This window comes from Tachysurus fulvidraco, chromosome 17, assembly GCF_022655615.1.
Source record: "Tachysurus fulvidraco isolate hzauxx_2018 chromosome 17, HZAU_PFXX_2.0, whole genome shotgun sequence".
NCBI classification, from domain to species: domain Eukaryota; kingdom Metazoa; phylum Chordata; class Actinopteri; order Siluriformes; family Bagridae; genus Tachysurus; species Tachysurus fulvidraco.
In genome coordinates, this window is record NC_062534.1 from 4,774,072 (window position 1) to 4,914,763 (window position 140,692).

Sequence of the window (140,692 nt, forward strand, 5' to 3'; positions counted from 1 at the left end):
CTTCTCAAATGTTTGACATCATGTACAAACTTTTTATGTTTGAGGAAAAACTATTAATCGATTAACTATCTAATCTATTAATCTATATTAAGTTGCAATTAGAGGGGGGCACGGTGGCTTAGTGGGTAGCACGTTCGCCTCACACCTCCAGGGTCGGGGTTCGATTCCCGCCTCCGCCTTGTGTGTGCGGAGTTTGCATGTTCTCCCCGTGCCTCGGGGGTTTCCTCCGGGTACTCCGGTTTCCTCCCCCAGTCCAAAGACATGCATGGTAGGTTAATTGGCATCTCTGTAAAATTGTCCGTAGTGTGTGAATGCGTGAGTGAATGAGAGTGTGTGTGTGTGTGTGTGCGTGCCCTGCGATGGGTTGGCACTCCGTCCAGGGATGCCCGATGACGCCTGAGATAGGCACAGGCTCCCCGTGACCCGAGAAGTTCGGATAAAGCGGTAGAAAATGAATGAATGAATGAAAGTTGCAATTATCTATTGCAACGTATTTTGCCATGTAGTGGTTTTTAAAATAACTCAGCACTAATGACATTAAGCTGTTCCTCCTGATGATCAAAATTCAAGCAGGGCTTCTCCATGGTCAGTTCAGCTGATCAGGGCTTCTGGGGTGCAAGCTGAGCTCAGAGTTCACTCTCCTTCAGATCTGGCACAGCAGCAGCTCCGGGGCCATCAGCAGTTGGCCAAACTCTAGCCGCAGGTGTACCGACCCGAGCAGGCTCATCTGCGTCCAACCCTGGGGTCGCTTTGCCTCTCAGGACAGGCCCGAACAAGATGCCCTGTTTTGCCGCATTTAAAACCTTTCATGTCTGCATCAGAAGAAACAAAGATACTGTAATTAAAAGCATCAAGACTGGGCTAAAAAACAGCATTTAGCTCTTCAACACCTTTTTTAAAAACCATAAAAACCCTACTCCTAAAAGATACCAGGTGTTTGACCAGTGGAGACTTAGAACCAAGGGTTTTTTTTAAGGCAGAGATGATATTCTCATGCCCCACCTCATCACCGACTGCCCTCACACTCTCACACAACATTGTATCTATGCTTCCAGCCGTCCTGCTCTCAGGAAGAGAGAGAGACAGAGACACGGATGGAAAGGGACAGAGAGATTGAGAGACAAGTAGCAACAGACAGTAAGAGAGATTGGAAGCAGCAGAGAGAGAGAGAGAGTCAGTGAGAAAGAGAGAATGGGAGAAAGAGACAGTGAGAGAGAGAGAATGGGAGAAAGAGACAGTGAGAGCGGGAGAAAGAGACAGTGTGTGTGTGAGAGAGAGAGAGAGAGAGAGAGAGAGACCAAGAGAAAGAGACAGCGGGAGAGAGGAAGAGAGAGACAGTGAGTGAGAGACGGAGAGAGAGAGAGACAGTGAGTGTGAGACAGAGACAGCAAGAAACAGGGAGCATGTGAAAGGGTTTGGGAGCAATAGACAGATAGAGATGGAGGAAGACAGGAAGAGAGACAAAGATGGAATGACACAGTTATTGAAAGAGAGAGAAACAGAGTGACATGGAGGCAAGAAATATGGAGAGAAAGAGCAAGAAATGCAGAAAGTGATAGCAAGACAAAGAGAGATGGCTGACAGATAGACAGATAAACAGAAAGAAGGTGAGACCAGCAGAGGGAACCAAGTAGACGAGTAAAGACAGACAGAAAGAAAGAAAGAGATGTGAGAGATTTTAGTTTGCGAGTTCCTCCTTCATTTTAGACCGTTTGGTAGAAACACCTCTTACTCATCAATCCAAATACACACAACAGGCGGCACGTGCCATCATTTGAAACTACCTCCTCTGTAGATCCTGTAAATGAATCAGCTAACAACATTCTCACGTTTTATGTTGAAGTCATGGCTTTAGTGTAAATCATCACATCTTCAAATATAACAAGCTGTTCCCTAAAGAGCATCAATCATGTAAGAGCCTCGTCCTCTTTAAACACCTTTTCTGTGCTCAAACTGCAACTCTGAATCTTAGTCTTCCATTTTTTTTCTTCTTGCTGTAGAAGCTCTGGTTGTGCAAAAATAATCATATCTGAAAACTAGTTTCTGTTGCCTGCTTCATTAACCTTGAATGTAGCCCAAAAATTACAGCACATGCTTGATTTGAATTCGGGATGTATGTAGGGCATTGTTCGTAGCGCTGCATCAGTGTCTGAATTATATATAACTTAATATAACTAGTCGAAGTGCTACAAACTGACCGATGCTTCTTCAGGATCATTTTGTCTGCAGCAAAAATAAAAAGAACATTTGGCAATCTTGTGTCCGAAATGTCCGAAATTAAATTAATTTCTTGTTTATAGAACTCAATTACAATAATGCGCTCTGCCGGGTGAAGTTGTATTTGCTGGTGTGATGCATAAAAAAGAAACCACAGTAAACCTTATATTCAAATGTGTATGTGGATCTCAGTATCCGGCATTTACATTCTCATTGTAAATAATTTTCACACACTGTGATTGACATAAAAGCAGAGAACCAAATTACTGGCAAAACAATGCAGTAACTTCTACAAAGGGAAAAGAAGGACCAGGCGATGCTAATTAGCTGTGTGAACAAGGATAGGAAGTTTGACCATATAAGGAACTGGCAAGCCAAAATGGACAATGAAGTATGACATGTAAAGCGACAGAATTAGGACAGATCCCTAAATCTGATCGGATGCAGTCTGGTTGATCATGATCACTTTCCTTTCGCAATGAGAGCTGTATGGTTTTTTTTTTTTTATAATCAATTGCACTATGATCATGGAGGGATTTGTTACTGTATGCCCATGCGCTAAGGGTGCTGTAAAATCATTCATACCGTATTGTCTTCTGTGATATTTCCTGCACTGAGCCGCATTCCTGCCTGAGTGTGTTTTTATTATGCTTTGTGCTTCCTGTCCAATCACCCACCCACATCCCTGCACTGATATTTATTAAAAATAATGCAGAAACAGAAAATTATGCAGATGATGTCCCCAGGGAGACCTGTAGAGGTGATGTGCACAGCAGAATCAATGGATTGAACCATGTAACACTTTCTCCTCACTGATTAATGCAGACTTTGTTAGCTCGTCTGTTAGAATAATTACTGTCCTCCCGCAAGAGATGATGATGATGATGATGCTCTTTGGTCGAAAATGCCTGTGAAGTCCACATTAGTTGTTGAGTCACATTCCTTCTTTTCATTTGCATTCCAAACATGCCAACGGTGAAGCGGATCCTTCAGCCTGCTCTGCCGCAGGAACATCGCTTGTTCGTTGAAATGATGCTTTTATACAGAGGCAGAATCCAGCATGAACACCGAGCGCACAGTGAGGCAAGTGCCGCATCGAGTGACGATAAACAAGAGCCAGATAGTCAGCATTTATTAAAAGAAAGGTTCATTTGTAATTTAAGTCCCCATGAAATTAAATTTGATGTTTTGTGGCTTTTACATTTTACTGAATTTGACAGACGCCCTTACATTTGTATATAATTTTATACAACTGAGAAGGTGAGGGTTAAGGGCCTTGCTCAGGGGCCCAGAGGTGGCACCTCTGTGGACATGGGATTTAAACTCACAGCTACTCAAACCATTCAAACATCTTAACCACTAGGCATACAACATCCAACAGAAATGTGTCTCTGGCTGTTGGTTAAGAAGGAAATAAAATGAATGCATCATGCTTAGGCTGGGCTGAGAGGTATGCTAAACACTATTGACTATTTAAAATGGGGAGGAGTGACTGTATATATACCACCCTGACTTCCTGGAAATTATTTCAGCATAATAATAACACTGCGTGTTTGCCAAAGGACTTCATAAGGACTTTAAGGGCTCTTCAGTTTTGTGCTCAGGGTAAAGGTTCCATGTAGAGCTCATTAATAATGTGAAGCACCCTTATTCATCTAAAGAAGCCTTGAGGAAAATTTTTAGCAGTGTATGAAGATACTGTACTAGTAAACATTATACACATTTTACATCCAAGGCTGCAGACACAGCTACATTAGCAGGATATTTGATCCATGGATCTGATACACCATCACTTGCTTGAACAGTGTTTTCACACTACTGTAGGGCCAAATTGATGCTTTTGGTTTATTTGGTTTGTTTTGGATCAAAATGGTCATAATTAAACAAACCTAACAGCAAAAATAACACCAGTTCAGAAATATGGTAATTGGAAAAATCATTGATTTTGAGTTAAATGAAATATTGGCTAATTTAAAAAAAAAATAAAAATGAAGTGTTGTGTGCAACATGTCCAGAGTTTAATGGTGTATTCTGCTAAAACACACACACGGGTTAGTGTTCTTCCTGAACAAGTGCGGACCTGAATACAAGTCGCATTCACAGGATTTGCGACACCGTTCCACTGCAACCGAACTCAGATCGCTTCCTACAGGAAGTCTCGGGGTTGGTACCATGGCACGATTTTTGCTCCACATCACAGCTCACACATTATGAATTTTTCATGTGAACTCTACCGCCAATGTGACATCGTCAAACGCACCAGAGCCAGGCGTTTTGCTCCAAAACAGTGATTGATTCAAACAGATTCTAATCAGGAATTATGTGAAAGAGATACGCTAAGAGATCATGAATGTTTCGCTAGCAGTCCTGGGATTTAAACCCATGACCTATTCGTACAGTAAAATTAAAAAACTAAAGTTATAATGCGACACATTATATCCTCACACATAAGCAACTCTTGCACTAAAAAAACTTAGTCCATGTAGTAACTTTGTCATCTTTCATTTTGTCTGCTGCTTTTCTGAACAGACCAACTCCAACACTGGGTTAAACTCATTCAACACTTAACGCCTTTTTTATTAGCGGTTCTCACATAAAAGTGAAGATTGTTCTTTCCTTTCCTTCTTTCTTTGTCCGTATCTCTGTTTGTGAGAGAGAAGTGAGAGCACGCTCCTCACCTTGGTAACTGCTTCCATGGTTACAGAGGAGCCCGGATTGCCTTGTGTGTGCTTGAGCAGGTTGTTATTGTTCATGTTCTCATGTAGTTTGCTTGTCTCTTGCCACCAAAGCAAAGACTCAAGTCCCTGAGCTACCGAGTCACAAACACTAATAAGCACGCACAACAGGAATTTTGCTCATACGGGACACGAGAACATTCTAGAGAAAAAAAAAAACATGTGGCATTATAAGTATAAAGAGAATTGGTCCAAAAACTTTTTTTGATTTCAGTGACTCTTTAAAGACAAAGTAAGACATATATTCAAATGTTTTTCTTCTTTAATTCTAAACAACTTAATAAGGAAGAACCGTGTAAAGTGTGAGTTTGGTTTTTTACCCCCTAATGAAATTTCACTGATTTGTGAAAGATTTTTCTGAAGATTACTGACGAACCCATTGCCTTTTAGCTGATAAGTACTGCAGTTTAAACCGTGACATAAGATAAAAAAAAAATAATAATAAACATAATTTTTTTTTGTCTTTTTGTGTGCACGGATGAGATTCTGCCTCAGTAAGTTAGTCATCTTGGTGTAATTATAGGATCTGAAATCTGGCAGCATTATCCCTGCTCTAGAACTATGTTTATTCCAGAGGCTTGGCCTTGTCAATGGGAATTTATGTATACAAGAGCACATGCCGAACTAGACTGAAGAATCTGATCTCTCCGATACACACAGCTGTGGAAGAGTAACCCTGTAATTTCTTCATGTCTCTTGTTAGTAGCCTTTTTTTTTAACCAATGGAACAAATCCCCTACAATATTTCCTGTTTGCTTTACACAGTCTCTTCTACTTTCTGCCTCCTGTGTCAAAACCCTCCTACAGTTTAACAGCATAGCTTAAGGGAACCCAAATCCCTGGTTCTATACAGCTGAGGTGCATTTGTATTAATCCCAGTCGTGATGTTTCGCCGAATATAATCTTTTCCATGCAAAATTGTCATAGATTTCATGTCATAAGGAGCTCTGACTGCTTTTGTATCCCTTTCAAGTCTTTGTATCTTTGTTCCTGTGATTGTTGGATTTCCTGATTCTTATATTTCCACCCTCTGCTGTTTTTAGTCTTTTATCTAGTTAGCTGTCTCGTTTTTTCCCCTCATACGTCTGCATCTTTATCATTTTGTACTTTTGCCTGTCATCCATTATCCAGTTTTTTATATCTAGTATTGTTTGTCCTTTGCACACAGACAGGATTATTGGATTTGTCCTAATAAACAAAATGCAGAGTATACACAATTCCACATCCTCTAACTGTTACATATTTATTGTGACTTGATTCATATAAAATCCAGTTAAAAAAATTCATAAAGTCCATGCACTCCAAGTTCCTCAAGGCTTTTAGAAGGATTCAAAGTTTCTAAAAAGTCTCCATTCTGGGTTTCTGTATAAAATATTTAAAGGTTCCCTCACAGTACTAACGCTTGTCCGGTTCTACATGGAGCTTTTTTCTTTAAAATTTTTTATCTTTAAAATTAGCAATCGTAACATTGTAGTTTATTAAAAAAAAAAAAAGAATAAACAAGAGACAAATACTGAACAGGGTGATATTAAAAATTTTGCTTATAAAACCTTATTTATTAGGTTTATTGTTACATTCCTTGTTCAGTCAAACAACTTTTATGTATTACTTGTGATATAGCTGCTGTAAACCGTGCTTTCTGTACATTCTGTTGAAGTTATTAAGACAAAAAAAAAATGTTACAGATGCTGTACTGGCATTTTACTGAAATCCTCCAAAGCCCTCTGTCCTGAAAACTTAATTTTTCCTCTGACTTACGAAAAACTGACACTGGAGACTCCTTCCAAAAAAATCTCTAAACAAAAGAGTTCATCAGTGAATAACCTTTTTTTTTCTTGGTTGAATCACACTACATATTGCATATTTTTAGTCCTTTTATTATTAGACTTGGATTAGGCAGAGTGTCTGCTGTAAAAGTGAGCTGTTACTATAGAAACAGGAATATATTCGAACAGCCACATTGACACAGTAGAGATTCAGATGGGGCTGAAATCTCAGGTCTGTCAGAGCCGCTGCAATAGATCTTGTTTGGAACTGATTCTTGACATATAATGAAAAGGTTTGCAAACAATTTAATATTTTTACTTAGTAAATTTTAGTGGATGCGCTTAAAGGTTGCTGACTCACTGCCTTTGAGAGTGTAACGATGGAAAGATCGTTCACCTCCTTCCCTCGCTGATGAACTTCAGGATATTCTTAGTACATTCTTCAAATAAGCTCTGAATAACAAATAAATAAGTAAGTCACAAGATATGGTACAGGGACTGTACAAATAATTACATATACTTATACATAACAGAATAAATCGAGAGAACATTAAGGTACCTGAAATTAAAATAAACAGTCTAAAATAAATAGTGAAGTAGCATTAAGAGCATGGCTAGAAACAGGCCCGCTGAGACATACAGTATGATTAATTCCTAGATTTAATTCTACATTTAATTCTACAATTCTACATACATAGGACTGTGTAAATGCAGGGGGTGATGTTCACATCTGTTAAAAATCTGTTGCTGAAGCATGGGTATTGTTGTCAAATTTGTCATATAAAGATTTGTTTGTGCCTGGGGATTCTGTAAAGTTTTAATAGTGATGTATGGGTAGGGGGTTGCTTTTTCCATTAGACCTCAGACACAGGTCACGTCTCCTTCTTTTTCAAGACTGACAAATATAGAGGCCACACATTTACTTTCTGGGATTGACAGAGGCCTCTACTCCATCTTTATTAGTACATACAGTTACGGAGTCCACACCTCCTACTTTACAGTGATACTGATAGACAGAAAGGCCAAACCTCCATCTTACTGATTATGACACAGATGCCACACCTCCTTCACTGGTACTGATAGATATTGAGGCCACACCTCTTTCTTTTTTGAGACATCTGGACACACTGACCACACCTCTTTCTTTATTAAAACCGACACATTTGCCACGCTTTCTTTTTTCCAGGACTGACATATAAATATTTTTTTTCTATCTGGGATCGACAAAGGTCACACCTCTTTCTTTACTGGAACTGACAGATACAGAGGCCACACCTCCTATTTTAACACTGCTAGACAGAAAGTCTACACCTCCTTCTTAGTGAGAATGAAACAGACATCAAACCTCCTTCTTTACTTGTACTGACTGATACAGAGACTTCTTCTGTACTGTGATTGATAAACAGAAGCCAATCTGCTTTATTGAGACGTTCAGACAGCGTGACCACACGTCTGTATTCACTGTGACTGACAGATACATGAAAGGTTTATGTTTATACTCCTACTAATCATCAGTCTGTTCCATCAGTTAAGTGCAACATCAATGACAAGCTCATGATATTATGATAATATAATGAAATGCATTCAAGCCTCTACAGCTACACTGGGGAGATCGTGTAATTCACAATCCTCCTTATATCTCCCCACTCGTTTTTTCTTTCTCTCTTTGCATCCTGATAGCAGCAGTGTTAGTGAGAGATGACAGGCCTGCTGGGAAGATGTAGGGGGATGTAAGTAAGACAGGATGGATGAGTGCAATTATGAAGGAATGTGACTGAAATAAGGACAAGTTTGGAGTAATGAAACAGTGAAGAAGTTGAAACATGGTGCAGCTGCTCTGGATTAATTGAAAAGTTGTCTTGCTGTTCTAAAATGCTTCAAATAAAAATGGGTGGAAGAGGCGCAGACAGCGTCATGGTGCTGCATTAAGCCTAACGCTGATCCGTAGGGCTTACTGGCACAACAGTACTGGCATTGCTGTCGCATATTCTCATGCAGTTCTCTAGCGCACATGCACATACCTGTCAAGTCACCTGCAAATCACTGTCATGGAGGTGTGCAGAATATCACAACATTCTTCATAAAGCACACACATACAGAGAGAGAGAAATATAGAGAGCATATTTTTGACTTAATATATTTAATAAAAGTAATCCACCACATTATTCAATTCATTATTAACAAGACGATATTTAATCCATTATTAGGTTTAGATTATGTGCCATGTCCATGATACAAGCCCCAGTGAAAATACCGGTTACTATAGCAACAACGTGTGAGAACGAGCAAACTCCTAAACCTATGATTTGTTTATCCTCCAGAACTTCTGCCAGAGCTGCACTAATAGAAAATGAATCATTGCCTTTTGACCAATCAGAGCTAAGAAATCAGTAGTTCTGTGGTAAAAGGTTAAAATTTCATTACTGTATACTTGAAACCGGCTAGCCAGCAACTTTAGCTCATAGACCTCACTGGTCAAAACATGGAAATGTTCCAAGGTGAAGTTGGAGAGAAGATATCTGTGAAGTATTTTAAACTCATGACTAATACGCAGGCAAGAAGAGTGAACTGATTCTGTATTTGTTTTGGAACATCACTGATAAAGAACTTTCCATTTTGGAATTGGTTTTCTGGTGAAATTCACTGATTCTCCTATCACAGGAAAAAGACTTCATCGGTACTACGTTCAGTGTGGGAGTGTCCATCCTTCCTCTAACAACCTTCCTGCAGGATTGAAGTTATTGCCTTGCATTTAGTTCATGTCACCTTGTAAAGACCGATGAAATGTGGCAACAGATCAACATCTTAGATTTAATGTGAGTAGTAATTATTGTGTTTTAATTATGAAATGATTAACAGCTTTTGTATGGAGAACATCTGTCTTTAAGCAGAAAGAGATTCTTCTCCCTGAAATGTGTAGGCGTGTGTAGTTATGAAGAATAAAATGCCTACTGGGTTGAAAGCAAAGCCTTGCTGGGACACCCCCACCCTCACCCCCTCCTCAATTTTCCATCAGTTCTGAAGATGAGTAATGAACTGAGAAAGAAAATAGAAGAGTAGGAGTACAGAACATGTGGCTGTCAGTATCACACTTGTTAGCAGCATTGAGCATTAGCATTTTTCCTCCCGCAGCACTTCAGTGTTTCAGCTGAAAAGTCCTGCATTGCACCAAATCGAGAGGACACTGCTGTTGTTTATCTCTATATTTTCCACACAGGTCCTTCTGGATATCTGTTGTTTTTTGTCGACAAATACTCAGAATTCGTTCTCTGCATTTAACCCATCCAAAGTGCACCATGATGTCATAAACTATGGCCAATTATATCTGTTCCCGCAGAAATTTTGACAAATCGGATCTGCTCCCAAGAATATTTCGACCAATTGTACCTGCTCCAGCAAAATGTTTAAATAATCACATTCACTACAGCTCCTGCAGTTTGACCAGTCTTCCCAACTCCCACAAAAGGTTTAATCTGTCCTGTTTGCTCCCACAAAAAGTTACACCAATCCACTTTCTTCAACCTGTGGCCACATGATCCCATCCTCTCTCACTATTCACATCTATTTGGCCAAGTCTGTTTGATTCCACAGACAACTTGCCCAGTCCTAGTTGCTTTCAGAAAAAGTTGGATGATCTCTATCTTCTTTCGCAAAATGTTTCCACCCATTTCTGCAGAAAGTTTGATCAATCATATCTACACTCAGAGAATGTTTGACCAGTTACTTTTCCTCTCAGAAGTTTTGACTTTCTGCTGCAGAAAGATCGACCTGTCCACAAATTTGTTGGTTCAATTTCCTTACATACAAACATAAACATGATTTATATGACTAAACTATGACCAAAATAAATTATTTACTGAAATTGAATGAATGTTGTATACATCTCACAAATGCAGAACCACACAAGCAACTTGCATTGTTCAATAACCTCTTCCATGGTAATGAATATAACTTTACTTTGTCCCACAAGATCTGATATAGCCAGCTTCCACTTGTATGAAAGTAAAAACCTTTTACTCATATCTTCTGCTTTGTGTCATGAATTTACAAGATGCTACTGCCAATACGTATAGTTACTGAGTTCTCCTTATATCTGGCACCAGGCAATAACCTACTTTCTGCTCTCAGACGAAACACTTCCAAAACATTTTGACTTCACTGTAAGCCCCCATTTTCCAAATAAAAGTGTATCCTGCAGCTTCACATGGATTCTGCAGCTGTTAAAGCTGTTGAAACAGTCACAAAGCATCTGGCCAGCTCTCATTCTCTGTGAATCCTCTATGCATCAAAACAAACACTGTTCTCCCCTGTCATTGCAGATCTCGTCATCCAAGTGGCAAAAGACAAATTCGGAGCCATCAAGTCTGAGTACCAGAAGGTAAGTGCGTGTTGAATAGGTAGTTGAGCTAAGAGACTTTGTCCTGCCCATGTCAGCTCTTCAGCAGTCCATTAAATAATAGTGATATCCGAAGAGAGAGTTTTTCATCCCTGTTTTACCAACTGTGCTGCAAGAGGTAATTGTTTTTTGGCAGGAAGCACAAGAAGGATCTATTAGTTCTTTCATCAGTAAGCATTCGCCCCCTTGTAGCAGAGATCCCTTGATTTAGAAAGAAACAGTGTGATTTGTCTGTACCTCTCCATTTTGTCTTGTCTTTACAAGCTGTAAGAGGTGCCACACGATTTCTCTGCAACCATGTTCACTCATTTTCTTTGGTTATATACCCATTGCCTCGGAACACTTAAGAATGGGGAGTTCTATACAGTATATTACAAATTCTCTTGAACCTAGTGTGCAGATTTAATTAGATTTTATTTAGATACAAATAAATTGCTGGCACAGTATTACATCTTGATCCTGGTTCTTAAGTGCTTTGTTTGCCTGTTATCTACCTGTGCTTTTTTCTGACCATCTTTTGTGCTCTTTTTCTCCTGTTTTCTTTTTGCTTTTTCTGCATGCTTCTCATCATCTGGCTATCCCCAGCCAGAGAACATTGTTCTGACACTGCAGGTAAAGTGTGCACTGAAGCCAGCACTCTTATCATCCATCAGTTGTCCTTTATCACCCTGCACCCTGATATTAGAATACCACTTTTCTTCCTTAAACTACACCATTTGCTTGTAGCTAACTGATTTTCCCTCTTATATGCTGTTGTGTCACAAATGTGGTCTAGATTGTACAGCTGTGTACAGCTTTTTAATCCTTTTCTCAACTTATCCCAGAGATACATTGTCCTTGTCTGCACAATCTTGCCGATACTTTAACTACTCTTGTCCTGTAGAAGTTCTGAACGTGTCTGCCCTCTCCCAGTCATACTCTGACCATGCTTGACCACACTTACTTATATGGCCACAATACGGTTAACAGTTACCAGACCTAAAAGTTACCCGACACCAGTGTTTATGCTTTAAGCATGCCATTCCATATTTAGCCCCCCTATGCTGTTATAATAACCTCCTTTTTTCAGATAAGGCTTTTCACTAGATTTTGTACTATTGCTGAGAGGATTTGCCAATTCAGCCACAAGACTGCTGTCTGACTAGGAGACCTGGGACTCCAGCCCATCTCTATGCTGTTCACTGTTCACTTGGTTGAGGTCTTCCTTTCTAACCTTTGCTAACCATGGAGCTCGCTTTGTGCACAAGGGTATTTTCATGCTGGAATGTTTAGGATACTTCCAGTGCCAGTTCCAGTAGGGGATTACTGCACCACCATTGGTGTGATGGTCAGGTAACCACAAGTCTTTTAGCCATATAGTGAGTGCTGATTGTACCTGGTGGTCTGTGAAACTACAATTTGGTCTGCTAAAAGTGCTACCATCAGCTTGTCCCAAAGAAATTTTGCCTGCACCAGCCAGTACTCTCAGGTACTATAGTTTTAATGTTTAAGTTCAAAGCACTTATTATCATATGCACTGTGAGGAAAACAAGTTTTACTGTACAATGAAAATCTTTTTTGGCTATCCAGAGTGAATGCCAAGACACATGCAACATACACATACTGTACATACACACAAACATAATAAATGTAAATGGGTGCTTAAGCAGAGACTTCTACCAAGCACTCCCATTTCCACAGAAACATATCTTCCCTTCCCTGAGGATACTCAAACTGTGCCCTCCCACTCCTTTATATTGCTATGTATGCTCCCTCCATCCACAGAAATACTGAACGTTTTTCAGCTCCCACGGAAAGTGTGACTAATCTCACCCACTCCTGTGGTTATTATTTCTGTTTGTACCCACCTTCAATATTTTCTAATGAATTTAGTCAGATATGTTTTTTCTACATATAACTGAACTAATTATTTAAACCACAATGACCCTGATCAGAAAAAAAGTAGTAAATGAAGAGGATTGAATGAACAAAGTAAGCACACTGCACAGTGCCGCTTGACCAAGGCCAGTCATCATAAAAGTAAAACCAGCCTGTGCTTTTAAAATCGTGTTGAGTCCTGTGGCATCCCAGTCCTAATACATTATATCCCAAACATGTCCATAGACTCTATACATTAATTTCTGTTAAAATCGTAGCACAATGTTTTATGACCAGTCCATTTGAATCCTTTAAATGGAACAATTATCCATTTAAAAATTTCTTTACCAAAAGTCACTTGAACCAAATGTTTAGGTAATCATCGAGATCACAGGATTTCCATGTCTGTAAACCCTTTGTGAGAAAGCATATGCTATTTTTAGCACAGCCATTCTAATACCCCGACCTAAAAAAAGTCCACGTCTTATTAAGTTACAGGGAATTTCAGAGGTAATGGTACAATCCTTCACTGAGTTTGTTCAGTACTTCTCTTGGTAATTCTTACCAGTTAACCTCATAACTGAACTCAAGCCTGGGAATGCTAATGAGAACTGAAGACAGTCTTCCAAACATTGATGGATAGTCTATCTTGTTCATGCTACATTACAGTGATGTATGTCTGTGAGTCAGGGCTTAAAACATCCATTTGCTATGAATTAATTTACTACACCTTGGCCTATAAGAACTGGATGTCTGTCGAACATTAATCTAGTTTTACATTCCCATAAAACAGTCAGACCAAGAAACTTGTCTGGAGCCTGGCGAGCTTCCATCAGCTCATTCACGCTCTATGGCTAAGCAGCTAGCTCTCGTCATTTAAATGTAATTAATTATCATACTGCTATTACATTTCACCTGTTGAAAGAACTCTTTTCTAAACTAGGATCAGAGAGTACTTTTCAAAGAGTGTAGTTTTCATACTCGGAGTTAAGATGGCTGGAGATGAGCTGGATCTTTTCTAATTCAATAAGACGGAAGAACTTAAACACAGAGACCCATAAGGAGATTATTCTAAAATAATATCAGATGTCTCTTTTTAGTGTGTATCATGTTTCCTGTTATACGAATAACCTTTCCTGTTCCTTTCATTAGTTCTTATCACTAGCTTTAACAATAGGGACATTTAGCTTTTGACAGCTGTAGTGAAAGGCTACTGTGACTGACAATAAAGGTACATGGACATGATCATGGAACTGAAACTACAAAAAATGTATCGATTGATAAATTCATCTTAGAAGAGGAGTAACTATACTCAATCAACAAAACTAATCAACAACGTTCTCATCAAATAAATGTCTGTCAAATCAACCTCAAATTGGGATTTTTGCAATAGTAAACCAATGGTTATTCAGAAGCAGGGTCATTTTTAGCCATAGCCGTCTTTACATCTGTCAACTTTTAAAAGTCTTGAATGTCTTTTGTGTCTCAGACATCTCCTGACAACTTAAAGATAATGTTTTCTGTTTATATCCTGGTCATAACTTAGTCAACATGGAGAATAATGTTACATTGTGCAGGTGAGTTACTATGAGCTGGGCTTTGTGGTGTGTGCGGTCATGGGGATTCTCTTCATCGTGCTCGTGCCACTGATTGGATTGCTCTTCTGCATGTGCCGCTGCTGCGATAACTGTGGAGGAGAGATGCACCAGAGACAAAGGAAAAATGCAGACTGTCAGAGAGGATTGCTTACCACGCTCTTGCTCACCACCACCTTCATCATCACGTAAGTGTTAAGAGTGTGTAAGCATACGAATATCTGTTAAATCACAGTGGCAGTTACTTATTCAAGATCAGTTCAATGTGCAATATCTTCTATCTTCTATATAACAAAGGACAATATACTGTATGGTAGATGGACACCTAATCATCACAATTGTATGTGTCTATTCCAGAACTATTGCCGTTAATCTAGATTTTGTTTTTCTTTGCTCTTAATAATTTCCACTCTTCTGGGAAGTCTGTTCACTAGATTTTGGAGCCTGGCTGTAAGGGAAATGTGATCATTCATTCACAAGAGTATTAGTGAGCTCAGCCACTCATTTAGAGTTCCTGTTCATCGCAGATGTGTTCAGTAGTTGAGGACAGGGCTCTGTGCAGTCCACTGGAGTTTTTTACTCACCACCCTTGGCAGATCATGTCTTCATTGTATACTCGATGAAGGGGATATCATTGTTATACTCAAAAATGTAATAGCACATCCCACAGAGACATCCTGTTGTTATTCACTTTGGCTGTAGGTAAAAGGTGTGGTTTTGTAAAAAAAACAATTTTATACTCATGTCAAAGACCTGCCTCTGTTCCAAACACTTACTCACTTACCTACCTTCTACCTTCTCAGCTTTTTATATCTGTACACCCACGTAAGCCTAACTTTCCATTAAAAAAGTTACCCAACTTAACACTTACCCTCCCATTCACTGAGTTACCTATCTAACCACTCGCCCAGCTCTCTGTATACCTGCCTACCTACGAACCTACCCACATAGCTTCCTTAAATAGTTTACATGTCAAGCACACATTCTATTTTTATGACCTCAATGTATGATCTCATACAAGTGTCGTGCTCCTAAACCTAACAGCAAGTAAACACAGCATTGAAATGCTATATGTTATATTAAATTAAATCACAATACCGAATGTGGTCAGAGAACGAATGGTGTTGCATTACTATTATAACATTCATTTCTTAAACAGTTTGAACTACAATTTTCAAAACCAGTACAGTGTTGATGTTTCATAATGGTGGCAGTGTTTCACTTGCCATAGCGACAAGCACACGTCCATGCTCTGACATGAGTTATCCGTTCCTGATGAACAGCTTTATGGTGCTACAACTGAGCTTCAGATTGAAAGAACCATTTCTACTGATCCCAATTTTCAGTACATTAATAGTGTAGCCCTTAAGGCTGGACACACAGAGGTCTTGAGGGCGACAGCAGGAAACTGAACGTGATGTTCTTTATGGCTCTATTTGGTTGCTTCTTTATTAGAGATTCCATAGCCAAGTCTTGGCTGCTTGGCGATCAGGGGCTCAGTCACCTCACACATATTAAATCTCCAGGGCCAGGAGGCACCATGGCACAGCGGTTCTAATGAAGCTATTACAGTGAAGGGGACAGAGAGGCAACCCGGAGTGGGCTAAATTACATGGAGTGAAAAAAAGACTTGACAACGGTGAAAGAATGTCAAGTACCTGCTGGTCTTTCAGTAGCTTGACTGAAAATGCTACAGCACGATCACACTGAAGCTCAAAAGGCCATTGTTGACAGTGCAGTCCAGTCATGGATGAGCTCTTAGCTTCAAGAAGCTCCAGGAATACGATCACTTACTGTCATGCAGTGACATGAGAGGTGCTTTAGAGGGCTAGAACATGAGGTTTAAACCATGTGTTGCAGTGTAAAAAAATGTTGCTGGATGTTTAGTTTGCTGAACAATGCTCATCATTCTTAGTGTCTGTCTATTGTGTCCATTACTCCCAAAGGGTGCCCTTTCATCTGGGCTATGCTTCTCGCTTTTATACTCTATTGGCAGAAGTAACAGCAGGAGAACTGCCCTTTTTTTCTCTTTTTTTCTTAATAAAAAAATATCAGGAACCAGTTATACAACTGAATAAATCATAATATGATCCAAATAGAACGCAGACATGACTGTTCAGTGCTTGCAAAACAAAAGTCACATTTCTCACAGATGCTGTCATCCACAAGAGAAGAGATGTGATAGAGTGATGATCAGAGGCTTCAGGCAAGGCTGCTTTTATTTTTAGCATTTTTAACCGATGTGACATCAAATATAAGAAATTAGGTCCATGCGCGACATTCTGTATGGTTCAGTTGTGTTTGTGATCTGATATTTCTCAACATAAACTCTGCATTTTTCAGGGTGAAAAAAAATCAGACATCCATTAGCTAGCATTGTCCAGTGATGTGCAATGGCCTTTGCTAGGAATTATATAAGGATATTCTAGCACTTGTGAATTACAGATGGGAAGGAGAGACATAACCATATGACCAGAATGTTGTGTCCTCATCTTCTGAATGGAAAAGAGAAACGATTGTCTTACACTTCAGTTCCCAGGCTGCCATGGCCTACTTTCTCTCCTCACACAAGGGCAAGGGGTAATTTGGAAACTGGAGTGAAACATTAATGGTTGCAGGATGAGACAGAACACAACAAATAATCATGTGCCTGTTTTTTTTTGTTTTTTTAAACAGTTATGCCACTTAAGTACCTATACAATTTAAATAAGCAGTATTGCAAAGGATTTAACACGATGGCATCTGTTGTTAATAGATGTAAGCTCTTTGTTAAATCTTAGAAAAAAATCATATTTATTTCAGTCCCACCCAGGAGCATACTTAAATATCGAAAACTTTGGCTTTCTGTATATTGTTAAAAACACTACTTTGCTGATTTGCAATAAAATCAAAAGAAATGTCCTTGGCCAATTTGACATCTTTCGCTAAATACTGAAGGTTAGGAGTGGATCAGGCGTGCTTTTCAAAAAAGATTGTGCCTCCTGATAAATTTGCTTCACTCTTCACTTTCCGTGCATCTCCACATCCCATCACAGTGACTGTCTTTGTCTCAATCAGACTCTGGACTGTTTTGCCAGAGAGCGCTGCTCAAATTTCATCTCTGCAGCTCAGGCCAGAGCAAAGCCAGTGAGTGGATGTGGAACAGAGTTGTTGTTGGGTGAAACCAAACCTGGTGGGTCAGCCCATGTTTAGAAAGGCATTTAATGGGGTTCTCACCCCCACTGGAGCTCAAACAACCCCCAGTGAGGCAGCTAGGAACGTAGCGGGAACATGGGGGGAATACAGCAGGGCATTGTGCATCAGAAACATAAGCCTCAGGCCCACCAAGCACACTCCACATTTTCCTGTGCAATGGACCAACACAAATGAAGCAGCTTAATTATGTCAAAACTTTTGTAGCTTTAGTTCAGAAAATGAAGCAGCATGTGTTGCATCCTGGTGAGATGACACAGAGGCATGTGAGTGTAAATGACAAAGAACATTGAAACTTGAAGGGTTTAAGTATTAAATCTTGTGATTCCCCCTACATCTTATGTCAGTACTTATTAGTCGAATGTTTAGTCTTTGTTCCGTGCCTTTTTTTTTAACTTAAAGCTAACCAATGCTATAAAAAATAAGGGGCTGAACCAGCTAGAATCAGTTAATAGAGTTCACTATTCTGATAGATCCTAACATTAGCTAGCTTGCTAGCTAGCTAGCTAGATTAAGCCCAAAGTTTCTCAATCAGACTTTGCTAAGAAAACTACAAAATACTGCTGGAGAGTAGCTAAGCTTTCTACTTGTATATTAAAAATTTTTCGATTAAAAAGAAAACACGTTGTGCCTAAAAACCCTGCCACTTCTTTATTTTTCAATATTTCCTACGCTAGAAGACTAATAACTGAATTGAAAACATGATATAGAACAAACATGACTACTGTTTTTCACAGTATGATAGCTAATGGTAGAAGCTTGCTAGTATAAATTATGTAATACGTGGATATACCTTTAAAAAAAAAATGCCATCATTTAGCTAATTAATGGCTAGCTAGAGTGCTAGCGACCCGGGTGAGTGTAAAATCTGTCATTTAGAAAGAGAAAACTGTTTAATTTAGTAAAATTAACAACAAACAAAGAGTCAAGTTTCCTTGCAAGAGATGACCCTTAAGCGTATGAGCGCAAGGTCTAAAATGATTAGCCTGAAATTTAAATGTTTGAATACACACGCTGCACAATTCCCTGCAGGCTTCACACCAAGTGTGTTCAATTTCAGATTTGATGTTCTTTTGCTATGTAATGCCCACTTCAGACAAAATTAGCTAATGTCTAAAAATGACAGCGAATATTTCTTCTCCTGCCCTGGCAACATTGTCGTAATAAGGTGTCGAATCTTGTTTGCACATTTATTTTGGAACTGTCGCATCTGGGTGGCGGTATTTTTCCAAAATGGCTTCCAGCAGAAAATTAATCTCGAGTTTCTCTGCTTGAATTGTGAGCTCTTTTCCTTGAGCGGGTGCTTTTCTTCACGTGTCCCAGAGACTCCCATCATTTTTAGTTCTGCTTTGTTCCCACTGTATCTCTGATCTCCTGACCCATTTGGCCCAAACAGACAGCATATTTACTGAAAAGGAAAGAGGACAAACATTATGAGGGAGAGAGGGAGAATAACAAAGCCTCTTTGTGGTTAGGAGTTCAGCTGTTGAGGTTCAGAGGGAGGATGGGGAAACAGGAATCACCTTCTCTGGACTTTCAAACTTTTGTCTTGTCCTGTTCCTTTGTGTCATAATTCAAGGCAAAACAAATGCTAATATGCTAACTCATACTACATCAGTCACAATACAATATTTTAAACTGGTTGTATTGGAGCTGTATGTGTGTCAGTGTGGAGGTAAAATCCATTTGGAGTCACCATGGCTATGTTTTTCTGCCAATAATATGTCTCTTCTTTGAGAAAACACAAATATTTTCGACTAATACGACAACGTGGAATTGTTTATATTTTGGCTACTCTCTAACCTTGTTTAACATATCAGTTAATATATCCTTGAAGACGTTTTGCTAGACAGGTGTGATTCTTTCACCCCAATCAATTTCTTTGATTGTTATTGATTTAATGCTCATGAGGTAATTTTATAATCTCATCCTTGTTGTCAAAATATCCTAAAAGCTTTAAGGGTCACTAAGATCATCATCAAAACAGAGATGAGCTCTTGGACACCATACAACAGCAATGCTTTAAGAGACATATTAGGTCAGCAGAACTCACTGAATGACTCTGCGTTGATTTCCTTGCTACTTGCTAGCATTAGTGTAAAAAGAGATAAGAACAGGAGTGATTTTTGACTCGCGCAATAAGAAAGGCATGATGTATTTTTATCTTTCAATATCTTTCTCCAGTTTTCCCTGAAGGCATCTCATTTTGCACCAATGACACCTCAGATATGGACCATTTCATTTCACAGTTTGACCAGAATTCCCCTGGTTTCTAACATCTCTGGTTTAAACCTCCCCAGGTTTTGGAAGCCATTTTTGAGTCAATGCTCTTTCTAAACCATTTCACTTCAAATGAGCCTGTTATAGAGCCAGCATTCTGCTAATGCAGCCCCTGACTCGTGAGAATGACACATTTTTCAACATGTAAAGTTTTTTTTTCCATTCCACCACATGGCAATGAAAACGCAGCTGTCCTTCATACCCGCATTTTCTGCTGCTACCTGCGGTGTTCAGTTGAAGGTGTTCGAATCTGATCAGTGAAGATACTTGATCATGTTCTCTCATCTGAATAATAATGTTTGGGTTTTTTTGTTGTTGTTTTTTAATAGATGAAGATTTATTTTATTTGCCTTTTGAGACAAAGAATGTAGCCATTCAAATTAACAAGAGCCTTTATATACAACAGAAACCATAGGATACCTGTTTTAACAATATGGACATATTAGCAAATTAGTTCAATAATCTTTTTATAAAGTTTTACAGTGATTATTGTTCATTTCACTGAGAATGATGTAATGCATGTGGAAAACGTGTGTGCGTGTGTGTGTGCACTGCCATCTACTGGCTGGTTAGTTGTTTCCAGAATTATCTAGAAATATGTGTGTAGAAAGATTTTAAGATTTAAGATTTTCTCTTTTTTTTTTTATCCCCCAGTGCTGGGGTTCTGTGTGCATATGCAGCCAATCAGAACCTGAGTTCTCAGTTGAAGACCATGAGGAGGCTCGTCAATACTAACTTGAAAGACCTGTACACCTTTGCTAATAACACACCATTGGTAAGAATGCTGATGTTCCCCTGCATGACACAGCTTGGATAGATGAATTGGTTGAGTGATGTGGGAAGATAAACTGATGAAGGGGTAGCCTAGTGGTTAAGCTGTCGGTTTACCGATCTGAAGGTCGTGAGTTGGAATCCCAGGAACACAAAGCTGCCACTGATGGGACCCTGAGTAAGGCTCTTACCCTTCAATTGCTGGTAAATGGATGAATGGGCAGAGGAATAGATTAATGGTTAGGAGGATGAACATTGATTAATGATTAATGGATGGATGGATGGCCTAGCAAATGAATGGGTGGATGGATGGGTGAAGATGAATAAATGGATGGTAGAGGTAAAATGGATGGATGGGGTGGTCAATGCATAGATGGATGGTTAAATAGATTGTCCGCTAGATCGCTGGATTCGATACGTAGTTGAAAAAGTGGACAGATGAATGACTAGTGTTAGAATTGAACGAGTAGATGATCTACTGATTAATCGATGGATATATATTTATTGTATTTGTTCTACTTCTAGATTGTAAATAAGTTTTGAATAATTTCTTTTTCAGCAAATAGATTACTTGGTCTCACAATACGGAACAGCCAAGAACCATGTGCTCTGTGATCTAGACAGTAAGTATATACAGTTTGTTACTGTCTGTTGACCAATACGTAGATTCATTGGGTGTTGACTCTGTGTTTGTGTGTGTGTTTGTGTGTAGATGTAGGTCAGTTGTTGGGTGGAAGGATACATGAAGAGCTGGGAAAGGTGGTGCTACCTGCTCTGGATGAGTCACAGAACATGGCTGGAGGTAGAACATTATCCAGTTATCTTTCTTTCTTTCACTCTCTCTCTTTTTCTTTCTCATGCTTCCAAAATTAATGTTCTCTCAATCATAAGTTCAACCATGTATATCACATATTTTGTCATTAGACTTTTAGTCAAAGAAAGAGCTACTAAAGGTAACTATAACAAATACTTTCCTTGAGACATGGTTCTGTGTGTGTGTGTGTGTGGGCACCAGTGATTAAGGACACGAAGGAGGCTTTGGAGAACGTGACTGTGACATTGGGGGTTCTGCAGGAGGGCACAGCGCGGCTACAGTCTAACCTGAGCAAGGTGCGATTGGAAATCTCGAATGCCCTTGATGACCCGATGTGCACCAGTTCTCACACACAAATCTGCGTCAACATCCTCAGCTCGCTAAGCCAACTGGAGATTGATGCGAACTACTCAGCGGTGAGGTCTAATTTTAGTTTAACTATGTAATCTATAAAATATTATCTTAAAATTGTAATTATTAAAAAATAGAAAATAAAAGTAGATTAGGATTTAGAAATCATATAAAGAGAGAAGCATGTAAAGTTTAACACTAGAAAGACATTTTGAGTGGATTTCCTTGATCTGAATACAAACATAAGAGCTCACTGGTTCATAAAACGCTGAATAATTAATAGTGTGTGGTGTGTTTCAGCTGCCTGGTGTGAGTGAGCAGCTGGACAAAGTGAACGAAGTTTTGAAGACCAACCTCAGCCAAATAGTTCACAAGGTACTTCGGTATAGTCAGGTGTTTCAGTTTTGATCATATGCGTGTTAAAATGAAAGCCAAGAGCACTATATTGGAGCTTCCCGAAATTGTTTTCCGAAAAGCACTCTCCTGTCAGTTTTCTTTTTTCTGGGGTTTAAGTGGTCTGGATTTTCACTTCTTTTTTGTCTTCTGGTGGATAGATTAGTCATGCTGTTGTGTCTTTACAGTGAATCCATTTTACCTGGCTTTGGTTGAACGTATTATGCCGTATACTTTCACTGCCCACATTAATAATAACGCTTGTACATTTTCTCATTTATGTAGCTATCCAGTCATGTTTTTTAGTGTTTATTATTCAATCCTTGTTTATTATTTAAAATGTATTATTCAGAGATTATTATTCGGTTTATGTTTATTTTTTAGAGATTATTATTCGTTTTATTATTTAGAGATCATTTTTTAAAGTTTATAGTATATAGTGTTTATTGTTCACAGTTATAGCATATGGCTTTTAGACTAGAGCTGTGACTCTTTCTCTGAAGTGTGTTTTTTCCATCCTCCAGGGCTATTTAGCCTTCAATGACACCCCAAATATTGTAACAAACCAGACCAAAAATGTAGCTGAAGGTAAGGATTAGCAGTAAACTCTCCATGCTGCTACAGATAATCTGTGTATCACTTTAATCATGTAATGTTAAAGACCTGTCCTTCATTTCTGTCTTCTCATTTCTCTGAATGATTTTAGGGGTCCGAAGTTTGTTGGACGCCGTTGGCAACAACATCACCAGATTCTCCAAGCTGTTCCCGGTGCAAACTACAGTCGACAACGTCACCATTTGGATCAGACACACACACTCGCAGATCGAGGATCTTTACCCACAGATCGACAAAATGGACTTCTATAGGTACTTCGGCCATGGCAGATTCACAGGGAGGGATGTGCTCAGAGGCATAAATGAACAAATTTAACCAGAAAACATCTACATTTACATTTCCAGCATTTGGCAGACGCCCTTATCCAGAGTGACCTACATTTTATCTCATTTTATACAACTGGGAGTTAAGGGCCTTGCTCATGGGCCCAGCAGTGGCTGCCTGGTGGACATGGGAATCAAACTCACAACCGAGTGGTAGTCCAGCACCTTAACCATTAGGATACCACCTCCCAAATCCCAGACATTTCATTCATTCATTCATTTTCTACCGCTTATCCGAACTACTTGGGGTCACGGGGAGCCTGTGCCTATCTCAGGCGTCATTGGGCATCAAGGCAGGATACACCCTGGACGGAGTGCCAACCCATTGCAGGGCACACACACTCAGTCACTCACGCAATCACAAAAAACGGACAATTTTCCAGAGATGCCAATCAACATACCATGCATGTCTTTGGACCGGGGGAGGAAACCGGAGTACCCGGAGGAAACCCCCGAGGCACGGGGAGAACATGCAAACTCCACACACACAAGGCGGAGGCGGGAATCGAACCCCCAACCCTGGAGGTGTGAGGCGAACATGCTAACCACTGAGCCACCATGCCCTCCCCAGACATTTCAATATAGCTTAATATAGTTGTACATCAGCAGAATAAATTTCTGACAAAGAAATTAGTCATTTCAGATAGCAGCTCACTCACAACTAATCCCAAAGTCTAATCAGTCTTGGAGCATGATCTCTTTGGGTAATTAAATGGCTTTTCACTCTTCCTCCGCTTTTCTGCAGATAGAACTGAAAGTTTTTGTGTTAGCAAAATCATTATAAGGGTCCGAATATCTGTTAATTAAATCACTCATTCACTTGTTCACTTGATGAAGCTGGCGCTGATTAAACATCATCAGTCAGGGACAAAGTGGGTGTGCATTTAAAGATTAAGCACCAAAAAAGTCATTAAATAGTTGTGTTGGAGTTTTTTGTGTGTCAGCAACATTTAAAAAAAGAAGATATTTATTTAAATTAAACTTGCTTTATTAAGAATAATCATAATAAACAAATGTAAAAAATTCAGAAGTAATTCAGAATTTAATTTTAGACTTTAATTTGAAACAATGCACGTGAACAAATGTATTTAGGATGCATTATTCCCTACAGAATATTTTTGTTAAAAAGTGTAAATTATCTTGGTTTTGCTTAAAAACAAACATATCCATGGAATTCAAGATAAGATCAAATCTAATTATTTATTCATTTAGGACTGTGTATTTGACTGATCTGTAAAATATTGTGTAATCTTTCGTGTGCAGGTGGATTGGATGCATCACACTGTGCTGCATGGTGGCACTTATCTTAGCCTTCAACTTCCTGGGTCTTCTGTGTGGAATCCTGGGATTTGACAGACATGCCTCTCCTACCACTCGTGGCTGTGTCTCCAACACCGGAGGCAACCTACTGATGGCGTGAGTGTGGCAATTTAATTAATGCAGTTAAGCTACTGGATGTAAGAGTTAAAGTTATTTAAAAAAAAAAAAAAAAAAAAAACTCTTATTTTTTTTAGTTAAAGTTGTTCTAAGTTATTTGTAGAAGAACTTTTCATAATATGGGTTGTTCTGCGTCAGGCATCAAGCACTGAATATCGTCCAGATAAGTCCTGAATTCTGGTTGGCTGTGAATACTGATGTATCTGAGCTGACATGTGGCACAGGCACACAAAATTCCTGATTTTTCTGGATTCTGCATTTCGTGTGTTACGTTATAATTAATAATAGAATATTAATAATTGTATTTCTAAAAAATTATATTTTATATATTGTATTTTTTTATAATTAAATAAAAAAAACACAGAATTATCCTTAATTTTCTTATGCACTGTGTTTCTCTCAGTGGTGTGGGCTTCAGCTTCATGTTTTCCTGGGTGCTCATGGGGGTGGTGACGCTGACATTTGTGGTGGGGGGGAATGTGGAGAAGCTGGTGTGTGAACCTTTCCATTCCAGAGAGCTGTTCAAGGCAAGACTGCACACACACAAACACAACATAACACACCGTAACACTTTATCATGCTGCTTTAGGTAGACTTTAAAGATTCTGTATATCGTGGGTAAATTATTAAGACAGAAATAGCCATAATTCTGTCATTTACAGTTACTAAATATAGTAACTGTTTCTGTCCAGATTTAATACATTGCAAAAAAGCATCTTCATATTAATACAGTTAGATCAGTGTCTAAGAATACTGTGAAGCTAATTTCTGAAATTGTTTAAATTGCCAATTAATTTAAATACATATCTGTAGAATATTTAATATTTATCTCTAACCGGACATTTGGTACATCATCATGTATGATTTTCAACTTTATTTTGGAATAAATGACAGGCTGTGTTTACTGACTATGCTAGCTACATTAGAAAGGAAACGTTGCTACCATCTTTTCTGTCTTTCTGTCTTTTTTTAATATGTTTATGCAGACGTGTGCAGTCTGTTAAAACATGTGAATCTGTGTGAAATTCGATTACCAACCAAGGAAATGCTGTAAAAATTTGTACAAACAACAGATATTTATTCAGTGGTCGTCAGTGATGATGGAGGAAATTGTGGTTATATTCAGGTGTTTTTGCTGTTGTAGGTGTTGGACACACCAAATCTGGTGAATCCTTCATGGAAGCATTTCATCCCTGGTTACCTGTTTAACGACCCAGAAATGGATCTCACTGTGGAAAATCTTTACAGGTAAATATCAGGTTGAACAGAAGGAGGAACAGCAAAATATTTATTATTAGATGCATCGATAGAAGATGAGAGCTTCTAAGTAAAATTATGTAAGGAAAAATTGTAAAACAATGTAAACTTCAATACAGAATCAATTGGCACCGGGTAATTTTTAACACTTTATTACACTGGTCCTTTCATGTTGATCTTAATGTTAAAAAATAGGAACAATATTTCTATATTTTCAGTTTAAAGCTTACTTTTGGCTCCTAATCATCTAAACGTGTCTCAGTACACACTTGGGCCATTGTTATAATACTGACTTTAACAGGTTGAAGTAAAGCTTCGTTTATGTTACGCTCCAGCAGAGGGCAGCAGAGAGCCAGCCTATCCGTATATGTAAACATTCATGTTGTCCAGGAGAGGGCAGCAGAGAGCCAGTCTATTCGTATATGTAATCACTCATGTGGTCCAGTAGAGGGCAGCAGAGAGCCAGTCTATTCGTTTATGTAAACACTCATGTGGTCCAGCAGAGGGCAGCAGAGGGCCAGTCTATTCGTATATGTAAACACTCGTGTTTTTTTTTCTCAGAATTTTTACTCATGACCTTCTACATAACAGCTGAGAATAAACCAGAGCAAACTGTGGTGTTTATAAGAGAATAAACTATGATGGTGATATTCTAGTCCGGTTATCATGATAATGTTGCTTCTCTCTCTCCCCCCCTCTCTCTCTTTCTCTCTCCCTTTCTCTCTCTCTCTGTCTCTCTCTGTCTCTCTCTCTCTCTCTCTCTCTCTCTCTCTCTCTCTCTCTCTCTCTCTCTCTCTCAGTAACTGTAAGGAGAACCATGGGATATATTCTGCCCTCCACCTGGATAAAGTGTTCAACATGTCAGCCTTGCTCAACACCAGCTTGGTGAGCTATTATGATTACAGGTTGATTCAATTTAAATATTACATCCATCTTCTGCTCTTGTTTATGCTAGTCAAGAGTGAAAATGGTACCTTGGAAATGTTAGCTAATATAAAGCCTCGGTATTGTGGTCTATGGAAGCATTAATATCTTCTGATCATGCATGATTTTTTTTATCTTTATGGATTTATTCACAAATACAATATGCCTGAAATCTTATATCATTAATATCTGTCTAACATTCAATGCTTCTATTCAGAGATAAACAATTAACACTGGTAGTGTCCTCTGTGTTAATTACTGTATACAGTGATTATTTTATAGTCTGTTTATCATCCGTAGTAGTAGACTGTGAGCCACCTTTACAGAGATCTGGAAGGTGAGACAAGACACAGTTTTAGATGGATACAAAATGGATAAAATAAAAAGGAAGATGTAATATCACACTTTATGGAGCTCTGGTACAGGAAATTAATCAGCGTGTGATAACATTATCTCTTCCTCACACCTTGTTGATTATTTTCCTTTCACAACACTTACCCTTGTATTTTATTATTCACTTATATAATCCTGATCATGCTGCTTTCAGGTTTCAGGTTTAAACACATGCTGCGTGTTTATTTCAGGTCTGTTTCGCATGTCTGCCTTTGTCTTTTGTTGCATTATGTAAACTTTATTTTTGTTCCCTGTGTTGTGAGATCTCACACCGATCCTGATCGTATTTGCAGTTGTGGAGAATCTGAGCCCAAATCCAGTCTTCATCAATAAGAGGTTGAGAATTAGCTGATGAGCTGAGTCAGTGGTTATAGAGTCTGGAAAACACTAAACTAACTGTGCGCTGTTGGAGTCGCTCGTGGAGCAGACGTGTGAAGACAAAGCGGCAGTGTTCCAGGAGCACCAGCATCTGTTTCCTATCAGTCCTCAAATCTCATAAACACTGCTGTGGTTTCTCCTTTTTCATCCTCTAGTACACTAAGGATGTGTCGAAGAAGTTTGGCGACGTGAAGGTGGATTTGAAGTCGATCGTCCTGCTGAGCGAGGAAGGCAAACAGAACCTCATCAGATTCACAGAGACTGAGATTAACAAAATCGACTTTGCAGCATATATAGAAGAGGTACATTCTCACGTGTATGAGCATCATCTGAATGCTTCATACAGAAATGTAGAGATTTATTACCTTGATGTGGCACCACATGACGCGTTGTTGTTGCTAGGCAACCAGGGAAAACGAACACCGAAGTACAAACTTAAGACAGCTAATGTCTCGGGCAAATTTCCTTAGCTGGTTTATTGATTATTTTCATGACAGAGGAAATGAGACCAAACAGTCAGGAATATCAGCATTTCTCTCTGACCTCTTAGTAAATTACTAAAAAAGGACTCCTTATATTTAGACTTCCAGTCAAATGTCCACAAATTATACATATAACAATAAGGAGGTAAACTTTCCGCTTAATACACAAAAGTGAACTCATAATATCGTATTCTCACAAACATATCATTCTTAAATCTCATCTCAGGGCTGCGTCCTTACATAAAAATTTATTTATACAATTTTTAGTCAGCGCTTGCAGAGGCCTAAAGTACACAATGGACCATCTGTCACATTTTTAAAGAAACGTGCTCAATGCCAACATGCATCTAAACCTTTATTTAATACAAACAGTATTTAGTTTCTAAAGCCTTACATAAGACACTAAACAACACAACGTGTATAACAACTTGATTGATATTACATTATATTTGAGTTTAAATTAATAAAGTTATAACTCGTATCAGGTTTGATGTGTAATTTGTGATGTGCAGCTTGAGTTGTTGAAGATTTAAACTAAAGTTAAAGTTAAAGCTTCAGGAATTACAGTAATTCAGCCGATGTGAAAATCACTTGGCTTGTGTACACTATTAGTATATTATGGTATTATTATGAAGGAAACATGTAATTAATTCTTGATCAATTCTTGATCCAATTTTTTTTAGTATAAACCTATTGTTTAAACTGTTAAAATTGATGAAGATAAATAAAATGTTTAAAAATGAGCTGTAATGGAAATGTAATGAGGTTTTAATTGTGACTAAGATTTACTTCTCTTTCACCTCGTCTCTTTGCAGCTCAGTAAAGAAGTGACTCGTGTCGACTTGCTGTTATTTGCTAATGACCTAGATGCTCAAGCTGATCAGCTGGTGGGTCTCGTTTCCCTCTGCAAATAATGACTCACTAAACCCAAATGTGTGTGTGTGTGTGAGAGTGTGTGTGTATGTGTGTGTTAAATTCTAATGTGCATGGTCTGTTCAGTTGTGTTTATTTGTACCTTCAGCCCGACGGCTGTCTTTCTGTGTAGAGCAGATCTGCTGACAGGTTACATTTCACACCTGACTTCTGTGTTAATGAATACAGGCATTTTTTAAGGTATTACGTTTAGGTTGCAGACATGAGCACAAGCCCCTCATTCATTCTGCAAGACTCTCTCAGTAATGATGTGCAAATCAAGAGGTCTGAGGTGTAATTTACGCTTAGCAGACACTGTGTGTGATCCTCTGCTCCAAATAGCCAGGGTTTGTAACACACAGCATGGGTTTTAGTGTGAGGAAATGTAATGCAGACCATAGATCATAAACATTCATCACGTGAATGTACAAACACACACAGACACACAGAAACACACACAGAGCGATGGTACTGGGGCCAAAAACAGAAGACATACTATTCTTTGTTTTGTTTTTTATTTCATTTCACATGATTTTGTTTTTATCATTATTCCTATTTCTGAATTTTAAAATGAGCTGAGCTACAAAATCTTTTTACACCATGGGAAAAAGATGGTGGGAAAATAATTCATGATGTGATGTGATGCATTACAGCACGAAGCGTTAAAATACACAGTACATTTCTGTACAGTAGCCACACATCCCGATGTGTATTATTCTCCTTTATAACATAGAACTTATGTTGCACTTTTTTCCGAACAAGGACAACTCAAATTGCTCATCATGTTCCCAAGCAAATACAAGAAACAAATACTCTGTTCTTTGTTCTCTTATGAAATGTTTAAAACCTACTAATGTGCTGAAAGAAATTAACATGAATGTTAACTCTTTTTCCAAAGGCCAAAAAAAGTGTTTGCTTCTGTTTTGTTGTCCATGTTTAAATGTCCAGTATTAAATGTCTTCGTCGTGCCTAACGCCACAGTGGTGGTTAATATGAAGCTCATATGAAAAGGGGACACTCCGCGCTTTAAGAATTTGTAGTTTTTCTTGTTTATTTCTGTTTTTCCCAAGAATACGTTCTAAAAAAAAAACCCCTAAAAACAAATTTTTTTCACACAAATGTTTCTTTAAAGTAAACAGTGATATCAAACTTATTTCTGCTCATAAAGATCTAAAATTTGAAGGTGTTTATTTTCAGTGTAAGTAAAATTCTGTGTAAGGTTATCAACAGAGGGAAAAACACACGTATCACGTACAAAGCCCACTGAGTCCTGACTCACTTTAGAACAGATCTGCGGCCAGGAAATCATTCATTTGTTTATACTGATTGAAAATGTCATTTTCATTTTGTGTCACCTCCTCACTAGTGTTTTAGGGCCATCAGAATGCTTTTTTAACACCATACCAGTAAAACTTAATCTACTGTGCTCTTTTTAAACCAGGCAATGTAACAAAATAATGTTCAAATGATGATCTGCATTATATGTTATTTAAAAACACGATTGGAATAACAACAAATTCTCAGTAAATATTCACAAAAACCGAGAACATGTTCTTTCTTCATTAACATTATGGTTTGTGTCTCTGTCTCAGCCTAAAGGATCTGTACAGACTTCAGTCAAGAGCCACGCTAACACACTGCGACAGATCTACACCAAGCAGGTCATCACTCTGAAGCAGTCCATGGTAATCTTGTTCTCTTTCATCCAGAGTCTGCTGAATTATTTATTCAGAACTGAATGCTGTCTGGTTTTATTTAGTATCTGATAAGACTAAGAACGTTGTTCCTGTGGGACTGAGAGAGAGACAGAGACAGAAACAGAGAGAAACAGACAGAGAGAGAGAGAGACAGAGAGCATGATACCTAGAAACAGAGAGCGAGAAAAAGACAGACACACAGAGAGAGAGACATAGCAACGGAGATACAGAGAAACTGAGAGAGAGACCGACAGACATAGAGACAGGCAGAGAGAAACAGACAGACTGAGAGAGAGACAGAGAAACAGACAAAGAGAGAGCATGAGACCTAGAAACATAAAGAGAAAGAAAAAGACACACACAGAGAGAGAGAGAGATAGCAATGGAGATACAGTACAGAGTCAGACAGACAGACATGAATCACAGACAGACAGAGTGAAGGAAAGAGACTAATTATGGTTAAACTACAGCTGTGTCACTGTTCTAACTACACATAAGGTTTGTGGACACCTGTTTTTCATACCCCTCCGTTCTTGTGGAACATCTCAGTCCAGATTTATTCTTGCTTTTCTCTTATAATATGCTCCACTCTTCTGGGAAGGCTTTCCACTAGTTTTCGGAGCATAGCTCTTGGGACTTGTGTTTATTCAGCTACAAAAGCATTAGTGAGCTCAGGTGAGGAGGTCTGGGGTTCAGTCAGTGCTCCACTCCATCCCAGTGCAGCTGAGGAGAAAAAGCAAACATATGATGTTTATACCACAGACAGTGCTATAAAGAAATGTCTTGTAAATGTGTTGTTTACACTTAATTAGAATAATCTAAATACTAAGTGTACAAATGGACCCGTGTTCACACATACACACACACGTTTGTGTATTCCTGGACTCCTGTATAGTATTTGATGTAAGACTATGTGTAGAATTTATCATCTGAGAGTTTATTGACTCATTTCGACCTCTATACAAAGTTTCTTTCTCTCACTTTGTGTCACTGTCTCCTACCTCTTTCTTTGTGCATCTTTTCCTAATCTTTCGACTTCAATTTCAAGAAATATGTTAACGCAAGGGTAAGTTTGTGTGTGTATGTCTCCGTGTGTGTGTGTGTGTGTGTGTGGGTATGTGTGCATGTCTGTCCGTGTGTGTGAGAGACTTGGTGTGTGTGTCTCAAGGTTATGTTTGATCATGTGAACATCCTTTTTTTTCACAAAACATCGATTCAATAATAATAACACAATTAATTTAAAATATTCTTCAACAGTCTTTTATCCTACTGCTTCTTGTAGCTCTTCCATGTTCAGTCTTGCATGTCCTGTTTTTGAGCATGTGTATAATCATCTCAAGCAGAATCTGCAGTAAAGGCGCAAGATTCGTCATGTGATTTTGTTGAATTAAGAAACAAACTCAGGATTATCATCATGCACTGTATATTAGTAAAGATGTTTTATATTGTACTGTATTTCATTATTATTATTAGGAGCATATTTATTTCAGGATGAGATTCTCTCTATGAAGCATCTTGGGCAATAATAAAATTGACTTGTGTTTGGTGTAATTATAAAGAGATTAAAAGTACATGTTTTTCTTTAACACATGAAAAAAGGTACATTGGTTCATTATTTGTCATATACAACTGATAAGACATTTCAGGAAATGTTGTTATAGGTTATAACTATAACGTTGTTATAACGTTGTCATCATCAGAATATCTCAACTGTTGTGGTAATTGTGAATTTCCAGCAATGTTTTATTCCTTACTGATTATAATCATATCACAAATTCGGATTTAAAAATAAATAAATAAATGATCAAAATATGCAAATCTGATACGTACACATTATGTTTACATCATGAGGCTTGTTTGTTGAAACCGATTTTATTTAGTTTATTATTCCAACACTGCTCTTGTACATGCCGACTTGTTATACTATAATCATAATAATACTATGACCAATAATACTAGAATCCTAATATTATCATTAAACATGACTAAATGTGACTTCATGTCACGTGATTACTCATGTTCATATTGTTCCACTTGTGTTTCTTTTAAGAACAAGATGAACCAGAGCATCAGGTTTCTGGAAAGGACCGCAAATTATTCATCAGTAAGTGACAGAAACTCTAATGGAATCTTATTTCTCTTTTTTCAGAATGCGACTAAGATTTTTATGATTCTGTTTCCATTTTTTTTAGGACAAAATAAATAATCTACTTCAACTCGTCGATGCGGCGCAGTATCTCATCTCACAGAACGTGACTTTTACCATCAATCAGGTAACGTGGTGCACTTAAGTGTAGGCAAGAATATGTTAGTGAGTTAATAATTCATTAACGGATTCTGTGTGTTGATTGCAGGAAAGTGAGAAATACAAGCAGACCATCATCGGCTACTTCAAACAGTACATCGAATGGATCAAGACAGCAGTGAGTGTTTTAAAATACTCTTGAATTTAAGTTTTGTTGATGTATTTAGAAGAATGTTAAGGTTTCATTCTTTTTTCCGCTCATTCATTTTATTTTTGTAGCTGATGATGGACGTGGCCTCGTGCAAACCTCTTAGTAACATCGTAGACACTGCAGAGATTCTGGCTTGCAGCTTCTTCTTTGATTCGATGGTGAGAGATTTTATATCTTTAGTAAAATATTTTCAGTAAAACAATTTCACGTCGGTTAAATTAATGAAATAGATTTTAATTTATAAAAACAAATTTTCTTTTAATTTGGTTTTGTGTTTTTTTTTTTTTTACCTTCTTACATCATGAAAATAAATAAATAAACAGAGATATTATATATATATGTTTAGAAATTATCTTGGTTGTCTACAGCATTACATATTGTACTTTAGTTTTATTTTAAAAAATAGAGAGAGAGAGAGAGAGAGAGAGAGAGAGAGAGAGAGAGAGAGAAATAACAGGAATTAGAGACAACTACAGTAGGGCTGTTTGTTGTAGTGGAAAAAAATGTGTATTTTATTTATTTATTCCACATCACTGTGGAATTCTCAAGTCTGATTGGTCAGAAGTTTACATTCTAGTGTAGTTTTAAACAGAATTTAATAGCTGATATAAAGCTTCATATAAATAATGTTTATTTTACATTTATCGAAGGAGTCTAAAATGCAGCACTTTTCTAAATGAAAGTCATTTTTTACGAATTCTCGAAAACATATCTTAAGATATAGAACAGAAGAGTCTGGTGATGGACCCTTTCAAGTGATCATGATCGTTAACTTGTTTTAACGTTAAATGTGTCGTTCTGTAATAGTCATGTTCGTGCTGCTGAGGTATAAGAGAAATAAAGCACTTCAGATGACTTCAAATCCTCAGTCTTGATCTTTGAATCCAAACCCAAGCGCTCAGTCGCGACACACAGCTCTCATAGGTGCACAATGTTCACATCTGTGCATACAGCGAATCGAAGCTGTGTTTTGGCTCAGCATGAATGGAACAGGACCGGCTATGTGCCTGGGCAACCCCCCAGTGACAATCAGCAGGAAGAGGAAATGGAGATGGAGAACAGACTGTTCTGCACTGCTCTGTGTGTGTATAAGTGTATGTTGAGAGGAAGAAAAGATTTTTTTGTGCAGAGGCGTGCCGTTCGGCTCCTTACGAGACATTCTAGACAAATGATTGATTGAGTGTTGAATCCCTTCTAACCGCATACACACTTACACAAGACTGAGGAGTACAGGATGTGATTAGGACAAACCTAAATACTGCAATACTACCATTATAGTCTGAGACTGTATTAATGCAACAAATCTCTCACACTCACTGATTACTGTACCAACGAACAACTTCCAAACATCAGGAAGCACAAAATAACTCCTAACAGTACAGTAATTAACCGTTAGCAGTTAGCTGTTTGCACTCCAGATGTCAGGTAGCAGGTAATCATGCGTAACTGCTGCAGGAAGTTGTTAACGGGTTCATGTCAAATCTCAAAATAGCAATTTATGGCATGCTGAGGTAATTAACAATGGCATGAGCATGTTATTTTACAGTAAAGACTAAATGAGGCTTAAGGCAGGATCCTGAGCTACCCTGCTACAAATTTTGGAGGTTAACTTTCTTCTACCTCTTTCTACAAATAAATGTGCTAACAAAGAACCACTCTTTTCAACAATGGTGAGCAGAAAAGCATCTCAGAATGTACAACTTGCTGAAATTTTGAAGAGGGTGGACAACAGCAGAAGGTCATATCAGGTTTCACTGTAGTTAAACAATAACAGAGATTTAAGGCTAAGGTATTATATCAGAGCCTTGTTAGTTTGTCAGAGTTTGGCATCAGCACTATAAACCTGCTGACGCTGCCTGCTTTGTGTCAACAGTTCAGGCTAGTGGAGATGGTGCAATGTTGTGGGGAATGTTTTCTAAGCACACAGTTTTGTCTCCTTTTAATGCCAGTCAGGCCTGGATACATTTTCACAGACTGGGTGTAAGTATCAAATGCCTAGTCAAATAACATCCCAGCTTAATAAGTTGCGGTCATAGCACAGGGGCAACCATATACAGTGCCCCTGGAGCAGAGAGGGCTAAGGGTTTTGCACAAGATCTCAACATTGGCAGATTGATGATGTTGGCACTTGAGCTCCTGACCAGTGCAAAGCACTCAGGCTGCTTCAGTGAATTGAGAGTACTTCACTGGCCTCCTGAGTCATGTGATTTGAATCTAACAGAGGACATTTTGGAGGTGGATAAGCAGGAGATTTATGCATGAATGTTTAGGAGATGAATCTACAATTAATTACATCAATGTAATCCAGAATCTCTATGAAATGTTTCTAAGACCTTGCGGAACCCATGATAAGAAAAAATAAGGCTGTTCTGAGGGTCTTGTCTACCATAAGCAGTATGAAGTTCCTAAGACAAACTGGCAATTGAGCAATGTTTGAGGAATTAAACTCTTGGAGGTGTGCCGTTATCGGAAAATAAGCAGTGGTTAGATGTGGACTGACGTGAAGTTGTTTGCTTTACAATAAGAACCTTTTTCAGTATCTTTATAGTTATCTTTATTAAGCTTACATTACATGGACATACGTACTGTATATACTTTAAGTACCTGTCAATGAGTTGGTAGAAACAATGACACTTTAGTGTCCTTACTGAATATGAATCAAGACCTGAGAACCAATCAGATTTAAGAATTAGACATTAGAGAGTGTGTGTGTACATATTTTGTCAACCGCGAGTGTCGGTGTTTTGCAGAACACGTTCTGGTTTGGTTTGGGCTGCTCTGCTCTCTTTCTGCTGCCCAGCATCATCCTGTCTGTGAGACTGGCCAAGTTCTACCGCAGAATGGACACCGAGGACGTCTACGATGAGTGAGTACAATACAACTCAAACACAACCCCTGACAACTCCAACCACCATTTATTTAGTTTGAGGTGCTCAGAATTCTGGAAGCTTCTTAAAGTAGTGTGAAAGACATAAAGAAAAATATTTTCTCATCACTCCTTTCTTTCTCTCTCTCTCTCTCTTTCTCTTTTGCTTTTCCCTTCTTCTTTTCCCTCTATTTCCCCCCCCCATTCTTTCCTCGGTCTCAGTTCCTCTGTCTCAGGGACTTGGCACTTCACATTATGATAACCGATTCTTGCAATTTCCATCTTCTTCCATTATTTGTCTCTCTCTTTGTTCGGCACTTTGCACTTTAAGAAAGAAGTCTATATTGTAGATAGTCAATGTTTTCATTGTATTGTTCGATCATGCACACACACTTCCAAGTAATGAAATAGTGCTGAAACATTAAAAAGAATCACCAAGTGTCTTGACCGGAGACATGTCAGTGTATCTAAGCCTTTATGGTGGAAGATTAATGTGTTTTGCTTGTCTTGTATCTTTTTAGCATTGACACAATTCCCATGAAAACGTAAGCTGTTTTTTCCTCCCAATTTCCCTCCTGCTTTCCTCTTTAAGAAACTCATTAATATGAAAACTTTTTGTACAAAAATATCTTCGTTCTTAAGCTTAAGCCTTGGAATGCTTCTCCGGTGAAGGGTCTTGCTCGTCTTTGTGTTGTGTGTGTGTGTGTGTGTGTATGTGTGTGTGTATTGTTTGTGTGTATGTGTGTGTAAAAGAATGTTCTTTTTCCAAAATAACTCCCTTGTTTAACATAAAGGGCTGTTAAAACCATCAAGTATATTACGTATCACATACAATTTCTGTATTTTTTGTCCATTAATTCACTGAAAGTCTTACAATTTGTACTTTGTGCTGTTTTATGCTCACCTGCACATTTATGAGGCCTAACTGTCCAGTCGCATGTCATTTGTCTCATTGCTTATTTTGTTGTTGATTTTTTTTTTGTTTGTTTGTTTGTTTGTATTTAATGTTTTGTTTCAGTATGGAAATTGGTAATAATGGTTATTATAATGAACATATACAAGGTATCCAAAACCCTGTAATGTCAAGGTAAAAAGAACCGAACCCCATTACAATGAATTGATCAAACAATAACGATTTGCATGCGAGGTTTTGGAGACGGTGGGCGATACGGCAAATTTGTGTTGACGTGTGTATTGTAAAGAAAAAACAGACTAGCTACACTGAGTATGACAATAGTGCCACATTTTTTTTTTAAATCACAACAAATAGCACTTATAGTGAAAAAAATGTTTGACGATAATTAGCTTTTGTTAGAAACATTTTTGACAGGAAAACCTAACCCTCAGGGTTTTCTGTGGGTCTTTTATACAAGCTTTCATCCAGAGAAATGCACTGAATAAACCTTAGGATGGAACCTTTTTTCTCTAAGAGAGAAAAAAGTATGTTTAATTATTTCCTTATTAGAATACATTTTTTTTTAGATATATACAGAAAGGATTTTTTTTTTAGTTTTCTTGTCATTATTTTCTATCAAATCTCATTTTGCAAACATCATTTAGGTTGAATTTTTATATCCATTTAAAAAGAAGTCGTTTTGTGGACTTTTGTCCGGATACTTTTGCAGTATCAAACGTAGTGGATGGAGGGCAAATTCTTTAGTAGAGCTGATAAATATATACGAAAAACACTGTGGAAACTTCTAATCCAATCACGGCAGATTCAAAATTGTAAATGATGTATTTGATTGCAGCTCATCAGAGCAGGGGTAGAGTATCAGTACTTTATTTTATTTAGCCTCTTTGGTATGATGATTATATAAAAAAACATAATCTTTAAAGATGAATGAACAGAGATATGTGTGTGTCACATTCAAAACTATTGTCTCTTTGGCATCTGTAGTCAAAATTTTCCACTAATGTTAGTAACAAAAAAGAAACCTTTAAATTAATAATTAATGTTCAATGTAAAAGTAACTGATTTCCATTAATCAAATTTTTTTGCTCACTCAGAACTTTGTAAACAAGAAATTACATGTAACCTTACACATTTGGGTCAAATTCCCCTGACCCTGCACCATTCTCTGTAATGGAACATTAGAACTGCCAATCAGCCAATCAGATGCTTATTGCTATGCAGCTTTAATCTGACTCTGTGCCCCTATTGGCTGAGCAGTTCTTCATGTCTTACGTTGTGTTCTAGAGATATTAAGCAACAAAATACTGTACCACTTTTTGCATCGGAAACAGACTTGTCGTATCGCCTACCTTTAGACTTTTGGTGACAGGATTAAAGAAAATATGGGTGCAAACATGCAATGCATGCTGGATGCAAACATGTTCTTGCCAATTAGCATCATAGCATAGCTGTCTGAGCCAGTACAGCCAGTGTCTGAGCTCAGTACTAACTGCACGCCCCCCAAATAAATCTGAACGCAAGAAAAAAATCATTTCATTTTAATTTTAATTATTAGTTTATTTTTTGCTTTGTGATCAGAATGTTCCTGCATGTGGCTCTGAATCAACTGTTATTCCGGCACCGGGCTGTTTTTATATACTAACTGCATGCCTGTGTTCAAGCTATTTAAATTTTTTACACCTGGTGGTGTAACAGAGGTCAGGACGCAGCGCCACACAGAGGCACGTACACACACGTCCTGCTGTGTTTGGAATGAAAGAGAGCTTGCACTCGTCCCGCCGTGGGTCAGGGTGGTCAGCTTGTTCACCTAAAACAAACTAAACAAGGGTGCTTTCACATTTGGCATTGTTTTTAGAGATACATTTTATGCTGGAGCTGAAAAAAATTGCTAGCTAACTAACTAGCTATAATGTTCTAGAATTATCCAAATATCAAAATGCTACTTTTTTCAGTCTTATTATATTCGCAAACTAACAAGATGACTTTTTCACCAGGACTCTGTCCACCATGTTTGTTTTTTTCCTCTTATTCGTGGGAAACTTGCGACCAGATTGGTAAGGGGTGAAAAATGCGCTTGTAGTCCCCCGGTGACCAAATAAGCATTCTCATAGGTTAATCATTTAAAAATGTGCGCTGATGGTAGAGAAATGTGTGAAAGCACCCGAATGATTGATTTCTTTCATACTGTAGAACAAACCAAATATTGTAAAAGGATTAATCTTTATTTTAAAAAAACAAAACATGGATTGCTAGTCAGTAGCGGGTGATGTACACTGTGACGTCCTGTGTGGCATGGCAACACACTTGTCCTGCTCCTCTGGCACACTCACAGGGAATGAATGAGTCTTGTAGTGAACAAAGTGCCCTGGAATTGATCATTTCTTTCCAATTGTTCTCCTTAAGCCTCCCCGCCTATGACACTATGACTCGATTCCCACGAGCCTCTGCACCCCCTCGCCATGGCGACTGGTGACACCAAGGAGGAACCTTTTTTTTTTTTTTTTCTCAGTACTCCACAAAGGTACTGACTGTGGTTGGATTAGAAGTGATGAGTATTTCATCTTTCTGTTTGTCTATCTTGACTTCACATATGTCTGACAGGGTTCCCACACTTGTACATTTGCATATATTTTCCAATTTCCAGCAACATCTGGTAACCACAGAAACCAGAAAATGTGTAAAATGTCCTGTGTCTAAGATTGTATTTTAGTGTAAAAGGTTTGAGCTTGTGGTTTGGCTCGAGTGCTCTAGTGTCATGTGTGAACTGCTTAGAACAAATTTGGTTCAAAATTGTTCAGCAGTAACATTTTAAGTCTGGGGAAATATGACAAAAAATACACCCAGGATACTTTTCATGATACGTATATATGTAATGCAAAAATGCAAAAAGAGTGATTTAAAGTGGTTTAAGCAAAAAAAATTAGGTGGGGAAAAATTTATAGACATATATCCATTTTTTAATCAATTCAAATTCAGTTCAGGAAAAAGTTCAACATGTGAAACCGTACAAAATTATGTAAACGAATCAGCTGCTTTCATTCAGAATAATACATTTTATTTAAAAAAATATTCATCATGCTTGCAATAGAGGGGCACGGTGGCTTAGTGGTTAGCACGTTCGCCTCACACCTCCAGGGTGTGTGGAGTTTGCATATTCTCCCTGTGCCTCAGGGGGTTTCCTCCGGGTACTCCGGTCTCCTCCCCCGGTCCAAAGACATGCATGGTAGGTTGATTGGCATCTCTGAAAAATTGTCCGTAGTGTGTGTGTGTGTGAGTGAATGAGAGTGTGTGTGCCCTGCGATGGGTTGGCACTCCGTCCAGGGTGTATCCTGCCTCGATGCTCGATGACACCTAAGATAGGCACAGGCTCCCCGTGACCCGAGAACTTCGGATAAGCAGTAGAAAATGAATGAATGAATGAATATTTGCAATACATTTATCATCAAAATTTTCAAATTATCACAATATCAATGTTACGTTGCTGAGACATGAAAACATAGATGTATATATAAAAAAAAGATACAAAAAGGTTCTTTTACCTTCATTGAATATCGTATTTGAATTTAAAATGAGTAACTCACTAAGTGCTGGTTAATACCTCTATCTTGGCTCCATCTGCATGACATTTGTTTCTGTGTGTATGCTATTGGTGATGAAAAGCTCTGGAAATAATTTTTCTAAAAATAGTGGGAACTCTGGACAATGCTAAATTTGTTCTCATGGACTTTTGCACTTACATATCTGTTTTCTATCTAAATCTGTCCAGTCACGATTAGTGCTTCTCATGTATTGCATATAAAAATTATAATGGAGTATAAGGTTTCGCTACGTGTGATGGTCTTCACTGAGCATACAGTATAAAAAAACTCAATAAATCTCACCAAGCTCACTTACACACCTCATTTTCACTTGGTTTTTTAACACTATCTGAAATTTTAATGCACTTTCTTACAAATTTATGATCCTTATAATCTCTCTTTCTCCTTTTAGTGCTGCAAGAAACTGACTGAAACTCTAAACTGTGAGTCTCTGGGCATTCTTTCAAGTATTTCTTTTACACATAGAGGTGCCAACATCGGTGTTGCTTTTCAGCTTTTTTAGTTAAAAACGTAGGTCAGTCTAAATGGCGAATACATTTTATCGGGCAAAAAAAGCTAATTCACTGAAAGGGAAAGGACAATTTAAGTAGTGATTACTTTCCCTTCACACCTAATTTATTTATGTGAACGTGTGAATTCACAAGTTTGAGTCTTGTGAGCCAAAAGAATAGAGTATAGAATAGAGAGAATAGAGTTTTTTTGGACACGTACACATTACAGAGCAGTTAAATTATTTTTTCACATATCCCAACTTTGGAGGTTGGGGTCAGAGCACAGAGTCACCCACTATACAGCACCACTGGAGCAAAGATTTTTAGGGCCTTGTTCAAGGGCCCTTGGCAGTTCTGGGGCTCGACCCCCAATCGTCTGATCAACAATCCAGAGGCTTAACTGTTTGAGCCACAACTGAAAACAAGTGGCCAGGATAAAAAACAGCTTCTAAATACTATTTTTTTTTTCTTGTTAATTGTGGCTTGTTATTTGAAGAAAATAACAAAACGTAGCCATCTTTTAAGATATTCACTGATTTTTGTGTTTGTGATGTTGGCACCTCTGCCTAAATCCTTGCTTTTATGGTGTTATATTATTATCCTCCTTCTCCTTTTTTAGACTCAACTCATGAACAGCAGTCCCAGTTTAGAGCGGGGGACGGGATCAGAAAAGGACGCCTAGACACAACATCAACAACTTGGGCTTCAACTCCACTTTCCACTCTTCACTGAGTTTCCAGTTTATTAGTAACTAATAAACTAGCAACTCCAACACTAGAACATTTAAGAACTTTACCTAGATATTCTTCTGGCTTGAGACTTTTCACTGGCATCACATCAGACCATAACAGCAACGTAGACATGGGGTCAGGGACATAATCAACATACAACATTAAGCCACTATATACAGTAGATACACAAATCCTTGTTTACAGTCATTGTGCAGTCAGGTATTTTTGTACTATTTCGACATTCATTCATAGATTCATTTTCAATCTCCTGAACATACCTCAGAAGCCTGTCTGAGGGAGGATTTTTATGTATAAGGCATTATACTGTACACTACCTGCAGCATAAATCTGCTGTTTAAAGGGACCATTTCATTTATGAGCCAACAACCTTATATGTATATAAATACATGCTTGTAAATGTGCTAATACTGTCGTGATAATGCAATATGGGATTGCTGTTGAGCCATGCAGAGGCTAAATGAAATGTTGCCTTTATGTTAATGGTATAGATAACGTCACCCTGAAATCATGTGTATGATAATGTTCTTAGGCAGACAAAATGCCCGTTCTTGAAAGGTTCAAGATACACCATCTCTAACATTTTAGAGGAAATAACAATGTGGCAGTTTTAAGGTAATTTAGTTTCTTTGAAAGAGCATTTTTAAAGCACTGCCCTCTTTATGATACTAATCAAACAAAATCTCATAAGCTGGAGTTTTTAGGTGTAGATAAAGAAATCTCCACATTTAAAAAAGAAAAATTACTGATGCCAAATCCTATTTTTGTAGATCTCAGGTCTCTTAGATATTATAAATCATGTGTGGGTTTTTTGGCAATTTCAAATGATCACTGACAAACTATCAAAGTGTGAATGTAAAATGTCACTGTAAAACAAAAAGAAAGAAAGAAATACAAAAAAATGCCTGTGTAATTTTTGGTGGTACCAGAATCAAATTTATTTCACTGCTCGTTTGTTGCTAGGCCTTCGTATTCCTGTATGTGATGATAATAACAATAATAAAAAATAATGTCAGGTGCTAGATATTTTTTGATCATAACTGTTCTTTCTGTGGGAATTATATATGATATGACAGTGTTATACAGGCCTTGAATAAAATGTTTTCGTACACCCCACTTAAGGTCCCCAGAAGTTGGCTGTGGCTCTCATTTTATTCACTGCAAACTACGCACTGCAGCATATATCCTGGTGGAGTCTGGATCTTTATCAAAGACATTCATCACATGCTATTGAGCAGCTGAGGTGGTTGCCAGCATGGCTTGTGGTTAAACTGCCTGAGGTGTAAATAGTTGTGAAAAAATGCGAAGCCAATATAATTTCCTGGGTGTTGCTTTTATCCATTTTTCACCTTAGTATCTTTGGGTAGTTAAACTTTTTTCTGATTTACATAAGGGTGACCACAAACAGGACAAACCAAACAACATTCAAGGATGTTTCAAAGTGTGGATGATCCATCACAAAGCTTTTATCTACATCTTATATATACATTTTCACATGTTCTCAGTTACATTTAATTTCTGTACTGCTTTTGACCATAGACAAGGTGAGTATCTAAACACGAATATGTATGTTGATGAAATGACACAAGGAAGTATCCTTGAAAGGAACCAGACTCTAAAAGAGCCAGTTCTCTTCCAGACAGTGGGATTACAAATCATACTATTATATAGGTATAGAAGAGAACTGCTAAATAGCTTATGAATGTAGCAGCAGGTCTTGGTGGTCCTGGGTTTTAAACTCACAATCTTACAATCAGGTTGCTCAACACCTTAACCATTAAGCTACCTCATCTCTCAGCTACCTCAGGTCTCTTTTGAACTCTCAAATAATTCCAGATGCAAGAACATCTTTAACTACATTATTTTACATTACATACCTTTTTTTTTTTTTTTTGACAAACCATTTTAATAAAAAAGCTCTTACCAAACCAAATGTACCCCTTTTGTTGTATTTTTTTTTGTATTTGACCAGGAAATAGAATTATTTGAATATTAATTACATTTAATTTAAAATTACAATATTAGTAATTTGCTCATAAAATGAAACCTGGTAAATGTTGTTTGATTATCTTTTAATACAGATCAGTGTTTATACCAGTCTATGGGTTTACCTCACTAAACAACTTCTATTATTTAATCTGCCTAATCTATTATTCATCCATAGGCATTGGGGTTCTAAGAGGATGAAAAGGATCAGGAGAAAGACAGAGATTCTTGGTCCCTGATTTGGTTCAATGCCAAAGGCAGGAAGGCGTTAAGGGCCCCCATGGTATTACATTCCAGATCTTGGTCCCCGATTCTCAAAAAGGCATTGAATGCATGAAAATAAGACAGTCAACCCACCCCTTCAAAACACACACATACACAAATATAAACCTATTCACTCTCTCAGTGGCCTCTCCTTTAGAGCCCCTGTTTTCATGTCTGAAGTGTTAATTCTGTTCTTGAATTTTAATCATCTTGCAAGTTTCCTAAACAATGAAACCACTGATGAATGTTCCTCATTGAAGGATGCACATGTTTTGAACCTTCAGACACTGAATCACTTGTTGGAAGTTTCTATTTCAGCAGCTGGGTCTTATTGGAAGTCTTTCCAATTTTGATTTACAAGACAATTCACAAAATTCATGTGTGACCAAAGTTCCGTATTTGGGTGTTTGCTCTCTTTTTTGTACCGCATCCTTGCATGCTCCTTTAAATTGGTTTCATATGTGTGCAGGATTCATTGACAGTCCCCAGGCGACCATGCAGGTCAGGGGGAGGAGGTCCTCTCTTCCCTGGTGAGAAGACATGTTTACATACTTTTTTTCTGACCTAAAAGCCTTCTTTGTGAGCGGTGACCATAAATACCAGTGCAAGGCTGTTCAGTCTGCTCACAGCCTGCTGCAGTCTGCTGTCTCGTACTTCGTTTCCAGCATGCAGATCCTGAGCTGTGTACTCATCTTGTCTTGCTGCGTTTGGGCAGCTGTTGCAAACAACCAGGATGGAGAAAATGCTGCTGAAGCAGGAAGGAGTAAAATGACTGGTGAAGCACCCATCCAGTTTGTTACAAAAACCAAGGACCGATGTTCAATGACCTTGACAGGCCATGGGGAGCTGACCAGGCTGCGTGTCTCCTGCGTGGGCCAGGAGTCTTACTGGTGCGAGTATGAGGGCAAGCCAGAAATCTGCCGCAACTACAACGCCAACCCTCGCCACTTCTTCACACAGATCATGTGGGAGCTCCGCAAGTTGAACAATGCTTGCCAGGGCCCAAGAATCCTCAAGCCTACCATGTGTAAGAAAGCGCCAGATGAATCTCAGATGGTCATCACTACTGATTCCTCTGTTACTGTGGTCCAGGCACCAGTAAAGCCACAAACCACAGCTGTCAAGCAGGATCAACCCAAACCTGAGCAGGCAAAACCTGAACCACCTACGAGCACACCACGTTCTGATCAAGCTAAGTCAGAACAGAAACCAAACGCTGCAAGGCAAAAGCCAACTAGACAAAAGCTGGCGAAACCTCAACCAACAGGACCTCAACAGGCCAGACCAAAAGCGAAAACAGAACCAGTCAAAGCAGAGCCTGCAAAACCTGTGGCATCTAAACCAGTCATCAAAACAACAACAACATTAAAGAAGATCTTGGCACCAAAGGCAGCTACACAAGCACCAACTACAACCACTCCAGCACCCACAAGGTCAGCTGAGAGTCTGGCACAACAGTACTGCTGGCATGGCATGCAGGACTTTTGCACCAAAGTCATCGGCTGGTTCACAAAATAATGTAAGATATACAGTATACTTCATATTTATTCTTAATATTGTAAACAAATGGCTCAGTTCTACTCAACTTAACCGTGACTAATAGTTTCTTGTTTTTCATTGTTTCTTAGATAAATCCATCTGGAAAAAAAAACTTGAAAATCCTCACACAGCAGCCTGGAGTGATTCTGTTGAAAGGGCAGAACTCATAGAAAGCAGCAGAGTGAACAGTGTATGTCATTAAAATGGAAGAGCTTTCTGATGCATGTGTCGCATACACCCTCCGTCATCATATATAGATGCCTTGATTCCACTGTACAATCCCAGTGAAATTTGCTCTCCAAATATGTCTAATGTAATAACAGGATTTTATTTTTTACATACTCATTACCTCATGTCTCACACAAATAACCTCAGGTACCTCTCAGACATTTGCTATAAATGTATAGTTAGACATACCTCTTCAGAGGCTTAGACAAATTCAGGGACTGAATTGTTTTGTTCACTATAAAAAATAACCAGATTATTTTTGTTAAAGTGGCAGATTAGATAACTAACTAGTATAAAAGATGCATACTTCACTGAATGATCAAACGGTGTATGAATGTCTATAAGTATGTTGAATAAATGTTGACTTTTTTATTATATTTTTGTCTATGATTGGTGAAACATACAGCAGAGGGCACTGGTGATTTATAAACCATAAAGAAAGAATGACACATTTCAGATAGAAAGAATTGTTTGTAATTATGCCTTTAATGTCATTAACATGAGCTCATTACATGTAATGTTCTATAATATAATAGGTGCTTATATATGGTAAGGTCTAAAATCTGAGACCTCATGAGAAATCTAGTGAAATTTAATCCAACAAATTTGTTTAATGACACAAGCTTAATAACTTAAACAGTTTGTTGTTTTTGTAAAATTAAAGGGGCTGTTAAAGCAGTTAATCTGTTTATCTGTAGGCCTAAAGGTATTAGTAGGTCTACTCATTTGAAATGTGAATAATATGGATTGAGAAATGTGATGCCATAATCTGAATTTCAAATCTAAAATTTGAATTTTTTTGCCTAATTTCATTTGAAAGTAAAGATTTGTGGTTGAATTGCATTGGTTTGCTTAGTCCACTCAGTTCAAATACAAATTTTCAAAACACTTTATTAGAGACCTATTGGCTATAATAAAGGTTTTTCTGTGGAGAATGGAAAATTTGACAATTTATTTTTTGTTGATGAATTCTGACACGAAAAACTGAATTAAAAATGTATGTTTTTGTCCTGGTTTCTTGCACATTTTCATACATTTTCAATTTGATCTAATTCTCCTACAAACTTTAACTACAAATTCGAATCAAAGCTATAAAAATGCAGATTTGAACATTTTAAATTCAGATACTGACAATTTTATTATTCAGCAAATAGCTGAAAACCAGTAGGCTCCAGTCAAAGACTTTAGGTTTGATCTTCGTTCGCATATTTTTCAGGAAAATACAAGATTTATTATTTCTAAAGGTTACCAATGAAAGACGATGTCTGCAGGCATGACTGCGTCACCAGGGACAAGCCAATTCAAGTTCGCTGCCTATGAAATTAACATTCCTGTAAGAGATTATCCAACACTGTGTGTGTGTGTGTGTGTGTGTGTGTGTGTGTGTGTGTGTGTGTGTGTGTGTGTGTGTGTGTGTGTGTGTGTGTGTGTGTGTGTGTTCTATAAAAAGCCCTTTTCTAGAGTTCAGGTGTTAAGACACTAAACTCCAGCTGCACATACATGACAAGGTAGGTAACATTATTCCCATTATTCACAGGTATATGCACAAGAAATGCTAATATGAATGTTTTCAGTATTTCAATCACACTTTTCCAATGAGCTAATCAAATAATATGCAATCCAAACAATGAAGTAGTCTTAAAAAGTTTTTGAATCATTTATATTTTAAGAATCATTCTTGTCTTTGTGTCTTCTATTTGTGTATAAGTACCTTTTGTATAAGTATAAATGAAGAGCTAACAACTGCCCTGTTTAGCTACTTAGCATTTAGAGGTACAGTGATGCTAACAGTTTTATTTTTATATTAAACCATTAGGAGCAGATAATGGATAAAAGTTTACATTTATAAGCAGCCTGTGTGAAATCATGTATTTAAAAAAACAATAATAATATTATATCTGCCAAGAAATTTCTGACAGAAGTTGTTTTTCAGTGTTCAGTACTCAGTGGCAGTATTTCAGTACTTTTCAGTACTCAGTTTAGTGGCAGAGGTATATGACTTTAGATTTAGTGTTTAGTTTAATCAGAGTTTTACATAGTTGGGTGGTTATTTCTGTACAGACCAGGTGTAATTTTACACATTTTTTTTTAATTATTATTATTTATACAAACAAACAAAAATATTTCTATATACATATAAATAATATAATGAATTTACTTGAATATGTATTACTTGAATTTTATTTCATTCAATTTATTATATTTAATTCAACATAGTTTGCTCTTAATTTTAAGTTAATGTTAAGTTTATTTTGTAAGACATATTTCCACTGTAGAAATATCTGCTGCACTGTAAAAAAAAAAAAAAAAAAAAAAAAGGTGCATTTTAAGTGCATTTAAAAATCTAAAGTGAATTAGGGTTGGAGATCATTGTTCTTAAAGCAATTGATTAGAGCTGAAAAGCAGGATATAATTTACTCATTTCTTCATTAGAGACTTCAGTAGCCTCAACATAAATGGATTGGGGTGGCGGTTTTGTTTACTTGGCCATTTCATTGTCTGTTTTGCCTTTTTTTTTTCTCTCTGTCTCTGTACTGAGTTTATTCGCTCTTTCTTTCTTTGTCTGCCTGAGTCTATCTATTATATGTTGTAGATCTAGCTTAGATTCTTAGAATCTAGCTTTTACAAGTTGCGACAAAACCTACAATCCCTTTTATTCTTTTCTGATACCAATACTGAAACTTTGAGTATGCCGTATATTGTAATTCAAAAAGTCGATCATCACACAGTTAAACACTCTTCCAACCAAAAATCATTTAAATTGTATAATATAAAAACAAAAACAATGTATACATCTAATAAAATCAAGTCAGAAAAAACAATCTCTATACATTTCATATATCTGAACTAATGAGTGGCTAATTATGTGTGCTTTCTTTTCAACTTTTCTCAGATTATGATGGCATGTTTAAAAGCCTTCACCCTGATTCTTATCTGTGTCTGCATTCTGCAGCAATTGCTGCAAGTGAATACTCAGGTGAAGAAGGGAAGAGGAAAGAAAAATCAGTACAGCCTGTCCCCAAAGCCAAAAGCACTTCCTCATAATCCTAAAAAGAGTAGCTCAAAAAACCCAAATGTTGACGCCGTCCTATTCAAAAGCCGGTTTGTGAAAGAAGACGGGATGCGGTGCACGTGGGCAGCCACAGAAAGCAGCATTGAAGATGGTGTTGCATTTGTCTTGAGCATCACATGCAAAAAAGGCACTGTACTCCACTGCGAGTACACAGCTAAACCCAGGCTGTGTCCTGAAATCACATCCAACATTGATGCATTCTGGAAGCAGATCAGCCGCTCCCTCAAGAATCAGAACAAGTTATGTCGTGACACCAAAGCTCTGATCAGAGCCAGAATGTGCAGAATGGCACCTAAGGGTGCACACTTTGCTCTCAAAACCCCACCAAAGGTCCTCCCTACACCTGCAAGCAAGAACAGTTCATGCCCAAACCTTCATAATAGAGAAAAAATGGCTGAGGAGTATTGTGGCAGCTCCTGGTCTTCATTCTGTACCTTCTTCTTTGCTTTGGTTGAGACTGAGGATTGCTGAATGAGACATGTGAAAATGTTATATTTGTTGTCATCTGTTAATGCTATAAAGTCTGATAACACTAAAAGGTCTGTTAACCCTTCAAGATCTGATAATGCTAGAAGGTCAAAGAAGAACTTCAGTATTTTTTTTAAATGAGTTTGTCACTGTGTTTGACTCAAACTTTTCTACACATGAGAATTACACTATATGGCCTTTAGTAGGTGGACATCTGAACATTGCACCCATATTTGGTTCTTTTCAAAACTATTACCACAAATTTGGAAACATGCTATTGTATTGAATGTCTTTGTGGGCTGTAGCATTACAGTTTCTCTGCACTGGCACTAAGAAGCCCAAAACTTTTCCAGCATCACAATGTCCCTGTGCACAAAGCGAGCTCCCTTAAGATATGGTTTGCCAAGGTAGGGGTGGAAGAACCCGAGTGACCTTCACAGAACCCTAACCTCAACCATTTGGGATGAACTGGAAAACTGACTAAACCCCAGACCTCTTTTTCTGATATAATTTCTGAAGGAACAATGGAAAGCCTTCCCAGAAGATTGGAGGTATTTATAACAAGTGGCACATGCAGATGTCAGATGTCCTCAAACTTTTGGCCACATTGTCTACGAAGCACATTAATATTGGTGATGTAATTCAATATTCAAAGGAAATATGGATTTTTTGATTAATTGTGTGTAATCAGCATTCAAATTATGCTTTAAAAATTTTGGCGTAGCTATCTAAAATTTTGGTGTAGTTATATATTTTGGTGTAGCTATCTAAAAATCTAGTTTATAAAACAATGACCCTTTTACAGATAGAGAGGCTAAATGCTAAACATAGCTACAGTAGGTAGCAAATAGTGTAGGTTTGTAGTTCATGAACTAAAAAGAGTGTTGTTACATCGTGACTCAACTTAATTTGGGAGTAAAAATCTTGGGGATAAAGTATATGTTTATGTCTTCATATGTTTAAGTATTAACAGTGTGTAGGATTCAGTGTGTTAAGATGAAAAATGAAAAGTATCTTCCCTTCTTATCTGCCATAAAGCTTTAACTGTGTTCATTTTTGTCTGTTTGTTATTGTAATTTGGTTCAGCTCTGTACATTGTTAGAAAAAAAACAACAGATTTTTAAAAGAATATATCAGGATGGTTGAAAGTTTTTTAAGCTAATAGATGCTCCCCTGAGGCTTCTTCTACAGTAACAGTAATGTTATTTTAAAAAACACATTCATTAACAATTAATGTTAAGTATAAACCACAACCTGTGTTTTTTCTGCACTGGATAATTATCAATCTGTTACAACTGGTCACAAGTGTGTTATGAACCTTGAAAATGTGTTTAGTTGCTTCTCATCTTGTGTGGATTAACTGTCCCAAAAATGAAATTAAATGTCATCAAGTTCACATGAATTTCCCTGCATTGTTTAAATCAGCTACCCAATACCACACAGACATTTCTGAGGCACCATAGTAATCAAATATAAAATATCACTCCCACGTCCATGATTCAACCACTTCCTTTTAAATCTGCTTTGTTGTCTTTTATAGGTCATTTATTGATACAAACCAAAGACTTTCAGACACTCCCTGTTTTAATAAAAGCAGCAAGTCATGTAGACTACAAAGGAGAAACATCTAGCAGCGTGCGGGGGATGTATAATGCTGCATAATGCCACACTTACTGTATATTAAATATGTATGGAAGTGGAATTGGAATTGTATTCAGTGAACACAGACTAATGTTGTAATATGCACAGTGAAACGTCTCAGTGCGGTTATATACTGTAAGTATAAGCACACATAAAATGCTGCTCAACCAATCAGATTAGACGACTGGATGTAACTGTTGTATAAAGTTAGATAAAGAATGTGTCCAAAATCCAGTTTTTTGAAAATGTTTCCCATACCAGCATGATTAAAATCAAACTGAAGACCTGTGAACTGTGTTAGTGCCTTACATTCTTTTTTCATTAGTTTGGTGGATCAAAGCAGTTCACACACCCAAAAAAAACAAAAAAACAAACCACATGCAAACTCCTGATCCAACCTTCAGGAACTGTAGGCGGAACCTGCTTAATTCATTTCTATTGAGAGAAAGGTGGCCTGATTACACACCTTGCTCCTGTGCTTTCTGATTCGCAGATGGAATGACCTTTAAAAAAAAAAAAAAATTCAATCACAACCTTTGTAAAGGAAGGATTTGGAGCTATAAATGGAGTGAAAGGGTTTAGTGATAAGATTTAGGCTTTAGATTTGCACGCACACATACACACACACACACACACACACACACACACACACACACACACACACACACACACACACACACATATGCATTAACAAGCACACACATGTGCACAAATAATACCTCTGGGCATTTATATCAGTTTAGAATTTATCTCAAATGTGTTGGCTATTAATAATTGCAAAATAATGTTTTGTTCATTAAAATTAACAGTTATATATACCGTTATATATTGGTCTATCTGCTATGATGTCAATCTGAACATATTTTTTCTTTACACTAACTGAAGCGCTATCTCATTACAAATCAACACATTTGACATATTTTATAGCATTTTATATATTTTGAGTATATAAGTAATAACATTGAGGGTTATGTTATCATCATTTAAAACAAGGTTTTAAATTGAAAAAAAAATACATTTAGTATAGTATTGTGTAATGTAGTGTATAGCATTTGACTATATAAGTTTTATTAAGCTCACGTTCCAGTCACATACAGTACCACTCTCTAATTAGTCCTACATGAATGTTGTCATCGTTACAAGTCACTGGGCGTTGCCATGCCCTGTATTTTCATGCCCTGTATTTCTTCCCAAGCAAATACATTATTTGTTTAATTATATTATTAACACATTTCCTTGTAATAGCAAAAGAGAAAAAAAGCCTTCATTGTTGTTCATGATTGTTGTCATGGCTATTCAATTCAATTCAATTCAATTCAAGTTTATTTGTATAGCGCTTTTTACAATAGACATTGTCTCAAAGCAGCTTTACAGAACATAACATAGAGCAGAAGGTAGACATAATTAATGATAAAGGAGATATCTACAGAGTACAGAGTATCAAAAGGCACTGATTTGGAGATTTCTGTACAAATCTATATTATAGGTCCTGCTGTTAAAGGAAAATAATCAGTGACAGTATGGTGAGATGTGGCTTGATGTAAAATAAAGTGGAGTAACTGTTTGCACCCCGACGTTGATTATTTTTCACTATAATCCACCCATACCAAATGATTTAACCATGCTAAATTTTTTTTATTTATTACAGAACCAATCATATATACTTTTACATTTGTAATAACATTGTTATTAGAATGGATGTTAACATAGTTCCTGCTGCTATTAAGAGTCATTCCTTCACCAGTCTTTGTTTTTTAACTTTAATACAAGTTAATAACACATTCCCATTCTGGAAAACATACACAAGCACAAGCTTTACTTCTGACTTTTACAAAGCAATGACTTTGGAGACTCATTACAGAAATGTTGCTGTTATAGAAATGAATCAGCAACAAGTTTATATTGAAAGTCTACAGGGGAAATGAATGACAGGCTAATGGATAAACTTTAGCAGAGTAATGTTTCGTGAATTTGCCAAACAGGTCATTGTTGGTGGTTCAGTATTCAGTCCTTTTTATCCACAGATAAAAGCAATAGTGTGGAGTCTGAAGATAAGACGTTTATACATCTAGAGGTTTTGATCTATTAACAAGACACCCTAATCCAAAACGACTTACACCCTCATCCAAAACGACTTATATTTATCTAATTTATACAACTGAGGATTAAAGGCCGTGCTCAGGGGCCCAGCAGGGGCAGCTTGGTGGTCCAGGGATTCAAACCCAAGACCTTCCACGCTGTAGTTCAACACCTTAACCACTAGGCTACCACAAGCTGTTTTGCTACTTTACTTACAATGATTTTCACTGTTTAAAAAGTTTTTATTTTTTCCATGCTTTAGGTGAGCATCTGTCTTCTTTTATCCATGTTAATGATCTGTCAGTTCAACTCTGCCACCTACTGGTATAAAATAGAATTGTAAAAACATTAGATTACATCCAAAGATAGTGTTAACTCCCATACTTCTTCTGTATATGTGTTCTCTTGCTTTGCGAATGCTGTAGCTGACCATCTTTGCTTTCATTCTTTTCTACTGTCCTGTGACTTGTAATTTTTATCCACATTCATTTTATTATATTCAATTCATTGAATTCATATAATTCAATTCAATTTTATTTGTATAGCACTTTTAACAAAGTAGCTTTACATAAGAATGTAAACAGAATAAAAATTTCAAGTTTAAAGTTTAAGTTACTATATATCTTTAACATCTATCCCTAATGAGAAAGCCAGGAACTAATGGGGCAGTGCAATTTCTGAGTGCTGAAGTCTTCAAATGACTCGACCACAAAGCTGACTGATGCAACAGTGGTTCAAAGTAGGCATGACAGTCTCTGAGTGGCCCCATCCACATCAATCCCAAGTGTAACTGGCTGCCCATGCAAATTGATCACCAGCAGAGTGCACACCACATGATGAGACTCCAACCAGTATAATGACATTATATTCTATAATTCTATATTTCTCAATATATTTATTTTTGCTTCTTGATGAATGCTTGCTTGATCATTCTACCTTTTTCTGCTTGCTGTTGTAACGTGTAAGTTTCATTTCAAGGGATTAATAAAGTGATCTGTCTGTCTGTCTGTCTGTCTCTCTGTCTGTCTGTATGTCTGTCTGTCTGTCTTTCTGTCTGTCGAGTGCAATATATAGTTTTACTAAAACCACAAGCTCACAATTTTACCTGACCATGCATTATTAATTTCTGAAGTTCTCCCAAAAATAGGGAATCTTTTTTGTATTACTATCTTTTTCCCTTACGTTACTAAGTCAGGCGGTGACTTATCTTGTTCCTATGACTTACTCATTCCCATGCTCTAATACTGTAAGTCCTACTCATGCTTTATTTTATTCATTAGTAATGTCACCATGGGCTTCTTAGTGCTTAATGATCTAATTATAACTTACGCAGGAATGAAATGCTTTAAAGGTAAACGTCACTGCGCCTTGGCAACTAAACACAAAAAAGATGTTCTAATGACAAGTGCTTGTGATAATAGGGAAAGCATTTTAATCTGAAATCATAAATATGAAGCGAAGGTCAAGATTTAATGAGTGGAAAAAAGGTTTATTTCAAAACTAAATCAGTAAATATGTGAACACAAGTCACTTTAACTACGCCAATGGAAATTCTGGTAGCTCCACACTGGTGCACTGCCCACTAAAACCACTAAACTACTGAATCATGAAACTATTGAAACACAAATAATTATTCAAATAAAACTTAGATGATTCAACCGTCATCTATGTATATATATAATTACTATTACTAAGACATATCATATAAAATAGCTTAAATGTGGTTACAGTAATATTAAATAATGAGTAATACTAATTTAAATTTAAAGCAAAATAATATATAATAAGCAAACCATGCATCAATAAATAAATGTGAGAATTAATCATCTCCACCACAGAGGTAAAGCAGAGCCTTTCCGTAATCACCATCAGTGTCATCCTGGAAAAATAAAAAAATAAAAAACAGAAAATCAGATATAAATGTTGTAAACTTTTAAAAATTTGGGAATCTTTTTTTGTTGAGTGTTTTAAGACACTCTGTGTGTGTGTGTGTGTGTGTGTGTGTGTGTGTGTGTGTGTGTGTGTGTGTGTGTGTGTGTGTGTGTGTGTGTGTGTGTGTGTGTGTGTGTGTGTGTGTGCATGCGTGCGTGCGTGTGTGTGTGTGTGTCTATATACTGTATAAGTGTAATGAGGTGTGAATGTGTTGAACCTGCCTGTATGGCACGGTACAGTGATTCTCCATACACCTTCTTGTACTGGGCTCTGATGTCCAGCATGTCCTCCTCACTCCTCGACACCATAATCCTGATAAGAGTTTCGTCATCAGTGCCAGCACGCTGAGGAACACACAAAAAAAAAAACACAAAATAAAACAAACTGGTGATACTTCAATATGTATTTCAACAGAACTTTAAAATATTGCACTTCCTACCCTCAAAGAGTCACGTAGGGAGTAAGCAAAATATCCCGGGACACTTTTCACACATTTCACTGGGAAGAAAAAAATTAAGACAGTTCATAGTTCATTTCCACTAATACAATAAGATATTTTTCTAACATATTCTACATTCTACATATTTTTCTTACCCACTGCCAGAAGCAATGCCTCGAGATTGCCAGTAAACTCCCCGCAAATACTCTCTTCGATGTCACAGCCAGCAATCTTTTTATACACATCGAACACTAGAGAGCAAAGAAGAAGGAACATTTGTAGCATTTCTGTTGTCCAAACAATGTTCTAGAATTAATAGACTCTGTATAGTAATGTTGTAGCACTTCAGTCTTTACAGTCAGTAGTAAAGTTTAAACCTGTCTACTTTCAATATGGTGTCTCATAATAAACTGCATATTCTATATACAGTATACATACCACAGTGCTGCTGAATTCTCAGTTCTGCTTATTCAGAAAGTGCTGAATTTTTTACATAATAATTTACATTAATTTTAACAGCTCCATCATTAGTTCTGACTAAGAGGTAAATTACAGGTTTATATCAATGTGCTCTTCTTTAATATGTTATCAATTTTCTATTAACAAAGTGTCATTGTTTTAAAATAATCATCAATATGCTGTTTAATGTAAGAAGACATCGTGAGTTACCAATTACAGAGATATGGCAAAAAAAAGGAAAGTCTGCGAATGTTTAAAAACAACTTCTATACATAAGGTAGATAGAAAAAGTAAACACACCCCTGTTATAATGCTGCATTTTGTTTTGTAGGGTTTTTTTTTTGTTGTTTTTGTTTTTCCAAAAAATATATATTTATATAAAATGTATATTATATATTTAATTGATTTTCCGTTAATTGTTATACACAAGCCCGTTGTTGATTATTTTCCTATAACAGCATGACCCATCGTGTTGTACTCCTTATAAGGGTATAACTCTCAGGCTTTTATGCAATACGATACGATTTCTTAATTTCAAATTCGATATTTGACGATATTTAAAAACTCAATCTGATGATACAATATGATAAAATTCAGATTACAGGCATCAAATTGATAAGTGACCAACATTTGTCCAGAATCAGAAGTAGGACATTCATTTCAAATGATGATGTAGAGAAGGACTGTTTTAAATGTTTGTGTTCATTAGATCATCTTTCTGGCCTTGTAACACACCATTACACAAAACTAATATTTTTTTTACATACTAGATCTCTGACATTTACAATAGTAATTAATAATTAAACTTCTATGAACAATGGCTGTGTTATACTAGACCATAACCATTCTTTCAGTATTGACACACACAACCCTGCAGTTACTTTGCCTCAGGTGATCGATGCTCCTCTTGCCCAAGATGTTGACGAACTTTTCTTCATCCGTGCCAACTTTCTTCGCACCGGCAGCGAACAATTCCTGAAACACGATCAATAAGGCATCTGTCAGGTAAACCTGCATATCACGTTACCTGTAGGTTCACCTTAAAACTTCTCACACCTCTGTTGTATCACATAATAAAAATAAATAAATAAATAAATAACACAAATAAAATGTCATTGCTATTTGACCATCTTTTACTATTTTTATAGAAGCTCACATCTCGAAACATGTTTAGAATCCATGTAACCTCACATTAGGTTTTTCCTCTTTCATATGATTGTTTTATTTTTTAGTTGAGAGAAGACAAAGCCAGACATAAACATGATCTGTTCACCTTGGCGTCTTTCTCCACTCTGCTTTCATCCACTCCCTCCTCCCTCTCTCCCTGAAGAGAACAAAAACACATTAAAAGTCAAGACGTTTTGCAAGGTAAGACCGATATCAACCCGCAATTCCTCATTAGATAGAGTTAATGAGCTTAAGTCAACCTGGCAACCTCTGGGATTGAGTTACCAGCTTTTTACTCCCCAGGTGCAATTAATCCTCAGGTTTGTACCACCTTTAGAGCCGTTTTAATCAGATAGTGGTGAGATCATGACTGATCTCGTGTTATCACCGCTCTCACTGTTTCCATGGCTTCAATTTATCATCTCTCATCTTGCCATCTTGACCATCTTGGCCTCTGTGCACAAACTAACTGTAGCTTAACCTTTTGCCCCTGTGTCGCCTTGTGTTCTGGGTTTGTTCCATTTGCATGGTGTTTAATTGATGCTTTTCTGACACGCCCATGTGTTAACCCGTTAAACTCCTCATTTATTATTTAGCTATGCAACTCAAAGCATATTATACAAGAATTCACATGAAATATTCAGTAATTACTTTGAAACTCACATGAAAACTCTGTAATTTCAGTAGAAACGGACCTGCACCAATGGAGATTAAAGGGTTAATGAACTGGCTTCGAGGACACCACCGGAGATCAAAGGCACTAAATGATTTGATTCATTTGCATTTTGATGATGCTTTTTATCCAAAGCAAACAAGACAGGATGCAGCCTGGCAGTTGAGGCTTAAATGTTGCTCAAAGAAAAACTTGGTGTCTCGGCAGTCTGGAGACAAACTCACATTCTTCTATCACAAGCCTAATTCCTTGACACCACTTCTTCCAAATCATGACCTCGTATGAGCTGTAAGCTATACGTTACATCATTCACCTGTAAAAGCATCAGCAGCAGTCTCTGATAGTGTCCAGACGTATCTCCCATGATGTCCTTCTCCAGCTTGCCTCCATGCTCTGTTTTGAAACATGAGATAGGAAAGAGTGAGTAACGTCAATTCAAACCTTAATGAAGACAGACGGGACATATCGGAAGGGCCCGGTTTTAAAAAGCGTTCTCTGTCATATTTTCCATTGGTGTATAAGAGATGGCTTTTCTTTCTCCAGTTTCTGGATCAAGTGACACACACACACACACACACACACACACACACACACACACACACACACACACACACACACACACACACACACACACACAGTGGCATCTGGTGGCTATGAATGCACACGGGGTTACAGTGGGTTTCTCACAATCAAATAACAGAAACTCTAGCAATAAATCTTGTAGTCCACTTGAAACTCCATGTTGCTGGCTTCAAGATGTCTCTGGCAGGTCATAATGGCTTACATTATTATCAATAGAAATGTACTGGATGCTAAAATTCCCAGATGGTAGTATACTAAGAAATATAGTAACAGTGTAACAGATGGTCTAATCGTTTCAAATCATTTTATATGTTCAAACGAACGTTGAAAGAAGCTATCACAGTTGAGAGAAGCTATCACAGTTTTAATTTTATTTGTATAGTGCTTTCATAATTGTAGTATCATATTGAAGCTTTACAGAAATCCAGATATAGTTCTAGACCCCTAATGAGCCAGCCAGAGGTACCTAGAAAAGATAAGAAAAATGCCGGCTCTGTTGTTAAGGGTCTTGACAACTGATTAGAAATCTGTGTACATCTTGACCTGCTCAGCCCAATTATAAATCAGTTTCAGATAAAAACCATCTGCCAGTCGAATAAATGTGAAAAACCTTCAGAGGAACAACTCTCTAAAAAGCCCATCTTCTACTGAGTGACCCGGTAACAACATACTGTACTTATACAGCATCATATTTTTCCGAGGTATTTAAAAAAATTACCTTTCTTGTATATCTTGATGATCTCCTTTAACTGTTCAGGTGTTCTGGAGGCCAGGATCTCAATCAGAACTTTATCATCAGTTCCAGCTCCCTATAAATTGTAAATAATATATAAATATTTTTAAAAATAGGTAAAACATATAGATGAATAATACGGTACATCAAAGCCATTCTCAGGTTCAAAATATGATTTAAAAAAAATATCTAAACCTAAATTTTATAAAGATCATCTTTGTATACAAAGTGCTAAAAGTGGCAGAAAAATAAAAATGGAAATAAATAGCTTAAACTTGGTGGTTTCCTGTTATTTAAAAAAATAAAAAAAATAAAATTAATAAAAAAATAAAAAAAAATAAAAAAGCTGAAAACATGAGACAAGTGATTGTTTTATATGTTATACAAAATCACTGTTTATCCTTCAAATCTATAATATTTATAATATTATATTTATATTATAATAAGTATACATTCTAGAATAGTAGCCCTTGTTCTAATTCAAATTATATTTATGATGTGCGTATTCTAATACAATATTATTTCTATATTAACCATAGAGTCACAGGGACTTTTATTGCAGATGAGCCACATAATGCAAGCCTGCATGCATTAGAATCTTTTTTTATGTCATTTATTTCACATTTTCTGAAAGAAGTCATAAAATAAAAGACAAAAACAGTCATATAAACATTTGACCTGACCTTGATGGCCGCATGGAGCAGATCAGCATCATAGACACGTGGGGGAAACATCAGAGCCATGATCAGGTCCTCTAACTTCCCTCCCAGCTCAGACTTCAGGTCTTTCACCAGGTCCTATAGAGAGACAGAGATAAGAGAGAGAGAGAGAGAGAGAGAGAGAGAGAGAGAGAGAGAGAGAGAGAGAGAGAGAGAGAGAGAGAGAGAGAGAGAGATGAGCTATAAAGATTATATATAGTCATTGACTGACGGCAATGTAATTGAGGTCTGGGTTTGACAGCCCTGTTAATAAAGCTTCCCTACAGAGTCATCATTCTCTACCATGTACAGGCCAGGAGGTCTGAAAGTGATTTCTTTAGCCATCGATCATGTTCTGTTGCATGTGCACAATTTTAACCGCAGTCCTGAGCTTCACAGCTAATGGCTGAGAATGTTGGGTTTAAGATCTCTCAGTATTCAGGACTGAATATGAACAGAGTGTGTAATCCTCACTTTGCCATGCGCTTTCTTATAAGCTGCCTTGATCTCTTGTCTCTGCTCATTGCTCCGGGTGGGTAAGAGCATGAGGATTGTATCTTCATCCGTGCCTGTGTGGAAACAACAATAGTTTCAAGAATGATTAAACCATCTCAAACCACAGGTTAAAACATGCTGAGTGGCAGATACTTCTTTTCAATCATCACAACAGCGGAAATTTCCTTAGACTTAACACTCAAGGGACGACTAAGTACAGTAATTCACCTATTAGTTTACCATCAATATTATCATCAAAATTATATATTGCTACACAAAAGTTTTTGTATCCTAGAGTCAAAAGGCATAAAAGGACAACGTTCAATAAGATTACATGTAACTAAAACAGACAAAAGTTAAACCACATCATTCTTCAATAATTCGAACCATTGGCAACTTGCTGTGATATAAGAACAATAAAACATTTAATCGCATGAAAAAAATGACAGAGTGATGTGACCCAGGCCATCTCTGTGCTTTTTGTTTCTTAAATATAACTTCACATTTTTTAAGAATTATATGGCAAGCTGTGCTGACAGTAAGTAGTATGCAAATAGTGTGTCACTACACACACACACACACACACACACACACACACACACACACACACACACACACACACACAGAGAGAGAGAGAGAGAGAGAGAGAGAGAGAGAGAGAGAGAGAGAGAGAGAGAGAGAGAGAGAGAGAGAGAGCGAGACGAGAAGTGACAGAACCTTGTAATTACCACAGTTTAACTGATATAGATGGCTGATTTTGGGTGAAGTAAGAACAATGAGATCATTAGTTACTGCCTGAACTTTTTACCCTAACAGGCATGAAACTTAGAATTATGTAGCATTAATCAGCTGCTGCATTCCTGTATTTTAATAGAAAGAAACACTCGGATGCACAGAGAGAGAGGGAGAGAGAGAGAGAGAGAGAGAGAGAGAGAGAGAGAGAGAGAGAGAGAGAGAGAGAGAGTTTGACCTTTATATTTGACGTGAATGGAATACGTGATTACAAAACCAGCTTGATAAGCTCAGTTTGACAATCAGGATAAATATGGCTTCCTCACCAATTCCTTTCATGGCTTTTCGTAAGATATCAGCATCCTGCTTGGCATTGAAGTGCACAAAGGGTCTCACACTTCCTCGGTAAGCCTGAAGGACAAAGCAAAGCCTGATCACTTGGCACTTGACACAAATCACTGGAACTCTGCTCATCACTTGAAATCATTTAAATCAACACAGCAGCTATGCTTTACCTGGGCAGCCATTTTAAAGCAGGGCTTCACTTTTATGAATTTGTAGATTATTTCCTAACACTAATACACTTTCATTCTTCTGTAGACAGTCTCAGAAATGTTCCAGGATGTCATTTTCATGTTGTCAGCTCAGGTGTTAGGATATGAGATCCTTTAATCTGCATGTATTCCAGCTCCTCATCCTTATATTTGTGAAGCTTCTTTCTTGTTATTATGTGAATGCTATGAGAATCTTATAGAACTGATAGAAATATTTTATGTAGATTCATGCACTAGCACAAGTACATCTGAACAGCTCGGATTATCGCCAAAATTCTGTCTAAACTATGATTTGAGTAGAAAACTACAAATCCAGTCTTTTCTGTTACTATTTAAGATCAATAATAGAGTAATATTTTAATTTATTTAAATCAGGTATTTAAATTATCTATAAACCCCCTTACACATAGGAGACATCTGTAATCATTACATTAGACATTATTTTAAACTGTATTCTGTTCAGGTCAGAAAGTTCCATTTAATAATTAAAAATTTTAAGAGTATTAAAAGAGAATTTAATAGAGTATATACTCTATTAGTTAACATAAACAAACTATAAAATTAAGTAAAGTAACATTTAGTTCTAATAATGTATTTATGTGCAATAATAATGCATTAACCATTCAAGAGACAAGAAAAATAAATGCCTTAAGTAATGTCTTTAGAGGTTCTTTGACAAAAAAATCAGCTAAACATTTATGCTTACAAACCTCATTTTGATTGATTATTTATTTACATGTTATGTTTTAATGTATGTTAATGTATTTGGATATATGTATATGGATGTATTTTATTTTAATTTTTACTCATGAATGAAATAAATATTTACTAATGCAGAAGTATGTATATACTGTAAGTATGTAGTTGACATCTGGACAAACATTGTGTTAAATTTTAATACATGTTAATGTTGCTCTGATGCAGCAAATAATCTTAGTTCAGGAAACATTAACATTATCTCTGACATAAAAATAAAATAATAATACAATTATTCCAAAATGTTCAAAAAATGTATACCATAACCATTTTTAAATGAATAATTAAGTGTAATTTCATCACCAATATTTCTCAAGAAAATTACAAATATTACATTTGCATTATTCTTAAATCTAAAATGATGATCTGAAGTAATGTTACGCATCACGTATCAGAACAGCGATGTTAAAAAAACATGTGATGTGACAAGCCAAGCATCACTACTCTGTAGATTAAATGATTAGATTAAAGGAGTCTGATCTACTGTAATCCAGCCTTCCAGAGCTCTGTTACATTTGTCCAGCACAATTGAAATCCTCTGATCATCTTGAACTCCATGAAGCCTTGTGTTTCTGCCTTGTCTCATATGAAGTCTTTATTTATTCAATTACAGTTAACTACAAATTCAAATAAAGGTATTGCCGTTGCTTTGGTTTCCATTCGTAACCTAATCCTAATACTAATATCACAATAACTGATACAAGCTTAGAGTTTGAGTGCAAGATTAGTAATGTTGGGCAAAGAGATTATATACTCTTTCATCTTAAAACCTTCTTCAGTGATCTTCAGTTTTCTCTCTAGAGGAAATCATGTTTTTATATGGTTTCCAATTTAAATCCATTTGGAAGAAAAATTAATCAGCTAAAGAATATTTAAAGAATCCCAAGTTTAAGACGCCTAAACACTTACAGTATATTTAACTGTTCTATGAATAATAAAGATTGCAGTGTGATATTAATATCATCCCCGTGTGTGATATTAAATAGGATTAAATAATTGATCTAGATATTTTGGAAGCAATTTGAAGTATTGTGATATTATATAAATCTCTATATTTATACATTACACTGGAAAAAACATCTGCTATAGTTTATTTTATTAACTGCTGTAGTATTTCCCATCTTTATTAAATATTAATAATATCGTTCCATTTTTTTTTTCTTTTTCAATTTTAAAATATTTGGCTGTAATAATTAAATAAAATGTTGAAGATATATTCATTTGAGAAATTAGAAACAGATATTAGAAACAGTCTCAAACATTCGCAGATGTTTAAAAATAATGAATTAAGTCATATAGGGCTTATTTGTGGTCTTTCATTTCCCCTCTCATTTTTCTCATCTCTTTCATCTTGTTAATTTTTAAGTCCATACTCACAGGTTGCACTGCTCTTACCATGAGTGAAGATTCCAAGATTCCTGATGTGTAAAATCTAAAAACAAACAAACAAATAAATAATTCGTAAATAATAAATAAATGAATTAATTAATTAATAAAAAATAAATAAATAGATAGATAGATAGATAGATAGATAGATAGATAGATAGATAGATAGATAGATAGATAGATAGATAGATAGATAGATAGATAGATAAATAAATAAATAAATAGCACAACTATTGCGAAGAAGAAGAAAAAGAAGAAGAAGAAGAAGAAGAAGAAGAAGAAGAAGAAGAAGAAGAAGAAGAAGAAGAAGAAGAAGAAGATGTAATAAAATGTCCATGTTAGTAATAAAATATGAAAGGGGTATATGCCAGAGTGATTGTTTATTCCTTTATAAAGTCGTTTGTCTGTGTAAATTATAAACCTACTAGAGAAGAAGAGAAAACGTACCTGTTGCTCTCCCTCTCACCTGTGCGCGAGCGCAGATCTTTAAACGCTGCACTAGTTTTCATTGAAGACCAAGCTACGCCCCGTGATGACGTCACACACTCGACCGATTCATCCGAGAGACTGAAGCTGTTACTATAATGAGTTTACATTCATTCATCTTCAGTCACAGTTTTACACAACAACATATCCTGCTACAATCCACATAAAAAAAGAAAAACTATCACTTAACTATATCATATAACTATAATAGTAATAACGATTACTTTTTATATAAAAAAATAAACATTAATGAGAATGTTAATTAATGTTGTTGAATAATAAAATATGATTTTTGTTACTTTAGAAAGAAAACATTATTTAAATTATTTTTCCACTGAGTTTTTTACGCATTTATTGTAGAATATTTAAGTACAGCATTTAAATAAAAAACTAACTAACGAACTAATAAATAAATAAATAAATAAATAAATAAATAAATAAATAAATAAATAAATAGATAGATAGATAAATAATACATAAATAGACAGACAGACAGATAGATAGATAGATAGATAGATAGATAGATAGATAGATAGATAGATAGATAGATAGATAGATAGATAGATAGATAGATAGATAAAACAATTTATTATCATCATGCTTGTAATCATCATATAATATTTATTAAAGATTTATTATTCAAGACAAAAGAATCCTTTAAATTCATGTAAAATCATGAACAATAATAAGGATAACACAAGACTAGTTAGTATAAGAAAATACTGTATGTATTTAACAAAATAAGTAATAAAATTATTTAAAAATATATAATAAGAAGAATAAGAATAGTAAGAATACAATCTAAGTAAATAATTAATAATAAAATACAATAAATATATGTATAAAAAAATACAGCAAAAATAATTAGACCAAGTAAATCTCTTCTGATTTTCCTGTAATAATAATTATCTGATGCTCATAAAGATACAAAGAGAAAAAACTAAAACGTAAACTACAGTGAAACCTGCAGCTAGGTGGGTTGAGTTAGTGTGTGATGGTCCAAGGAATTTCACAAATATCACACAACTTCTGATTAGAGCAATGTGCAGAAACACACAGCCCTAATTACCTTGAGAACTACTGGCAGACTCGGAGTGATGTGAGAAGAGTGTTATCAGATTACCTGAGCACTTAGCTCGACCCAGATCTGCATTGTGGCGCAAACCTGCCCGCTAAACATCACACACACACACACACACACACACACACACACACACACACACACACACACACACACACACACACACACACAAACATAAACACACACCTAAAAAGACACAAACACACATACACAAACACAAAGATACACACATACACATATAGACAAACAAACACACACACATACATACATACAATAGATTTTTCCACATATATGAAGTTGGTGTGATTGAATAAATGAGGCTGAGGCAGACTGAACTGCAGCTTGTCTCTGAGGTGACAGTGGTGATCATAATTACTCTGAAATGTAATCTTTATCTCTTGTACATCTTATTTGCACTGCAGTTCCTAGAGATATTCATTTATTCATTCATTCATCAGTAATCGCTTTAGTGTACATTACAGTAACGAGCCTTCATTACAGTAATGAAGAAGAATCGTATTTCAGTTAGAAAGGTGTCATGAAAATTAGAATTTAAAGACGTGACATCTTGACAACTGAATTAAAATGTAAAAAGATTATATACATTACAAAATGTTACGATTATCCAGAAATGTGATGCTGTGGTTCTTTTTCTTAGATTTCTTTTCCAACAAAAGAAAAATGTTCCAAGTAAAACACAATAAGACATAACTCAATGCTGCATCATTGTTTATAAACAAATAATTCCAGCTAATTACATTTTCAAAGTAAAAACTAAAGAAGACAATCAAATTTTTGTCATTCTCCAGTGTGGCTTTATATTCCAGCTATAACCTCAGAGCTGATTACATCATTTTCATCTGTGTACATCTATCTAACATGTTGAAGACGAGATATCAACTAAAGAATTCCAAAAAATTCACTTATATTTGTATAAACCATAGGACTGTATACTGTAACTTTATCCATTACTTGCGCTTCTAACATACTGTAGACTGTTTGAATTAATCCAATGAATGAATTAAACTTTTGACTTCATTTCAATTTTATTTCACTTCACTTCATTTTTGCCGTTCATCATTACAGTAAACTCCAAATGTATTTCATAAAAAATTTAAAGACATTGTATGCATACTTTTGCTCTAACAAAGTTTAGCGCCAAACGGTTTTATATGGATGGTGCTGTAGACATGGATGTATATTGGAACAGTGTGTATTTGGTGCATTTATTCAGATATATGAAAGATTATCTGAATGTAATTTGACTCTTGTGCTGTTTTCAAAGCTTTGTTTGCTAAAACATTCACAGTATTTTTAGTGTTAAAGTTTAGTTTGAATTTAAAGTAGTTTAAACAACTACTTAGTGTGGTGTACGATTGGCTCCATTGTCCCATCACTCGAGTTCACAAATTCACATGTACACAACAATCCTTAACTACAAACACACAGCATTCTAATGGCTTTTTTTATAGACTCTAGCAGCATTATTAAATCCCAACTGAGGCCAGCATTGATTTTGACAGTGGATTAAAGAAGAGCCAGCACTCTGTAATTTTAGAAATAATCACAGAAATTTAAGGGAGCTACGGGAGAATTCAAAGATTTATTGTCTAGAATAATATACGATGTGCCAAAGAGCTTGCACATCACTTAGATGCATCTATTGGTCTCTCAGCTCATTCATTATCTGTATATTAGCTGTCTGCCAATAAGCCTCAGGCATGAAGGTTTTATGTGTCATTTTGCCAAACTAATTACCAAATAGTGGGGCACGTCCTAACAGTTTTTGTTTTCTGTAGTATGTTTTATTGTTATATGTCAGGGGCAGGTGCCTCAGTGAGAAAAACTGTCTACTAAATGACAGACAAGGACTTTATTAACAAACTAACAAAACTAAGAGACAGAGGAAAACAGTCAAGGAAAAACTGAGCAACTAAAGCACAAAACAAGTCACAAAAAACCCTCTAATCCTCTAATTTTTTGCAGGTATACCCCTGTTTGTTTTTCTTGACCTGTTTCTCCTACTGTGTAAAGAAAAACAAACAGGGGTATACCTGTAGGACATGAAGTGCAAGTCATTAAGACAGATGTCATGTGAAGGTCAATAAAGAAAGAAAATGAGGAGACAAGAGTGATGGAGAAAAGCGCTATTGGTTACTCCAGTCATCAGGATGTTTTCAGAGAAGATCAGGAGATACTTAGCCAGGACACTAGAGTCGTTTCATTTTTATGTGATTTTTTTACACACAACCAGTAAATAAAGGAAGATTTGTCATACCAGTATATGTGGAAACTATTATATGAAGTCTGTTAACAACATGCTCCACTCTCCCCTACATGTACCCTGACCTAGATTATCAGATGATCACTGTGTCTTTTATTATTAAATAAAAAAAAGTCATAAAAGATTAAAGATTAGGAGTTCTCATAAGATTTCTGTATGTAGGGGATAAGAGATAGTGCATGTGAAAATACTACACATTATAAACACACAAGATATTGCACATTGGCGAAGTAAAAATAATGAAACAGAAAAGGGAACATTGCTTATTTAAACTGCACAAGGTCTGAAGTACAGAAAAATGAACTAATGACTGCAAACTTTAAGATGTAAATAAAAATACATACTGTAGGTTATGCCAAAAAAATTAAACAGGCAGAAAAAGGCATGGTGAAGATAAGCACAAGGTATAATTAGTATTTTGTTTGAGGAAGGCTGAATAACTACTAACTAATAACTGTCCCTGTAGATTATATTTTGCATATCATCGGCAATGAAGCGTTTATTCCAGGTCATGATGATCTTTCATCATTTATACAAGACAATGTATTGTAATGTAATCAGATTATGGCCTGAATGAAAGGGATAGCAAAGGCTTTGTTCATACAGGGCTCTGTGTCTTCTGTATTGATGAATATTTAGTATTCTATATTCAGGGATCCTCTAATTTTTAGCTTATTCAAAGAGCTCTAAATGATAAGATGCTCCTTGTCTTTTCTGGATAAAAGCCTAAAGCTGAAGGAAGTCATTCCTGGGATCAGATTTATGAGTGTGAGTGTGTGTGGTTTTAGGTTTCCTCAATTCATCACTTACGATTTTAATTCCTACCTGTTATTATTTCACATGTACAGCACAAAAATAAAATAAAGACATGATTTCTATGATCTTATCTTGTCACCATATTGCGAAGATAAATAAAGCGTTGAAAAAAGCAGCAGATATTATTGGCGCCCCCTTCTGACTGAACGTAGTCAATACAGTTAGCTTGTTTGTTTTTTTTTTGTCTGCCAATAATGTGTGTGTGTGTGTGTGTGTGTGTGTGTGTGTGTGTGTGTGTGTGTGTGTGTGTGTGTGTGTGTGTGTGTGTGTGTGTGTGTGTGTGTGTGTGTGCATCAAAAAAAGTGATAGCAGCACAGAGTGGCCCTGAAAAATCACCCACAAAAGACCGCAACAGCAGTCACTCCACACCGACAAAATATTACAGAAATAGAGCTGAGCTAGCAGGAGGCAGAGACCATTTTAAACTTCACCTTTAAATAATATTTTAGTTTATTCCACACATTTAATCCAGTGCAACACCATCACCTGTAGGAGCTAGAGAGCTACACCTGCAGTCAGCAGTAAAGCAGATGTCATAATTTGTAAGCTTTTATGGAAATACATTTTGATGAATAATTGATTAAACTTATAGTTGACTTTTGTGTATTGTGTGTGTGTGTGTGTGTGTGTGTGTGTGTGTGTGTGTGTGTGTGTGTGTGTGTGTGTGTGTGTGTGTGTGTGTGAGTGAGCGTGTGAGTGTGTGTATGTGTGGTGCGCGTGTGTGTGCGCTCGCACGTTTGTGTGTGCGTGCGTGCGTGCGTGCGTGCGTGCGTGCGTGTGTGTGTGTGTGTGTGCGCGCGCGCGCGCGCGTGTTTGTGTGCGTGTGTGTGTCCCTTTACCTGCTGAGAAATCAGAGAGAGTGACTGTCCTCCATCCACAGTGGGAGGGAACAGCAGAGGAAGCTTTTGGAAAGGCAGCACGAGTCACATTCTGAGCGCAGCGCAGCAGATGCCAGACGTGTCTGCTGGAGCATACAAAGTCAGAAAAATAATGTCAAGGAGAAATTCATACCAGATAGACTGACACAGTCCCATATCCAAGGGCCTGTAATGTTTCATGCCTAGCTGCTTCTCACTGGAAGCCCATGAAGGATATCTTCAAGGATATATAGCAGGCTGGTGCTTTCAGATCTGTGGACACTGATGCCTGCCCCGAGACGCTTCCTGGTTGCCTCCACCTCTATGCCACTTGAGATGGGATGGGGCTGGAATATATGTGTGTATCTTGGACTTCTTACCCTCCTTCTTCTGCTGATGGGACTCCTGCTGTGGATGGTGCTGAAGCAGCTAAGGAACTCTGTGGGAAATACAGCTATGCAGTCCGGCCGCTCATTCAGGGAGCCACACTTTGGAAATGGCAGAAGATTCAGGTTCTAAGAATGAAAACACTGTGGAAAAATTGGGATTTTTACTATTGCAAGGATGCAAAGTTCTGGGGGGAACGTACTTCTGAAATTACTGTTCTGAGTGATGCAGTGGACTGAAAAGTGGACTGGACAAATGAAGACAGACTTATTCATTTAAAATCGTATTTGTCTGAGGGATGACTTGAGTCAATGAGTTGAACAGCCATTACTATTTTTATTAACAAATTTTTATCTGATTACATGCTGTTTCCTTCATAGATTCTGCTGTAAACAGTTTTCCTTTGGCTTATTTTATTATAAATGTGAAATATTGCTCCTGCAAATAGATATTATTTAATTTTTTGTCTTTATTATAATAATATAGTTTAGAAATACTTCATCTACAGGTACTCGGTTTAATGTCTACATGAATTCTGATGTAATTTTTTATGACATAGGATGTTATAACACTCTATATGATAGAGACGTATTTCATCCTGCATCTGCAGCAGTCCAGATCTTAATGGTGACAACAACAAGGTTTCTAAACATGATTTTGTTGATGTCTAATTAATTCAAAGATGCCAGAATGTCATTCCTGCCAAAGGCAGATGTTCCTGAAAGATGAATCGCTGAATGGCTGAGAGCTTTTAGTTATCTGTGCCTCACTGTCAAACGTGAACTGTTTTGGCTAACCATTATGTTTTTCAATAAGGTCTATGTTGTGCTAAACTGCTTTGACTCTCTGTTCCACCTTATTGTAATGCCACATCACATTCTACACACACACACACACAGAGAAGTTCACACAAAACACAAAAAGTCAATTATAGGTTTAATCAATTATTCATCAAAATGTATTTCCATAAAAGCTTACAAATTATGACATCTGCTTTATGGCTGACTGCAGGTGTAGCTCTCTAGCTCCTACAGGTGATGATGTTGCACTGGATTAAATGGGTGGAATAAACTAAAATATTGTTTAAAGGTGAAGTTTAAAATGGTCTCTGCCTCCTGCTAGCTCAGCTCTATTTCTGTAAGCTTTTGTTGGTGTGACACACACACACAAACACACACACACACACACACACACACACACACACACACACACACACACACACACACACACACACACACACACACACACACACACACACACACACACACAAACACACACAGAGTAGATCAGGTCTCATCTTGCATGGGGGATAAATAAATTACAAAACAGGCCTTTACTTTGTTAAAAGGCTGTGGAGATCAATCAGAAGGTCCATCTGTTTTCATGTGATGATCAGGACTGACTAAATGTTTTCAGCATCATCAACACAAGATGAAGGCTTTCTAGTCCAGCTTTAAGCATTAATGGTTAAAAAACAGCCATTTTAGTATGGTATCAAGTATTTATTTATAAAACCCTATTTATAGAAGATAATAATAATAATAATAATAATAATAATAATAATAATAATAATAATAATAAGATGGTAGCGTACAGAGTGCATAGTGTAAGTGCATTGTGTTTATCATTTGAGATGCAGCTAAGGAATCTGAAAGGATTCTTAACCTAAACAAGAAAAGTGCAAAAAAAATATATAATAATAATAATAATAATAATAATAATAATAATAATAATAATAAAATACAATATCCTTAATTACAATGAACAAATGAATTGTGTATTCTTAAATATTGATATTAAGTCATCTATATCAGTACCATTAAATTCTTATCTGTCTACAGAATAATAATAATAATAATAATAATAATAATAATAATAATAATAATAATAATAATAACATAAATACAAACGCATATCCATATTTATTAATGAACACGTAAATATTCTAATTATATTTTATATTCTATGTTAACATCTATTTATATTTAAATAGTCTGTATATTCATTTATAAATGATCTTATTTCATTTTCATGATCGATGCATAACCACATATCCTTTTTTACTTTGAAAAGGCTTCCTTTAATATGAGAAGTGCACTAGGTAGGGATCCAGTTGCCATTATTTACTCACATAGATAGGGCACTTATTTGGAGACTTTTGAGTCCTTTTTGAACGGAGCCCTGTCTCCACGGCAACCGTGGATGTGTCAGGGCAGGGAATATCAAATATGGCGGACTAGCGTTGAATAAAACGATTTGCTAGCACATAATGCCTGTTATTTGACTGCTTAGAAAGCTTAAACCTGTTTTAGCAAGTTATAAAGTTTGTTATATGGCTATAAAAGTGTATTCGGTGTATCCGGACAACTGCCTAGTTATTTTAGATACATAAAATGGAGCAATATGTAGCTTACAAATGAGCTAACCTAGCAGTGTCGTGATCCGAGTAACGTTAATCCATGAGTTTATGTTAATCCATTTACTTGTGATGATTTGTCTTACTGCTGTTTTACTCCAGCAAATGATATAGATATATCTGTAACATGTGTGTATTGCAATATATTAGCGTTATGAAAAATCTTGAAATAAGCTAAAGTGATATATCTACGGTTTGCTTTGATCGCTTTAAATCTGAGAAGATGGAGCTCAATTTAAAGCATGTTGATTACCTGCAGGTAGGAGTGCTGTCCTACAGCTACACATCTAGTATGTTTATTTGTATGATTTATTCTATTTTACTATTATGGCACATGGTTAAAGTGATTTCTGCATTTTGCTTTAACAAGACACAATTTGTCAAGAGATTTAATGCTTTTTCAAGAAACAAGGAAACACCAACAGAACAATTTTGCATAAAATAAAAGCAGGTAATTTGTAAGTTTATAAATGCAGATCATGAAGAAGATGAGATTTTTGGTTCTGAATATTAAATATATATTTTTAGTTTAAAAAATACATTGTGAGTTCACGTATTGATAAAAATTTTATATAAATGTTATAAAGAAAACAAACATGTATTTCATAACGATACACAAATGAACATATATATTTTTAAAAAAGCTTTTTGGGGGTATGTAATTTTAATTGAATTTAAAGTAGAATAACGAGTGGAAAAAAGCAGTGAAATAAGCATTGCGCAATTACCAAAAACAATTACCAAAATTGTTGTTTCTGTTGTTTGATCTTGCCTTAATAGAAATTACTTTGCTCTATTTCTTTCTCTAAGGTTGGAGTGACTTCTCCGAAAACGATGAAAATTTTACCTGCAGTGGGCCGTAAAGCAACACAAAAGGTGATCTAACAAAAAACTGTGTATACATTTTTAGTAAAATCTACAAATAATTTTGTCTTTCTTATTTCAAGTCCATTCATCTTCACGCTTATTGAGTATATGAAACTGAAAAGGTTCTGTAAGTTGTGACAGACAGAATGTGCTTTCAACATGGCATCATAAACCAGGTTTCAGTCGAATGCAACAAACAACACACCCATTCATGAGAAGAGCATCCAGAGCATCCGGTTGAGATAATTATGCCTGCACAGCATTATGCCTGCACCAGAGTCTGAATGATTCACCTCACTGATTCATCTCAAACTCTTAAACTGACTGGTATTAGTAGTAACATTTGTGTGTGTGTGTGTGTGTGTGTGTGTGTGTGTGTGTGTGTGTGTGTGTGTGTGTGTGTGTTTCTGTTTCTGTTTAGGTTGCTGTTGCAGATCATGATGGAGTGGTCAACTGTTTCGGGATGAAAAAGGGAGAGGCGGTTGTAAGTATTGAATTTGTCAGTAACTAAACATTCAAACACATTTTTAAATCTGGTGTGGTCCTTAGCTCTGTCTAAGTCCTTAGCACTGTCTTTGTTTTGTGTAGCACCACAATCCTGGAGAAACATTGTCTCATTTCACTATGTACTGCAACATCTATATATGGTTGAAATGACAATAAAAGCTTCTTGACTTGACTTGACTTGACAGGAAGTGAATTGTTGAACGTGCTGTGTAAATTCACTTGGCTTATAGCATAAAGCTGATAGTTATAAAGAGAAAATAAACAGAAAATATATTAAATTCTGTACTGAAAATTCTGTACTGATTCTGCATGGATCTCAACCTACATGAAACCTGAATAGAAATAAAGAAAAGAAATATTGCGATTAAAGGTGCATTAATTCAGTTCAGGTTTATTTCTATAGCATGTTTAACAACACTAATTGTCACAAAACGGCTTTAGTATTTTACAAAAAAAAAAAAGCAAGTTGCATCACCAGCAAATCAAGCATGTTTGGCTGTAATATTCACAAAAAAATTTCATATATAAAATGTCTATATATCTATAAAACGACTTATTATACGTGTACAAGAGGAAATGAGTTTGCACTTTGATTATCAGCATCATTCATAGAAGTCTCTTTCATCACACAATCCTCATAACTTCTCCTCGCTCCACTGTTAGAAGAATCAAAACACATTATTGGTGCCATGTCCATCCATCCATCCATTTTCTACCGCTTATCCGGGGCCGGGTCGCGGGGGCAGCAGTCTAAGCAGGGATGCCCAGACTTCCCTCTCCCCGGACACTTCCTCCAGCTCTTCCGGGGGAATACCGAGGCGTTCCCAGGCCAGCCGAGAGACATAGTCCCTCCAGCGTGTCCTAGGTCTTCCCCGGGGCCTCCTCCCGGTTGGACATGCCCGGAACACCTCCCCAGGGAGGCGTCCAGGAGGCATCCGAAACAGATGCCCGAGCCACCTCAGCTGACCCCTCTCAATGTGGAGGAGCAGCGGCTCTACTCTGAGCTCCTCCCGAGTGACTGAGCTCCTCACCCTATCTCTAAGGGTGCGCCCAGCCACTCTGCGAAGGAAACTCATTTCGGCCGCCTGTATCCGGGATCTTGTCCTTTCGGTCATGACCCAAAGCTCATGGCCATAGGTGAGGGTAGGAACGTAGATCGACTGGTAAATAGAGAGCTTCGCCTTGCGGCTCAGCTCTTTCTTCACCACAACAGATCGGTATATCGACCGCATCACTGCGGAAGATACACCGATCCGCCTGTCGACCTCCCGCTCCATCCTTCCCTCACTCGTGAACAGGACCCCAAGATACTTAAACTCCTCCACTTGAGGCAGGAACTCTCCACCAACCTGAAGAGGGCAAGCCACCCTTTTCCGGCTGAGAACCATGGCCTCGGACTTGGAGGTGCTGATTCTCATCCCTGCCGCTTCACACTCGGCTGCAAACCGTCCCAGTGCATGCTGAAGGTCCTGATTTGAAGAAGCCAACAGGACAACATCATCTGCAAAAAGCAGAGACGAAATCCTGTGGTCCCCAAACCTGACTCCCTCCGGCCCCCGACTGCGCCTAGAAATCCTGTCCATATAAATAATGAGCAGGACCGGTGACAAAGGGCAGCCCTGCCGGAGTCCAACATGCACCGGGAACAAGTCTGACTTACACCCGGCAATGCGAACCAAACTCCTGCTCCGGTCATATAGGGACCGGACAGCCCTTAACAGAGGGCCCCGGACCCCATACTCCCAGAGCACCCCCCACAGGCCATCACGAGGGACACAGTCAAATGCCTTCTCCAGATCCACAAAACACATGTGGACTGGTTGGGCAAACTCCCATGAACCCTCCAGCAACCTGGTGAGGGTATAGAGATGGTCCAGTGTTCCACGACCAGGACGAAACCCGCATTGTTCCTCCTGAATCCAAGGTTCGACTATCGGCCGAATTCTCCTCTCCAGTACCCTGGCATAGACTTTTCCGGGGAGGCTGAGGAGTGTGATCCCCCTATAGTTGGAACACACCCTCCGGTCCCCCTTCTTAAACAGAGGGACCACCACCCCAGTCTGCCAGTCCAGAGGCACTGTCCCCAACCGCCACGCGATGTTGCAGAGGCGTGTCAGCCAAGACAGCCCCACAACATCCAGAGACTTAAGGTACTCAGGGCGGATCTCATCCACCCCCGGTGCCTTGCCACTGAGGAGCTTCTCAACTACCTCAGTGACCTCAGCTTGGGGGATCGACGAGTCCACAACCGAGCCCTCCACCTCTGCTTCCTCAATGGAAGACATGTTGGTGGGGTTGAGGAGATCCTCGAAGTACTCCTTCCACCGTCCGAGGATGTCACCAGTCGAAGTCAGCAGATTCCCACTCCCACTGTAAACAGTGTGAGCAGGGCACTGCTTCCCCCTCCTGAGACGCCGGACGGTTTGCCAGAATTTCTTCGAGGCCAACCGATAGTCCTTCTCCATGGCCTCACCGAACTCCTCCCAGACCCGAGTTTTTGCCTCTGCAACCACCCGGGCTGAAGCTCGCTTGGCCCTCCGGTAACTATCAGCTGCCTCCGGAGTCCCCCGAGCCAACCAGGCTCGATAGGACTCCTTCTTCAGCTTGACGGCATCCCTTACTTCCGGGGTCCACCACCGGGTTCGGGGATTGCCACCACGACAGGCACCGGAGGCCTTACGGCCACAGCTCCGTGCGGCTGCATCAACAATGGAGGTGGAGAACATGGTCCACTCGGACTCAATGTCTCCAACCTCCCTCGGGATCTGGTTGAAGCTCTGCCGGAGGTGAGAGTTGAAGATCTCTCTGACAGGAGACTCTGCCAAACGTTCCCAACGGACCCTCACAGTACGTTTGGGTCTGCCAAGTCTGTCCAACTTCCTCCCCTGCCATCGGACCCAACTCACCACCAGGTGGTGATCAGTTGACAGCTCCGCCCCTCTCTTTACCCGAGTGTCCAAGACATACGGCCGGAGGTCAGATGAAACAACCACAAAGTCGATCATCGACTTCCGACCTAGGGTGTCCTGGTGCCATGTGTACTGATGGACACCCTTATGCTTGAACATGGTGTTTGTTATGGATAAACTGTGACTAGCACAGAAGTCCAATAACAGAACACCACTCGGGTTCAGTTCGGGGGGGCCGTTCCTCCCAATCACGCCCCTCCAGGTGTCACTGTCGCTGCCCACGTGAGCGTTGAAGTCCCCCAGTAGAACGACGGAGTCCCCAGTCGGGGCACTTTCTAGCACCCCTTCCAGAGACGCCAAGAAGGTCGGGTACTCTACACTGCCATTTGGCCCATAAGCACAAATAACAGTGAGAGACCTCTCCCCGACCCGAAGGCGCAGGGAAACGACCCTCTCGTTCACCGGGGTGAACTCCAACACATGGCTGCTGAGCTGGGGGGCTATGAGCAAGCCCACACCAGCCCGCCGCCTCTCACCGCGGGCAACTCCAGAGTAGTAGAGAGTCCAGTCTCTCTCGAGGAGTTGGGTTCCAGAGCCCAAGCTGTGCGTGGAGGCGAGCCCAACTATCTCTAGTCGGTATCTCTCAACCTCCCGCACCAGCTCAGGCTCCTTCCCCCCCAGCGAGGTGACATTCCATGTCCCTAGAGTCAGATTCCATGTCCGGAGATTGGGTCGCCGAGGCTCCCGCCTTCGACTGCCACCCAATCCACATTGCACCAGCCCCTTACGGTTTCTCCTGCAGGTGGTGGGCCCACAGGAGATCGGCCCCACGTCGCTCCTTCGGGCTGAGCCCGGCCGGGCCCCGTGGGGTAAGACCCGGCCACCAGGCGCTCGCATGCGAGCCCCAACCCCGGGCCTGGCTCCAGGGTGGGGCCCCGGTTGCGCCATACCGGGCGACGTCACGGACCTTGTTATTATTTTCTTCATAAAGGGTTTTTGAACCGCTCTTTGTCTGGCCTGTCACCTAGGACCTGTTTGCCTTGGGAGACCCTACCAGGGGCAGAAAGCCCCAGACAACATAGCTCCTAGGATCATTCAGGCACGCAAACCCCTCCACCACAATAAGGTGGCGGTTCAAGGAGGGGTGGTGCCATGTTTTAAACTCAAACCCGATTGCTCATTTCTCTCTCTCTCTCTCTCTCTCTCTCTCTCTCTCTCTCTCTCTCTCTCTCTCTCTCTCTCTCTCTCTCTCTCTCTCTCTCTCTCTCTCTCTCTCTCTCTCTCTGTCTGTCTCTCTCTCTTACTCTCTTACTCTTACTCTCTTTCTTTTTTATCCAGCCTGTATTCAGAAGTCTCCCTGGACAGAAGATCTCCAGGCTGGAGCTGGGAGGTGCATTAGGAACACCACAGGAGAAGATCTTTGTATGCTCAGGTTCTGAGGTTAGGGGTTACACCAAAAAGGGCAAACAGTTCCTCTCTTTTGGGGCCAATCTGACAGAGAGCATCAACGCCATGTGAGTTATTATTTCATTTCCATTATATTTAGATCTAATTTGGGCTTTTGTTTGCACACTCATGTCAGACACGATATAACAATTTGAACCTTCTGGGCAGGCGTGTTTCTGGGTCGGACCTTTTTGTCTGTGCCAGCTACATTTACAACCACTACTGTGACTGCAAAGACCAGGACTATTTTCTATCAGGGGACAAGATCAATGACATTGTGTGTTTACCGGTGGAGACTGTGGGGCGTACAGTGCCTGTTCTGGCGTGCCAGGATCGAGTACTGCGCATATTACAGGTAATATCTATGTATTAATTAGTTTGTATTCATTATTAGATCATTTACAAAGGAAGTGTTTTTGGTGAAAAAAGGACCAAGCTCTGTTGATATATACGTGTTTCCAGATTTTAAGTTTAATAGTTTTATACCACAGTGTTGTTAAATTCTAAGATCTGATAGCTCAGAAAGTGTTGATTAATTTTCTCAGAGCTCTTGCTGCAAGTTTCATATAAATGCACTTGCTGTAATACATCATTTCTTTATTTTCAGCTCAGTCACAGGGATCATGAATAGTAGTTTAAAAACTCTGTGTAATTATTGATACAGTGAGGTTTTCTGTGAGAAGACATTTCTTCTGATCTCCACTGTCATTGCTTTGAAACAGTCAGAGGTAATGGTGTGACAGGGAAAATGTCCGGATGGAGAGCTTCACAGTTTCTCTTTTTATGGCAAGATAAAAAGATTGCAAAATGCCATCATTGATATATTTCCTTATATCCAGACACCACATAGTGCTTTATTGTTTACATATGGTCTTTCTTTATATATATATCCACACATACTCCTATGACCTTGTTCATGCTTTACATTTCTGGGATTTCTGTAAGGGTTCAGAGCTGCTGTATGCTTTTGAGATCTCCGGCCCGCCGTCTGTTCTGGAGCCTCATAACAGAGATGGAGGTGCGTGAACATCTCTGTAAATGTGACGCTGTAATATTGGGAATTCTAACATATATATACATATCATATATATCTAATTTTACTATATAATTTCCCCCCGATTTGTCCTCTGTGTTCAGGTAAGGACGGAGAGGAAGTGCTTTATGGAACGGCTGATGGCAAAATGGGTTTAGTACAGTTAAGCCGTTCAGCTCCTCTCCCTAAGTGGGAGGTGGGCAATGAAAAGAAAAAAGGAGGTGAGGAACAATATCTGTGAGCAGTAATAAAAACTTTGTACTGTTTTGTACACGTAACCTTAATTATTAGAGTGCTTTAGTTTATATCTTGGAAAAAGACCTTTTTTAATAAAGTAATTATTATAGTGATCTTTAAGAAGTGGTTGGGTTAAAGAATAATCATTAATAGAGTATATATCATTATATTGTAACTTAGGAGTTAAGACTATACACAGTATATTTTATCCAGCATGTTCAGTTTATTTCACAGATACAGTACACTTTCATGTAATAAAATAACATGCCCAGAAAAGATTTCCATCTAGCTGCAAAATTAGCCACTGTTCAGTAAACTACAATAAAAATACTGATTAAATAGTCTTAAAAGCATCTGGAGGAGTTGTTGATTTTTTTGTGTTTTATTGCTTTCTCAAGGCATTCTGTGCATCGATACGTTCGACATCTTGGGTGACGGTGTAAAAGACATCCTGGTCGGGAGAGATGATGGAGCGGTCGAGATCTACGGACTGGACAACTCTAATGAGCCTACGTTGCGTTTTGAGACCGTATGTGAAAACCAGTTCAAATTAAAATTTGCAAAATACAAAAGTTCCACTGCATCTCCTGTGTGTTCATGAATCTATATATTTCTGCATTTGCAAGGTGTTGACTGAAAGTGTTACATCGATCCAGGGAGGGTGTGTAGGAAAGGAGTCCTATGATGAGGTCGTCACGACAACATACACAGGTTAGCTAAAACTCTTCAGATCTTTTTTTTATGGACTTGTACCTATAGCATTCTATTCAATTAGAATTTTTTTAGACATTAAAGCATGCTGGACTTTACACTGGATGTGATTTCTGTTTATGCATGCCAGTTTTCTGTTACGAGCCTGGATTAATGATGAGTCATTTTCTGTAATCAGAGATCTGTCATTAGAGGATCTTCATTGTATAATTAGACACGAACTCTAACATGTAATCATATTAAAATTCTGCTAATGAGCTCACATTTCATTCCTGACATGGCATGTGTAGGTTGGGTATCAGGTCTCAGCACAGAGCCTCAGCAGATGGAGGCAGGACCGGGGGACGAGGTGAAAATGAGCCGAGAGACCCAGGCCAAGGTGGTTGCTCTCAGGTAAATCTATATCCGCTTGAACTACAGCGCCATCTTCAGTACCAATACGCTGCTTATTACAGGAACACTCTGGGATTCCTTCAACATAATGTCTCTTCACATCAGGAAGAAATATTACTAATATTAAAACCAAAAAAAAAAAGATTATATAACCTGATTTAATCTTTAGGGGTCTTGATAAGCAGTTTCTGAATTAGACTAGAGAGCAATGTTAATCTTAACATTAATCAATGAAATTTTAAATATCAGAAGGACAGTAAACCTGTAGAGAAAAACACTTCCTGCCTTATAACCATGAGGAGTCAAGGTTTTAGTCTCATGTCATGCTTGCTTGTGTGTAGGGCCGAGCTGGAGCAGCTGCAGGTCAAGGTGATGCAGGGACGGGAAAAATACCAGCAGAGCTCGCAGTCTAACACAGCTGTATCCACTGTGCCGGTCTTTAGCATCAATGACAGGTTCTCTCTGTGCCAAGAGGATGCCAGCTACAGCCTTACGCTGGAAGTGCAGACTGCGATTGATAACCTGCTGCTACAGGTCAAAGCACATTGGCAGACTTAGAGAGGCTCTACACAATATCATTTTTGGATGGTTTAGAAATACACTCAATATTAGCAAATGACCTGTAGCATTTTTTCCTTTCCTCGGCTTTTCACAGAGTGATGTTCCTATAGACTTGCTGGATGTGGATAAGAACTCAGCAGTGGTTAGTTTCAGCGAATGTGATTCAGAGGTAACATTAACATGTTTTCATTTATTCAGGCTCCTTAAAGCAAGCTGTTATGTTATATTACCTTACATTACATTACATCGACTTGAGCCTATCCTGAAAGTCTGCACACTTTCTTTCATAGCCAAATGGGAATTTCCTCCTTGCCACATACAGATGCCAGGCTAACACCACAAGGCTGGAACTGAAGGTAATTAATAGAAGTTAACACTGTTAAAAGGTGATTTTTAAACAGGTTTTAAAATGACAGATAATTCCATGCAGTTGTCACACATACCGTAGAAAAGAAGAGTCACGAACACAAAAAAAATGTAAAAATCCTCATTAATGTACTTTTAATAGGAACATCTGTACACCTGCTCATTTATGCAGTTATCCAATCAGCCAATCGTGTATCAGGAGCACAGTGCGTTATATCATACAGAAACAGGGCAGTAACTTCAGTTAATATTCAATTCAAACATCAGTATGGGGAAAAATGTGACCTCTGTTTTCTGTAGCCCTGACATGGCTGTAGCCAAATGGGCTGGTTTAAGTTTTTCAGTAACTGCTTATCTCCTGGGATTCTTACACACAACTGTCTCTAGAGTTTACAGTACATGGAATGGTGAGCACAGGGTCTGAAAGCTATCATGAGCAAATGCACACTAAAAAACCAAATAAAATCTAAATGAAAATCTGCAGCAATTTCTGTGCCCTCAAAAAAAGCTTCAGATTCTCATTTTTGTTTGTCAGGAGTGGGATTTGATCTGATCTGGTTTTCTGTTGTGATAGCTTACAGTATCTACCTTAATTTACCTTACCTTCTTTTCTGCTCACCACAGTTGTAAAGTTACTCTGTACTTCCTGGCAGCTTGAACCAATCTGGCCATTTTCCTCTAATCTCTCATGTCAGTCATTTCCACCCACACAACTGTCACTCACTCATGTTATTTTCTTTCCATTTTTTGCACCATTCCTTGTAATCTCTAGCAACTGGAGATCATTATTTCCGGAAACCTTAAACCAGCCTTTCTGGTACCAGCAACCATGTCGTGATCAAAGTCACAGACATCACATGCTTTTTTTTTTTTTTTTTCTGTTTAGTTTCCTTGACAACGGGAGCTCATTTGTTAATGCACATCATTAAATCTAACTATTTATGTACAAAATTGTGGGTGTATCTTTTTTTATTAAATCAAACATTGTCAGAATTTTCAAATTGCTGTAGAATAAGATTGGCGAACAAAGTCACATCCGTCATGCTGCAATAATGGCACATTCCATGTAATTGCATTTAGACGATTGTGTGGAGAAGGTTAACAACACAGCCAGCAGCGAGTGCTTAAAAAAACTTATTTTTGTCTGTTTGAACTGTCACATGGTTTCCCACCCACTACGGACAAAAATGGTATCCTAGGCACTACACGGCACAAATGGGATTTAAACCAGGATCCCAGTAGCAGAATGCACTGTTTCAGTATTCAGCATGAGATTACATCACTACATGACGGGTTTACATAAGAAGGGTTACATCAGCTGCTGTTCTGCTGCTAAACAGTGCATCAATAATAGTGATGTTTCTACTCAGTTGTTTTTTATTATTATTATTATTATTATTATTATTATTATTATGCAGACCGATAAGAATTTAATGCTGCTGATATAGCTGACTTAATATCATTATTTAAGAATACACAGTAGTGCAATAAATTTGTTAATTGTAATTAAGGATATTGTCCTTATTTTATTTTGCACTTTTCTTGTTTAGGTTAAGAATTCTAAGATTCTAATGTTTTTGTTTATTAATCAGAGAATGATGACAAATGCAACACATGTAATATGAGGTTACAGTAACTTTATCGGAATATAGTTCATTCTTAAAGCATCTCAAAATAAATCTCAAACAACTTTGGATGTTTTAAAGGACTTTTGTTAGATGTCTTGTACACTGGAATCTTGTTGGCCATCTTGAGAATTTTCTCTCACCCAGCATCAGTGTCTGGTATCATCCTGTTACCTAAATTGCACTACAATGGTGTATATGGTAATGATGCATAAGAATGTGATTATGAAACATACTTTTTGTCCCCTTCATACCACTTTACATGAATTTTTGGTATGAAGGGGGACAATAAGTACGTTCCAAAATTTAAGTAGTATAGTAGTAAGTATATAAACAAGCCTACAAACTTTATTAAGTCCAACCATACTAACTATCTTTTGTACTTTTTGCAGGTGAGGTCAATTGAGGGTCAGTACGGGACGCTTCAGGCCTACGTAACCCCACGGCTGCAGCCTAAAACCTGCCAAGTGCGTCAGTACCAGATCAAACCGCTCTCGCTCCACCAGAGGACCCACAGCATTGATCACAGCAGGTGAGACACATGTAGCAGGGAAATCAATCCAATACCTTAGATTAGATTTGTATACCTGAACTATGGGACAATGGTGGGTCTGTAACAGTGCTGCAAGGAGTTAATCTGAATTTTTATCCAAAGAAAATTTGCTAAAATGGTATTAGTTGGCAACATCATATTTCAATTTTTATAGATAAATCTATATTTGAGCTCAATATTTAACTGTTGAGAATATCATAGTGTTTAGGCTCAGTTTTATAAAGCGCTCACTACACCAAATTGAATTGCTATGAAGTTGATTGGTTTATTTGAAACTAGTTAGGTAGCTCACTAGAGACATAGCTGCGGTCTCGCAAACAGTCGCCTATCAGATTGTTGACTTTCACAAAGAAATGTTTGAAACTGAAAATGTGCAGTTATAAGAAAATAACCAGTGACAGTACGGTGAGAGGAAGATGTACTGCAGTGATTTGTCAGCAATTCTTTCATTCGTTAAAGAACGTCATACTTTGTATTATAGTTTATAGTTATAGTTAAACTAGGTATATAGTTTAATGTTGTGGAACACCAGCAAACCAAGTTGGTTAGTTGAGTTCATGTAACAAAAAAAATGAAAAAAAAAAATAAAGAAAATGTTATGTTACCAGGAGGCCATCAAGCACAAACTCCTGTATCCGTTTTTCCCTAGTCAGAGAAACAAAAAGTGTTACGAAGCATAGACACTGTGAACTCCTTTAAAATAAATGCTCAGTAATTGTTAAGGAAACATTTTTACATGTTACTAAATGTTTACTGTCAAATCTGCTTGTTGAAACTTCTGACCAATCAAAACGAGCATTCAGTACTGCTGTGGTACAAAGTTATTAATGTGATATTTTTCATAACCAAGATTGTAGCAGCTTGGCCACCACACCATGTCCCTCTGCTTGGGAATTTCCTATATCGCTTTGAGATTTGGTTACGGCTGCTGGTTTGGATATCTAGAAAACACGACATCTCTCTGGGTTTTGTCTCCAGGCCTATGAATACCTTGAGGCTTGTGGGGCAGTTCAGCTTTGCAGAGATCCACTCATGGGTTGTGTTCTGCCTGCCTGAGGTGCCTGAGAAAACGCCAGCAGGAGAAAACATCACCTTCTACTTTCAAAACACTTTCCTGGGAACTCAGCTTGAGGCAAGCTACTGGTGAGGCAAACTTCTCAGTGGGCAAGATGTACAGATGGTTATTTATTGTGGTTGGCTTATGGTATTTATTTGCCTGTTTTGTTTTTCAGCAAAGGTGAAGGGAATTTTAAATCAGATAACATATCCACTATATCCATCCTCAAAGATGTTCTCTCTAAGGAGGCCACAAAGCGCAAAATCAATCTAAACATTTCTTACGGTGAGTTTCCATTCATACAAAAATACAAACTCCAGTTTCACCTCGCACTGCTGTCATCTCTGTTTTTAACTTTTTTGCGTTGTAGAAGTGAATGAAGATTCTGTGAGCCATACACTGAAGATGATTCATCCTAAGCTTGAGTGTCAGCTCTTGTTGGCCAAAAAGGTTCAGCTTATTGAGGCTTTGAAGGTACACTCTGCCGTGAGGAACTAGAACATTGTGGCTTTTATTTCTAGAACTGTACAGTCTTTTATTATTGTCTGTTTGTTTGTGTCTTCTATAGGAGTTGCAAGTGCATGAAGGAAATGCAGATTTTCTGATTCCAGAGTATCGCAATATACTTGACGATTCTGCTCGTCTGTTAGAAGAATATAAAAAACAGCCAGCTCACCTGGAAAGATTATACGGTAGGCAGCCTTTACATGAAATGAGATCTTCCTCGATTTTAAACGTCAAACATATGATAAGCATCAGTGTTACATATTATTATTATTATTATTATTATTATTATTATTATTATTTCCATTTCATTTCCCATCATGATCTTTTTAAGAAATGTAAGTAACACTTATTTGTCCTCTCACAGGCATGATAACAGACCTCTTCATTGACAAGTTCAAATTCAAAGGGCAAAATGTCAAGACGAAGGTTTCACAGCTCCTTGAAATATTAGACAACTACGATCTGAACTCTTTGGTGGACTTTTTCAATGACGCTTAATTTAAAACACCAACAGCATAGTTATTTATTTACTTGTAATATTTTTTTAATTTCATGGTTACATTTCTCTGATATTCATTTGCAGTAGCTGAGCACATTGACATGCCAAAGTACAGAAGCTATACTGAGCGGTATCGATATATCATGGTGTGTTATAATGTAATTAGAAATAAATGCCACTACTACTGTGCTGCTTTTTGTGAATTTATATTTGTACTCTAATAACTGCTAATAATTAAATAAAAAGGCTCTCTTGCTGTCTGGAATATTTGCAGGATAATCAAAGGGTGTCACACATTTATATGCTCCTTATTTCATATGAACACAAGACACAACTAAATGCATACCATCATCGTATGTCTGATGTTTCAGTTTACAGACGCTTGCAGAGAATTGAATCAAGTATCAGTTAATGCCCACAGCTCTGATACTTCGATTTTATCACAAATGGAAGAGGTGAAATTGGCCTGCCAATGTTTTAGCTTTAAAGCTACTACCCATGCCCAATTAGGATTACAAGTAAAACCACAAAATGTCTTGCAACCCTATAAGGCAAAATCCGTGGCTTTTGTAGTGAAGTGTCTGAATCACAGCCATGAAGTTTGTGATTTTATTACAGTATTGGATTCATTATAATTACTTCTTAGTCAGTGGAATTGAATGGGTTTAAGATATGCATGAATACATCAAAAACAGGTAGGCCTTTAAATAAATTAGAAATAGTGTGTTGAGTTGGTATAAAGTTCATGAATAAAAATAGTTTCTGTACAAAAGATATATGCCCTTTTGATCGTAATAATATGCATGTTTAAGTATTTCTTAGACCTGCAAGTTTGATACTTCCAATAAGGCCACCGTTGGTGTACATGTCTAGAAAGTAACGTCAGACAAAGCCTGCTGTCCCGAAACCCCTGTGAGAGGTTAAAAAAAAAAAAGATTAACTGTATGCTGGAGGTGGACACGGTGGCTTAGTGGTTAGCGCGTTCGACTCACACCTCCAGGGTTGGGGGTTCGATTCCCACCCTCGCCTTGTGTGTGTGGAGTTTGCATGTTCTCCCCGTGCCTCGGGGGTTTCCTCCGGGTACTTCGCTTTCCTCCCCTGGTCCAAAGACATGCATGGTAGGTTGATTGGCATCTCTGGAAAATTGTCCGTAGTGTGAATGAGAGTGTGTGTGCCCTGCGATGGGTTGGCACTCCGTCCAGGGTGTATCCTGCCTTGATGCCCGATGACGCCTGAGATAGGCACAGGCTCCCCGTGACCCAAGAAGTTCGGATAAGCGGTAGACAATGAATGAATGAATGAATGAATGATGGATTATGGTAATTGAGGCCCACCCCTAGAACTAGACCTAAGGGTGGATCCTAAAACAATGATGAGGATCCCTCATGTGGGCTCCCCATCTGTAGGATGATGGAGATCAGGTACAATGGCAGAGATATATCTGATGGAGACGTCGGACACAATGGGATAAAAATGAGAAATTACAATTACTAATGTCTGATATGAAGCATAAAATGACTATTAAGTCATGTGAACCAGATAATTTTCCTGAAGAAGGAAAAAAAAGTTTTCTAAACTGTAATTAACTTTTATTTCTTTATTTATTTGGGGATGTACAGATACATCTCTTAGATATCATATTTATACATGTATGTGTACTATATCAGAATCAGGATCAGATTTATTGGCCAAGTGTGTTGACACACAAGGAATTTGGTTCCAGCAGTTTGTGACTCTCAAAAGTACAGACATACACAATACTATACAAACAATACAAGACAATGGGATACATTACAGAATGAGACAGAATAAGTATAAAATATGAATATAGAATGAATAAAATGTATCAAATATGAATATAGAATATGACAGATCAGTTATGTACATAAAGTGTGGGAGTGCAAATAACAATATTGTGCAATATTATGCTTTTGTACAATATACAGCAGCAGTAGTGTGTAATATACAGATGATGTGATGACTGACAGTCCTGATAATGCAGTACTTATGATAAGAAGCATATCGGGTGCATATATCGTGTACAATCTGCACCGCACCCTTTGACTACACGAACCGCCTATTGTTCATCTTCACGTCAGTTTTTTAAAATTCCTTCGAGCCAATGACTCGACCCTCATTCGACTCAACCGTTTTAAATAGTGGGAAGTGTGAGACGTTTGAACCTGTTCAGCCGCCGTAGATTAGTGACGTCTGTGCCTGTGCTGAATTCTGATTGGACAGTTTCAATAGTCGCGGGCTACTTGAACTGAGAAAGTAAAGCTGTAATCTGGACGGAGTGTTGAAGAGGCGTCCGGGCGGCTGTGAGACAGACAACGGACTCGTTTATTATTCTCATGGCTGCTTAACCTTGTAGATTATGGCGCTCTTTTAGCATCTTAGCTCAATTCTTTTACTGTTTTGAATCGATTCTTTTGGCTTTTCCCCTCTGCCGTTTGTATATTTGTTTGTCTTAGCAACAGCACCAGTAACTTCACGGTATTGAGGCTTTATGTTTATATTTATATTCATATAGAATCTCTCGGTCTGAGGTCTAAACCAAACCCCTGATTGTGTACCCGTTGTGTGCTGGTTTATAAACGGAGGATCGCTTGTTTTCCCCCCTTTATACAACTGTAAGATGTCCGCACAAGGCAGCGCGCTGGTGGATGGAGCCGAGGCGGTTTACCAGGAGAACCAGGAAAACATCCCTTTACGGCTAAGAGGCGCGAATAAGAGCCGTATGGAGAACCAGGAGAATGTGACCGCTAACAGAACAGCCACCAGGACCGTCCTGGGAGCTCTGGCCAACAAGCCGCGCCGACAGCCCGCCGTGCGAGGCTCCAAACAGGTCCGTGTGGTCCGTGTGCTGCGGGTTGTGTTCCAAACGGCACCTCGGTTACTATGTAGTGCACTCACTAGGATGCACGCGATGTTCTGTGTAGTGTACTAAAGTAGGAAGGAGGCTGATATTTGGGATTGGTCCTTTGGTTTTTTTTTTAGAGTAACATTTATTCCTTACGTTTTAACAGTAACGTAACACTAAACACTTTTCAGCAGGTTTTTTACTAATTACGTTGTTTACTTTTAATTTGTTTATTAGCTGTGTGGCTAATAGAGACGAGCCACTGGGTAACTTGTCTACCTTTTTTTTTTAATGCTAATTTCTTAGATTTTCTTTCATTGTCTATTTCGTACAGTTTACTCTACAACTTTTCACTCTTATTTTTATTTCCCTCTTTCACGCGTTTACGTGATCATTTGTTTTCCTCCCAGTCTGAGCGCCATTTTATTGGACTGATCCTGCAGGTTGTGTGGGTCTTTATACAAGGCTGTAGACATCTAACACCACACTTAACAAATAATAAGTCAGGCTTTCCTGTTGACCTGAAGTTTTAAAATTGCAATTGCAGCAATTTCCCTCCACTTATTATTCAATTAATTTACACTTAAAAGAAATAGGTGTAAGAACAATTTTTTTTTTGCATATTTTGTATTTGATTCTTTATAAATGCATGTTGTCTTGTGATTCATCTCCATTTCAGGATTTTAACCATTGTTAATGCTCTTGTCTAGGGTTCGGCACCTCAAGCCTGTACATCAGAAGACTACAGCAAAAGTTATGTTGAGAAGCCAGCAGATAAGCAATTTGCGTTTCAGATTCATGTTGATGAACCTGATGGGGCCTGCTCCAAATTACAAGCGTCCACCAAACAAGCCACCATGGATTCCTCTCCGTTATCTCTGAACCCCGCAGTAACACGGCTCCGGCAGCCTCTCGCTACTATTGACCTGCCTATGGAGCTCAGTTTTGGTGGGTTATGTGGTCATGTCCTTGACTAAACTCCTAAAAATGTGACTTGGTGCTCATTCTAACTCGTCTCTTTATTTAAGTAGGTTCTCCCATGGACATGTCGATAGTTGAAGGTGAGGAGAGGTCTGTGAATGTAAATGAAGTTACAGAATACACTGCTGAAATCCACACACACTTGAGGGAGATTGAGGTATGCATACATGGCTTTGTGTTGGGAGCATTGTATACAGGAGACTCTAACACAAACTAAATGTGTTTAAAATTCTGGTTTGTCGTGCAGGTTAAGTGTAAGCCAAAGGCAGGCTACATGAAAAAACAGCCAGACATCACGAACAGCATGCGTGCGATCCTGGTGGACTGGTTAGTGGAAGTCGGGGAGGAGTACAAACTCCAGAACGAGACTCTGTACCTGGCTGTGAACTACATTGACCGTTTCCTGTCCTCCATGTCTGTCCTAAGGGGGAAGCTGCAGCTCGTTGGCACGGCAGCTATGCTCTTGGCTTCGTGAGTTTCCATTGGTTTGAACTCCTGGTGCTTGTTTCTATTTACAGGATATTTCTTTACCCTCACTCTCCTTACAGGAAGTTTGAAGAGATCTACCCCCCAGAGGTGGCTGAGTTTGTCTACATTACAGATGACACCTACACAAAGAAGCAAGTGTTAAGAATGGAGCATCTGGTACTAAAGGTCCTGTCTTTTGATCTGGCTGCGCCAACGATTGTCCAGTTTCTCACTCAGTACTTCCTCAGACAACGAGTCTGCAACAAAGTGGAGAGCTTGTCCATGGTGAGTGAAGTCATCCTTGGCAGTTTTCTTTTTGCAGTGCCTTTCTCCTGTTTTTCTAAACATTCTCCTCTTCTCAGTTTCTTGGAGAACTGAGTTTAGTGGATGCCGACCCCTTCCTGAAGTACCTTCCGTCTCAAACGGCAGCTGCTGCCTATATTTTGGCAAACTACACAATCACCGGTGCTTCCTGGGTAAGTTGTACAGCATAATCTGTAATGGCTTCCTAATCCATATTGCTGAGAGCTACATATTTGAATAATTAGGGACTCCTTTAACTTAACTAAGCCTGCACCTCATGCATTTAAGTACGTTTTGTATAACAAATTTCTCTTCACAGAACACATTAGATCCAGGTTCTAAGTTGTGGCTTGGATTAATTAGTCACTTTAATTTTTAGATGCCAGAGAACTTTTTTTTTTTTTTTGTAATGCCTGTTCTCCACTCATACAGTTTGTTTTTGAAAATTCAACTGACTCATTTATTCAAACAGCTGTGTTATCAGTTTCCTAATCTGACATAAACAGCAGCAACTTATGAGGAATAACTCCATGCTCTTATAGGGGAAATAATCAATCACTGGCTGGTGAGAGTTGTTGTTGTTTCACTGATCACTTTTCTTCCTGAAGTATTTCATTCCTCCTGTACCATAGCTGTATATTACACTTTGTAGCTCTGTGCATATCTTGGGGAAACTATTTTGATGCATCATGATTGAAGATGTACATAAAGTTTAGAAATTAGTCACTTAATTTTTAGATTTTCTATTTAATTGCATATTTCCTTGTTTAATCTCAGTCCAAAGCTTTGGCTGAGGTGACTGGTTACACTTTGGAAGACCTCATGCCATGTATCCAAGATCTCCATCAGACCTACCTCGGTGCTGCTCAACATGCACAGCAGTCAGTCAGAGAAAAATACAAGGGCTCCAAGTAAGTAGGACTTTCTTTTTCTTTTTGTTTATTCCCTCTTGTGTATTTTTTATAACCTAGTGTTTTTTTTTCCCTTTTGTCTCCCCTCTTTTAGATACCATGAGGTTTCTCTCATTGAGCCCCCACAGACACTGATCTTGAATTAACCCAGACTTGTACTTTTTTATTTTTTAATTTTTTTTCTCCCCCCTCTCAAATTGCAGACTCTAACAGATTGTGTTCAGTCCTCCTGTTGCACAGACATGTAACTGCAATAACGGACACCGTAGCCTTCACGTGTGGAGGACTTGGTGACATTAGCATGTTGTGTATTTTATGTGCAGTCCTGAAGGACTTTTTTTAATGCTTAATGCATCAATATTTTGTACAGTAGGTAATTGTTTAAAGGCATTTAATTTTTTTTTTTAAATGAAAGTAACAAGTGGTATTTAATTTCAATGGGAAGATTTTTTTTTTCCCACTCTGACATCAAATAAACCACCTTTTTCTATGAAACTGATTCATCGAGCTTTTAATTTATATATATAATTGAAGTACAATATTATTGAGGAGATTTTGATGGGCTAGAAATCTCCCTTTCTCTAGATGGACACATTAGTGTTCAGGGTTTTTTTTTTTTTTTGACACTAAAATTGAGAACTGTAGATGAGCCTATATCTTCATGTAAGTGGGTCACTGTTTATAGAAATAATAGAAGTAGCATGTTGGTATAAACTGATTATGAAGTTTTATCTGGTCTTTTACTGTAGCTATAAATGTCCATTAAATGTTGTGATTAACAGGAGAATTAAATTCTCAAATTTTGAATAATTCCAAAGCTCCAGCAAGTCATCAGACACTGAAAGAATGTTCAGATAAGTGCACAAAAGGTTCACTGGCCCTAAAATGAACATAACATGACTGGCAAGAATATAATTAGATTTATATAACTAAGTTTTTGACCTGACAACTCCGTTAATACACTTCTAGATTTTTAAATCTTCTGTACAATTCCATATTTAATCCACAATATGTTTCCTGCATTAAATTAAGTCCAGCTGCTCTAGCCTGCCATGAAGCTTTGACTCAGCTGCAGTCAAGGTAAAGCTTTAGGTTAATTTTATTGATTTTTATTTCAATTACACAAACTTTGTCAACAGAGTTAATAAATATAACTAAAAAATGTAATGCAATAGATCCACTTAAGCCTCTCTTTAATGAAAGTGGAAATGCTTTTACTTTGAACAATTCACATTCAAGGCAGCATTTTAATAAATGAATACATTAGTCATTGTTTAATCTGTTAATTAAAAAGTGACAAATCAAATCATAGATTTCTCCCATACTCTACTTGCTAATCTTTAAAAAAATTAACCACTTTCATTTCAAGACAATCCAGCTTAACTACAGTATTAAACAAAAACATGGAAAATTTTAAGACCACAGACAAACAAAAATACACACAAGTAACAACAGCTCAAAATCTCTCTTCCCTGCATGGGAAGCACTTACAGATATATACCTAGCAATCATTTCTAAGTTAAGCTTAAATATTTTTTGTTTCATCCACTCCCATATGAAAAGCATCCATACTTAGTATTAATTTTATAAATAATCTTTCAAAAGCACTGCAGCGATTTTACAATACACAGAATGTATTTGATTATCTGCTGTTCTTTTTTTCTGTCAGCCTTTAAGATCTGTGAAGTTTCTCCAAAATAGCAACAGCCTTCCATGCAGAAGATGAGACCAGCAGGACGTCAAGGATGAACACTTGGAAACATCGTCTCACTGCTTAGAAATCTACGTTGGAGGAACTCTTTCCCAGCTAGTCACGTTGTAGGAGCTTAAAAGTTTAAGTGTGTGTATTTATCAGTGTGTGATGCTGTGTCGGAGTGTGTGTGATACACAGTGTATTTAGACTCCTGTAGGGGCTAGGCGACTAATGAAGGCGATGCTATTGAGGCACATTCTCCTGAAGAAGACCGGGCAGGCGGGCTTCATTACAAAGTGCTCCATAAGTATCCGTAACTCCGTGAACAGGGTCCTGACAAAGATGGTTGATAAGTCAGATGGTTAAAAAAAACCCAGATTTCAACCTCTACACACAAATATTAAAAAACAGATGTGCATTTGAGGATAAGGGAGCACTTACCGGCAGTAAGGGTTTCGTCTGGAGGCATAACGCAAAGTCAGGAATCGGTAATAAATGAAGGGCTGCAGCAGGCTGCCCTGTCCGCTGGGGGGGTGTGTGGACAGACAAAAGACAACAAATACAACCATGCTCAAGGAATAGCACATGCCGTTGTTTGCAGTGTTAGAACAATACTCCACGCCATCACCGGGGGGCCAGAAACTACATTTTACATTACTTACTATCTGCTTCTAATTATTTTAATGTCTTTAATAATGAGAAGAAAAAAAAACAGTTCATGTTACCAAGAACAAAATGTTACAGCAGCTATAAACCCTCTAAAAAGCTCTCCATCTTGTAATGTCTTCACTGCATAAGTCCTAAAATAACTGTTCACTATTAGCGTCAGAATATGTAGCGCATCCACCACAAGCCGCTGTGATCAGATTTTACTATTGAAACCATATTGGATACAAACCATATATTACTACATTATGGCCAGAATTTCTTATTAAATCTTGTTACTATTAACACATAAAATAGGACTTTCAAAGCTACCTGAAAAGCATGAAGACTGTAGCTGGCATCAAAAAGATCTCATTACAGGCAATGAACTTGAGAATATTCTGCTGATTGGCTGTGAGCTTGTTCAGGAAGTTCCGTACAAAGGGCAGACTGTCCGGTCCAATCACCTAAAAGCGCAAATCAAGCAGCAGAATGAAAAAAAAGGCTCTGCTTAAACTCTCTGCTTAAGGCTTTACAACTAAACTGACTTACATCAAGAACCTTCTTAGTGTATGTGGTGGCATGAAGCAGTGAGAAGAGGAACACAGGGAATATGCTCACTGAAAACTGCTGTTAAGGTTAAAAAGTCACTTAGATTCATGAGATATTTCACAACATTGCAAGTTCACTTTTCTCTCTGTCTAAAAAAAAAAAGTCCCTCTTAAAGTGTCATATGGTCAGAAAATGGCGTGTGCTATATAAATCAGGTGTATAGTAAAAGAGGATACTGGTGATGGGGTAGGAGTTGACCAGGATGAGTGAGTAGAGGAGGTAATGGCAGCTGTCCTCCTGTAAGGCCTGTGAAAGGAAGGCTCGGCTCAGCTGGAAGTGAGGAAGCCTCTGGTGTAGACGCAGAGCGCTAGTCAAAGCGTTGGCCAAGAGAGCCCTTTGGTAGAAGTTAGCTGCTGCCATTGGCCTGCGAAACAAGAAAAGTTTGTTTAGTAGGCTTTTACTTGGGCACACAAATTTAAACAATTAGACAAGTGATCAGTGTGCAATTCAGTAAAAACTACAAGTCTCATTTATCAAACTGGATGTAAAAGGATTTATTTGTAAATTGTTCATAAAAGCACTTAAGAAATCTTGAATTCATAAAAGAAAAATATAAAATAAATCAAATGCAGAATACCATTGAGGACATTCAGTAAAAAAATACTTATATTGATCTCTTCTATATTTAATTAATAACCTTAAAAAGAAAAGAAATGGACTACTACTCAATAAAAATAAACACAACGTATAAGAAAACAATTAGGTCAGCTTCTTCGATGTGACGAATGACTAACCCAAGCAGAGGAAGGATGAACATGATGGAGCAGTAGACCGTGAAAAGACGCGAGAGCCACATGGCTGTCTCCAGTTTGTTGCTCAGCAAGAATTGCTGCAATACACAAAATCATTTGGAATTACAGAAAAAAAAGATTCTATAATCAGAGACATAGATGAAACCAAACAAAATGTTAAAATATTTTGTGCCACTCACCACAGGCCCAGTCTGTGGAGGAGGAGGAGGTGGAGGAGGATTCTGTTGCTCTGTGTCGGCCATCCTTCAGGGAAAAAGGGGTCTTGAGCTCCACACTGGTTGGAGTGGAGGAAAAAAATAAAAAAATCACAAACACACACAAGCACACAATGCTTAAGGTTCCATACACACATTTTAATATCACCAAGTAAAATTTAATAGGATATTCAAGAAATTAATGTAACATGAAATAAGATTACTGCAGAAACCAGAAAAATAAAAATACTTCAACACTACACACTTTTTTTAATGCTACAAATATCTTATTGAAATCAAATGATTTTTACATGAATATGTTCTTAATAAAAATACAAAACATTAACACACATTATTAAACTATAAGCAGGAAAATATCCAATTTATATGAACATCAACAGGCATGGGGTCAAATCCGTGTGAGGTTTCACATGTTCTGCACACATTCATGTTGTAGGTGGATGTTTTTGTTAAGGTGTAGGAGGAGTGTAATGTGTATGGTGTTGTGTGAAAAAACAGAAGAAATAAAAAGAAAGCAAAGAAACAAAGAAAGAAAGATAAACTGACGAATGAAGGAGGTATGGAAGGTAGGACAAACAGAAAGAAAGTAAAGAAGAAAGATAATACAAAAGTACAGAATGATGATACAAAGTAAATCCCACTGTCATTAATAGCTGATCATGCTTTCATCACTAAATATTAAGCTATTTTACAATATTTTTAAAGTGTGTAAATACTACCCAGTTAGTCACTACTACTACTACTAATAATAATAATTCTGATTAAAAATAAGGTATCTGAGCATCACTTGACCAAAGAGTTTTCACAAGTGTGCTTTCTTTCCTCACTAAATAAATGTGATGTCAAGACACTACCAAAAAAACTGTTTAGAGACCAAGTCACTTTATTTTTCACCTAAACAAATAATTAAGAAAACAAAAAAACAGAAAACAGTCAGTGGCTTTAAAAGGCTAAAAACCAGCCTGACTTTCTCTGGGTTCTCCAGCTGGAACACAGCCATGTTAACAAAGAGAGGAGTCAAATCCCAAATGTCTGTCTGTTCCCTAAAGAGTGGACGTATAGCTATAAATGTGCACACTATATAGTAGCCTATATAGTGCACTGTGTATAGAATAAGGCGCAGTTTGAGACACAGCCCTCATAACTGCACCGTGATCATAAACGTCTTATTATTTAATCTAATTACCTTTCTAGCATCGAACAAAACTAACGTGTAGTTTAACATGTAACTCACGACAATCGACACGCTTAGCTGATTCTATATAACGCAATGTGTAGGTTTAACGCCATGACGTGAGGCGCCTAGTCATGGAATCGTCTAGAAGGCGTCGCTGTGAAGCTAACTGTGTTATTGTGAAGCTAACTGTGTAGCTAACTGTAGCCTTATTTACAAACCCCACACACCGGAGACAAGTTCCCCAAACATACAGCTGCGTACAGTTAAACATTTACATTCATAAATACCTGTAACGCCTTGTTAACTATCTATAAGATGAACAAAACCACAGAACAGCGTGTTGCTAAACAGCCGCGTCTCAGACTGATTTACAGGAAATGCGAAAGATCAGCTGACCTTGTAACTTCAGCTTATTCTTCTTCGTTTACTTCGGCTTTTCATTACACCGGTGCTTTGGCGCCTCCTATTGGTCGGATTTATATTTACAATACTCCCCATTTTGCTTAGATAGATTAATGGATGGATGGATGTGTATTGTCATGCTGGAACGTTTTGTTCTGTTTTCCCCAGTAAAAGGAAAATCATATAATAATAATGCTATAATAGTAATAATACTGCAGTTACACCTGGACTTTTAATACCATTCATTTCAACAGCTCTCACAGCAAACACAACAAATCAAAGCATCTGTCTAGACAATTTGCAAAGAGTGTAATATTTTAATCAGTATTAATTAGATTTATTAGTAATTTTAGACATGAGAATAACATATAAAGGCGCACTACAGTGGTCACTGACATGGTACAGTCCGTTGTAGGGGTGTTTGAAATTTATATGTATGTTTCTGACACGAATAAAAAAACGTTTATAGAGTTATATTTTAGTGTTTAGTCATAATACGTCTTAGTACGTCTTGTTTTTTAAAATACTTTTGCCCTTCTGTTGACTTACCTTTTTTTGAAGAGATCTTAATAATAAGGTTCACCTCCAACAATCTCCACTTGGCATACACATTACCGATAGTTAATATATTTGTTATTTAAAATAATGTAAAAGGTGATAATAGTAATTGGCAAGGTTTTACTCATATAAAACATGAATGCGTAAAACTTTATTGTACTACTTGGTCAGCGGGAGACCGAGTTTGGGTTAATTTTGCTTGGTTAGATGTCGCGGTTGGCAGATTGATTAACCCACCTGTTTCAGCTTAGGCGTGAAGCACGTGCCTGCTGCATCTTTACATGCATACAGTGTGACTGCTCATAGCATGGTTTTAACTTTTAACAACTTCTTATCTGCCTAGTTTTATCTTTCATATTACTGGCTCTTATAGTTTCTGTCAGAAATGACGCAGTTTGAGACATTGCTACTGAGACAGTTGCAGAAGCAGCAGAACAGGGATGAATTCTGTGACACTGTCCTACAGACACAAGGTGGGACATAACACACACACATACACACGCGCGCGCGCACACACACACTACAACCAACTGGGTGATTACATAATTTGTGTCACACTGGTATTGTCTTTACAAACATGCATGTAAAGATGTAAAGTAAATGTACAAATCTAAAGATAAGTGTAGTCCGCATCAGCTTTTGTGCATGCTTCAGACAAATCGTCATTAAACCTCTAGAGCACTTAGAAAAGAGCATATTGCATGCTTGTTATCTTGAAATATGTTTCATATAATTTTTGAATTAGACGTCCTTTCCCTTTTTGAGTCTTCCATTCTACTAAAATGTCTGACGATATTTTTCATAATCTATAATGCAGTTATAGGGATAGAAATACACCTTTATCTCAAAGCTGTCATTACATCACTGCTATATGCGCACATACAGTGTCCAGAAAATGAGAAATTGTCATCTGCCATTGTCATGTTATCTTGTTTTCCAGGTGTGTCAGTGCCAGTACATAGCTGTGTGCTGTCTGCCTTCAGTTCCAGGTTCTATGGCACTCTGTCCTCTATGCCAGTGCCCACGGCCGGGCAGAGAAGGTTAATCGAGCTCCAGGCTGTGGATGCATGCACACTGCTCAGCTTGGTTAGTCTGCTCTACTCAGGTCAGTTACATGAGAACAGAGAACAAGTTCTCTCGGCTGCACAAATGTTGGGCATTGAGTTACCTCAGTGGGAAGAAGAAGAAGAGAGATATGGAGCCAAAGTGGGAAGAAGAAAAGAAAGAGAGGATGATGACCAAGGGATAGAGAAAGAGGTGGATGCCCGAGAGTGGGGGGATAGGATGACCAGAAGAATGGAAGAGGGCAGTGCAAGGGAGAAAGAGAAGATACGAGAGAGTGGTACACAGACCAAGTGTGGGAGAGAAACAGATGAGAGAGGTGCACAAACAGATGAGAGAGCTGCACAAACAGATCTCGCATGCTCAGAGTCTGAAAGCATCCAGACTGTCTATCTGATTGACCCATCGACAAACCCCACCAATCAGGAGACTGGCAGTTGCATGGATATCCAGAATACAGCTTTGGCATTGCAGGCAATCCATCCAGAAAGGAAATCGATCACTAGTGATGTGTTAGCCTTAGCCCCTCCCACAGGAGACAGTCACCCAGTGAGTGAATCTGCCTGTGTGTCTCAAATATTCCTATATTCCTTGGAAACCTCACAACACCAAACTTCCAATTCTGTCATTTTTCACCCGCATAATAGCTTTTTGGACCAATCATTGGTTGTGCCAGCTGATGGAGCTAATGCTATAAATGACCTAAAACAGTTTGAAGGAAACATACCGGGTTTCATCAACTACTTTCTGGATTCCACCAACTCCCAGAATGTAGTCAGACAGGGACAGGGCTGTGTAAGGGAAGGGGCCAGAGGAGTGCAAGTGGTTAATAGAGCAAGAGCAAAATCTAGAGGGACAGCTGGAGGGTCAGTGATAGATTGGGTACGATGGACAGGAGGAGGAAGGAGGCAAAGGCACGTGGAAAGATGGGGATTGGTGGCAAGGTTAGCACAGCAGGGTCAGGGTGGGGGTAGAGTCGGCAGACTCCTGGAAACCAGATCAACAAGGAAGAGACGAATGAGAGCGTTCCAGAGACGGCAAGGCAGAGAGGCATTGATGGAAGCAGGAGAGGCAAAAGGAAGACTCAGGCAAAGACAGAGAGGCAAGGCAGTCACATTTACAGGCAGTGAGGAGCAGGTAGGTGTCTTAAAACACCTTAAACTTAGGAAGTGGTGGTATAACTGGAAACCATCATTCATTTTGTAAGTCAGCTTATGCTTTTCTACCAGACGATGCAGGAATAAATTAGTTATTCTACATTTGGTAGTTTATTCCACTGCCAAGTCCCCATGCTAAATCTGTTTTGTGGCACAATGTTAAGGTTAATGAACAGAGATATATGGATGACACTAGAAATCTAGACCTTAGTCACTTACTAATGGGCTTGAAAAACCTGCGGTTTAGGATTTAGGATTATGTTTACTGTTAGCTCAAGGATCTCCATAGCACTTCACAGGTGTGTATATGGAAAGTAGTTAGACACTAAACCATGGTATGGATGGTTGTGAGTTTATATTAATGATCTTACTAAGCTGTACTGTCTGGTTGAAAAGCTCTAATAAACAGCAGTAGAGTTCTTTGGATAAGCATTCTTGAATAACCTATTTTTTTTTTTTCTCAGAATGACCCTGCACGCAAACGCAGGCCAAGAGGCCGTCCTCGTGTACGCCCTCTACCTCCAATTTCCCGTAGTTTAACAACAATGACAACAACCAAAGAGGCCAACCAAACTGTGGATCCTACAGAACTTGACCTGTTACACTCAGTAACCCCCGTGCCGGCTGCTCGCATGGAGACCGTTCAGCCCATTGACACACTCCTAGATGACATCATGACCGGCCTTAATTTTCTTCCTCCATCAGAAACTCAAACCAATCAACATGGTCTCATGAGCACCACAACATCTAGTGGTCCACCAATTTCAAAGGCTACATATCCCAGCAGTCATCTTGCAAAACCCACAGATGCAAAGCAGCATTTGGAAGGAGAATTTGGTGATATTCTTGATCACTTTCTGAGTACCTTTGACCAGCATGTTGGTTGCTGTGGTATAGATGGGGGTGATGAGACATTGCAAGACAAATTTAATGCAGGCACTGATAAATCAGACACCAGCATAGATCCATTGAGCAATACTTCAAAAACATTTACACAGATACAACCTCACAATCCACAAAAAAGTCATCATCAAAAAACACAAGCAAACCTTTTACACACCTCAAGGACCCTTAGCATGGAAACAAACAACGACCAAGATGGGAAAATACGTAGGTCGAAAGTGAAGAAACCATCCAGAGACCAGAAAATTTTGCATCAGTTTGAAAACCAAAGGTTGACTAGAAGCCAGAGCATGAAGAGAAAACTGGAAACAGCCTTAATTAGTCTACAAAACCCAGTTAAGAGGAAGTGCAAAGAAAAAGAGAGTGCTGAAATGAAGAAAAGGCAAAGGAACGACCATGAGCAATCTAAAGCATGTGTGAACAGAAAGGGAGTAAAAAACAACAAAAATAAAGCTAAACAAGTTTGCAAAGAAAAAAGTCAAAAACAAAGACGTCCAAGAGAGAAGAGACAAGAGAACAGATTTTGTAGAAACCAGAGGAGTGTTGAAAAAAAAAGTCACAGAATAGATGGTTTTAATAAAAGGGAGAAGACACACCAAAAAGGAAGACCTGGAATTAATAGCCATTGTGAGAAGAAGAAGAGTAGACAAGATCATGTAGAGGCAGAAGGTAAAACTAATGGTTTCCAGGCTGGTCAGTCATCTGTAAAGAGCCAAATAGAAGGAACCTGTTTTAAGAGAGCTTCTTATGCTGTGGAGAAGGTACGAAAGCTTTTACAGCTCCAAGATAAAGAAGAGGATGCAGGAGCAAATAAGAGTGTGGAAATACACCAGGAAAATAATAGAGGAGATGAAAGCTTGGTCTTGCATAGATGCATATCTGGAGCTGAAGAAAGACTCATTGTTGAAAACAGATTGCAAGGTCATCTGGACGAGATTCAGGAGACAGAAGATGAAGGAAGAATAATGGTTATGGGAGAGTTTGGGGGACAGAAGAGAATGAACAGTATAGTAGAACTGAGACAGAAGCTAGGTAACAAAAGAAGAATGGCCGATGGACTGAGGAACGAAGAAAAGATGAGTGAAGAAAACAGCACACCCTTCCAGCTGCATTTGCCTTCATGTACAGGTAAGAGAAACTACAATCTCACAAATATGGTGTGTATTGAAAATAAATCTGGACAAATAAAAAAAAAAGGAGGACCGATAATATTTTCTTGCAAATTTTACTCAAAGAGAAAGCAATAGTTGACCATTTATTTCTAAATATAAATCTGTGACACAAATTATAATTGGAAGTTATATTGAGTATTTATATTTATATTTTAAGTTGATATTTCATTTTTACATGTTTAACATTTTTTTGAAGATGAGTAGCATCCATCAAACTCTATCCATGGCCAGTAGACAGGAGAGCAAAATTGGCCTTGCTCTTTCGGGTGTGAGGGATGACATGACTCTTTCCTGTCAGTCAGAAAAACGTTCTGTGAACTTTTGTGAACTCATATATGCAGAAGAGTGGGATTGCATCCGAGAGTGTTACAGTGCCCTGAGACACAGCATCAGAATCAAAATCAGAATCAGATTTATTGGCCAAGTGTGTTGACACGCACAAGGAATTTGGTCCCAGCAGTTTGTGACTCTCAAAGGTACAGACATAAATAACACGATACTATGCAAGAAAACAATGCAGATGATGAGATACAATGTAGACAGAATGAGTATAAAATGTGGATATAGAATGAATAAAATATATAAAATATGAATATGGAATATGAACGATCAGTAACGTACATAAAGTGTGGGAGTGCAAATAACAATATTGTGCAGATGATTAGTTGACTGACAGTCCTGATAATGCAGTACTTATGATAAGAAGCAGTGAATGTAATTATGGTGAGTTGTTGATCAGGGTGATTGCCTGGGGAAATAAACTGTTCCTGTGTCTGGCAGTTTTAATAAGCATGTGCAGATGATGGAAAAGATGCCTATGCCTGGCTTTACACGTGTTGGAGGAAGCAAGTGGTTGCAAGAGTTAGCAAATGGATGTGAACTGTCAAGACTAAATTGGCAAAACAATTAGGAGGAATATAAAATATCTGCTGTTGTGATATCTCATATTTAATTTCACTCTAAATTCTGATGTTATTTCCTGTGGCTTTGGTCACTAAAATGATAAGGCATCTAATCTAACTTGCATCTTATTTTTCTGCTTGTACCATTATATCTCTTGAACCGCTACAGTATACTTGTGCTATCACTTCATTGAATGTTTGTAATAAACTGCCTGTAATTGAATATTGGGCAGAATAATTGTTTTAGCCATTTTGAATATACAGTATGTTGTATATATTGTACATATTCAGTCTATATTGCGGTGATGACAGCATAGTCTATAGCATTAGTGAGTACACAAATGTGTAACTCTTATGCCTAATTGGAAGAGAGATTCATGTGTGTTTGTTTTTGCTTCTTTTCCAAGCTAAAGAAAAAAATAAAGAGGATACCATCAGCACTACAGAATCAGTCACAAACGTAGTCGGTTCATGGCCAGGTGATCCAGTCTCAGCTCTAGGTTCACATTTGTACCAGAGTGAAGTTGTGCCACTTTCTACCCAAAGCACCATGCACAGAATGGAGGACTTAACTTTGAACGTAGGAGATGCACCCCGGCTCATGTCTGCCGCACGACTCTCACACACACAACCCTGCCAAGAGCTGCTCAGCCCACACAAATCCATGAAAGACTCGCAACAGTTGGCAGGGAGTCCTGTGGATGAAGAAGATGATGTGGATGTAATGGAGGTGTCCAACACAAACTCTGAGCTGCCTGCTGTGTCGATTGTGGTCTTGGAGGTGGATTCAAGCACCGGGGAGGAGGAAGTGGAAGAAGATTTTGAGATTGATGTGCTCGGCCTAGAACCAGATTAGCCATGCAGAATGACTTCTGCTAGTCTGGTAAGGTTTGTTCTTTGTCTAGTTCATTTTAGTAGTATGGCCTGTGGTCCCAATAGAGGTTCTAATTTAGCAACAGCAAGAAAATTTGTTTAACTTGGTGCATGTATAAATTAAAATACCTGTCTTAAATAAACATGACAAAGTGACAAAATTTTACTAAAATACACTGGATGTGGACACCAGCCCAACACACCCATGTGTGCCCATTTCTATTGCATAAGCACAAAAAAAAATCCGTCCACACTATTGCTGTCAACTGGATGTGAGGTGTTAGTGATGTCAGGTACTGATGTGATTGATGTGAGAAGGACTGAGCTACGGTTCATGTCGATGGTGTTTAGTGGGGTTGAAGGATTAAGTGGTGATTGGACGGTTCAAGGTCTTCCACATCAATCTTCATGGATTTCTCTTCTGTGCACAGAGGCATTGTCATGTTTGGGTCTATTAGTTTCAGTGAATGTAAATAGTAATGCCAAAGTATACAAAGATATCCTGGACAATTTTGTGCTTTCAAGTTTGTTGCAATACTTTCAACTCACATAATGAGCTGTGATGGTCAAGTGTCCACATGCTTATGTCTCGTTCCGGAATAAATAATGTTTGCATTTTTTTACTTTTAAAATTATTTTCAATCTACATCGATTTTTGGGTCGATGTAGCTATTATGAGCTATTTTGTGTAGGATTATGATGGATAATCTTAATTTAGTCCTTGTCACTTCTAGGTTGTAACACTATTACTTTCACAAGTCACTGTATTCCAGGTTTATATATGATGTTAATGCTGATAGTGATGCACTTGTACATCCTTCTTGTCTTATTTCTTCTTTTGTCTTCATGAAACAGGATTCCCACACACTTCACACGCTTGCAGTGATCTGAGTTAATGGAGGAAACAGGTATAAAAATTAAGTCCTGCATATTGTTGTATGTCAGTCAGATTCATCATGCCCAAGGTTGGATGTCTGTAACCACACAAATGGGTTTAAGTTTTATTTTTTTTTAAACCAGACCTGCTGAACAAATACCTTTATTCCATCTGGTTTCATTTTGACTGTAGTAGCTGAATAAGAATGGACAATGTGCAAGATTTGTATGGCTGGTTTAACCATTTTGCACTTTTGTGTGAGGACAGTTTAGTTTATTATCTTAAACATCGACCTTTAAGCCAGAAGTTCTACATGTAACTGTTTTATGTCTATTTCAGCACTGTTTAAGTGCCTATAATGTAAGATTACTAAGCTTATTTTCTTAGTGTTCAGCAATTTATTTGTTGTTTGTAAGATATTGTTGTGTTGAAGATTAAACCATTGATTTGTAATTTTACTGTGTTTGTGTTGAGGTTCTATAGAGGGTTGAGAGATGAAATCCATGATCCATAGAGCCCTGCCCAATAATTTATATTTATATCTGCCATATGCAGAATGTGCGTGTTTTGGGGTGAATCTGATTCTGTTCATAATTCAATTAAGTAATCTATCAGGAAAACTCCTGGCAACTTGTCATTTGTTTCGTCGGTACTTATGAGAGGAAAGGAGGTTAAGTCAATTTTCTTTAATTCGATAGAAGATGATGATCTTTTAAGTAAGCAGATAACCATCAGCTGTTATCAGATGTAAACAGTTGTCAAAATGTTTATGATGTTAACATCTACCATGTGATAATCCCGTGCACACACTCACACACACACAATAATCTTGAAGTGAACATGTGTTTATCATGCATTTATTGGTTCATGATGTTTTATGCTCCTGCTACACGTCACACCTGAGCTGCTCTTGACCAATCACCTCACAGGGGTGTGGCCTTGCTAACTTCTAGTATGTGTCGAGCAGAGTTCGAGCACCACAGGAGGCTTTGTTTAGCACCCGACAAGAAACAGTAGGACAAGCTGACTGAATGATGTGTGTGGTACAGTAGTGTGTTAATGCTGTAAACAAAGAGTATGTATGTTGTGTGTGCTGGTCAGCTGGGTGGTCAGTGATGTGTGTGTTTGGGGGTTACACCCTGCCCTGTTAATGCTGGATCCTACGGATGGACTGGATCTGAGGAGTCTGACTGTGGGAGCCCCAATTCTTCCAGTGCTGGTATTCTCCGCTGTGCCTCTCACACTCCATGATGTACTGCCTGCCCCTGTAGCCTGGGAACTCATAACATACAAAACTAAACACAAACAAATAAAGAGAGAGAGTTGTCAGCTTCATGGCTCTATTAAAAACACATGGTAAAAATTAAGTGTGTGTGCTTTTGGGGCTGGAACTCACGCGCCACACTGCACGTGCATGGAGCCCACTTCCATGCCGCACCACCCCATAGCCTGCAGAGACGGGTAGTCATCACACAGCTCCGTACAACGACCCAGGAAATTTTCTTTCTCGTAGATCATCATGCGGCTGCTCTGGTGAGCCTGAGGACACACACTTTATCAAAGCTATGTACCTGACACGGAACACTAAAACAGTTATTATAATTCAGTTATTATAGTTGCTTGGTTGCTAATTAAATGGGTTACAAATTTCAGGTGCTCACATGCTGATTTTTTTTTTTTAAGTAATAAAGTGAAATAAAAACTAGTAAACGTTCTGTTAAAATAAGATCAAATTGTTTTAATGAATTAATTAATGCTGATACATATTTTTCTGATTTCATAAAATAAATCTGTGCTGCAATTATGGCTTTATGAATTTTTATTTATTTTTTTGGCTGTATTTGGTTTATTTTATTATACTATTTTTTGATAGTAATTAGTTTAAACTGTGGCTTACCATATCTACAGTAGCAGTAACTTTAGTAGTCTCAAATACATTATGGACTAAAACTGAGGAGCTGTTTCATGTTATGTTAGGTATAACATATGTGTTTATCATATGATTTAGAAATATATACACAATTCATTTGTATGAAAAAGAATTATGATGTTAGTTAAGATTCTGTTCTGCTCTGAAGTAAAGTTCAGAGCAGAACAGACAGAAAATTAGACTAACAAAACTAATCACTTTTTGCTATTCTTGCCTTAATGTATTACTATACTGTTATTTATAATTTGTATTGGAGTCCAGACTTTTGGTCCTAAATGCATGTAGTATATGAAGACAGAATACTCACAGCACAGTAGATGGGCCTGAAAGACATAAATCTCTCAACATGGTATCCCAGGTTTCCACAGTAGGAGTCCCAGTGAGGGTACTCGCCTCTTTCTAGGACAAACTGCTGTCCCTGGAAATCATGATGTTCATAACCAACCCAGCTGAGGAAAGCAAAACAAGTGGCAGTATGTTAGTGCTTAAATACAAAACTTCACATTAAAACACAATAATGCTGTCACTCGTGCTTTAAAAAAAAGGCTATCAAGGAAATCACAATATACTGAGCACATGTTGACTGCTGTGTGACATATGTCTTATATAGCAACACACACTTACGCGCCAATCTCCACGCGGATGGATCGGATGTTGTCGAAGCCACACTGCTGAATGTTGCAGCATTCTGAAGTGAACTCCTGACACTTGCCCTGGAAGTGCTCCTGCTCAAACACGGTCACCTGCAGGACCACCAGATCAGACAAAGTTCAGATGTGTAAACCTGTGTGGATCCATAACCGTATTTGACTGATGTCTCTAATACCTTAAAAAATGGAGCCATGCCCATGCCAGAGTGCATCATGGGATGCATCATGGTGGATCGGCTGAATCTGTACATCTTTATTCCTGAGGTTAAAGTAGAGAAGAAATCAGTGGTTGTGGAATTAAGGTTAAGTTTTTCTGTATTCATTCTATCAGTACTAATTTTACTGTAATTTATAGAAATAACCTCAATTTATAAAAACAAAGACAAATTATACATAGAAAAAAATTCTTTTTAGCCGTAACACCCTCAAGCAGACACCTATTTTACTTATACTTGTGTGTATCTTTTACCTTGAAACGTGCATCAAGTTTTAAAGCATTACAATTCAATTAGATTCCCTTAATAATTTTTAAAGGCACAATATATCTATAACTCTATATATATTTATAACATATATCTAAAGCTTACATAGCTACAAAATAAATACAAAAGATAACAGAATCCCCCAGCAGTAAGGAAGAGTCTTGAGAAACTTAATTGAGTTTTTCTATTAAATATTAATATAAAAAATGATTTCATTACTGAACAAGTTACAAAAGTGTAAAAAATAACAGAGAATCTGTAAAGTAACCTAATACATTTCAGATGCTAAAAATTAATTGCAATGGTTTATTAAGTGAGCAATAAAATTGATCAAGTGACACAGCCATTGTTTTGTTTCGAACTGTCCAGTTAATTTGGTACGTTTTATAAAGATTGATATGTGTGTGAAGTTATTGGCACTCTTACCGTTGTTTTTCAGTCACACCTCACGCCTGAACGCCTGACTCGCGTGGAGTTTTCAGAGCGCCTGGCGCACAGGTTTTATACAGACCTCCAGGAGCACGCGCAGGACCTCTGCTCAGTGTCGTGTGTGCGTGCGCGGTCCCGTGGCGCGCTCACAGAGCTGCACCATTGCCAACAGCTCAGCACATTTACTATAGAAGTCTGTGTGTGATTGCATATTGGGCAGGAGCCATTTTACATAGCATTATAAGTGAGGTGAATAGAAGAGAGGGCGTGTAAAAAAAGAAAAAAGCTGGTGCACAAAAGGACGTTCACGGGCACGTTCTCTCCGGTCAGCACTCCTGCACGCCACACAAAGCTCTCCAAAGTAACGGATTAAAATGCACAGTTCAGAGTACTGCCTAGTGTGTGTGTGTGTGTGTGTGTGTGTGTGTGTGTGTGTGTGTGTGTGTGTGTGTGTGTGTGTGTGTGTGTGTGTGTGTGTTGGTGGTTTTATATTGTGCATCGGTGAAAAGTAACCCTAACTGTGTTCAAGCTTTAGCTGAAGTAATTATGCTAGAATTCAGGCATTAATCAATACAAAAACTCAAAGAAAAAAAAAGAAACAAAAACAAACAAAAAAAAAACAGAAACTTTGAAGGTACAGTACACTCCTAGGAAAAGTTTCATCTAGAACCATTAGGCTGATGGGTGGTCCGATCGTCCCTCTTGATGAACTCATAGAGGTTCTTTTGGTTCACAGAGTTTTTACAGAATCTCTGTCTAAATTAGAACCATTGCAGGAGGTTAAGTAGCCTTATTTATTTAATAAACATATTGAAAAAACCTTAATAAACCCCTTTTCATTGCTCATGGCTTACTCTGTCACATGCCTCAGTGCTGGTATTCTCCAGAGCACTCCTTTTATACCTTGAGTATTTATCTTTTTTCTAGACATTTTCAAATAGTGTATTTTTAAAGCTTTACTCTAAAACCGTAGCTGATTTACTGTATATATTGTATGTAATAAATCATGCGTCCATGTGAAAGGTATACACTAAACATACAAAAAGTACACCCATGAGGGTACTCTTCTAGTAGTAAAGACACAGATTAGTATTTTTTTTGTATTAGTATTTTATTTAAGTATCCATACTTACATAATCAGAATGCTTATCATATCTAACAGATTACTAGATCAGTGTACCAGAGGTGGAAAGTACTTCTTAATATAATTTTAGTTTGCACTGTATCTATATAGCAAATAAATACTTGTACTTTTTCAGATCCAAAAAAAACCAAAACTTTTTTTCCTGTGTACATTTTCTTTATGAACTTACAGGTATTTGTTAAAAATGTCAAACATAATGACTCTTTTTTTTTTTTCATTTTGTCTGTCTACCAATCTAGTCAATTTGTAAACTCTGTTACAGTAAAATTCAAGTGTCTGTGCGCATGTCATAAAACAGGCTAGGTAGTTAATTCTTGAATATATGAAAACTTCTTGAATCGATCATAATGAGAGTGTATTTAATCTAAAGTGGCCAGACTAACTCCAAATAAAAAAAAATTCACTAATTACAAATATGGAGATAATCTAATCTGGCTATGTTAATACAGAGTACATTATACATACTGTAGCTCATACATCAGTGATGGTTGTGGACTTTTTAGAGGTTGTCTTTTACTTTCTGTACATCTCTCTCTCTCTCTCTCTCTCTCTCTCTCTCTCTTGTGGTGATGATGATGATGAGGGGTTTCTTTTCTGTGTCTATGTATCTTTTCAGTGGACTCAGCGACTTTCATTGTTTACTGATAATCCTGACAAACTCCACGCCAGGGTATAAGAGCTGTAGCCCTGGTGTGACATAAACACACTCTCAGAGTGAGCTCAGGCACCACCACACACATCCTGAACATACAGGTGAGAAAGAGCACAGATGCAAACACAAATATTCAAATTCAATATTCAGTGAAACATAGTCTGAATAGAAAGTGAGGACTGTAATGAGGTAATTGTTTTATTTTAGGACTTTCAGTTTTTTTTCTGTAATTATTTGATTTTAATCCAGGCTTCATTACTCTTTATTTAAATAGATTGGTATATAGACAGCTTTGGCATTATTTTATCTGTCCTTGATGAATTTGTTGCATGATGTATATATTTGCTAAATATCAGATAGCACATGCCAATGCCAATCTCTCTCTCTCTCTCTCTCTCTCTCTCTCTCTCTCTCTCTCTCTCTCTTTTTCTCTCTCTCTAGGCATCATGTCTTCCAACACCGATAAAAAGACCACCTCTCAGACTGACGGCAAGGCCGGTCAGACCAAGAAGTCTGAAATGGGCATGATGGCTTATAAGGTAAAAAAAATCACACACACACACACACACACACACACACACACACACACACACACACACACACACACACACACACACACACACACACACACACACACAGTTTATCAAAAAGTGCATTCGGTATAACCTACCCTAACCTAACACACTTTCTCAATATATATTAGATGTACGTATTTGACCAGGAGAACTTCCAGGGCCGCATGATTGAGATCAACGCTGAGTGCATGAATGTGTGTGCAATGGGCATGGACAGGGTCCGCTCGCTGCGCGTGGAGTGTGGCCCGTAAGTTTGTTTCCAACAAACAGTCTGCCTGTGAGCTATATACAGAATTTGTTTCCGTTTTCCTCACATGAGTTGTGTTTACAGTTTTGTAGGTTGGGAGCAGATGAGCTTCTGCGGAGAGATGTACATCCTGGAGAAGGGCGACTACCCTCGCTGGGACTCCTGGAGCAACTGCCAGAAAAATGACTACCTGATGTCTTTTAGACCTGTCAGAATGGTGTGGACACACACACACACACATACATATGCACACACATACACACACAACCACAGTTCTACCCTGTATAGCTTTACCTATTAATCAAACTGTTCAAACTCAGGACCCTGAGAAGCACAAGATCTGTCTGTATGAGGTGGGCGACTACAAGGGCCGTAAGATGGAGATCATGGACGATGATGTGCCCAGTCTGTACTCCTACGGCTTCACCGACAGAGTAGGAAGCATCTTCGTCGGCTGTGGAACGTAAGTGTTCTGCTATCCGGTACACAAACATTAAAATAGGGTCAGTGATTATTGTTATATCTGGATTAAGTTACACTATCACTATCACATTAAAAATACTAGCATATACAAGATACACTATCTGCTTAGAGGAGAAACTCTGTGGCACTTTGTAAAGTGTGCAAAATAACCAATAATGTGGAACACCAACATCCAACCAATCAGGACAAAAAAGGGGGTGTCTCTAGTTGCTTGTGAATCATTTGCTTTTGCAATGTTGCTTTAGTATTCAGGTGTTCTAGCCTTTTTGGTGTACCTTTCTGACATGGATTTGGAATAAATACTTATGGTAACACTAACATAACACTGTGGTGTTTCAAGTTTAAAAAAATTATAGAAATGGCACATGATAAAAGTCTTTGATAAATAGGCTTTAAGCCATATTAACTATAACATTAATGTATAAAAATTGAATCCCGGTGTGGAAGATAATTACATAACATTACCTTTATGTATGTTAACTTTAGTGAACACATTGTCTTTCAGCTGGGTAGGCTACCAATACCCTGGCTACCGTGGCAGCCAGTACCTGCTGGAGAAGGGTGACTATAGACACTTTAACGAGTATGGAGCTCGCTGTCCTCAGATGCAGTCCATTAGGCGCATCCGTGACATGCAGTGGCACCCACATGGCTGCTACACCATGGCCACCAAGTGAGGGCCAGGCCAGCAGCGGAAGAGACGAAGCGGAGGAGAAGCAGAGGGCCGCCAGAGGAAGGAGAGGAGGAGAGATGTCTGAGGACACTGTGACCCCACCCTTGAAAATATTCTTGGTGTACCTAGGCGGTGTTTAGGACCTAGAGACTCTTTTTGCATCCTAGTGGAGCAGTTGAAGCTCCTGAGCTTCCTGAGTAACACATAAACCTTTCCACCTCCACTCAGTTTAACTCCTCTCTTTCGCTCATGCGCCATGACTTTTGTTTTTCCTTCCACATTTTAATTTTTATTACCTCTTCCCTTCCCCACCCTTTCAGGAAAGCAAAAGGGAGAAAAGATGAGATCTTTAGGCATCTCCCATTATCAAATGTACAGAATCCTGGTCACCTTTTCAATAAATATTAAATGGTTGATACTGATTTTTACATTTTGTGAATTTCTTATACCTATATCACATATATCACATATTATATTGACATAATCCATCCAAATAACATTGCTTAGTAAACCACAGTAAAATGATTTTATTAAATATTTCCTTTATCATACAGATAAACTGAAAAAATAAATCTGATTAGTATTTAATTGAATAAAAAACAGTTGTAGCTACGTTACTCCAGCTCTATATAACAAATTATATATGTAGATCCTCTGATGAACCGTCAGCGTGACATCATCCTCACAAACTCTAAAGGGAAAAAACAGAGTTTAAACAGCTATTGCCAGAGACATTACTTGACATTTAAGGTGCTTTTAAAAACATAATGCTTTTTTTTTTTTTGCAAGGACGCTTGATCCAGTGATAAAGCAAATAGGAAATGATGAAAATTAAAGCCTGGGAAATAGAAAATAACTCATATTAAGTTATAGAAAAGACAACAGAAAATTGTTTATGGAGATTAGGGAATCAGGCACATTAAATTTGTGGATGTTAAAGTCTGTGGAAAAGGCGATTACTAAAATGGAAAGCATGAAAAATAGGAAATCATGCACATTAAAAGTAAACTATGTGTTAAAGTAAAAAATAATAAAGTAAAAAATAAACAATAGAAAATATTACTATTAAAATATTTAGGAAATTAAGCAGTGAGTATTCATTAATGCATTTATAAGGAATGCATTTGTTTTGTTCTGCATTTATTCAATAACTTTTTTCTGCTATGTTTAATGTACCTACTACATTTCACTTACGTATGCTTTTTTTGTGATTTTTGTGCCAGATTTCTTCTGCCATTTGAACTGTTGTAGCAATGCAACTATTTCCTCCTTATTATACAGTATGTCTCACTTTAAAGATGATATTCTGTCCTTTTTCTTTTCTTTTTTTTTTTTCCACTGACCTTCAAAATCCACTTGTCCGTCTCCATTGAGGTCCACATCACGGATGATGTCATCAATGTCTCTCGGGTTCAGCTGCTCACCCATCAGTTTCTTCATTGCCTCTCTCAGTTCATTAATGCTGATCTGCCCATCTCCGTTCGAGTCGAACTGTGTAGCAAAATATCACCAGTAAGTCAAGATACTGTATGTAATCTCAACTCAGAGCAACAGAGAAGACACAGAGAATTAAGATTAGTTTGAAATATACTAGCATATTTCTTAAGGTAATTCATTATCAGTCATTATTTGTAGTTTGCTGCACTTTTACACTAAACTTATCTAGGTCTGTTCAGCTCATGAGATGGGAAGGTATCATAAACTTCTGTTCATGCCCAGTGTGTTAAGAGTATGATGTGTGTACATGAACCTCTCTGAAGGCATCTTTTAATTCTTTGATTCCAATCATGTCTGCTGTTTCTGCAAGCATTTTAGGGCCCATCAGTTCCACAAATTCCTCAAAATCGATCTTCCCCCCAGCTGCAGAACACACACACACACACACACACACACACACACACACACACACACACACACACACACACACACACACACAGTAAATAATATAAAGTACATTATAATGATATGCATGTTACATGATATTGTTATACAGTACATAATGCATAATATATATATATTCTCTTTCTGAACCTATAGTTCACTTCATGTCATGTTCTTGTTTGGGAGCCTATAGGGCACCACACCACTTATTATAGGATATCCACTTAGGATAATGATTACACCACATTTAATTCATGTATAGAACCATAGGTTAAAATGGCACCCTAGAGGGCACTGGTCTTGATCATGTTTTCTCAAATGTAAGGCCACCCTAGGGGCACTGTATCACATAATCTCCACAACACAGTCACATTTTAAATACACATAGTGGCACCCAGGAGAGGCATTTTTCCATATTCCATATTCCATAAGTGCACCCTATAGGGCACCTACACCCCTTATATCCATTTTTTTGTTGTTTTTTCAGACAAATGGGGCACCACAACCTCCAAATCTACAAATGGTAGAGTAACTAACAACATTATACTGTACATGTATTATCTAATAAAAATATATGTATATGAATGAGATAACAATTATACGTATTATAAGTACTCGGTGGTATATATAGTATGAACATAATATAGCCTCGTCATGTATTACATAATAGTATGTCAAATAACATTATTATATAAAAATTAACGTTTAGAGACGTCACTCACTGATATTCTGACTCAGCTCGATGAGCTCCATCTCTGTCGGCATGTATCCCATAGTCCTCATGCACTCGCCCAGGTCCCTACAGCTGATGTATCCTTTGTTCCTATCAAACTCTTTAAAAGCCTCCCGCAGCTCTACACACACACACACACACACACACACACACACACACACACACATGTACACACACTTAATTTGATGAGCTGTGCTCTCTACCAACATGAAGACTTGCAGATGGTTTCTGTAAGCATACCTTCTATCTCCTCCGGACGGAGATCCCTGTCCTGTTGCATGTCAGCAGCGTGAGATAAAAAAAAAAATTAGACACATTTATATACACACTCTCCATCCATCATCCCATTTTTCATTCTCTCATTCTCAGATGATTCTCATCATGTTAAGAATCCCACTAGTAGTAAATGTCCAAAGTATATAAGAGGTGAGTGAGCAAAAATGGATGAGGAGTGAAAATGAGCATGTGAAAAAGTGAGAATCCTTACTTTACACACACACACAAACACACACACACACACACACACACACACACACACACACACACACACACACACACACACACACACACACACACACACACACACACACACACACACACACACACACACACACAACATTAGTACACACAACATTAGTACACACCATTAGTATGTGATTCACCACAAGGACTAGATTAAGTGTTGCATGGCAACAGCATCAGATAAAGAGATTTGACAGGTTTAGCTTGAGGAAGACCCCACAACACACACACACAAACACACACACACACACACACACACACACACACACACACACACACACACACACACACACAAACACACACACACTGTCTAAACTGTCATGATAATGGATGAGGCTGTTCACTTTAGCGCTCGTAATGCAAATCCCAGAAATTATGCTTTATTCCATTTACAATGTTACTGGTAATACTAATACTACTCTCAGTGGATTATTCTGGATGGACCCCAACCCACCTTCTGTAGCTAATCCTCTCCAGTCTCATTTGTTTTGGTCAATCTGCCATTTTATATAAACCCTTTTGTTACTCCGTTGGCTGTGATTTTACATTTCATTACTTGACAGTTCTGTTGTTTTTATGATTGTGATCATTTGTGCAAAATTCCTTTAAGTTTCATTTCAAATGTCATCAAATATTGTTTAAACTGTAGATGCCATGGTATGATATAACGCTTTCCAATGCAGGATCACGCTATGCTGTAAATCCTGTATTTTATAATGTAATAAAGAGTACTTTGAGAATATCACTGAGATTGTAGACTAATAAGAAATAACAAGGGAGTCATTCCATGTCAAATCAACATTAATCAGCAGTGACATGTTTGGTTAAAGTGTTCATCAGATGAAAAAAAATTATAACACAGAAGATATTGTCACTAGCTGTAGTCAATAATTTTGGTTGAAATTAGTGGTTTATTTCAAGCAGAAATTAGTGGTTTATTTTCTTTCCAATGCCATGACCCCAACATTATTGATATATATATCAATTGCTTTGTTCTGATTGGATGCATATCGGTGATGAACAGAGACAATTATCGTTCTTTAGTGTTATTTCTATAGAGGCTGCCAGAAAAGAGTCTTTCAAAAATGTTTCAAGAAAAAATGGCATTCAGAGATGATAGTGATGAATATTATTGACCTGTTTGAACTTTAGGGCAGCATTAGGCTAGATCATTCTTATCAAAATAAATAAGCTCATTAGCCAAAGTGTCAGGCAACAGCATTAAGCATGTATTGAATGAAAGTGATAATTGAGGGCATGAAAAGAATTTCCATGATGGTGTGTCCACATGATGATGCAAATGGTAGAAGTGGGTTTTGGTTAATATACTGATGATAATATCAGATTTCTGCAATACATACGAGCTGAGCCTTAGAGAAGCCCTGCCTGAGGAAGATGCATGCGGGTCCGATGATGTTGTGCAGCATTGTGCAGTTTTGGACCAGTGCATTCAGAGGCTGTTTAAACTCAGAGATTACCTCCTTCTCTCCATCGGATACATCAGGTGGGCGGGGTCCAGGTGACCCCGACCCATTGATCAATCCGTTACTCTCAGGCACACTCTTATGGTGGAGCCAGATACAGTATCAGTTAAGACATGCAAAATAATTAGGACCTGTTCCTGTTTTGTCTTCAACATACAGTAGGAAGTGTGTTAAAATCACAATAATTACAAACGGACAGGACAGTATAATATAATCACAAGGTGACACTCATTACTGTATGTTCTTGATTTACATTGTTATTGACACATCTTATAACACACAATAGCATTAAAACTTTAAAACTCGTACCTTACCTTTTTTATTTTGTGTTTCACTGGATTGGTGCAGTTTCCCATTAGTCCTCAAAGACCTGCTATTTTTTCTTGCTTTAGACCTTTTTTCTTTTAATCCTTTCTTTATTTCCTTCTTTTTCCTTTCTTTCTATGTAATGACGTAACAGAATTTTGCACTATTCATATTCTGCACGCTACCAAAAGTCCTTGTTCTACCAATTTACTTTAATTAATCAGTCTCATCTTATCTCATCTCAGACTGTCCTGTTCCCCACTAAGTCCAACTAAGATAATGAAGCAAGATGGTCTCTATGTTATTTTCACTCACCTTTTAAAAACTCTCCAATTAGTGTCAAGCACACATCAACAGCCTTAATACAACCTGCATTTTGCACTTCTTAGCAATCTTTAACATCCTTTTACGTCCTTTCTGTGACTCTTGTTGCACCCGCTCATTCACGCCTGCCCTCTTACAACAGATTGCTGCCCCATGCAAATGACTTTTACAAGCTGGATGAGAGAATAAGGGGGTGGGCAGGGTGAGTATTAGACAAGAAAATGACCCGTTTTAATCTCACATTTCAGATTAAAGATGTACAGATGGACAGAGAAGAAAGTAAAGAAAGGGAAGAAAAAATTTTTTGCAAATCAGGGCTTTTAAAGACTGGTAGATCTGACTTTACATGTTTGTGTGGTGTTTTGCTGTTTGTGTGTTTATATGTGCATTCTTTAATCCTAATCTAATCACTATGCAACGGGGCTTCATCTGCCACTGGCTTATATTGTACTGAAATATTGCTTTTGTTACCAGATTCAGTCAGTCAGTCCAAACTATAATCCAAATTAATCTGCTTGCATACTTACATACATGTACACAAAAATACTTACACTGTCCCCGGTAATACCATATCTCTTTCTTTTTCTCTCTATTGCTGTAAGAGGCATGCGTTTACTAGCTTACTAACAATCGTCAGTATAGATAGATAGATAGATAGATAGATAGATAGATAGATAGATAGATAGATAGATAGATAGATAGATAGATAGATAGATAGATAGATAGATAGATAGATAGATAGATAGATAGATAGATAGATAGATAGATAGATAGATAGATAGATAGATAGATAGTTTGTGTGTGTGTGTGTGTGTGTGTGTGTGTGTGTGTGTGTGTGTGTGTGTGTGTGTGTGTGTGTGTGTCTTTGTGTGTCTTTGTGTGTATGTGTGTATGTGTGGCTGTTCAGTGCTTCTGAGTACCATTAGACATTAGGTGGCAGCAGAAGAGTATATAACTTTTAGGATTTGGCTTGATTTTATGTTCCACATGATCCATTATAATCAGTATTCATCCCACAGGGTTTGCAAACCAAACCAAACTAATTAAGAATTGTGGGTTTAATTAGCACATACATTGAAGAATATGACATTGTTTTATGGTGATTTTCGGAATGTAATTACAAATGCTATTGCAGTAAAACCTTTTTAAAACCCACAGACAAGTACTTCAATCTTTCTCTGTTTCAAGAAATAAACAAAAATCCTGTTTACTTTGAATTGAGTTAAAACAGAAGCTTAAGTTGTTCATCATAAATATTTAAAATGGCATCTACTGTATATAACATAAAAAATTCAGAAGTACAACTGGGATGAGACATACATGAAACCTATTAGGATGAGACTGACATGAAAGTGGCCATGCTGTGATCGAGTTTCATCCAACACATTTGTGAAAAGTTGCATTTTATAAATTAATGCAATGTGAATTGTGCTACCAGAGAGAAATTGGTTTGCTAAGGTTCAGTGTTTACGTTATCTGCTTTAGGTATTTATTGGGGAAACTGAGCAACAGGATATCTTTAAAAATCCATAAATCTTACCTGATAAGTTATCTTACCAATATATCACATATACAGGTGACAAAGTAAAGGATCATTATAAAGCATGTTAGTAAGTCCCGAACAGCTTCAGTAGAAACCTCTGAAACTGTCCTACAGTAATGAACACTGTTTTGTCTGAAAATATTCACTTCTAACATTCCAAGGAGTAAATTTTTCTGAGGTCTGGCTTCCTTGACCAGATCATACATACAAATACATGTAACTTGCTAAAGACAATTAAATAATCATGAGGCTATAGTCTTTCCCAGGAAGGTGAGCATTTCAGATTAGGTGTCTTTCCTGTTCCCTTTTCTCTGGCTATAAGATGTCAGTACCAAGTGATTACAGCAAGATTATCCTTAGCACAGGAACGCAATACCATAAAACTGGGGTCACTGACTCGAGAGTGAAGCTTAGCAAAACAGGCCTTGTGCGTTATCTTTTATCTTATGCCAGTCAAGCCAACCCAGTCTCCTGCCGTGAGACTGGGTTGGTCAATCACCTACTCATTTGACAGGAACAGGATATGCTTTGTGAGTATTCAGCGAGCCAGCTAAAGGCTAAAGTAGAAGAGACTAATTAGAAGAAAATATGTGTGTCTGTGCAACAGGACATTGTTGAAGTATATAATATTTAATAACATGAACTGCTGGTGCATCCATTTAGCCTCCTGTTGTACTGAAAGTGTTCTGAGATGCTATGCTAAAAATAATGAAGTTCATTAGAATGATGCAAAAAAAAAATTAAATAAATCTTCAAGAAACTCTTTATAATCGTGGTGAGCAGAAAAGCTCACCACGATTATAAAGAGTTTCTTGAAGATTTATTTAAAAATATTTTTGCATCATTCTAATGAACTTCATTATTTTTACTCTGATGTATACTGTTGTATGCCAGGAAATCAGCAGTTCAAAATCAAATGACACAGTCAAAGTCACCGAGATCAAATTGGTTCTCCATTCAGATGTTTGCTGTGAACTTTAACTGACAATCTTGACCTGTATCTACATGATTATTATACACTCAACAGCTGACATAAGAGGTCCTTCATTGAGTACACACATGAACGAGTAAGTGTACAGGGGTTCCTAATGAAGTTCATAGCTGGAAATTGTAACTTTTGACCTTGATTCTCTGGTGAAATATCATTTATAAGAAAAGGTATTCAATAAATAAATAAATAAATAAATAAATAAATAAATAAATAAATAAATAGATCGTGCATAACCCTGTAGCTAAAATGGAAACAGTGGTAATAATTGATTAAGAAGTTATTTTCTAACTGACACAATGATTGACTGAAATTGAACGATTTAACTGGTATAAATATATTATTCAAGACAAACGAGGACGTCCTGCCTTTTTCTACGTAGCCACAGCTTCTGATTTGTTATAGGGTAACACATGCATGTAAACAGATGAAATATCACTGAAGAGATCTGAAAAGGTATATTTATCAGTAGTGACTCACGGGGATCAAAGCTTGGAACTTTTTGTTGTGAATCTTTCCAAGCAGAATCTTGCATCTTGAATTATGTTCTGTATCTTTGCTAAATATATCTCACTTACAGTGACTAAAAAACTGAGGTAAATTATAGTTTGTAGACAAACAGGACATTTTTTTTTATTATTCAAAAATACAAAAATGTATCTCTTATCAAAGAACTAATCTGGGGAACTAAAATAATAAAGTAAATTTGATGTACTACTTTATCTATACTAGTAAATGTACTGTAAATGTACATTATTTTAAAATAATGTAAAAATGTCATACATGCCATAATTGGCCCTTGTTTTTAACTTTTGTTGTTTTCTTTTCTTTTACACAAAAACATATTTTTTCAAGGCCATATTTATAAAGGATGCAGGAGATTTGTTTTCTGCATATATATGTATATATACATTATGCATTCTTACTTGGCCAAACATGGAATCCACAATTGGAGTTAGGTCAGTTTCCTCTTTCTCGTGCTGTTCCATTATCTCAGCTACTGCCTCTACATCCTCCTCTTCATCTCCATCTTCGGTTCTTTCATACTGTGCAGACAGACTCTGTCTCCGTCCACCATTAGATTTAGATGTGCTCGCGAAGGTTTCACCATTTTCAAGCTGCTTCTTCTGTTTCTCCACCGTCTTCTTAATAGCAGCTTGGACCTGTTGGCACCAGGAAGATGGTAAAATATCAGGCAGTATCGACAAGAAATGAGGTATGCACAAACGTGGCCCATGTTTGCATTTCTGGGCCTTTATAAAGCAGTTAATCTTGTAGTAATAGCTATTGACACTCTGCACAGGATGATTCAGTTGTAACACTGCTAGGCATGGCTGGAACACCAGCTTAATTAAAATCGCCCATATTTGATTTAATGCAAAAATTTTATTTTGTTAGAAAATGCCCTTTTATTATATGTTAACGTATGACCTTGGAATCGACTAAACACGAGTCCCCAGGATTGGTTAATGTAGCTGTCAGTACTGGCACAACATGGGCACTCATTAGTGGTAAAACACCAGCGCTGTCTGAAACACAAGCTGACAGTTTTGCAAAACATGAGCCTTTGGGATTGATAGTATTTCATACAGGGAGAACTTGAGATCTTTGGTCCGGCTCAATATGAATACACCATGTTGGTAGAACATGAGATCACCAAATTAGCACAACCTGACCACTAAGTGTTGGTAGAATTTGAGATCTCCAAATTAACATGAGCACCCAGTGTCAGAAAAGCTGAGCTCTGCTTCATCTAGATCTGATTCCCCAGTGTTTTTAGAAGTTGAAATATACAGAATAAAATATGTATTACTCAAAAACCACAGAATTTAGATCTTTGGATTAACTTTGAGTACTCAATGTTGAAGGAACTCATAGAGTTCCTGATTAGCTTGATATGACTACCTAGTGTCAGAAGAACATGAGATATCCAGATTAGCAAAACACGAGTACTCAATGTTGACAAAACCTGAGATCTACAAAATAACATGAGTACCCAACGTTAACAGAACTTGAGATCTCTCCATTAACACAAATACGAAGTGTTGATAGAACATGAGCTCGCTAAATGGGCGCAACATGACTATCCAGTGTCGAAATAACTTAAAATCTCTAAAATATCACGAGTACTGAATAGCCAGAAAATTAGTGCTTTGTATTAGAACAATATGACTTTGGGACAACCTAAAGTGCAAGTGTTCATAGAATCTGAGATCTATGAAACATGAGTCCTCGAGACTGGCTCAGTATGTCCACCCAGTGTTGAAGAAATGGGACTCCGTTGAATTCAAACACCCATTGTTGGTGTTTTAAATTATAAAATTATAAGACTTTCAGTGTTGTATAACAAATGATTTCCAAATTGGCAATAACCTGATTACCCAATGTTAATTGAAGTCAAGATTTCTGGACTGGTTCAGTACTTAATGTTTGTAAAACAAGAAACCCCTGGGTCCATGCATGCTGGTAGACTGTTGGGAGATCTTTAAATTGGTTCTGAATTATCCAGTGTTAATAGAATGCAAGATCTCATGTGTGGTCAAATGAGCTCTAGGTAATGACTATACATGAGCCTCGGGTTTTAATAGAACATGAGTCCTGGATATATCAGCTTGCTGTCCTTACTGTTGATTCGAAGTGGGCCAGAAAGCTTAAGCAACTGCGTATTTGATTTGAAAATATTCTCTGCGACAGAGATGAATCAGATAAATGAAAATAAATCAGTAAATTGACTACTTGTGGTGAAAAGCATATTTACTTTAACTGAGAATATGTTGCAGTTCTGTTTTACTAATGACATCTTATAACATCAAGCTTGACCAAACATTTACATCATTTACTTCTACAATAACAACGTGGAAGCTTTTGTTAGGAAGGAAGACATTCAATTTCATGTCATGAATAAAGCATTAAATAGCCATTTACTCATTAATCATTAATCATCACAAAAATGTTTTGAAGTTTTGATGGTAATTCGAAAACATGTCAGCATAATTGCACCTAATATGACTGAAATTCTTGACAATTAACCACAATACAATGTGTTGAAACAGACACTATAATTAATTCATGTTACCATGTCTAACCATAATCTGCATTAAACTCACTGCATAAAACTTGCTCCCAAATTTGCATATAATAGTAGAAACACTTATCTGAGATATCACTAGAAAGCAGAAGAAAGACTTAAGCATTTTTGTAGGTTTTGTCCCATAGAAATGTCCACACACCTGTTTTGGCGTCCTCTCTGATGCAGCACTCATCCCGCCACCACTGCCTCCCCCTCCCTGTCCGTCTCGAATGAGCATGAACATCGCCGCACCTCTCTCTCTCTCTCTCTCTCTCTCTCTCTCTCTCTCTCTCTCTCTCTCTCTCTCTCTCTCTCTCTCTGTAATCTAACACCTGTCCTGCCCTTCCCTGTTTGTCTCTATCTCAAGTGCCTTCACTAAATCTGTTGTCCTTTAATTTTTATTTTACTTACCCTCTTATATACTTGTTAGACATGAAATAAATACAGTTTCCATTGGCTTTTAGTGAGTAAACTTTTGTGTGCACTTGCCTTTTTTCCCTACACCTTTGCCATATTTTTGTTTCCTTTCATCTCTTTATGATGCTCTATATTTAAATCTAGTCTCTGCTTTTGTTCAGTCTGGTAACATTCTGTCCACCTCTTTCTCCCTATCTTTCTCGCTCTCTGTCTCTCTGTCACTGTCTCTGTCTCTCTCAATCTATCTATCTCTCTCTCTGTCTCTCTCTCCGTCTCTTGCTCTATGGCCAAGTTTGGGTGTTTTATGCTTTAGGGCTGAAGGATACGGTGTCTGTTCCTCAGCATATGTACTTCTTCCTGCTGAAATTGTATCCATCAGATACCCCCTCTTGCTTCTCGCTTTCCTTATCTTATACACTCCATCTTTCCCTTCATCAGTCATAAGGATGGAGTGTTTTGTTTGCCTTGGTCAGACATATGGTACTCTGTGACCTTCATGCCAGGTGAGACAAGAGAAGTTGCTGCATCAGTGCATGTAATAAAGCATGACCTGTAATTTTGTGCACACTCATGTACTTTTTTGTGCTGTGCGTCCAAGACCAGCTCATTTTGTTAAAGCTACATGCTTGTTCTTCAGTCTGCTTACTTTTAAAAAATCGGGTCTATTTTTTTTGACTGAGGGATTAATTTCAACAAAAGAAAATTGGTCATTCTTTTCCTGACCTTTATTTAACTGACTCTTTGCGTCTTTTTGGAGTGGTTGTCTTTCTGCCTCATTGTTTTCTGTTTATTTGTTGTACCACTGATTAGCAATGCAACAATTGCTCATTAGCACTAAACACTAAATATTCCTGCTGACTCTATTGTTAAAGCTACATGCTTGTTCTTCAGTCTGCTTACTTTTAAAAAATCGGGTCTATTGTTTTTTTGACTGAGGGATTAATTTCAACAAAAGAAAATTGGTCATTCTTTTCCTGACCTTTATTTAACTGACTCCTTGCGTCTTTTTGGAGTGGTTGTCTTTCTGCCTCATTGTTTTCTGTTTATTTGTTGTAACACTGATTAGCAATGCAACAATTGCTCATTAGCACTAAACACTAAATATTCCTGCTGACTCTATTGACCTTGGATATGAGGATGTGCCTCATTAAGAACAAATGCAGCCTTTTTTCCCCCCTGCTACACTAATATACCAGCTCTGATACATGGTGTATGGAAAAAAATCCATTAAACAAATAATTAAACCATATATGAAATAATGAAATTAGACCTTTTTTTAATGTTGCATATACAGGTGACTATGATGAGGAAGAATTGGATAAAATGCTTTCTCCACAAGGAAAGTAGACGAGTCTTTTGAATCTTTTGAAAAGTGGAACATATTGACACTGACGTCTCATGAATCTACTCATGGATCTACTCATGAATCTGAAACCAGTATGTGAAAGAAAGACAAAACACTTGTTAATAATGAAGATGGTGTTGACTTGTAGCTCACTTGGTTAGACATTGACATGACATTGTCAGATTACTTGTGTACTTGTGATTAACATTATTTAGATATATGAAAAAGTAATTAATTAAAGGTAGTTTTCCAGGTAGACTCTTATGTGTCATTTTTTCACTACGTTTATTTAAGTGAATTATTATTACAATAGTCTTTTAGTATTTTTGCTCAAGGTGGCATTTTTGTATACTTTCTACCAGTAAGGTTTAGATAGATCTCATTTTGCTTTGCAAAAATGTCGTAATTTTACTGTACATCAACAGTTTAATAAATCCACAAATGATGCACTACTGTATATAAATGGAAAGTGTGCAGCATCATAAACAGAAAAACTCTGCAACAGAAAGCAAACAGAAAGACAGAATTAAGTGATTGAGACAGACAAGTAAAATAACACTGAATATTAAGTATGTGTTTGCTACACAATGGTATCAAATAACTGTCTATTAAAAAGGGGAAAACCAGAGAGAAGAACACTTTTAAGAGTACTTAAAGCAACAATTGCTAATAAGAGCTGGTGATGAAGACAGGGTTTTAAATATAATAGTTTAAATATTGATTAACGCAGATTTTAAACATTTGTCATAAATAGACTGTCCTGAACCTTTACCTCATATCCAACAAATTGTATTAATTTCTGACTCAAAGAATTTAATCAGGAGAACTATAAAGTATATTTTTGGATGCATACAAATTCCTAGAAAGCCAAACAATTAGGGAAAATCTCATCAAAATGCTATGTGTGATTGAAAATGTACCTTAAACCAGAGGTAAAAAGGGATTAAGTGACTCTGGATTATGTCCTGTGCCAGGTTAAGGGCAATGAGATTGCATCCTGGCCCTGGCACCACTGACAGGCGAACTGTCTCATTGGGATGAATTAAACATCTCATGAAAACAATCTGTTCGACCTTCTGAAAATAGCTGAGAAACACTGTGTTATGTTCCCATCTCCGCAGACGCACCTGCTGGGGGAAATGTGTACACAAGGCATTTAGGCATGTAGGTGAAAACACCTCAAACTCTTATTATTGGGATGTCAGTCATGGATCTTCTCAGGATTAAAGACAAGATGGACACAGTGACAAACTGAGTTTGAACCCATGACCTCCTGAGTCACAGGTAGGTCATCTGATTAACGCTTATCACCACTCACAGATACAGGAGGTGCCTCATTCCCATCCTTAGCTCAACTCCATTATGTCAACCACAACACAGAAAGAAATAACAACAAAAGAAATACAAAAGAATTAAAAAAATTAAAAGAAAAATATAATAATAATAAAAAAATTCCAACAAATGTTTCATTCAATAGAGATAAAATAAAAACTTAATTATGAATAAATTCAATTTAAAAAATCAAATTTTTGTGATGATTTGTTCCATAAACATTATACAATATACTATCTATATAACTATATAACTATATAATTTTAAGATTATCTTATTATTATTATTATTATTATTATTATTATTATTATTATTATTATTATTATTATTTTTATTTTTATTATTATTATTATTATTATTATTAAGTCAGAAGTTGAATTAACAGTGAATTAAGAATGAATTTTAAAAATATTCAAACAAATTATACATTTCTTTTAATATTTTGTTTAGATTTGAGATGTATAAGAGAATGAAAAAAGAAATGAAAAAAATATTTTAACTTTGTAATTCTTATTTGGATTACAAAGTTAGAATATTTTTTTCATTTCTCTAAATCTTTGTTTTTTCTTTAATGACAGTGTACACCTGAGCTGACACAGACTGCACAAGTTTGTGTAAAACCTGATGATCCGTGTTAGATCAAACCCATCGGAGTGTCATCTTATCACCTCAGAGGAAAGGATAAGACTCAAGGAAATTCTGTCTTTAGTGCAAAGGCATTAACAGGTTCAACACCACAAAGGTTTCCATATGGCTTCAGATTTTTGGACCGTACTGGACCTAAACTATTTGGTCAAAAGTATGTGGACACTTGATCATCACAGTGGTATGTCATTCTTTACCAAACTGGTGTCACAATGTTGGATCCATGCTATTGTGTAGAATGTATTTGTATGCTGTAGCATTATAAATTCCCTTCACTGGAACTAAGAGGCCCAAACTTGTTCCAGCATGACAAAGCGAGCTCCATGACGAGATGGTTTGAGAAGGTTGGGATAGAAGAACTGGACCACTGACTGAACCCTAGAACTCCTCACCTGACATCGATGTCTGATCTCACTAATGCTGAAATTGTAGTGAAATTAGCACAAATCAACACAGACACAATCGAACATCTAGTGGAAAGCCTTCTCAGAAAAGTGGGGTTTTTAACAATGGTTGGTCAGGTGTCACAGGTGTCTATAATATTTACCTCTAATATCAAACCTGGGCAAAATTTGCCACATGATTTTCCAGTTCTTTTCATACTGGGTACCAACATGTCCCATGACCTATCCTTCAATCCAGCTCTGATTAACATTAGTTATGAATCAGATATAATTCCATATATCTGTATGGTCCCTTCACTTTACCCAAATATATGATATTCCTAAAATGTTTGTATTTTAGTTTTGTCTGTAAAACAGTTTTTCTTCATTTTAATGTACATTATTATATGACCTCATTAGAATTTCGGTATAAAATACATAGGAGTTGTATTTATCCTGAGTTTTGGGAAATATCCACTTGAGTTAGCTAACAAAGATGAGAAAGAACCTCTTCTATGCATTAGCAACACAATTTTAAGCTTATTCACAAAAGAAACTTGAGCTTTCTGTGTTTCATTGTTAAGAACAAGAACAAAGTAACGTGGCCAATTTCTTGGGACGATCGAATAGAAACAAGAGTTATACAATACTTTATTTAGTATTTTAATTAGAAAAACATTTCAAATCCATGATCTAAACGTCAGTCTTTTAATTTAAACAAGTAAACATTTGTGTACAGGTGTACATTTTGAGATTGCTAGAATTAAATTGAATTAGTAAAAAAAAATAAGAAAAGAAAGAAATTACCCTATTTTGACCTTTGAACAAAAAATTTTGGAGGCCAACACAATTTCTTATTTAGTTTATAGCTGCTGTGTTCTCTTGGGTTTCACTCCCCCTTGTGGAAAGTTCTTTGGTTCCTAATGCAGAAAAATGTCTACCAGTGTCCACTACTGCTCCATTCCCTCACTTCCGAGCACTAATTCTTTTAAATTAGGAGGGTTTTACGTTCAGTCTAAACATCTGATAAGTTTCAAGTGTTTCAAGTAGCAGAGTCTAAGTCTCTGTGGAGGTATTTTTTGCATACATGAAATAATAAACAAGAATAATCCATTTTCGAATAAAGCTGTGACTAATAAAATAATGTAAAATGAACGGGTGTGAATTACAAGTATTTTCTGAATTCATTTTGTGATATTTACTTGCTGTTTAAACATGTAGGAAAAATATCCCAAACAGGAGAAACTATAATCCAATATTGATTTATATTCATAAATCTGCTAAAATTCTCATTGTCTTACAATTTCTGAGAATTTCACACTTGATGGAATTGAATGAATAAATGAATTACATTGTGTGAAAATATTCTGTAATCCTAGTTTATTTTTGATACACATATAAAAAAGAAATACATTCACTAATAGTTCACAAACAAATAATAATAATAATAATAATAATAATAATAATAATAATAATAATAATAATAATTTAAAAAAAGAAAGAAATTGTGATCCATGACGGATAAACTAAGGACAAGTTTTAAGGATTCACGAATCCTATATTGAATATCAGTATGAGACCTCATATCTTCAAATTCAACCCAAGAATCGAAATTGAATACATTCTCAGATGTGATATCTTTTGTACCTTTTAAAGTGACAGAAGTAAGTATCATATAAGACAAATAGGGATTAGTCAAAACTTAGGGCACTGATATCTATATAATTTAATAATTATATAATGACAAAAATAAAGTAAAAAAAATATAGTAAAAAATCTGCTTTTGTGTAATTAATAATCCTATTAATGCTGTTTAGGGATTAATATGGAACTATAATGTATGAAGGTAGCACTGTGTCAGCATAAGGATGGACGTGAGTTCCTCATCCTTTTTTTTTGTATATTTAAGGGGTTTATTGAATGGGGTGTAATGAAGCAGACTGTAATTAAACCAACCTTAAAGCCACTTTACAAATGAGATTAGTTTTCCCTGGGGTTCCTTCACCAATTCCATCATTTTCTGTAGCTAACAAATGTTTTTCTCCCTCCCTGTCTCTTCACAAAACTGCATACTAAAAACCAGCATTACTATAATGATGGTGGTGTAATAAATTTAGTCCCATCCAGACACGGCACCCTTGTGACTTTACACAATTTACAGCAATATTGTTTTGCAGTTTTGACTCACCTATGATGTGATTCTTATCTCTCAGGCTGATTAAAAAGACGTTTATACTCATGAACTGTATAAAGTCACTTTATATAAATATATTACAATCATCATATATCCTTTCATTTTCTTGAAATAAATTCATCAGTACTTGTATTTAGCATCCAAAGTTTTGTGTAAATGAACAGAATGCTGGGAAACTCGTCCCTGGAATTTGTTTACTAAAAAAAGAGATATGTAAGTTTTTATAGACGTCATGTATGAAATGATTATAACAGAGACCACTCAAATAAGGCTTAATATGAGGCGTCATGCTCAGATGAAGTGGTAGATCAGTGATTAGGTTTTAATCCTGATTCTTCCTCACAGGTGAAATGCAGACTTTATTCTAGCTCTAGCCGAGGATGACATAAAGACACCTAACTGTATGACTCACACAGACAGAATGTAACGCACCAAACATGGTGCACTTTTTTTGATGCAGAGGAGTGTGTGCTTTTTTTTAAGCATAACAATTTACGTATATACTTTCAATGACATGTTTCTGCAAGAAATGCAGTCCTTTCTTATACTGTATGACTGTTTAGATTCAGGACAAGATATTAGGATAGTAGGGCTGTACAATATGGACAAAACGAGTAGATTACTGATTATATTTCTACACGTGTTGATTGAGATATGATCACAATATATTTTTACTAAAAACATCATGAGCCTGTGACTTTGTAAGGTTTGTATTAATTTAAATTCCAATACTGACACGTCAAATCGCACCATTGCCATGTTCTTCCAAAATACACCCACAGATTCCATGCTATCAAGAAGCTCTGAGATTCCAGAAAGCTTGCAGATTAAAAGAACAAATAATAATAAGTTGTGCTCATTTGCATTAACTAGGCTTCTCCAATATTGGTGTTACAAAAGCTAATCTCGTAATAATGATCGAGATCAACAAATAATATACATATTGCAGTCCTATTAGATATTAATGTGTGTGAAAATAATCAGCTTTGAGGATCTAAGGACATTCAGACGTACAGATCGTTGGTCTTTAAAGCTGGATGGAGAATTAGGTCAAGTGTTTAACAGTTCATCAGGCGCTGGAGAAGCACTGATTGCGTTTCAGCTCTGTGTCACTGAGAGTCTGGTTCCTCTCTCCTCTCTCTCCGCTGTGGATCTGCTGGTGCCGTTTGAGGTACTCGATGCGACTGAAGCGCTTGCCGCAAGCACCGCACTCATACGGTCGCTCGCCAGTGTGGATGCGTTGATGTCGCTCTAGGTTGCCCAGACGGCTAAAACTGCGTCCGCATTGTGGACACTGATGTGGTCGCTCGCCTGTGTGTACCAGCTGGTGGCGCTCGAGAGAGCGCGAGTGTGTGAACCGTTTCCCACAAAGTTCACAGCGGTGAGGCTGTTCGCCTGCCTGTACGCACTCGTGGCTCTTCAAGCTCCAGGCGTGACTGAAGTCCCGTCCACATGCTGAACACTGGAAACGTTCCTCGGCTAGCAGACACACGTGTTCAGCCAGTTCGGATGCAGAGTTAAAGCCGCCGCCGCACTGAGGGCAGAAATGCAGTAAGTCCTCGCCCTCTTGTCCTGACTCCTCCCCCTCATCACCTCCTTGGCTCCTGGGGCCTATCTCGGCAGGGTTGGCTTCATGTGTTGAGGGAGCAGAGTCCTGCTGAGAGCTGCACAAACCATCCAACCCTATAAATTCCACACTGTCGCTTCTGTCCACTGCATTAGACGAACTGGTTAGTGCAGACTCCGCCTCCTCCCTCTCACGCTCCACCTTTAAGGCTGTTTCTAGACCGCTCAACTCGTCACTGCTCTTTGTGGGTTCGGCTGACAGACTGGGCTGCTCCCACACATCACCCACAGCTGATCCAGGACCGGTTGAAACAGGATCCAAATCTTCTAAACACAAAATGACTTCAAATGTAAGGACAGTAAAAAGCTCTGGTTCAATGTATCTTATCTGGGTATCTATCTATTTATTTATACATCATCTTACTTTATTAGGCACTGTGATTAAACAGGATCATTGTGAGACAACAAGAGCGATACTGACCAAAAACATGCCCCATTTAAACCTGTATTACTGTTCGAAACCTTAGCTCATGTTTGTCACCACTTTAAGCAGATTGATACTTTGACAATTGACCAGTAATTTAGTAAAGCACAGCTTCACTTTTATCAGTGTCAGAGAGATAAACAACTCCTGTTTAGTCCCAGCATGTTCACTTTTCAGCATAAAGCTGCCAGTTTCTCTTTCCCACACTAAGCATGCAGCTATACGCTTTCTCTTACCGACACACTGCCTTGTGGTGCTCACCTTGAGCTGTGTTGCTTTCAGTCTGGCTCATCTGAAGTGCCTCCTGCAGCAGCCTCACAGACTCACACCTGTAGACATCCTCCTGATCAAACACAGAAATATCAGCACATAGTATTCAGATACACACACATTATATATATATATATATATAGCAAATATTCAAGGATACATATTGTATTAATGTGTCTTGATGTTGCTGGTCATCTATCTATCCATCAATCACAAGAGTGATACACTTAAGTCATTCGGTCTATGAACTGGCTTCATGATTTCATCTTAGTCAAGAATCATTTGAACATGATCAAAACTAGACTTTTTTTTCAGAATTTCGGAATGAAAAACAATCCAAAACAATGTGTATTTTTGTCAGTACAAAAATTGTAAGATTTTAAAAAGTAAATGTACTATAGGCTTAAAAAAATTGTTTACCTTATCTAACCATATTTTAATAAATAAATAAAACAAACAAACAAACATAAATAAATCTTATTCTCAAAAAGATTTTGATTAACAAAGTGTCACACTTTACAAATTGTTGAACATTAACAAAGTGTCGGACTTTGATTAACAAATCTTCAGTGACACTGTCTGGGCTCTTTATCGTTATAACATGGTGTGTATAATGTGTACCATTTTCTGCCGATGAAGTGCACAACACAATGCACAATGCAGCTGCACAACACAATGCAGCTGCATTACATGCATAATTAACAGAATGCTGATTGGCACAATAATGACACTGTTTGCCTGGATCTGACCAGCCAAAAAAGTGGCATCTACAGTAAAGTAATAACATATGGTGAGCTAGTTAGTAAAGTGCAGTGATACAACCTAAGGCGAATTAACTGTTGAATATTTCAGTTATCATGTATATAGTGGTGGGTTTATGAATAATTCACATATGTTTTAGCATCGAGGTATCATTGGTCTGTCTGTGACTATATACTTATTTACATATCCATCTGTCTGGCTAAATGTCTCTAAATCTATCTGTCTATCTCTCTATGTTTCAGTATAACAGTGTTTCTCGTTTATCCTTGTTTATCTTGCTGCACGTTCCTGTGTACTTGTTGTATGTTTGCACTCATGTCACACTGTTTTGTATTTGCACTTCAGGTCCAGATGAAACATTTTCGCTCCAATGTATATGAATTATATAGAGGAATTACAAAGTCCCACTTGACTCGGCTTGACGAACGCAACTGGATTCACAAGTTTGTGTGAATTGGAGCGTCTCTTGTTTTGGCTGCTCCCGCTTTGTTTCATTCCTTACTCACAGTTCCCTCCTTCCCTCCCTCTCCTCATCATACACTCTCTCTTTCTTTCCTCCCTCACTCCCTCCCTCCCTCCTGCCATGCTCTCCTTATCTCTCTCTGCATCGGCTTCCTCATCTCTGATTGGCTGCTCACCTCCTCCTTAACTGTGGCCACCTCCTTTCTCTCCCCAGAGACGCGTCTCCTCTCCTCCTCCTGCTCCTCTCCTTCCCCTGCGGTTGGTGGATGTGTGTGGCACACGTCCCTCCTCTCGTCCCTCCTCTCATCTCTCACTCCTCCAACACCCTCCTCCCACACGCCACCACTCCACTCCTTAGCCTGCTTGCCTCCTGAAAGGGAGGGAGAGAAGATCAGGAAGGGGGAGGGAGTGAGACAGCCAGACAGAGGAAAGGAGAAGAACAGAGAGAGGGAGAGGGAGAGGGAGAGGGAGGAGAAAGAGAAAAATGAGAACTGAGGAGCAGGTCGCCATTACACTCACTTCCTCAGTGCATTTTGGTTGCATTAAAAGCCAATGTCAGACGTCCACCAGCACTCATTAGTAGTAATGAACTTGTGCCTGTGCTTACTAGATTCCAGCTTGCGTTTTTTTGCACAGCCAGTCTCATCAGGACCGAGCAGGCCGGCTGCGCGCCGACTGGCCGCCCAAGCGAGCCCGTACTTCCGCTCGTTCCTCAGCTTGTTCTCGGTGAGCCTCAGGCGCAGTTTCAGAGCCTCGTTCTCCTTCCGGTTGAGCGATATCTCCACCAGGTAGTCGTTCACCGTGTCCTCGAACAGCTTGGTGATCTCGCACACGGAGGCGCGCACCAAGCTGTCCATCACGGCCGTCAGATGCGCCTGGAACGTCTTCACCGAGTCCGCCATGGCGCTTTACGCACGAGCACTGCTAGGAATAAACACACACTGTACTCACTCCACTGCATTAGATTATCTACACTTACTATCTTCTCTCTTAAAGTGCATCACAATTAACACTTGTCCTAATGCAAACAAAAATAAAGATTTTCTGGGGAAAATTTTACACTCGTCTTGGATGAAATCAACCCCAGGTGAAAAGTTGGAACTAAAACAAACCCTTATCATGCAATCTTACCGAAGCTGTCATATATATTTCCTACTCTGTTAATCAAACGCTTATTATTTACACTACAATTAAACCAGCATTCATTTGCATTCGCCTTCCAACGTGCACATAAATCCTATCATTATTACTGTAATTACTATAAATGAACAACTTCACACACACACACACACACACACACACACACACACACACACACACACACACAAGAAAGACCCCACAGTTTATCTCTATTCTATAATCACAACAAAACACAACACAACACTCTTCCCATCAACTACACACACACTAAGTTTTTCTAACCCGTTCACACAAGTATAACGTTACACCAAAAAGAAACCTGGCGTTTTGCTCCCCTTCAAGTCTCAACTCAAGTGCTTTTTAATTCTCGCCTACGATATCGGCTGTATCCTAAAACCCCACTTTATTCTTTTCTAAGTGCCCTGTGTGAGGTGTTACATAATATCTTCTACACCCAACGCAGTGCACACTATCTCCTAATAGAGGACGGTTTGAGATTAAACCCTTTTTTCCTGACATGAGGTTGTGCGCATGTGCAGCTTTTTTTTTTTTACCGTAAACACCAGAAACCTCCATCGTTTTTGTGTAGAATTAGTTCATTTCTATTTTGCTTATAAATGTGTACATGTAATACACATCCACAATAAAGCACATAAAAGAAATACAACAACGAATAAGAAGGAAATGCATAATATTCGAAAAAAATATTATTTATATATATTTTATTATTTAAATGTTTGTTAGAATTTTTCTTATAATTTATTTATTGTTAGTCTTGTGTATGCAGACCAAAAAATGACGCAAGCACCTGTTTTATAGCAAAAATAATGGATAAAACAGAATAATAAACTAAGATTTTTTTTGTTAAAAAATAAAAAAACAATGTAATAATAATAATAATAATAATAATAATAATAATAATAATAATACATTTAAAAAAGGTGTTTTTATTATGAATAGTTTTTCAAAATAATGTACATTTAAAGTTAAATTCTGCTAAATTAAATCTCAAACCTGGATTCAGATATTTATTCTTTATTCCTACATATGAATTGTTTAATTCTGTTTTTCCGCTTTCATTTCTAAAGTTTACGGTAATTTGATTTGACATTTTTGTTGTCCAATAGGCGAGTTACAAAATCCAAAAGGCGGGGCTTGTATGAAAACCGGTGGGATTAAGAACGTGCGGGACAAAGTCCACGGCTATTCACCTTAACTGAACTGTTAGATTTACAGGGCATCGATTTAGTTATTTTTCTTCAATTCTACGGTATTTTTTAAGGAAGCTTGTCACCATGCCGATGTTCGTGGTCAGTACAAATGTATCGAAAGATGCAGTTCCTGCCGGATTACTGTCTGAAATCACCCAGGATCTTGCTAAAGCTATGGGGAAACCACCTAATGTGAGTAAGAGCTCGTGGGTGTCAATGAACTATAGGAATTATATTAACTAATGATTTCTTCATCTCACAGCCTTCACAGGTCCAAATAGATCATCTCATGCTATTGAACTCTATCATTCAGTGTGTTTGTTTATTAATATACGCATGCTACTTATAAATGAAGCCTGATGTTTGTGTTTGTTCCCCCAGTACATCGCTGTGCACATCATCCCTGATCAGATGATGATGTTCGGGGGCAAAGCAGACCCTTGTGCCCTCTGCTCCCTCCACAGCATCGGGAAGATCGGAGGCTCGCAGAATAAACATTATTCCAAACTGCTCATGGGCTTGCTTAATAAACACCTGGGGATCGAACCCGACAGGTACACACGCACACAACACACGCACTGATCGGTTTACTACAGAGTTTGGGTAGGTCGTAAGTCGTGAGGGATAAAACCTTTTCTTTATAGGAAAATAATCAACACCTGAAGCTGCTTATTTTCTTTACTGCTAATTTTCATTATGTCCTGAAATGTTTTATTTCTTTTATACCACAATTTGTCGTTTAAAAATTATATTAAAATATTTTTTATCCATTTATAGCTACATTTAACGTTTCAGGAAACTAAACCAACTCCTTTTATGAGACAAATAAAAAACATGATCAAGCTCATGGAAAACATTAGAGAGAACCTGGAAAGTGCAAACTGTCCCAAGGATTTTCCTGTGGTGGAAAAGTTACTATTTCCAAGCACTAACATTGGAGTTACTATAAATGTGAAATAAACACTTCCTTACAGAATGGTGCACCCTACAATAGTTTTACAGTTGGCTTTGTTAAATAACAACACGTTCATTTTTGTTATTAGGTTCAGATTATTTGCGGCCTTCGTACATGTCCCCATGCATGAACTGTTGCTATAGAAATGATAACACATTAGAACAAACGCAGGATTAATATAATCCTGTTAGAGAACATTAATTAGCACTTTCTAAACAGTCAGATTTGTTTAGATTGTTGATTGTTGTTGCTTTTCAGGATCTACATCAACTTTACCGACATGGATGCAGAAAACGTGGCCTGGAACAACTCCACCTTTGGTTAAAGGATCTGGATTTTCCCAATACAGCTATGCATTCCTTCAAAAATAATAAAAAGGAGAGCACCTGTCTCCTATAATTGATTTTGCCCTACACAGCACTTAACGCAATTGTAGTTCATAATGGTTACATGAAAAGTTACTGTTTTTTTCCTGGTAAGGTCTTAATGTCACTTTACAAGCCTTGTACAAAAAAAAATAATAAAAAGTATGCATATGAATAAACCTGGACTCTGCTGCCTCTCATGTTTCGTGATTGTGTGTGTCGTATTTTGATAGGTATCACATCAAAGGCTTGATTTACATATATATTGATTTTACATATATTTTCCTCACATGTCCCCACACTTGCCTGACAGTAGTGTAACCTGGTGCAGTCTTGTATTTCATCCACTTTAACGTTTAATGAGTTTTATCCTCTGAGATGCTTTTCTGCTCACTGTGTTTGTAAAAAGTGGTTGAGCTACCAAAGCCTTCGTATCAGTTCTCACCAGTCTATTTCTCATCAACAATACACTTCCATTTGTTTTATTTTAAGTCTATACACCAAGGTCAAAGAGACTGAGGTGACCCCCCCCCCCACCATTATATTCTTAGCTCCCACTCTTTACAACCATGGTGAGCAGAATGGCATTTCAGATACAGCAACACATCAAACCTGAGTGTCACTACTTTCAGAACAGGAATCGGAGATTAAATAAGAACATGTCCGAAGAGTGGGAAAAATATCAGCTTTTTTCTGTCCATAACCTGTATGTATATGATTGTATGCACTTTTGTTGCTGCCACGTGATTGCCTGACTGAACATTTGCATGAAAAAGCAGATATACAGCCAGTTGTTCCTAATAAAGTGGACGGTGAGTATTAAAGGCTGTCATGTCACTCCTCCAACGATAGATGGCGCATCTCAGTGATTTTCCGGTAAAGTCTGAACTTCTCTCTGTTTTGCACGAGAATGGCGACACGTGCTAAAGCAGGTACAATAAACGCTTGAATATTATCTTGGTTGAAGTTGTAGGTAAAGACTTGCATTATCAGCAATGTGGTAGTTTAACTTAGAAGAGCTAGAAAAGCCAAGATTATTGACAGTTTTAGAAATTGTATGGGATGCAAAATCATTTATCCATTAAATTAAAAGAAGCACAAAATGAGACCCTGTTTGCAGTATTTTATATTGTATTATTTTATATATAAACTTATTGGGCTCGTATTTGTTTGCATCATTGAATTATGCAACCTGCATTAGCATTTGTGGAATATGTTGATTGGTCAGGTAAATACTTCATAATTAATGTTATTAATATATAAAATATTCTATTGATTAGCATCTCTGGAAAATTGTCCGTAGTGTGTGAGTGAATGAGAGTGTGTGTGTGCCCTGTGATGGGTTGGCACTCCGTCCAGGGTTTATCCTGCCTTGATGCCCAATGACGCCTGAGATAGGCACAGGCTCCCCGTGACCCGAGAAGTTCGGATAAGCGGTAGAAAATGAATGAATGATATTCTACCCAATCTTGTATTGTGCTACAGTTAAGTCAACATGAGAACGATATCATCCACTGATGCATGACATTTACGGCCCAGGCTGGCAGGATTTGTGTATTTATGTACAGTAGCAATGTTTATATGTGTTAATGTTCATACACAAGGAATAACAATCAGTTTCACTCTGATGGAAATAAAATGTGCAAGCTCGTATTAATGAGAAATTTGATGTAGCAGTGGTGGAGACGTTGGTGCAAAGTCCCAGAGTGCAATGCAATGCAAGCTATATGACAGTTATGTGAGCTACAAGATATCTGATGTGATGATGTTTACAGTGGTATAAGCATGAAAGGTGAAGCTTGGGAGGCTTCAGATGAGGACGTGAAAGCGCTGGCAGACTTAAGTATTCAACAATCTCCATGTACTTATATTACACATTGTGCAGGTCGTGTGGCAAAGCGTAAGGCGGATGCGCTTGCAGAAGCGGAGCCTGTGGCCAAACAGGATAAAGGGAACAAGGGTGAACAGGAGGATGATGAAGGACAGAGAGTCGTCATCGAACACTGGTCAGTATGCAACATGGAGGGAAATCTGTTTGTTTTGTTGGAAATTCATGGATGATAGATTTTTTAAACACATTTAAGGAACAGCTTAGAAATTATTGGTTTAATAAAATATGTCAAACTGAATAATGTGTATTAGCTCACACAACTTTTGAATATTACGGTTGTTGTTTTTTTTTCTTCAAGTGATTACTGTAGATGAAATTATTCTTGTGATGCTCACATCGATGTGTACGATGTTCTGTGATAATCTCTCTCTGTCTCTCAGTAAAAGCTGACGTGTGTACGGGCGGAATGCCGATGCACTGCGTGAGGCTCTCTTCTCTGCACATCCTCAGCTGCGTGTCCTGCTCAACCCCGAGAAGCCTCGACGCAACAGCTTTGAGGTTACTCTGATTGATGGGAGCAAAGGTAGTTTTACAGCTGACCAGAGAAAACTACTATGTCCAAAAAAATTACACAATTTACCTAAAACCACTACATTAGGATTTCTCAGAAAAAACTTCTATAGTCTAATGCACATTTGGTCAGAGTCTACCTTTAGAGTACCTTCACTAAGCTCAGTCTCTGCACCATAAAACTGACTAATTCCATCAATATTTTATGACTTTTAAGACCTAGAGGTATTTCGAATCCTGCTTAAACAGGTCATACTTTATACACTTAAGTGTGTTCATTTTAACAGCATAATTTCAGGTAAATTTAGATGTCTTTGCACACATGGCCCATGCAGCATATATTAGCTTTATTTTGAGGATCCATTTGTAAAACATTTCTCCCTGTATCTTGTCTCAGAGGTGATATTGTGGACGGGTATCAAGAAGGGTCCTCCCCGTAAACTGAAGTTTCCAGAGCCTGCTGAGGTTGTAACTGCTCTGGACAATGCCCTGAAGAGCAAGTAGAAATTGTGAGGAAAGGTTCGTGAGTTAGGAATTTTCATGTATTTCACCATTGAGCTAATAAATACTTGACACTTAAAGAATTTGTCATGGAATATGAATCTGAATTTAAGTCATGGAAATGTCATCATAATTAAATGTCTCTATCTCAATTTTTAGTTACTAATCTTGGGTTTCTTGGATGCATAATGATGAGAATGGACCAAACAGTTGACTCAGTCTGTTCTCTGATGACTCGGCATCCTGACCTGAATCGTTGATTCCTCCTTTTTGTGTGATCTTCTGCTTTACATCTTTTACAAACTGAGATGTGTTCTGTCTTTAACTGTAGTTATGTTAGTACACAAATTTGTCTAGACATTTGCTCCATTATGTCTTGGGAAATGTTTTGTACACTATATAGGCAAAAGTATGTGGACACCAGACCAATACATTTATGGCACTTTTACAATTATGCCCTCATCCAGAAAGACTTCTAATTTAGACAACTTAGCAGCTGTAGATAAAGGGCCTTCCTCAAGGGCCCACCATTGACAGTTTGGTAACCATCATACCTCAGTGTTTGTTGAACATACTTTTTCAGATTTGGTTCCTTTTGCTGTTCTAATCTTTTTTTAATCTACCATGAGGATTCGGACATGTGCCAACTGGCTACAAGCATCAGGCTTATGGTGCAGTTGGCATTTTAGCTGATTAAAAGAGTTCAGTGGGGTTGCTGTCAGGACACACAAAATCTTATACTTTATCCTTTAGAAAACTGTGTCAATTATAATTTGACATCATACAGAACATCACATGGGTGTAATTGTAGGGTATGCACATAAATGTGTCCATATAGTGTACGTTTGTTATTGAAATGTATGTACTTGGTTTTTAATTCGTAAACTACTTGTGTATAAAAGAATAAAGTGTATGTCGATTCTATTTTCCGTAATTATTTTGTCTCACTACATCTCTACATACATGCCTACATTTACATAATACATACATACTGACGGGCAGGAAACAACAACAGGTGAGACTGGGAGGTGTTACCTCCAGTATTCGGACAATCACCACTGGTGCTCCTCAGGGATGTGTCCTCTCCCAACTGCTATTCTCCCTCTATACTAATGACTGCACGTCAAGTGACCAAACTGTTAAACTCCTGAAATATAGTGTTATTTATGTCTGTACTTTTGAGAGTCACAAACAGCCGAAATCAAATTTCTTGTGTGTGTCAACATCAACACACTCGGCGTATAAAACTAGCTCTAATTCTGATCTCAAAGCCTGTGTTTGAGGGTTTCTCGCGTGACGTCATCAACATGCGCCCGAGTTACCCTAACGCAGGTGGAGGATTTAAAAACACGGGGGACACATTGGGAGTTTCCTTCTTTTTAAAAGTAAGCAAGTTTACTTGTATAAAAACCACACATATGCTTTATAGCACATTTAGAGGTCGAACGGACTAGTTAAATCAGAGAACGGAAATAGAGAATCCAACAAACCTGTAACTCCTAGCTTAGCTTATGGCTAACTGCTAACTCATGCGACGTAGCGTTTCTGTTATCTTAATAAATAACAGTGCTACTCACGTATGAGTAAAGTTAATAAAGTTAATCTGCTTTAATTGTAAATATGTTTGGTAAGTAGTTCTAGCATGACTAATAATGTAAAACGTGTTAAAGCTGGTATAAAGCTTATTTTTGTCTTGTGTGTCAGGTATGAGCACTGAGGCGCCTGAGAAAGCTGCTGATGAAGGCCAGAGCTCTGGGGGAGCCGCCGGAGCGCGGTTTGACTTGGAGAAGGAGACTGAGCTCAGGTTTGAGGTCGAGGCAGGAGAGCGAGTGCAGCTCGAACTGCTGTCCGGTCTGGCCGAGGTGTTCGGATCAGAACTGAACCGGAACAAGAAGTACACATTCGGACCTGGCTCGAAAATCGCAGTGTTTACGTGGCAGGGATGCAGTCTGTCTCTAAGCGGCAAGACCGAGGTGACTGATGGTCACGTGTACAGGAGGACAGCTAATGACGACATGTATCAATTAGCACATTCGTTTACCCGTGGTGTTAATTTGCATATAGCGTAAAAGCCTTTATTTTGTCACATGTACATTACAGCACAGTGAAATTCTTTCTTCACATATCAGACATGATACAGTGCCCCTGGAGCAGAGACAGGGTTAAGGGCCTTGCTCAAGGGCCTAACAGTGACAGCTTGGCAGTACTGGGGCTTGAACCCCAGTCCTCTAATCAACAACACTGAGCCTTAACTACCTATGGCTGACCTATCA

General features: G+C 37.7%; 15 protein-coding genes across 41 annotated transcripts in view; 10 read left to right on the forward strand and 5 right to left on the reverse strand.

Annotated features, from left to right (window-relative positions):
* Positions 1–42,994, forward strand: part of prom1a (prominin 1a) — a 55,634-nt gene extending 12,640 nt beyond the window's left edge. The window contains exons 2-30 of one of the 15 annotated variants that reach the window (XM_027154778.2): positions 9,380–9,534; positions 11,038–11,096; positions 11,700–11,726; positions 14,549–14,754; positions 20,693–20,813; positions 21,369–21,432; positions 21,522–21,611; positions 21,825–22,039; positions 22,275–22,349; positions 22,892–22,955; positions 23,074–23,233; positions 24,569–24,721; positions 25,146–25,269; positions 25,887–25,990; positions 26,800–26,884; positions 27,850–27,996; positions 28,992–29,063; positions 30,681–30,773; positions 31,834–31,851; positions 32,836–32,889; positions 32,978–33,058; positions 33,140–33,208; positions 33,310–33,399; positions 35,992–36,107; positions 36,629–36,652; positions 37,126–37,194; positions 39,427–39,544; positions 41,014–41,044; positions 41,733–42,994. In XM_027154778.2, the coding sequence (XP_027010579.1) occupies positions 14,588–14,754; positions 20,693–20,813; positions 21,369–21,432; positions 21,522–21,611; positions 21,825–22,039; positions 22,275–22,349; positions 22,892–22,955; positions 23,074–23,233; positions 24,569–24,721; positions 25,146–25,269; positions 25,887–25,990; positions 26,800–26,884; positions 27,850–27,996; positions 28,992–29,063; positions 30,681–30,773; positions 31,834–31,851; positions 32,836–32,889; positions 32,978–33,058; positions 33,140–33,208; positions 33,310–33,399; positions 35,992–36,107; positions 36,629–36,652; positions 37,126–37,194; positions 39,427–39,496 (2,325 nt within the window). In that variant the 5' untranslated portion in view covers positions 9,380–9,534; positions 11,038–11,096; positions 11,700–11,726; positions 14,549–14,587 and the 3' untranslated portion in view covers positions 39,497–39,544; positions 41,014–41,044; positions 41,733–42,994. The other 14 variants (XM_027154761.2, XM_027154777.2, XM_027154767.2 and 11 more) reach the window with 14 other exon arrangements.
* A 3,860-nt stretch (positions 42,995–46,854) lies between these two features.
* Positions 46,855–50,816, forward strand: fgfbp1a (fibroblast growth factor binding protein 1a). The gene is made up of 2 exons (XM_027154779.2): positions 46,855–47,387; positions 48,773–50,816. The coding sequence occupies exon 2, from the start codon at positions 48,776–48,778 to the stop codon at positions 49,421–49,423; it is 648 nt and encodes a 215-aa protein (XP_027010580.1). The 5' UTR covers positions 46,855–47,387; positions 48,773–48,775; the 3' UTR covers positions 49,424–50,816.
* A 3,804-nt stretch (positions 50,817–54,620) lies between these two features.
* Positions 54,621–69,398, reverse strand: anxa5a (annexin A5a). 2 transcript variants are annotated; one of them, XM_027154703.2, is made up of 14 exons: positions 69,253–69,398; positions 64,194–64,325; positions 63,756–63,792; positions 61,377–61,461; positions 60,298–60,392; positions 59,809–59,922; positions 59,111–59,201; positions 58,124–58,203; positions 57,244–57,294; positions 56,852–56,945; positions 55,667–55,762; positions 55,512–55,570; positions 55,294–55,416; positions 54,621–55,019 (listed from the first exon to the last, which is right to left on the reverse strand). In XM_027154703.2, exons 2-14 carry the CDS (start codon positions 64,253–64,255, stop codon positions 54,960–54,962), a joined length of 1,047 nt encoding a protein of 348 aa, XP_027010504.1. In that variant the 5' UTR covers positions 64,256–64,325; positions 69,253–69,398; the 3' UTR covers positions 54,621–54,959. The 2 variants fall into 2 exon arrangements, with proteins under 2 accessions (XP_027010504.1, XP_047658024.1); XM_047802068.1 differs by lacking the exon at positions 69,253–69,398 and having other exon boundaries at positions 64,213–64,325.
* On the forward strand, positions 69,212–70,744 carry LOC125139124 (small integral membrane protein 43-like). Its single transcript, XM_047802069.1, has one exon. The coding sequence runs from the start codon at positions 69,556–69,558 to the stop codon at positions 69,787–69,789; it is 234 nt and encodes a 77-aa protein (XP_047658025.1). The 5' UTR covers positions 69,212–69,555; the 3' UTR covers positions 69,790–70,744.
* A 1,113-nt stretch (positions 70,745–71,857) lies between these two features.
* Positions 71,858–85,609, forward strand: bbs7 (Bardet-Biedl syndrome 7). Of its 2 annotated transcripts, none has more exons than XM_027154517.2 (19): positions 71,858–72,332; positions 72,884–72,949; positions 73,362–73,424; positions 77,695–77,870; positions 77,971–78,157; positions 78,748–78,820; positions 78,940–79,056; positions 79,471–79,601; positions 79,699–79,783; positions 80,074–80,176; positions 80,518–80,710; positions 80,832–80,906; positions 81,028–81,093; positions 83,121–83,260; positions 84,260–84,424; positions 84,514–84,623; positions 84,709–84,812; positions 84,907–85,030; positions 85,210–85,609. In XM_027154517.2, exons 1-19 carry the CDS (start codon positions 72,297–72,299, stop codon positions 85,341–85,343), a joined length of 2,148 nt encoding a protein of 715 aa, XP_027010318.1. In that variant the 5' UTR covers positions 71,858–72,296; the 3' UTR covers positions 85,344–85,609. The 2 variants fall into 2 exon arrangements, with proteins under 2 accessions (XP_027010318.1, XP_047658648.1); XM_047802692.1 differs by lacking the exon at positions 71,858–72,332 and adding an exon at positions 72,505–72,524.
* A 1,985-nt stretch (positions 85,610–87,594) lies between these two features.
* ccna2 (cyclin A2) lies at positions 87,595–91,365 on the forward strand. 3 transcript variants are annotated; one of them, XM_027154516.2, is made up of 9 exons: positions 87,595–87,840; positions 87,948–88,192; positions 88,918–89,155; positions 89,239–89,345; positions 89,436–89,659; positions 89,737–89,941; positions 90,019–90,132; positions 90,737–90,870; positions 90,965–91,365. In XM_027154516.2, the coding sequence occupies exons 2-9, from the start codon at positions 87,983–87,985 to the stop codon at positions 91,014–91,016; spliced, it is 1,284 nt and encodes a 427-aa protein (XP_027010317.1). In that variant the 5' UTR covers positions 87,595–87,840; positions 87,948–87,982; the 3' UTR covers positions 91,017–91,365. The 3 variants fall into 3 exon arrangements, with proteins under 3 accessions (XP_027010317.1, XP_047658615.1, XP_027010316.1); XM_047802659.1 differs by having other exon boundaries at positions 87,976–88,192; XM_027154515.2 differs by having other exon boundaries at positions 87,983–88,192.
* A 586-nt stretch (positions 91,366–91,951) lies between these two features.
* On the reverse strand, positions 91,952–97,054 carry tmem33 (transmembrane protein 33). Of its 2 annotated transcripts, none has more exons than XM_027154684.2 (8): positions 96,916–97,054; positions 94,752–94,846; positions 94,555–94,649; positions 93,997–94,184; positions 93,761–93,828; positions 93,542–93,675; positions 93,005–93,088; positions 91,952–92,896 (listed from the first exon to the last, which is right to left on the reverse strand). In XM_027154684.2, the coding sequence occupies exons 2-8, from the start codon at positions 94,812–94,814 to the stop codon at positions 92,767–92,769; spliced, it is 762 nt and encodes a 253-aa protein (XP_027010485.1). In that variant the 5' UTR covers positions 94,815–94,846; positions 96,916–97,054; the 3' UTR covers positions 91,952–92,766. The 2 variants fall into 2 exon arrangements, with proteins under 2 accessions (XP_027010485.1, XP_027010484.1); XM_027154683.2 differs by lacking the exon at positions 96,916–97,054 and adding an exon at positions 96,252–96,402.
* On the forward strand, positions 96,942–104,323 carry LOC113647761. 2 transcript variants are annotated; one of them, XM_027154682.2, is made up of 5 exons: positions 96,942–97,397; positions 97,865–98,535; positions 99,608–101,174; positions 102,528–103,003; positions 103,849–104,323. In XM_027154682.2, the coding sequence occupies exons 1-4, from the start codon at positions 97,310–97,312 to the stop codon at positions 102,974–102,976; spliced, it is 2,775 nt and encodes a 924-aa protein (XP_027010483.2). In that variant the 5' UTR covers positions 96,942–97,309; the 3' UTR covers positions 102,977–103,003; positions 103,849–104,323. The 2 variants fall into 2 exon arrangements, with proteins under 2 accessions (XP_027010483.2, XP_027010482.2); XM_027154681.2 differs by having other exon boundaries at positions 96,943–97,397; positions 97,865–99,123.
* Positions 104,324–104,711: 388 nt separating this feature from the next.
* cryba1l1 (crystallin, beta A1, like 1) lies at positions 104,712–107,488 on the reverse strand. Its single transcript, XM_027154690.2, has 6 exons — positions 107,359–107,488; positions 106,627–106,709; positions 106,425–106,543; positions 106,108–106,249; positions 105,267–105,409; positions 104,712–105,165 (listed from the first exon to the last, which is right to left on the reverse strand). Exons 2-6 carry the CDS (start codon positions 106,699–106,701, stop codon positions 105,018–105,020), a joined length of 627 nt encoding a protein of 208 aa, XP_027010491.1. The 5' UTR covers positions 106,702–106,709; positions 107,359–107,488; the 3' UTR covers positions 104,712–105,017.
* A 60-nt stretch (positions 107,489–107,548) lies between these two features.
* crybb1l1 (crystallin, beta B1, like 1) lies at positions 107,549–111,533 on the forward strand. Of its 2 annotated transcripts, none has more exons than XM_027154689.2 (7): positions 107,549–107,686; positions 109,122–109,258; positions 109,599–109,696; positions 109,861–109,979; positions 110,064–110,196; positions 110,300–110,442; positions 110,968–111,533. In XM_027154689.2, the coding sequence occupies exons 3-7, from the start codon at positions 109,604–109,606 to the stop codon at positions 111,137–111,139; spliced, it is 660 nt and encodes a 219-aa protein (XP_027010490.1). In that variant the 5' UTR covers positions 107,549–107,686; positions 109,122–109,258; positions 109,599–109,603; the 3' UTR covers positions 111,140–111,533. The 2 variants fall into 2 exon arrangements, with proteins under 2 accessions (XP_027010490.1, XP_027010488.1); XM_027154687.2 differs by having other exon boundaries at positions 107,589–107,722.
* Positions 111,534–111,712: 179 nt separating this feature from the next.
* cabp2b (calcium binding protein 2b) lies at positions 111,713–114,274 on the reverse strand. Its single transcript, XM_027154739.2, has 5 exons — positions 113,990–114,274; positions 113,739–113,870; positions 112,886–112,995; positions 112,479–112,626; positions 111,713–111,826 (listed from the first exon to the last, which is right to left on the reverse strand). Exons 1-5 carry the CDS (start codon positions 114,027–114,029, stop codon positions 111,801–111,803), a joined length of 456 nt encoding a protein of 151 aa, XP_027010540.2. The 5' UTR covers positions 114,030–114,274; the 3' UTR covers positions 111,713–111,800.
* Positions 114,275–127,473: 13,199 nt separating this feature from the next.
* si:dkeyp-121d2.7 (zinc finger protein 251) lies at positions 127,474–133,454 on the reverse strand. Of its 5 annotated transcripts, none has more exons than XM_047802619.1 (5): positions 133,306–133,454; positions 132,454–132,770; positions 132,023–132,216; positions 130,614–130,695; positions 127,474–130,192 (listed from the first exon to the last, which is right to left on the reverse strand). In XM_047802619.1, exons 2-5 carry the CDS (start codon positions 132,746–132,748, stop codon positions 129,372–129,374), a joined length of 1,392 nt encoding a protein of 463 aa, XP_047658575.1. In that variant the 5' UTR covers positions 132,749–132,770; positions 133,306–133,454; the 3' UTR covers positions 127,474–129,371. The 5 variants fall into 5 exon arrangements, with proteins under 5 accessions (XP_047658575.1, XP_047658571.1, XP_047658572.1 ...); XM_047802615.1 differs by having other exon boundaries at positions 127,474–130,195; XM_047802616.1 differs by having other exon boundaries at positions 127,474–130,195; positions 132,454–132,767; positions 133,306–133,433.
* A 684-nt stretch (positions 133,455–134,138) lies between these two features.
* Positions 134,139–135,696, forward strand: mif (macrophage migration inhibitory factor). The gene is made up of 3 exons (XM_027154545.2): positions 134,139–134,389; positions 134,579–134,751; positions 135,411–135,696. The coding sequence occupies exons 1-3, from the start codon at positions 134,282–134,284 to the stop codon at positions 135,475–135,477; spliced, it is 348 nt and encodes a 115-aa protein (XP_027010346.1). The 5' UTR covers positions 134,139–134,281; the 3' UTR covers positions 135,478–135,696.
* Positions 135,697–136,299: 603 nt separating this feature from the next.
* selenoh (selenoprotein H) lies at positions 136,300–139,343 on the forward strand. The gene is made up of 5 exons (XM_027154592.2): positions 136,300–136,449; positions 137,403–137,523; positions 137,789–137,931; positions 138,316–138,437; positions 138,579–139,343. The coding sequence occupies exons 1-4, from the start codon at positions 136,428–136,430 to the stop codon at positions 138,420–138,422; spliced, it is 393 nt and encodes a 130-aa protein (XP_027010393.1). The 5' UTR covers positions 136,300–136,427; the 3' UTR covers positions 138,423–138,437; positions 138,579–139,343.
* A 311-nt stretch (positions 139,344–139,654) lies between these two features.
* Positions 139,655–140,692, forward strand: part of clp1 (cleavage factor polyribonucleotide kinase subunit 1) — a 4,132-nt gene continuing 3,094 nt past the window's right edge. The window contains exons 1-2 of one of the 2 annotated variants that reach the window (XM_027154589.2): positions 139,655–139,804; positions 140,124–140,392. In XM_027154589.2, the coding sequence (XP_027010390.1) occupies positions 140,126–140,392 (267 nt within the window). In that variant the 5' untranslated portion in view covers positions 139,655–139,804; positions 140,124–140,125. Of the gene's footprint in view, positions 139,805–139,827; positions 140,047–140,123; positions 140,393–140,692 lie in introns of those variants that run through there. The other variant, XM_027154588.2, reaches the window with a different exon arrangement.

Bases quoted from the DNA above. Each gene is read 5' to 3' on its own strand.
- fgfbp1a (XM_027154779.2), top strand. From the start codon at position 48,776: ATGATGGCATGTTTAAAAGCCTTCACCCTGATTCTTATCTGTGTCTGC.
- anxa5a (XM_027154703.2), bottom strand. From the start codon at position 64,255: ATGAAAACTAGTGCAGCGTTTAAAGATCTGCGCTCGCGCACAGGTGAG. The intron at 56,946-57,243 runs GTGAACAGATCA...ATCGTGTTTCAG, and splicing joins GAGTGGAGAAAGACGCCAAG to GAATTGTTCGCTGCCGGTGC. The intron at 55,417-55,511 runs GTAGGAAGTGCA...TGTGTTCCTCAG, and splicing joins CCCTACGTGACTCTTTGAGG to CGTGCTGGCACTGATGACGA.
- LOC125139124 (XM_047802069.1), top strand. From the start codon at position 69,556: ATGCCTGCCCCGAGACGCTTCCTGGTTGCCTCCACCTCTATGCCACTT.
- bbs7 (XM_027154517.2), top strand. From the start codon at position 72,297: ATGGAGCTCAATTTAAAGCATGTTGATTACCTGCAG. The intron at 81,094-83,120 runs GTAATTAATAGA...TACTTTTTGCAG, and splicing joins CCACAAGGCTGGAACTGAAG to GTGAGGTCAATTGAGGGTCA. The intron at 85,031-85,209 runs GTAGGCAGCCTT...GTCCTCTCACAG, and splicing joins TCACCTGGAAAGATTATACG to GCATGATAACAGACCTCTTC.
- ccna2 (XM_027154516.2), top strand. From the start codon at position 87,983: ATGTCCGCACAAGGCAGCGCGCTGGTGGATGGAGCCGAGGCGGTTTAC. The intron at 89,156-89,238 runs GTGGGTTATGTG...TTATTTAAGTAG, and splicing joins GCCTATGGAGCTCAGTTTTG to GTTCTCCCATGGACATGTCG. The intron at 89,346-89,435 runs GTATGCATACAT...TTTGTCGTGCAG, and splicing joins CACACTTGAGGGAGATTGAG to GTTAAGTGTAAGCCAAAGGC.
- tmem33 (XM_027154684.2), bottom strand. From the start codon at position 94,814: ATGGCCGACACAGAGCAACAGAATCCTCCTCCACCTCCTCCTCCTCCA. The intron at 93,676-93,760 runs GTAAGTCAGTTT...TTGCGCTTTTAG, and splicing joins ACACTAAGAAGGTTCTTGAT to GTGATTGGACCGGACAGTCT. The intron at 92,897-93,004 runs GTAAGTGCTCCC...CATCTTTGTCAG, and splicing joins AGACGAAACCCTTACTGCCG to GACCCTGTTCACGGAGTTAC.
- LOC113647761 (XM_027154681.2), top strand. From the start codon at position 97,310: ATGACGCAGTTTGAGACATTGCTACTGAGACAGTTGCAGAAGCAGCAG. The intron at 97,398-97,864 runs GTGGGACATAAC...CTTGTTTTCCAG, and splicing joins CACTGTCCTACAGACACAAG to GTGTGTCAGTGCCAGTACAT. The intron at 101,175-102,527 runs GTAAGAGAAACT...TTCTTTTCCAAG, and splicing joins GCATTTGCCTTCATGTACAG to CTAAAGAAAAAAATAAAGAG.
- cryba1l1 (XM_027154690.2), bottom strand. From the start codon at position 106,701: ATGTACAGATTCAGCCGATCCACCATGATGCATCCCATGATGCACTCT. The intron at 106,544-106,626 runs GTATTAGAGACA...GTGGTCCTGCAG, and splicing joins GCATGGCTCCATTTTTTAAG to GTGACCGTGTTTGAGCAGGA. The intron at 106,250-106,424 runs GTAAGTGTGTGT...TGCTTTCCTCAG, and splicing joins ATCCGCGTGGAGATTGGCGC to CTGGGTTGGTTATGAACATC.
- crybb1l1 (XM_027154689.2), top strand. From the start codon at position 109,604: ATGTCTTCCAACACCGATAAAAAGACCACCTCTCAGACTGACGGCAAG. The intron at 109,697-109,860 runs GTAAAAAAAATC...AATATATATTAG, and splicing joins TGGGCATGATGGCTTATAAG to ATGTACGTATTTGACCAGGA. The intron at 110,197-110,299 runs GTGTGGACACAC...GTTCAAACTCAG, and splicing joins CTTTTAGACCTGTCAGAATG to GACCCTGAGAAGCACAAGAT.
- cabp2b (XM_027154739.2), bottom strand. From the start codon at position 114,029: ATGCAACAGGACAGGGATCTCCGTCCGGAGGAGATAGAAG. The intron at 113,871-113,989 runs GTATGCTTACAG...GTGTGTGTGTAG, and splicing joins CCGTCCGGAGGAGATAGAAG to AGCTGCGGGAGGCTTTTAAA. The intron at 111,827-112,478 runs GTCAGTGGAAAA...TTTTCCCTTTAG, and splicing joins CGGACAAGTGGATTTTGAAG to AGTTTGTGAGGATGATGTCA.
- si:dkeyp-121d2.7 (XM_047802615.1), bottom strand. From the start codon at position 132,748: ATGGCGGACTCGGTGAAGACGTTCCAGGCGCATCTGACGGCCGTGATG. The intron at 130,696-132,022 runs GTGAGCAGCCAA...GTGTTTGATCAG, and splicing joins TGGCCACAGTTAAGGAGGAG to GAGGATGTCTACAGGTGTGA. The intron at 130,196-130,613 runs GTGAGCACCACA...TTTTGTGTTTAG, and splicing joins TGAAAGCAACACAGCTCAAG to AAGATTTGGATCCTGTTTCA.
- mif (XM_027154545.2), top strand. From the start codon at position 134,282: ATGCCGATGTTCGTGGTCAGTACAAATGTATCGAAAGATGCAGTTCCT. The intron at 134,390-134,578 runs GTGAGTAAGAGC...TTGTTCCCCCAG, and splicing joins CTATGGGGAAACCACCTAAT to TACATCGCTGTGCACATCAT. The intron at 134,752-135,410 runs GTACACACGCAC...GTTGCTTTTCAG, and splicing joins CTGGGGATCGAACCCGACAG to GATCTACATCAACTTTACCG.